The 144,179-nt window shown below is 41.2% G+C and overlaps 6 protein-coding genes and 1 long non-coding RNA gene across 11 annotated transcripts in view; 6 read left to right on the top strand and 1 right to left on the bottom strand.

Annotated features, from left to right (window-relative positions):
* cttnbp2 (cortactin binding protein 2) overlaps positions 1-18,001 on the bottom strand; it is a 111,458-nt gene extending 93,457 nt beyond the window's left edge. Inside the window, exons 1-2 of the mRNA XM_022743592.1 lie at positions 17,918-18,001; positions 9,919-10,026 (exon numbers count right to left, since the gene is read on the bottom strand). Of these exons, the coding sequence (XP_022599313.1) occupies positions 9,919-10,026; positions 17,918-18,001 (192 nt within the window). The remainder of the gene's footprint in view (positions 1-9,918; positions 10,027-17,917) is intronic.
* A 43,697-nt stretch (positions 18,002-61,698) lies between these two features.
* chmp4b (charged multivesicular body protein 4B) lies at positions 61,699-66,724 on the top strand. The gene is made up of 5 exons (XM_022743597.1): positions 61,699-62,028; positions 64,044-64,221; positions 64,705-64,819; positions 65,484-65,610; positions 65,905-66,724. Exons 1-5 carry the CDS (start codon positions 61,845-61,847, stop codon positions 65,967-65,969), a joined length of 669 nt encoding a protein of 222 aa, XP_022599318.1. The 5' UTR covers positions 61,699-61,844; the 3' UTR covers positions 65,970-66,724.
* A 1,507-nt stretch (positions 66,725-68,231) lies between these two features.
* On the top strand, positions 68,232-73,999 carry eif2s2 (eukaryotic translation initiation factor 2 subunit beta). Its single transcript, XM_022743608.1, has 9 exons — positions 68,232-68,348; positions 70,164-70,347; positions 70,490-70,590; positions 70,779-70,908; positions 70,991-71,091; positions 71,396-71,544; positions 72,770-72,826; positions 72,936-73,021; positions 73,482-73,999. The coding sequence occupies exons 1-9, from the start codon at positions 68,334-68,336 to the stop codon at positions 73,655-73,657; spliced, it is 999 nt and encodes a 332-aa protein (XP_022599329.1). The 5' UTR covers positions 68,232-68,333; the 3' UTR covers positions 73,658-73,999.
* Positions 74,000-75,289: 1,290 nt separating this feature from the next.
* LOC111220522 (serine/arginine-rich splicing factor 6-like) lies at positions 75,290-80,106 on the top strand. Of its 2 annotated transcripts, none has more exons than XM_022743601.1 (6): positions 75,290-75,498; positions 75,884-76,017; positions 77,752-77,870; positions 77,994-78,196; positions 78,320-78,406; positions 78,559-80,106. In XM_022743601.1, the coding sequence occupies exons 1-6, from the start codon at positions 75,392-75,394 to the stop codon at positions 79,010-79,012; spliced, it is 1,104 nt and encodes a 367-aa protein (XP_022599322.1). In that variant the 5' UTR covers positions 75,290-75,391; the 3' UTR covers positions 79,013-80,106. The 2 variants fall into 2 exon arrangements, with proteins under 2 accessions (XP_022599322.1, XP_022599321.1); XM_022743600.1 differs by having other exon boundaries at positions 75,884-76,044.
* Positions 80,107-80,892: 786 nt separating this feature from the next.
* LOC111220530 (lethal(3)malignant brain tumor-like protein 1) lies at positions 80,893-98,207 on the top strand. The gene is made up of 22 exons (XM_022743614.1): positions 80,893-80,896; positions 81,776-81,949; positions 83,287-83,474; positions 84,834-84,963; positions 85,597-85,759; positions 86,051-86,189; positions 86,408-86,456; positions 87,053-87,141; positions 87,495-87,599; positions 87,753-87,888; positions 88,229-88,320; positions 88,749-88,900; positions 90,339-90,415; positions 90,747-90,832; positions 91,816-91,926; positions 92,196-92,337; positions 93,253-93,355; positions 93,547-93,735; positions 93,861-93,910; positions 94,171-94,328; positions 94,427-94,489; positions 97,973-98,207. The coding sequence occupies exons 1-22, from the start codon at positions 80,893-80,895 to the stop codon at positions 98,105-98,107; spliced, it is 2,535 nt and encodes an 844-aa protein (XP_022599335.1). The 3' UTR covers positions 98,108-98,207.
* A 2,685-nt stretch (positions 98,208-100,892) lies between these two features.
* Positions 100,893-117,448, top strand: sgk2 (SGK2, serine/threonine kinase 2). Of its 4 annotated transcripts, XM_022743602.1 has the most exons (14): positions 100,893-101,000; positions 102,357-102,418; positions 102,622-102,659; positions 103,230-103,291; positions 103,673-103,730; positions 104,423-104,506; positions 108,850-108,981; positions 110,254-110,366; positions 110,487-110,523; positions 110,628-110,714; positions 112,063-112,158; positions 112,951-113,106; positions 114,732-114,821; positions 115,953-117,448. In XM_022743602.1, the coding sequence occupies exons 3-14, from the start codon at positions 102,645-102,647 to the stop codon at positions 116,118-116,120; spliced, it is 1,098 nt and encodes a 365-aa protein (XP_022599323.1). In that variant the 5' UTR covers positions 100,893-101,000; positions 102,357-102,418; positions 102,622-102,644; the 3' UTR covers positions 116,121-117,448. The 4 variants fall into 4 exon arrangements, with proteins under 4 accessions (XP_022599323.1, XP_022599324.1, XP_022599327.1 ...); XM_022743603.1 differs by lacking the exon at positions 102,357-102,418; XM_022743606.1 differs by lacking the exon at positions 108,850-108,981.
* A 7,278-nt stretch (positions 117,449-124,726) lies between these two features.
* LOC111220511 lies at positions 124,727-125,022 on the top strand. Its single transcript, XR_002665061.1, has 3 exons — positions 124,727-124,752; positions 124,833-124,897; positions 124,996-125,022. It is a non-coding gene; the product is annotated as an uncharacterized LOC111220511 (long non-coding RNA).
* Positions 125,023-144,179: the final 19,157 nt, after the last annotated feature.

The following is a 144,179-nucleotide window of genomic DNA, read 5'->3' as shown; positions in this document are numbered from 1 at the left end:
TTCTTTGACATTTAGATTAGAGCGTCTCTCTTCCACTCGCAGCCTCTCGCACGCCTCCTCCCTCCGTTTTCACACGTGTTGAAACTCGGCCGCCGTCTCTCTCCTGTCGCCATCTCACGCAGCAGCTCGGCCCGAGGAATCTATCTGCCGCTCCGTGACACACGTTCGGGTACATTCACCTCAGGTGTTAGACGGCGCCGGCAGCAGCCAGGAGGTGGACTCTGCTCTGCAGCGGGTGGGTGGGCGGTTTGGTTTTGTGGCGGTGTTGTGCTCGAAGGCACCTGAGCAGCGACTAGGCCAGAACGCTTCAGCTGCAGACTGAACGACCCCGAGAACATTTCACAGAACTCTCTCTTCCTTTTCACTGTCTATTTTTAAGACTCCACCAACAGCACTTTAAAATGACTAAATCATTGAAAGATGAAAACTTTGAGCACAGAGACGTGAAGTTTAAGGACCAGGCCTTCAAGCTGAAAAACTGAAAGAGCCGAGACATGAAAGCAGCTTTAGCTAAAATGGATAATACAGAAGCAACTGAGGACCAGTGAAGTAAATCTAACCGTAGGCATCCAACAGAGTAAATACATAAATAACACATGAAATACAAAACGGAGAAACCAAGAACTAAACCCAAAAAGATCAAAATCCCTTTCTTAAATGAGATTATAGAAAAAGCTTGAGTATAGTTAAGATTCACTCTTCACACTCATCTATGTAAGTTGCTTATTACTACATTTATTTTGAAAAATAAATGTGATGTTGAGCTACAGAAAAGTGGAATAAAATCAATCAATAAGTCAATCACACTGTAGCTTCATATGTGCTAATATACACAGTTCAGAGTTATACTAATGCATTGTGTCATAATGGGTGTTATTTTGTGATTACGTATTAATTGGATCTTTTCTCGTTTCCACCGTAGCTAATGGCAATAAAGTTTTATCCGCTGTGTTCCTGTGAAGCTGCAGCTGGAAAACTCCCACGCTCCTCTCTGCTGCCTCCAGCTACATCAGCATCAGCATCAGCATCAGCATCAGCATCAGCATCAGGAGGAGAGGAGAGGAGCAGGTTAACAGGCCGAACAGAAAACCACAGGTATTATTTCATGTAGAGAAATGATGATGATGATGATGGAGAAGAAGAAGAAGAAAAAAGAGAGAATAGCACTGAAAAGATGAAGAAATGAAACGGGTGATCTCATATTGTTCCTCTCTGTTAATAGTAACATCAGAGAGACTCGGGTTTGTTGTGACTAGCAGATGTGTACAACCACAGCTGGCGTGGTTAGCATCTTTTATTTGTTTACGTTGTTTGTTAGTTCGTAACCGCAGCAGCTGACACAGCGTTCAGCGGTTGTGCTAATGCTAACTCTCGCTCGCTGTACCGACATGGTTTCAGGTGTATTTAGCCCCGGCACACAGGTACCGCCTCTCTGTGTGTATGATCCAATCACCAGCCGCCTTCCCTGCACTCCGCCACAGCTGCTGACAGACCGACCAACCGGCCGACAGACTCTTGACAAACCACGTCAGGTCTTCCCAGTTCAGTTTCACGCCTCTGACAGGTGTGTGAATGCTTCCTACAAAACACAAAGTGATTTGTAGCGAGACACACACACACACACATACACACACACACACACACACAGATGTGTTGTTACAGATACAAACTCTGTTCAGACACGGTCCAGTAAGGCAAGCAGAGTTGACTATTTTTGTGTTTGCATCACCATCTCTCATTTCATTCCCCACCTCATCACGTGGAGCAGCCGTGTGTGTGTGTGTGTGTGTGTGTGTGTGTGTGTGTGTGTGTGTGTGAGAGAGAGAGTTAAAGTGTTCATGACACTCTCAGCCCACATCAAACAGCAGCCATGTCATCAAATCAACCATGAGAGAGACGGAGGGACGAGAGGATCTGCTTCATGAGAGACCTGCACATGTGTAACACACAGGTGGTTTATTAGAAACACCTGGCTAAAACTGATACAGGTACACACTCACCAGTCCCACAATAAATCCTCCTCCTGATGATTTTTTGAAGAGATGATGACTGGACGTTGTGGTCATGTTGGAGGCTTATAGTGACAGGTGTTTTTAATTATTCCATCAATGAGGGCCGACTAAATGAGAGACACACCTCTTTGTGTGATGCAACACAGTTCAACAGCAGCACAAACTGCAGCTTCAAAACTGATCGGACGGTTGAATCAAACATTTTTCATAAGAGTTGAATGTTAGAAAAACATCTGGAAGGAGGATTTCTTTCCAATTGAAATCCACTGAACTATCGCGATCAATCACAACGGCGATAATGTTGTCAGACACTTATAATAACAATCTGAACCTGTCAGTGGCAAAAACAAACACCTGAACATCATCTCTAAACAACAACACAGCCCAATCTGTCAGGTCCCGTCAGGTCCCATCGGGTCCCGTCAGGTCCCGTCAGGTCCCGTCAGGTCCCATCAGGTCCCATCGGGTCCCGTCAGGTCCCATCGGGTCCCATCAGGTCCCATCGGGTCCTGTCGAGTCGGGTCCGGTATCAGACCATCTTTCAAACTTGAGCTGATTCATCAACTAGTTAATCTTCAGGATATTACTATCAATTATCACTCATTTGTTGTTGATAGACAAGAATTTCCTGCTTTTCTCCCTCTTTTCTAAATACTCTGGGACAAAAAAAACAACAAACGATTTAGGGGCGTCCTGGTGGCTCACCTGGCTCCCACAAGGCATGTCATCTCTCTCTCTCTCTCTCTCTCTCTCCCTGACTTTCCTGTCTCTCTTTCACTGTGGCTTTCAAAATAAAGGCTCAAAAAATAACTTTAAAAAGCTTTTTTATTTTCTGGGAAGTTCTGGAAAACCCAAGAAACGTCATTAATAACATTAAAAATCACAACTCTGCTTTCTCTCTGAGCGCACCGTGAAAAATCTGACACTTCATTCCTCCCATGTTTGTTTTTTTGTTTTTATTTATTTTTTTTTTTTTTAAAGTATATTTTTTGGGCTTTTATGCCTTTAATGGACAGCACAGTGGAGAGTGACAGGAAACGGGGAGGCAGAGAGAGGGGGAATGACATGCAGTGAAAGGCCGTCCGATGCGGGATTCGAACCGGGGCCGACTGCAGCGAGGACTGTAGCCTCTACACATGGGGCGCCTGCTTAAACCACTACGCTACACGACGCCCCTTTGTTTTTATTTTTGACCCAGAAAAACACAAACACGACACAAGTCAGGTGTCCCACGCTCCCCAGTGTGGGGCGGCACACAGAGCAGAGCACTGATCACTGCCAGGGTTGGGGTGCGACTCCCACTGGGGCCACCCATGTTCAAGATGTATGCACCCGCAGCACTTTGGTTAAAAGCCTCCACCAAGTGGCATATGTTATATAATTATGTAAAGAATGAAGAGAGAGAGAGAGAGAGAGAGAGAGAGAGAGAGAGAGAGAGAGGGAGGGAGGGAGGAGGCTGAAGAGTGAAATATAGGTCTATATAAAGAGGGAGGGGAGGGGATACAGTGAGGGATAGAGAGAGAGGATTAAGAGGGAGAGAGGGATGGTTGCTATGACCTACTTCCTAAGCACTTCACCAATCGCTTCATTTCACAGTGAAGATTTATAGTGTGCACAGGCCACACACACACACACACACACACACACATTGGACTACACTTTGGACGTGCACAGAGAAAACTACTTAAATACATAGAATTAGTGGTCCACAAAGCAAAGAAGAAGAATCCAAGAAAGGTCGGTTTCACATGCAGCGAGGCTTTAAGGTTCATGAAGGTGCTCTGAAAAAGGACGGCTGAAAGGAAAACGCAGTTGAGGGAACTCTCCCACGGAGCGAGGAGAAAGGGTAAATTATGTAAAAGCCCGTATTCACTCTGACATATTAATGCTTTTAAATGCCGAAGCGGTTTTTCTACCACAGTGAAGTCTTTATGAGGGTGGAGGCTGAAACACCACGGAGACAGAAGGTTGGGTGCGATATCTAAAATGTCAAATCTCAGACTATGAATATGAATATCGTGATATAGGATGTTATCGCGGTGCAACAAGTCTTATTTCTCCAATCAGAAACATGCTAGAGTGATGACACTCACACTGCACATGCTCAGTCAGACCCTCCTCCCACCAGGAAGATATAAGACGTCACTGACCTCTTGTCTGAATGACAGTCTTGTTGACATGGTTAGCATGTGTCGAGGTAACTGTGTTTAGCTAGCACAGGCTGCTCTGTCATGGCCGACAGGAAGAGGACAGGTAACTGTAAGCTGAGCAGCCACACAGCAGTGTCTTTCAACTTTATTAGTTCAAAATATGCAGCTAATTTTGTCCCATTGCAAAACAGATGCAACAGTAAAAGAATAAAAACAAATGGAGAATATTAATAAAGAAGTTACTTTGGGAATTATATAATATAAATATCATGATATTCGCTATTATCGACTGTCTGCCCAAGACTAATTAAAATAAAGCGAAGCGTGAGTTTATTCTTTCTTAATTCTCGCTCTCTCTCTCTCTCCCTCTTCTTGTTCTTCTCAGCTGACTTCAGGTGTTTTCAGTAAACCAATCAGATTTCGCCACGATCTCGACAGCTCCAGTTTAAACCACTTCCTCCAGCAGAAACGCCCAAAAAAAAAAAAAAGGAAGAAAATAAGCCGTTTGAATTTGGGCGTGTGGAGCCTGTGTTTTTCATTTTCATTTTATAGACAAATTGATTAATTAAAAAAAAAAAAAAATATATATATATATATATATATTTATAAAATATAAAAATAACAATCCTTTAAAGTCCCACATCCATTATACATGCATCAAACACACCCACACTCAGACATGCTCTTTCAACTCTGAGACAGCAGCCCCCCCCCCGGGAGGGAACGTGTCTTGACTGACAGCACTTCAAAAACCACCCCACCAAAGAAAACAGAAAAGAAACGGGCCCCCCAGAGACGCCCGGGTGATACCACCTCGCCTGAAATGAGGGGGGGGGGGGGGGGGTTGAAGGTGAAGATGGACTCTTGGAGTCTTTTTAGCCTGATTCCTAAGTGGCATGTCAGTGGGCGGCAGTGAAACACGAGCCTGTGAGCTTGTGAAGGAGGGTCCAGGTTAGGGGGTCTGGTTGCTAGGCAGCCAGCCGATCAGAGCAGGATGCTGATTGGCTTGTGTGTGTGTGTGTGTGTGGAGAGAGAGGGAGGGAGGGAGGGAGAGAGAGAGAGAGAGAGTTTAACCCAAGAAGTGTGGACCTGCTTCTGGACCATGGAAGAGACACAGAGGAAGGAGGACCAGTTGCCTTTTAACCTCTCTCTGAATTTTAAATAATTTGACGATTTGTGTAGCGTTTTTCAAAACCTTTTCGTCATTTCAAAAATGTCTTTAAAAATAAGGATTTATTTGGCAAAATTGCCGCAGCACAAACTCTGCCGACGTACTGACGGGAAATAATTACTTTTCCTGGTTGAAGGGCTTTTTCTCATCTCAACTTCCACTTCCAATATCTAGACAACCTCCCAAAAAGAAAAGATGCATCAGGCGAGGGTGATGATAATATTTCTCAGTATTTTATTAAAATGAAAAAAAACTTCCTTTGATTTGTCACAGATATTTTTTGCACAGCACATAGACGAACTCCTTGGGGGGGGGGGGCTTTCTAGAAAGAAACTGCAGCGTCTTGCAGCTCCGGGAGCACACTGTGATTTTTTTAATATATTTCGGATTAAATGTCGCTTAAGATTTGTGTGGAAGGAGAGAGAGAGAGAGAGAGAGAGAGAGAGAGTAATGATGAGTAATGAGCTGCCACAATGTCTGTCCAGAGAGATAAGAACAGAGATAGAGACAAAGAAGCAGTGAGCGTCAGAGAGAGAGAGAGAGAGAGAGAGAGAGAGAGAGAGAGAGAGAGAGAGAGAGAGAGAAAGAGAGAGCAGACAGCCTGCCCAATATACAGATATAGACANNGAGAGAGAGAGAGAGAGAGAGAGAGAGAGAGAGAGAGAGAGAAAGAGAGAGCAGGCAGGTCGTCCAAAATACAGAGATTTACAGGAACAAAAAAAAGAGATGAACAGAGATATACAAGAAGACGAACACTGCTGAGTGTGTGAGTGTGAGTGTAAGTGTGTGTGTGTGTGTGTGTGTGTGTGTGGTGAGGGAGAGAGAGAGATGGAAAAGCCCAGCAACAGGGCATGCCTTAAATAGCTAGATGCTGGGCGATAACGTGACGCTGGAGAAAGCCTGATGGCTCGGGGCATGTGTTGCATGTACGAGCCCGGACGCTGACAGCGGCTCCGTGGGCTCTCTTAGTCATATGGCAGATCACATGACTTCCCGAGGAGGCCTCCGTCCGCATGAGCTCTGGACGGAGGCCTGGTGGGCAGAAACGCAGACCGCCCATCTGGATCCACAAACGCCCGCCGCTGCCGCCGCCCATGGGGATGTCGCCCCCAATCCACCTCAAGAACAAGGCTCGCTGGTTGTAACACATAAAAGCAATGAGTGAAAGCAGTGAGTGTTTATAAATCCACCCATCTTCAGCTAATTAAACTAGCTTAATGGTTAACAAGGATATCCATCCTTCTCCCATCGGAGTGAACAGACTCAGACCTGCCGCTCGGGAGGTGGAGAGATACATGTGACCGTGGACCTTCATATCGTGGTTTCAGTGTCGTTGCATCCCTGTACTGGAGAGACTTTAAACATAGTGTCTTTGCAAAGCTATTTCTTTTTCTTACAGGGGAAACCAGTCGGCATCAGCCAAAGACTTAATCTTGGTTCTCGCTATCAACCTGATCTGCTCAGGCAGCGACTCAGCCACCGCTCGGCCGAGGTCTTCCACTTGTGAAACAGTGAAAGCAGCTGAATTATTTTAGAAATGGACCTGAGGCCTGTGGCTTCAGTTTGTTTCCTGCTCTGAGAGGCGGGTGAAGATGCGCTCTCCAATCGCCCTCCTGGCGCAGGAGAGCGGCTGACGTGCGCAGCCGTTCGGCCGCAGCAATCATGCGATATCGCTGTCGTTTGGCTAATCTGCTTACGGCCTCCTTTCTCTTTTCTCCAGGATGAAACCTGATACGGCAGCTCAGCCAGCTTTAGCCGCATGCCAATTAATCTGCGGCACCAAAGCCTCTTAATAACACCCGAACGCCACAAACAATCGGTGCGGCCGTGCCAAAGCCTGTGGAAGTTTAGTTCAAGCTTTTGGAGTGGGTAAAGCGGGTGTGACGGTATGAACAGTCTGTGCTGAGCCACTGTAAGGTGCTGCTGACTAATAAGGCTGGTTAGCTTGATTTGTGGTTTGATTTTATATGTATATATATATATATATGTATAAAAAAAAAGGGAGGTCATTGTCTGGCGAAAGTGATAGCCCTGCAGCTGGTGGCCAGATGATGCTTTTCTCCAGGCGATTTGGGGGGAGTTGCAGAGAGAACTGGAAAGCGAGTGGATGAGGGGAGCTGGCTTAATCCTCTCTGTCACACTGTCCCGCTTTGTCAGAGACAATGTCAGGCCTCCATTTTTCACTCTCTCTCTCTCTCTCTGCATCTCATCCTCCCTCAATCGCCTTCGCTTTGGTTTCCAACCAACAATCTGGGCCTCTCCCCTCCAGATCTATCTTCCTTAACTCCGTCTCCTCCTTTTTCTTTTTCTTTTTTCGTTTATCTCCCCCTTCGTCAATCCCTGTTCCACCTCCTGTCTGCCTGTCTCGCTCGCTCTCAGACGGGGCTTATCTGCAGAACAGAACAAACAGGCTCATTGTGTTTTGCGAGAGCCATGAGGGCAGCGGGCAGAGGAGGCTTATTTCATTGAAACCTGGATAGGATATCCATCCACAGGGGGAAATGGAGCCTGCAGGGATTCTTTAATGCCAGTGGAAAACATGGGTGATTTTGGGGCGGTGAGGGTGGAACAGAAAAACAACCATCACCAGAAACACAAAGGCGCAGGGAGGAGGTGACATTGGGGCACAGACAGTCCTTAATTCAATGAAAGGGAGAGAGCAGATATGATAAGAGGAAGCAGGGAAGATGGATCTGAATAGAGTAAAAAAAGAGGAGGATGTAGGCTGCAACAAGTGAGAAGCAGAGTGAGGTAGAAAGTCAATAAGTGCTGTTCGATATCAGCAAGATCAAGGACTGTAAAGCCGCACAACAGGCTCAATACCAGGAAAACAACTAAATATCTGCAGGATTAACAGGAAAAAGCACAACAGCAACGGGGACGACTCCAACAACAAAGACAACATAAGATTTTAGATAAGTAGTCCGGACTCTGTGAATGAGTGAGCCAGAGCCTTAAAGTAGAGCGTGGACAAGCTGAGGCGACCTAAATACAGAACTGCAGAGAGAGAGAGAGAGAGAGAGAGAGAGAGAGAAGGACCTGCAAGGGTTTGTTCGGAAATAACTTGGTATTCCCGCCCCCCGCAGAGAACCTCCAACACGAGGGCGAGAGCCGTTCTCCAGGACGCCAACAGAGAGAGTCATCATCTGCGCGCAGCATCAGTATTCGGTGACCACAGATCGATTCGTCATCCTTTTAAACTCGTCCCAACCTTCATCGTCCTGTCATTACACAGGCCGCTCAATACATACACTCAGTGGTCAGGGACACCTCGGTAAAAGTAACGTCTCATCCGGTCCAATACCACAGTCCTGCAATAAATCCACCTTCAGTGAGGTTATAATGTTCATTCTTTAGCCTCCCTTCATTCGTACAAATGGGGAAGACAAAATAATGTCAACATAACAAAATGCAGTTCAACAGCAGCACAGATTTAATCTTCAGCACCTCATGAAACCTTAGTCTAAAGCTAGATGTCCATGTGTTGTTTGATTATAAAGCAGCGCTCAGTCCACAGAGAAACGCACAAAGCTAGCTGATGCTAACGTCAGTAGAAGAAAAGACGTGATAGAGACGAGAGTTAACATCAGACAGCTCTCGGTGAGGCGAGTAAAGGAATGAAGTTTGAGGCTGAACTCGCCGACGTTTCTTCTAGACTGCTAAGTAAACAACTGCTAATGCTAACACTGGCTATGTAGCATTAGCAAAGCTTAAAAATAGCTGCCTACCGATTAATTTCTTGTTTAACAATCTTGTCTTGTTAAAATTTACCACACCCAAAGGAGACATATTCTTTTTTATTTTGACGAACAACCAAAAACACAAACGTATTCAGTTTCCTGTGATACATTGTGAAAAAGAAAAGCATCAAATCTCTCACGTTTGAGAGGCTGCAAACAGAGAAAGTTTCACATTTTTGCCTCAAAAGTGACAATTAATCAAACAACAACAAATCAAACAACTTTCAAATCAGTTGATGGTTAATTTTCTGATCATTTCCACCAGCAAATCAAAACAATTTCACCTTTTACCCAGGCATCACCTTCCTCATTGGCTGTCCACAGTCACTAAGTAACAACAGGAGACAGAACCAGCTTCAATCATCTCTCTTTATTACCACTAGTTAAGCAGGTGGTGCTGGCTGGACACGAGGATTTTGATCACACTGGCCTTTTCTGGCAGGAAACAGAGCGCTAACCAGTCGCTCAGTCAGCTCCCATCCAACAAAGGCAATTAGAGAGACTGCTTATCAGCGGGTAATTACAAAGGAAAGAAAGAAACAGTGGGACACAGCGTTTCATCGCGGTCACACAAGTGTTCTGCATATTCCTGGGATAAAGCCACCGACTCAGATCTTATGATATCGCGCTCATTTAGCAGCATTCATGACCATTCATCTTTCATTAGAGCAAGCGATACCGACTCAATTCTTGGGCCACAATTACAGTTAATCATCTCATCATGAGCCGTTTCACAAAAGGCAGTCTGCTGCGAGTAGGTTGCGTTCGATTAACCCAGACAGCGGCGGCGATGGCACCGGTTTAGCTAATGAGCTCAGGAGTGTGTAGGTGTCGTCTGGACTCACCCTCAGGGCCTCTATGACCAGGTCTCGGGCCTCCAGCTCTCCCTCCATGATACTCAGCAGGGTGAGCAGCTCTGGCTTGCTCAGATTATCCATGTTGAACTCACATTTCTGCAACACAAGGTAGAAACAGCATGTCAGGATCATACAGACAGTTCATGCCATTAAAACAGCTTTTCCTAATGCGCTTTCTATGCACTAAAACACATTAGTTACACAATCAATGGGGAGAAAAATCTACAGTTCTCAGCTTATACAAAAAATGATGATAATGATGACAAGATTCCCTGTTTGTGTTTCGCCACCAAATTGTTGTTGAAAACCAAGTTGAAACCAAGCACTTCGGATTTGTCTTATTGTTTGACCAGATTCACATCAGAATGTAATCTTAATATTATACTGTAAACACAGAAAACACACAGAAAATTTAGCATGTTGTCAAGCTAACGTTAGCGTGACAACATGCTCACAGTTGCTTGAATTATGCTTTAATCAGATATGCAAGCCCAGAATTTCTGAATTTATAAAAACCAGAGCAGAATGAACAGAAACATGTGCGTCTGATGTACGTCTTGCTTTTCTGGAGTAAATCCAGCCTTTGGAATTAGAAAATGCTAACACTAGCCTGTTAGCTCAAAATAACCTCCAAGGACTTTCTTTTTTTTTTTACTAGTAAGTGAGTATTTCTACACAGTTGTATTGCTACTTTTACTTAAGTAAAGAATCTGGATACTTTTTATACCACTGACGTTGGGCATGTTTACATTTAGCATACCAGCTAACTGTAGAGCTCAACATCACAGTAAACAACCTGCTCCGAAAATGTTTATGTTCTTTTTCTACAAGATTTATTATCTATTTGAGTCATTCTTTTCTGCACCAGTGAATATTTATTACTCATTTGTTTATTATCGGAAAATGTATTTTTCATTTATGCTGAAGTGCGTGTTCGTTTGTAGACACATATCACAATTAGCTCATTAGCTAGTTAGCTCACCTGCTGCCCTCTGAATAAAAGTGCTAGCTTAGCTTTTAGAAATAACTGAAGTGTAGCAACTGATCATTCTCTATTTTACCTGGAATTAGCACCAAATTATTTCCAGGAAACTTCTTAGGAGAATACTTGGAAAGAAAGTGGAATTTACTAAACAGTCAAATAAAGAGTTAGCCATTAGCATATTGGTAATCGTATCCTCTCTCTCTGATCATAGCTCAGACTGAGGAATGGAGATATGTTGTCAACTAGCAAATAAATAAATAAATAAATAAATAAATGTTGACAAGAAAAATTCATGATAATCCATTTAATAGTTTCAAAGATATTTTACATAAGACCAAAACATAAAACCGTCAAAGCAACTATGTACCAGTCAATAAGAGCCCTGCAGCCATGACACTAGCTAGTGTGGCTAAAAAATGACTCACCTACTTAGAAATTGCTTTACAAAATGTCTGATTTCAGAGCTTAGACCACAAATCATTAAATTCTTATACACTATAGTTGATGATGAAAATAAATAGCTATGCAACTACAACCAAAAAAAGTCATGTTGTAAGATGAAAAACAGATAAATCATCCCTCATTGTGTAGACTCGATCAGCAGGGGAAAAAGTTATTTATATGACAAATGCACTACTTCCTCCCAATCTCCAACTGGCCTCATTAGGTGTCGCCCTAAAATTAGGCTAGATGCCTGGTCCTACTTCGAAGCTATTAAGGTCTAATTACATTTAGCTATAGGTCATTAAGCACCTATTTGGTCAGTGGCAACTGCAGGGCTAACGAGTGGAGATGACTGTAATTGGGAATGACCAGACCACTTCATGTGGCCCTTCGTGTCAATTAAAAGCTTTTTCCAGTCTGTTCGTGGTCTGGAGAAAAGAGGATCCATCCAGCACACTGCTCTTGCTCAGTATCACAATATTTATTATCACATTATAAATTGTGATGCCGCGTGAGTCTACTTATAAAAAGTAAAAACAACTGTGGTCTAGTCTTTTCATGGTGAAATATAACTGTAAAAACACAGTAATGTTGTTTATAGAACTAGAGATGACAGTGTATTTTGGGGGAGTTGCTACAATGCTAAAAAAGGTTTGAAGTTAACTCATGGGGGAAAATATGACTGTTTCCTTTAATTATTTTTCCCATTTTAATTGTAATTTCTGAAACATACATTTAATTCTGTGTGAACGTATTACATCAAAAATTATTTGCTTCATTTTAACACTATAAAAAGATTTGTTTTACTGCCAGACGAAAATCATCCCATGAGTACTGGTGTGTATCTATCTAAGTTAGCAGTCTTACATAATTTGAATAATAATTTTACATTTAAAACAAAAAAAAAGTCAGCTTGTAAAAATTATGCATTTTAACCACCTAAAAAATACCAAGTAGACCAGTTTCTGTCATAAAATGCTGCTGGTCAATTAATTCAGTAATAATATTAAAACTGAAATATTATAATGGACTGTATAAACAGTAGATATGTAACAATTGGTCGATTAATGACAGTTAATTAATCACTTGAGGCATTTTTCAAGCAAAAACACCAACAATCTTTGGTTCCAGTGTCTCAGGTGTCAAGATTTGCTTTTTTTCACACTGTTTTCTAACTTTATTGATTTAAGAGTTTCACGGTTTTGAACAGGTGGTCGGATGACACGAGCAATTTGAAGAAGTCGCCTTGAACTTCTGAATATTTCTAAGGGGATTTCTGGCAGTTTATAGGCCAAATGATTAACTGAGAAAATGGCCGGTAGATTACCCAAATTTTTTTTTTTTTTTTAAATCATTAGTTGCAGCCCTAATATAATATAATAATATGACACTCTGGAAGGGGCCATTCTGCCTAGTGCTTACTTTTATTTTAAGCTGATAATACTGACTTTTACTCAATAAGATCCATTTTGTAATGGACTATTTTTATTGCTACATTTACTTAAGCATCTAAATTGTGTCCCAACATTGGATTATTGTATTTGTGAGTCTCTGTTATCAATATTATAAAGAGTATTGTCTAGAGCTGCTCTATTATCTATCTAAAGTTAAATAAGTCACACTGACGGTTCAAGTCTTCAACTCTGAAAACGCCAGGTATGTGACAGAAGTTTTGACTTTCTATTGTTAAGATGTAAAATTCAACAATAAACCGAGAGGGATTTTTGTCAAGACTTCATGATTTTGGGATAGACAGCGAGTCCTATTCAGAGTGCGGAGCGCTTTCCCGGTCACATCTCTAAACATCACGACGGCATCTGGTTCGTCCACATTCCAAAGCTAAGCGTCAAATTGTTTGTGTCCAGGAACCTTGAGAGGCTTTGAGCTCATCCAAAGCAAAACCTAAGTGGGGAAAATGAGTGAAATTCTTGGCTGGACAGCTAAAAAAAAAAATAAAATAAAAATGAGGTAAAGTCATAAAGAGAAGCCAAGAGATAACACCGGAGCTCGGTTACAGAAGAATTTCCAATCACTATGTTGGCAACTACAGCAGCCATCTGCTGAAAAGTCACATCCAGCTGCATTCGCAATATCTGGAAGCTTCTCACCCAAACCTTCAAACCTCAATAAACCAAAGAGCAAAACAGGAGGAAGTGGGGAGGGAAGCTGTGGCGCACATCAGGCGGACTGCTACCTGCTCATTCTGGTGAGGTCCAGCTGTCAGCCGGCCATTCAGGCCTGATTTACAAGCCTCCATCCGAACCCCAGCCAAGATTATTCCATTTCATCAACGAGTCGCACACACACACACACACACACACACACACACACACACACACACACACACACACACACACACACACACACACACACACACACACACACACGTCTCCCTCGCAACGAGTCTGACTTTGAACAGGCCGGTCTGAGTTTTCAACAAGCTGCTGCCTCGTCTGCGTCCTTTACACGCTCCTGTGACATTGTTTATTTCTCTGCAAAAAAGGGGGGAAAAGTTCACGCTCAAACAACTGGAACAGTGGTAATAAATCCATAGGAATAAACAGGCCAACGGTTTCTCCTTAAAAAGCTTTTTTTTTGTTTGTTTTTTAAAAGTGATGTTTTAGCCAGAAAAGCCTCCTCAAGGCAGGTGCTGAAACATCCCACGGTTTTAATCAAGAAATCAGCTTTTAAAACACAAGGACGGATTTGTGCCTCCGATTTTTTTTTTTTTTTTTCATTTTCAGAACAAGGAGCTGGAAAGTGTTGCGTCAATCACATGTTTCAGTTTAGTCAAACCACGTTTTTTTTATTCTGATGCGATCACGGCGAAAGCCTGGAAATAAAAAGCAGGAGAGATTCCAAGGGATTGATTCACTCGCGTCGAGGCTTCCAATCGATCCCCAGGCTCCCGTTTTTCCCGGCAGCGTTTTTTTTTCTTCTTTCTTTTCACCACTCAGAGAATTGGAGGGCTCTTGATGGACGGCAACCCTGGGCCACGCTGGCCTGTCATGGGGCCTTTGGGTGGTGGGTGAGGTGAGGTAACAGTGGGGGTTGAACGCTCTCTCTCTCTCTCTCTCAGCACAGTGAGCAGGTGAGGGAAGCGAACACTAATTTGTTCCATGAGCCGTGAGCCGTGAGCCAAGGGCACGAGCAGCCTGGCCGGCATTCAGGGGCTCGCTGTTAGCCCCGGTCCACTTAATAAGAGGGCCTGTGTCATTTCACTCCGAGCCACGGGGGGAAAAGGAACCGTTCGCTAACTTCGCTGCCTTCTCCTGGAGGAAGAAAAAAAAAAAAAAAAAAAGCCCTGCTGAGGTCTGTAAGTTTCTCACGGACTCGTGTCCTGCTACAGCGAGCTGCAAGAACTGTGCGATACAACAGCCTGTAAATCAAAGCCTGTCACTGGGGGGGGGGGGGGGGGGGGGGTTACCACTGGTTACAAGGAAAATGGCACCAAATCGATGAATTTTAAAAGGGTTGGTTCAACTGAATTGCCACAAAATATATTTTCTCATTTACCTCTCGTGGTAAAAAAACGCATAGTTTTGGAATTCATGTCCATGTTTTGAGATCAGCCTCAAATTAAACTTTACTTGTTTACACCGAACCAAACGGAGCCGACATATTGCCGCCCAAGTGTGTGAGCTCAAGATAGCCCGTCGGCGGGACGAGCGACACAACAGCTCTGTTGCTACGTCCGCTACCGGCTTACAGTCGGCCGACACCGACCCCCGATTCATGTTTGTACCTTTTTATACAGAACGGCTGGGCTGGAATAAAGGCACAAGATTCCCGCTTTGAACGGGGCTAATACCTGGAGGGTTAAAGTACTTCCTCTCAGGGAACATGTGGATAGTTTTCTCTTCTTCCCATATTTAAGATCTGTTCACCTGTCTCGGGGCCAGGGATGGTTCCTCCTGGTATTTGAGGTGGATCGGTCAAATCATGGGCAATATACTATTAGCAGTGATTGATCCAATGTATCAGATCAGATCATTCACCATGGTTTAAATCCCATTTCCCTCCGTTGTCTTGGGCTGGAGGCAGAAATCTGACGGGTGAATATCCCCAAACCTGGACAAATAAGACCAAAGCTGTTCCATCTGCATAACAAGATAAAAACCAGTGGCAAGTAACACATTTTGTTTTTGTACTTTGGGTGAAGCAACCCTTTAATAGATTGTAAAATTATAACGCTTAACCCCTCCGGTGACCGCTCCAGCTTGTTTACAGGGTAATCTGAACCCTGAAATCTGGTTGTCAGGAAGAAGAAGAAGAAGAAGCAGCAGCAGCAGCGATGACATAAGAGCTACTCATGTTAAAGGCCACTCCTCCACGATGGCAGCACACCCAACACATTCAGGAGTCCATCACACAATAGTCCCATCCAGGCATTAACACGGGGTTCAAAGGCGGGGGGGGGTTGAACAGGGGAAAATATACAACCAGGGTCTATTATTTTTGTAATTCTGGCCACGATTCCAGTCAGTTATGGGAACATTTTACATGAACCTCATTTCTTTACTTCATTCGGGGTCTAACGGTCAGAAGATCAGTTTGACAGAGAACCCTCAGTTATACCAAACTTATTTGGAAGTGAAAAAAAAGGGGGGAAAACACCCACTTTCACTTCCCGAACTCAACCATCTACTGCATTTCTGTGCAATGAGAGATTAAAACTAACGAACACTAAGTGAGTGGAGGTTGTCTGATCGTCGAAACGGCTCGTGTTGGGACTCCTCCTCCTCCTCCTCGGAGCTCATCAGTTTCACGTGGTAAAAAAGCAAAACATGAACGGAAACTACAAAAAATAAAGAGCCTGGTTGTTTTCCTTTAACTTCAGCGGAGCAGGTCGCAGACAGGCCGTCTGCCACACTGGCATGCATTATGGTAAATGAGTGGGAGGTGACCAGCGGAATGCCTTTCATTGACCTCTGACCCCTCTCTCTGGCCACACGAGGGCCGGCCCTCCAGAGTCCTCGCAAACGAGTAACTTCCCCCACCTACGGCCAACAACAGAGAGTCTGACAGGGTTGAGGCAAAGAGCAAAGTGCTTTATTTAACTACAGCAGGCATGATGGTGGTGGGGAGGAGGGGGCGGGCGGTGGGAGGGCACGGAGGAGGCGGAAGCCCCCTTTTCGTTGGCTGGAGCCTGGGAGAAGGAAGAGCGCGCTGGCAGAGCGGCGGCGGGTGAGCCGAGGAGGCTGCCTGGCTCCCATGTCTCCGCAGCACCTGTTCGCCCTCGACGCTAAATGTAAAGTAGCCTCCGGGCAGTTCTGACACGGTACTCCCAGCTATGCCAGCTGAGTCACTGAAATTAAGACCAATTTAGAAAGGTGTCTGGTAAACAGGGTCTCCAAAAGACCTCTCCCCCTCCCCCTCCAACTCCACCAAACTGCCTCTGCCCTCCATCCACCCCCGCAGCTCTCCACCATCTCCTCAGCTCACCGCTCAAGCCCACCCCCACCGCTACACCCACTCTACCACCCACCCTCCTCAGGGACCGTGGCTGCTTTCTATTCCGGCAACTCCACACACATTTCGACCGGCCTATCTCTCCGGCCTCAGCGGCGGCTTCACGAAGCTTTACAACAACAGAAAAGGTGAAGCTCAGTACAACAGTAGCCTAGAAGGGCAAAAGCACCACTGTCCATTTTGGCATTAGCTGTCAGGTCAATCACAGCGGACTGACAGGTTGCATCATGAGGCCAGCTGAGACAAGGGAAGGGGAAGGTTTCTCTCGGCCTCCCGCTGGCCCCCGGGAGGGGGGGGGGCAACAGATTGATCTGAGCCACGCAGAGTGAGCTGCTGCAACCTGTGAAAGGGCATGCGTGAGAAATCACAGCTAGGTGTGTGTAAACATGCGAAGCTCAACAAAGAGACTGCTTTAACAGAAACACTTTGTCTTGTCTTGCTTCTGACGATCAGTGCAAAAACCTTGTGGAAGGGGCGACAGCTTTGTAATGATCTCTTCCAATGTGTGGAGGCCTGGAAGAATCCATGTAGAGAGGATAGAAAAACATTTTCATGCAACTTGTAAAAAAAAAAAAAAAAAAAGAAAAAAGAAAAAGGTGAAATTAAAGCAAATCAACAACCAGCTTTCATAAAGCCTCTGTTTTCAGATTGGGCTCTTAAGTGCAGCCAAACAATCAGCTCCCATTCACTGTAACGTATATGAGCTACAACCTGTGTAGCCAGCGACCATTCCTCCTCGGATCAGGCGCAGGATAACGACACAACTGCGGGGATGAATGTTCAAAGCAGCCGGTGGAGGCGAACAAAAGAACTGTGCTGTGTTGTCCACACAGAAAAACACACACACACACACGCACACATACTATTCTGCCTGTGCCGCTGAGGGTAATTCAGGGTTATTTATCACCTGAAACCGAGAAGAAACCCCTTGTTTTCCTCCAGACATTGTCGCTGGACACCGCTGTTGCTTCACGAAATAGATGCGCACCGCATTTCTCCCTCGTTTCTCCGTCACCGCCTCAAAGTCACGCCAGGTGAAAAACACCGTTGCACATGTAGTGTGTTCTCGAAACCCCGGTGTCTTACCGTGTCCACACTTCCCAGCACGGCGGTTGCCAGTGTTTGTACCGGAGGAGGAGGCTGCTCTCCGCTGGCTCCCTCCGACGCCATCTTCGTACTGTAGCGGTCTGCTGGAGTGAGGGCGCATCCGGCACTCATTAACTATTGCGCTGCTGAATGCGAACCGCGCCACGGACGGCCATCGAAAAGGAGAAAACGAGACGAGGTGTGATGAACTGAAAGGAAGCTGTAAGTCGAGGACAGGAGGGGAGGGAGGGGGGTAGAAAGAAAGAGAGAGAGAGAGAGAGAGATAGAGAGGAGGACAGGTCACTGCCGTGAAAAGCCCACAGCCGAGTGCGCGGGCTGCTGCTGCTGCTGCTGCTGTGGGAGGGAGGGAGGGAGGGAGGGGGGCGTGCAGTCCAGTAGGCGTGGACCGACCGACGCGTAAAATCCAGATGCAGCCGCGGTGCGCTCCCAACAGGAGAGGAGGCGCGTCCCGACGGACTGATTGACAACAGCATTTGTTGTCGGCCGCTGTAGCTGTAAAATAAGACGAGCGAGCGGTTCCCAAACGGCGGTTCAGGGACCTCCAGGGGCCCCGTGCACCAGGTGAATAAAGATACTCCAACATAGGTGGGAAAAGAAAAACTTGTTAGAATTTAATAACAAACAGTGTCACAGTCAATGGAGGTTTTAAAAAGCTATTTTTTTAAAATGTCTTGGACTCTGGGGACCCCCCCCCCCCCCCCCCCCCAGTCCCATACACAAATAAATTGAATTTCTATATATAAATATATGACATATGTGTACATATAAAATAAAAGCACATGTGGAAAAATTGTATATGGGAGAAATTGGAATAATGTCTTTTATTGACATTAATGTCTAGCTCATACAAATATGTATGTTTATGTATATATGTTTATATTGTAGACATATGTCACATAATATATATCCATCCCAAAGCCTGTCAGTATATGTTAGCATTATATACAGTTTTCTAGAATGGGAAGAGACATGTTTAAAATGAATGAGAAATTAATAAGAAAAAAATATAAAAGTATATAGATTTTTTTATATGTACATCTATGTTGTTTTAATAAACGTGTTTATTTATAACATATATATATATATTAACATATATGATTGCAACATATCAACCTGTCATATAACAATTCATAATATAGATGTTTTTAATATAATGATATAATAGTATTGTTATGTCATCTGCAGGTTGGAGTTAATTCTAACTCATTTATAAACTGTTTCTTTTCTTTTCAAAGTAAAACACACAGCTGTACTTGTACTGTGACAGTAGTGGAGTAAAAAGTCCACAACATCCACCTGAAATGTAGAGAAGAAGAAGAAGAAGAAGAAGAAGAAGAAGAAGAAGAAGAAGAAGAAGAAGGAGGAGGAGGAGAAGCATGAAGCAGCATAAAATGAAAATAAGTTGTACTTTAATTTCTCTGTTTCAGTAGAAGCCTGTCAGTCGTCTCACAGCTTTTCATCTCCTGCACTTCCACAAACAAAATATGTCGCACAGTCTCACACGGTTCCTGGGGACAAACTCTGTTTTTTTTTGGTTTTTTTTTACATATTTACGTCTCATTTCTTTGTAATTCACTTTTAATTTCCTCTTCAAACAAAGGAACATCAGAACAGATTAATAACACTACACAGACTAAGAACATCAAAGACAAAGAAAGACAGAAAAAAAAACACTTTACACAATTTTCCAAAACACTTTCTGCCTGTTGTTCATTTTAAAAATTAATTGTTCATAGTTATTGGAAATTTCTCCCAAACACGCGTTTGAAAGGGATGATGTTTTTATTTTCCAGTGCATGAGCACAATCCTACAACCTGTGGTCAGAGCCGGTCGGCACCACAGAGTAGAAAAAGAACAACAAAGAAAAAGAAAAATCTATATATTCGTAAACAGGCTTTTAGCTGTGTGTTTACAGTTGCACTTCTGATGGCATCCTGTTCCTCCTGTGTGGGGTTTGAACGCTTTTAGTCAGTAAGTTGATGTCAAATGAATGTAATGTGATGAGAGTGATGCATCTGAGGTCTGAGGATAAAATGAACATATACAGACCGACTATATAGGTTTAAACGGCTCTCTCAGAAAACGCAACCATCAACAACATGTCTCTTTGTAATACACGCTCACATCGCACGGCCGTCTTATTTAACTGCCTGTGAACTGAAACCAAAAAAAAAAAAAAGCAGAGCAGAAGCCCCAACGTTAATCTCACACGAGTCGATGCTCAAGAGTTCAAATCTCTCGGCTCCGAGTCTGTTTATCCCAGAAAAGCAGGGAGAGGATAGGGGCCCTCTCCGCTCCCAGATGTGGCATTTAGGATTAACGGACGCTGATCCAGCCTGGTCGTCCAGAATGAGGTTATTAAGTCTCTATTTGGGTCAAATGTTGCACGATGGATGTTGGCCGGTCGCATCCAGAGCTTGTTGACTTGTGATTTTTCCCTCACGTGAGAGGAAACAGATGTTTAACCTGGGTATGTTTATTTTTGGATTAAATTGATTATATGCTGCTATGGAGGATTATTAAAAAAAACAACTTTCCTGACCTTTACGCTCAGGAAAATGTGGGACAGACTTGGAAATCCACGAGAACAAAAGCTGTTTCTCTTTTTTGGAAGACCAGTTGACGAGGATTTCACCCAACAACATCTGTATTGTAAGCAGAGAGCGAAACAGATGTGTTGAAATCTATGGCTTTTGAGTGCAAACACTCACTAATGACTTGAAATCTTGAGAGCGACCGGCCTCAAAACATTAAAAATGATATTATTTTTCACCCTGTAATGCTTTCAAATGGTGTTATATGTTCCCTAAATCCTACACACACACACACACACACACACACACACACACACTTCAGATTGTGTGTGCAGAAGGCTGTCACTCAGTTCCTCAGTGATCCACAGGGGAATTTCAGATGTGAATTCCCGTCTTTCCCACAGGGATCTTTGTTTTTTTTTCTTACTGTCTTGTCATGTGTCAAATCCCAAACTCGTGTCTAAATCTGAGGCAGATCAGTGGAGACAGAGTTGTCATGTGGAGATAATTCCTCCTTCCACGCCCCCCCACCCCCCAAAACCTTCTGAAAGGAAGCTCGTCATTAGCCGCTGATTATGGGGGGCGGGGGGGGGGTAGCACTGGCTTGGAAACAGCGATGTCGATGAAGTTGCCTGTGGGCTTGACAGAGAAAGAAGTTGTGTGATTATCTGCTGTAATTTACTGTTTTGATGAACGTGCTTTTCCTGTTTTCTGCACAACAGTGAAGACGATGTAGAGAGTCAGGCCCCTTCACTGACTACAGTACATTTTCATCTCAGACCGTGACTTCTCTCTCTGTGACTGCAGGGCCTGGTAATAAAAAAAAATAATGTCCTCTATCGAACTGCGTGGTAGCTATACTGCAAATATCTCATTATACACCAGACCAGAGGGTTCCCAACCTGTGGGCCACGACCCACTGCTGGGGCACAAAAGGTGTTGAAAATGGGCCGTCAGCTGGATCTTACCAGACCTCTGCAGCCCCCTCCTCATCTCTGCATTAGCCGCTACTAGCATAACACATGTGAACCTTCAACTGAACTGCTGGAAGCTGAGTGGCTTTGTGGGTAATGTAGGCGCTACGATTTGACAGTGAAGAAGGCAAAGAACTTGCTGTATTGATTTTGACGTGTGCGGTCTGAGTCTGCGGGTTTGGTCAAAGCGTCAGGGTGAGCGAGGTCAGACAACATCGTGCTGCGTATGTTTTTTGCTTCTGAGAGCGGAAAGTCAGTATCACCACCACCACAAGAGGCTGGAAACATAAACATACTTTGCTTTAAGCATTTAAACAAACCATTTTTTTTTGTAAGGAGGATCATCCCTATAAAACAGAACATTTCCAGGCCTGTGCCCACGTGTGATTTGTGATTGGGAGAAATGGGAAACACGCCACATCAGGAGAGACTGAAGAGGTGTGTTTGATGAGATCACTGAAAATGAAGGCGCTGTGAACTATTTTTTATACTTTGTTTATATTGTTTTATTATTTTTAAAGAAACACTGCTTGGTACTTAACCTAATTATGACTGTGGCTGTTGTTATTATGTGGGTTGTTTGTGTTTTTTTTCCCCTCTCTTCTTCTGTTGTTTATTTGCATTTGTCTGTGCTGCTTAAATAACATCAGGAGTGAACTCCTCCACTGGGTTTTCATATGTTCTAACTTACTTTATGTTGTTGCTGGATACTTTCTGAACCGTCATGACTTCTCTAGGTGAATTTCCAACCTTCTATACCTCCTGTGCACGACGGGGAAATTCAACATGCACAGACTTGACAGCTACCGTAGCCTGAGATACAGGAGATAATGCATCACAGCCATTCATCGCATTCTGTCTGTCGTGTGTGCATTTGATGCTTGTGCAACATCGCAGGTTTTCTCGGTCTGCAGTTCTTTGGCATCCGGTGAAGTCGATCCTACACAGAGCATGAAACATAAATGAGCAGCTGGGCCAGAAAAACAAGAAGGCCTGCCAGCTGTCTATTGTTTGATGTCACGCTAAACTCCGCAGACATAAACTGTAAGGGGAAAGCAAAGGTCTTATCCACGTTAATTCCCTGTATTGTGCTCATTAGCTAAAAAAGCCTCCTGGGCGTTTTTTCTTTAGTTGTATTCACTGTTGAAGCGGAGACAGACGTGTTTGTGTTTTTGAAAAGAAGTCAGCAAATACTTGGGATGTTGTCAAGTTGTCTGTAGGGTACGTTGAGCCGGGCTGAGTTAATCCTGACCCGAGCACGGCCTGAGATGACACCTGACTGACGCTCCACCTGCCTGATCCTGCTCGCAGAGCCGGTGGGGCCGGAGACGACTGTGGCCATCGTGACAACTTGTTCATAAACACAGGTAGAGAGAAAACTATCAATCATAGCGATGGGGGAAATTTATGCTTTTGAAGTCCACAAGTGCATCATCTGCCAACAAAGTGGGAACCACCGCACCAGACAACAAGTTCACATATCTAGACGACAGTGTGGGTCGCTTCACGGACTTCAGACATAAATGTTTCTAAATTGATTTATATGAAAGTGTGGGATAAATAATAAACTGAAAAAATGGCCTGAGGTAAAGGACGTGTAGAATATGTGACTGATTCATTCTTCAAGGTGGAGATTGTTATTAAAGCTCCCATCCAGTGTAAAGGTCTCTGTCCATGTGTAGTGTGATTATAGATCAGGTCTAGGTTCTATATTAATACTGTGAAAGTATCAAAGCCTCAGTCCACAGAGAAATGCACACAGCCTGTATTCAGAAACTGAGCCTTAAAACCAGCCGTCAGGACTTCTGGAACTTTGTGATGTCACAACAAAGCAGTCACCAAGCCCCGCCCACCTGGACCCACCAATCCAAACCTTGCAGGATTTAGTGTCTGTGAGTGTTTTTACCTGATATCTGCTCTATTTTTATTGGATCACTCAGAAAACAGTCAGCCGATCAGAAGAGGCGATCTGTTAATAAATCCCATGAGATTTACCAAAACGACCAGCTAGCAACTTTTGTCTGTTTGCCATAGAGCCCGGCCCATATACTTCCACATCTGGGCCAATTGCAGCTGTTATCCTCTGATGTTGTCTGACAGCTGCAAGTCTTTCTGTGGAATTGGTCCAGATGTGGAAGTAGCACCTGACAATCATGCTGTATATGGGGCAAATTCGGGCCGTGGAATTGCCACAGGAGAACAAGTATGTGGCCCCATAAACTTTCTATCACACTCACATATTTTTCATCATTAGCTCAACTGCTCAAAGTGTCAGTGACCTTTTGATCTCGGTTTTATCCACTCCGTGAACCCAGCACCTCGTCGATGCAACAAGCAGCTTGAAGGGAGTCACTGTTTGCTCACTTAGATCTAACTGGCTCCTGACTCAGCGCCAAATGCGGCTAATCATGTTGTTGCTGTAATTGGCCTGACTGGTCTTTAAAGGGGAAGCCTGCGCCGGCACAGGGGAGAAGGCAGAGGGTTTGTGGTTCACCCTGCCTCCAGATCAGTCTCTGTAATGATGTTAGGACCAGAGGAACATCTGAGACATGCAGTATGAAAGCATGTGAATGCTAATATGAGTAGGTCTCATGCGCACGACGAACATACGATTCAGCGAAGAACAAATTATCAAGGAGATGGGACATTTACCTGGAGGGGTTTCACATTTAGTCTTATTTTTAAGCACATGGGCAGAATTTTTTTGTTAGATTTTTTCTAGGCACAAAACATGACGACTGCAAACCATTTTATACTTCCCTATTCTAACATTTCTCAAATGTACTGACATGAAGTATTCAGATCTTTTACATAAGTATAAAATAACAATATTACAGTGCAAAAATTCAAAGTATTACTCAAGTTTTAACAACACAATGTGCTTGAAGTATCAAAAGTAAAAGTAAAATATGTAATTGCTGGTGGAGGTGAAGCTGATATTAACCACCTCGTATTGTGTTGTGCACTCTACTGAAAACAGTCAGGCTTTGTTAAGTCTGAGATAACAAGGCAAATTTATTTGCAAAGCACATTATCACACACAGAGGTCATTCAGTAACAGAAAAAACAGAAGTAAAACACATAATAAAAAAACATTATAAAAACAGTATATAAAAGAGATCATATCTAATTAAAGTGCAGCATTTAAAAGATTAAACAACTGATCATGTTTTGTATGTAACATATGTAGACTAGTAACTACAACTGTCAAATATATGTAGTGGAGTGAAAAGGTCAATATCTCCCTCTGAAATGTGATGTAGAAGGATAAAGCAATAAATTAAAAATACTCAGGTCCTCTTATAATTCTACTGAAGCACCCCATACAGAAATGTAATATATGCACATATATTGAATTGTCATATAGCCTATGAAATATATGTATATATATAAAATAAAATATATATGTAAAACTTGTATAAAGAACCTATTAGAAATTTGAATGATTTCATATATTGACATATATATCTACCCAATACAGATATATGTTATATCTGTTACATATGTTACATGTCAATCTCAAAACCTGTCAATGTGTTGATATTATATACATACATGTTTATATGTATATATATATATATACTGTATATATATATATATATAGAGACCACTTCCCCAGAATGTGAAGATAGACAGAAATTAATTAGAGATTTATAATAAAAACATATAAGGACAGAATTTGTGTATGTATGTTGTTTTAATAAACCTGCAGATATAAATTAAAAAATACATTGTTAACGAATACAGTTGCAACATGTAATATATGATAAATATGACACATATATATGTATATATTAATGTATGTACATGTACAAATTTTACTGTGGGTATTTCATATTTGTGATAAACTTCTATCTTAATATATCCAGAGGCAACATGACTCTTGATGTAGAGACATATATGACATATATTACATTTCAGTATGGGACCGTTCCTGAGTAAATACACTTAGTTACAGTCCATCACTGGGAACAGATGACTGTAGCTGTGGTTAGCTGTACAGTATTTTCTGCATGTGTTGGACGTGCAAACAGCCTCATGGTTTATGGGTCTGTGGATGACCCATAAACCATGTCCACAGGGCCCATCGCAGGAAGCGTGAGCAGGGATGTGAGGACAGGACAGAGGCCCCCGGGCTGGAATAATGACCATCAGAGGAGGAACAGGGGAAAGCGGTGCAACTGGAGGCGACGGGACAGACACTGATGGATGGGGCCGGAGTCGGGAAGCGGCAGTGGGGACCCCTCGGCCAGACACCCCCCCTCCCCCCGCCTCAATCCTTGGCTCATATTAACTCACTCATTGTTGGGACACACAGCAGGCACAATGACCCCCTTTTTGTGGACAAGGGCATGGTGGACCGAGAGGGCGGCCGGGTGGTCGGTCGGCCATCACTGGGTCCTGTGTGCCGGGGTTGTGAAGCTGGGACGGCCAGCAGGCAGTCAGGAAAGAAAACAAAAAGAGTGAGACAGAGAGCCCCGGATCCCATATCTTGGCTGTAGCTTCAAATGCGAGGACATGGAAGGTCTAGATAGTGACTCCACTGACAGAGAGAGAGGAAATGGAGGGAAGGAGGAGGAGGAGGAGGAGGAGGAGAGCCGGGATCTGGGCCACATCTCCGTCTGAGTGTCCCTGAGTGGCTGCCAGTAGCTGAACCAGACCTCTATTCAGTCGCCGTCCCTGCTGATCTGAAGTCAGCGCTGCTCCGTCTCTTTCCCCTCATGACGTCCTGCCTCACACTGTCGCTCTCTGTCTCACCACCGTCCCATGACTGTGGACTGGAGGGAGCAGGTGCTTCTGCTAAATAGTCAAAGGTTGCAGTCACTGTTCCTCTCAGAAATGTTTTGATATCTCAGTAACAGCTTGAGGGAACTTTAAAATCGGCACAAACATTCACTTGGATTCAAGGATGAACTGATTCGATTTTGGGGATCGAAGGTCAAAGGTCAAAGGTCAAGGTAAGTGCGACCTCCCAAAACACTTTTTTGCCATTACTCAAATCTTCACACAGCAATTATGACAAAAATTTCACACAAGTAGTCAATGTTTTATGTGACTCTGGCGGAGGGATACGACCGCGAGGCGGTAACTCTAGGTTTTTAAAAAATAAAATGTGGTTCCTCGTTATATTAATATTTACATTACATGTTACATTAAACTGCAAAACAGTATATAAAATATTTAACACTAGCTTCACTCGCAGCTGCAGCATTTAAGAGCTGCTTAATGCGTCGGTGATAATCCAATAACATAACAGCGTTTCTAGGCTGCTATAACTTTGAGTACATTTGCTGCTAGTGTACTTTCACTCTTTACTTTTATTGTCACACTATACTTCTTCTACATCACCACTGGTAAAAATTTGCACCTTTACTTACACTTTGCACCACCTGCAGTGACTGAAAACGCCACAGTGCTCTAAACTTTCCTCACCTGATGTCTTCATCTTTCATTCTTCACCAAACCTCCTTGTTCTGAGCGATTTCAAGAATTAGTAGCACATACCCTCGACAATGCACGGCGCACTGAGGAATCTGTGCCTCGGTGTCCTTCTCTCAGATTGTGCACACATTGTAGAAGAATGGTCAGAATGCACATTGATGCAACCAGTTCTTCACACACTCACCTTGACATTTTATCTCTCTGAAAAAAAAAGGAAGGTAAACATTTAAGGAATGTAAATGGGAATGAGAAGGGAAGATCCTTCAGCCTGGTGCAGAAAATCAAGCGGTCCGACCAGCATGCGCTCGGGGTCACAACCCTGATACTTGGCACCCGACGTCATGGGGGGAGAATGACACTCTTGTTCAGAACCTGCTCCGACTTCAGATGCCAAGATGAGTCATCCAGAAACTCGGCGACTTCAGTGTTTTGCAGGGAGGGAGTCGTCATCCCCTCCAGCACATCCTCCCTCCTGAACGCTGCAGTCTGTGTGTTCTGCCAAAGTGCCGCCTTGAATAAACATCAATGACGTTTCACACGAGGTGCCAAAAAAACTCCTCATCTTCTATCTCTTTAAAAAAGAAAAGCTCATAGAGATTCTGTTTGGTCCCCACCCTGTAAGACTGAAGAGTAAAAAGGTCAGTGTATGAATATTACAAAAACACTGTCAAACCACTGCTGCTGCTACAACTAAGTGCTTCTATTACCATTATTACTACTACAGCTTTTACTACTGTAACTGCTGGTACGGCTGTCAGTACTACTATTACTACAACAGCTGCTATTATTGTTCCTAATTACGCTTCTTTTTGCAATTTGCCTCTGGAATTAACCTATATTTATACTTAACTTATATATTTATACTTATAAATTCTACTGCATGTTGTACTGAAGCTACTACTGCGATCACTGTTATTTTAAAAATACTGCTACTATTTCTATAAGTGACACTATTATAACTATTATGACCCACTCAGTGTCATTTTCCTCTGGACTATACACACTCTGATCTTTTACGAGTGTCAGTTTTTCATTAAATAGCTCAACGAAACCTTGAGGTTTTCTAGTGTACAGACGTTATATAAAGAGGCAATACATATCAAGGTTAGTCAAAGAGCACTACTCAACCTGTGAAAAAAAACTATATATATTTCTTTTAAAGGTTTAAGTAATGAAACAGTGACAGAAATTCTGTTATAAACTGGAGTTTGGAAAAGATGGCAGTACTAGGAAGAGAGAGGGGAGAGCTGTCAAGTATTAATGGAGGTATTCAGTCAAGTGCAATATTAAGTCACTGTAAACTCTTTAAGTTAGCCAGCAGTGGACTATTTATTTCACTGCATTTATTTCACACAAATCAGACCAAAACAGAAGTAATTTAACGTCCCAATAAGCTGCAGAAGCTTGTGTTTTATAAGCTCATGGTGACTGGAAACTGTAGTTGTAGGTATAACAATAACACAAAAATAAGATTTATTTATTATGATTATTGTTAATGATGATAAATAACTGCCTGCTAGCCCTTCTACCATCAGTAATGCTATATCTACGACTCTTAGGACTATTCCTACAACTCATTTCTCTTCATTACTACATAATGTAACATAAAGACAGATGCACATGTACAAATTGTCACTGAAATGTGTGATAAACTACATTCACAACACAGAATTATCTGACCTGTAATACAATAACCAACAATTCTGACATGTTTAGATTGTTCTTTCTGAGAATTATCTGCACTTCCTCTCTCAGTGAAACTCCTGACGTGACACTTCCCGCCTCAGGACTGCCACTGATTTCAGGCGCCTGTCAGTCACAGCTCCTACCAGCGAGGAATGTTGGGGATCCAGTTCAGGATGGCTTTCGCTGATCCGCAGGAGACCCAGTCGTTTCTTAGCATTATACGACCTTTTCGATGATTAAACAAGCCAGTGGAGTGATCATCTCACATGTTTTCATTAGTTTTGAGATTTGTCTTGACAATATTTTGAACAAAATTATAATCAATGGTGGCTGATTACAAAAAAACATATATAAAAACCAGTGCAGTTGCAAGATTGTTTTATTGAATCTTTCAGTAAATGATACTCAATTTTTTTCTCCAATCCAACAGATAAAACCAAGTTCTCATTATCCTGGATGTGTGCTCAGTCTGAGCAGCTAAGATCTTCTAAAAGCTTGATTTAACCAGAGTCATTTTGCTCAGAGGAATGTCCTCACTCCTGGAAGCTGCCAGTGCAATCACTGTCTGATCTAATATACAGTTACTCTGTTTTCCTGATGGGTGGTGACCTTGCAGCTCCTCCCTCGCCACAGCTATACAAACAACCTGTGAAACCTGTAATAAAATAGTTCTTTCTTTGCATACTTTTTATGTATCAGGATTTAAGTGTATATTTGAATTCCCTCATGGCCTAAAATCTGTTGCAAAGAATTTTACAGCGAGTGTTCAGAATGAAAGATACTGAAAGGTGGGCACTGAAACTAGTACTGGATAAGCCATTGGAGCTGAGGGTCTCTGAATGAGTCTGTCAGAACTGTGAGGGTGTGTCGCCTCCTAGTGGATAATAACACAAGTAGCTGGCAGCTCACTAATGCATGCTGATATTTCACACTAAACCCTGAATAGTTACTCATATATCACAGATAGAAGATTATTCTAATGACTGGACTAAAGGGATCATGGCCCTGAACTCTGGAGTGAACTCATACAGAGGTGTTTTTTTCTGTTCTTCCTATTCTGCCAATGTTGCGTGAATGCAGCATAAATGTGACAACAAATACAGAGATTAGAGAGACAGCTCGCAGTAACTCCAGCTCAAGCAGCAAAACAAATCCAGACCAAACCATAGCACACTTTTGCTTGTTTCTAATTAAGTCATATTAAATTGGCTAAATTAAAAGTTTAGAAACTCCAAAAACTGTGTTGTGGTTGAAAAGACCATTTACACTGTTCAGCAGTTGCACAGCCTGCTGAGCCTGATGATGTCCTTCTGACCATAGACTGTATATAAAAATGGATGTTTTTTTTTTTTGTTTTTTTTTTTGAACATTTCAATTTTACAGTTTAACATAGGAATCTTCGTTTTTCATTTTGCATTCTTATGAATTATATAAAACATGTTCAAACTCTGTTCAAAAAGCAAGGCCATACCGACATAAAATAAAATGTATATATTTAAAAATAAATATCAGAAAAATAAAAATAAACTATGACATGTTATAAGAAAATAAACAAATTAATAATACAGGCTAATTTTCCTCACCTCCCAGCAGTCAGGATTAAAAAAAAGCAGATCTCTATTAACAAATCAATCAAAGCACCAGGTACCTTGACATATTCTGACACAGGTCTTGTACTGGTTTGTATGTGTCCGCCAAAAACAACAAAGAGGAAAAAAAAAATCTTAATTTCACTTTTAAAACATGTCAGTGAGGGTTTCTGATTCCTCCATTTACATGTATGGATATGATATTTTCCCATATTTATGATTATATTAACCATATCAGAGATTTCTTTAGTGAGATTATTTTTGTAAATTAAAATTTGTTGTATATCAAATGGTGTGATATTCTCTATTTTAATGCTTAACCAATTATGAAAGTTCTGCCAAAATTGTTCGGTAACTTTGCAAGAGTAAAAGAGATGTTCAATGGTTTCCGGTTCTTCGAGACAGAAACTGCAAGGGTCAACCTCAAAACCAAATCTTTTTTTAAGCATTTCTGCTACAGGATAATAATTGTTTATGATTTTGTATTGTAGTTCCTTTGCCTTTGGGGGAATTGGCCATTTTAAATATTTACAATATTTATCTATGATGGATGGATTATCGCTTATTCTGAGTTTTGCATTTCTTGTATAATCATGAAAAATTTTACACTTAAAAGCATTTCTGATGAATTGGTTGTTGCATTTTTTGTCTCTAATTGTGTCTCTAGCATTTGGTTAATTTTTAAGTCTGGCATGACCGTTTGTAATCTTGATTGAGAGAGTGTGTTTTGTATTAAGTGTGTCAGAGCAAGAGGTATTGCTTTGCATATTCTGCTGAATTCCCTGTAAGAACATTGAACATCAAATTTCTCCCTGAAGGCATTTAGTTGTAAAAATTTACCATGATCATCCATAAGGTCTATAACAAAAGTTATCTTTTTATCAAGCCAATTTTGATTGAATAGGCTTTTCCTATTTATCGTGATTGTTCTGTTGTTCCACAATGTGGAGCCATGTGGAGTAAAATTATGGGAAAATATCATCTTCCAGTAGTACAGTACCTGTTTATGAAATTCAGATAGTTTCACAGGCAATTTTGTAGTCTCAAAATCACATTTTAAAACAAAATCCAACCCTCCAATTTTTTTAAAAATGCTTCTGGGGATGTGAAACCAAATTGATTCAGTCTGTGACATAAAGGCTTTTATCCAATTTATTTTGAAAACTCCTACCATTGATTCAAAGTCAAGTGTTTTCAAACCTCCTTTTTTATAATCTTTGACCAATTGTGATTTTTTAATATAATGTGTTTTGTTTCTCCATATAAAGTTATATATTATAGAGTTTGCTTTTTTAATGTTTTTAGGAGCCACATACATAGAGTAACATGGATAAATCAGTTTTGATATTCCCTCTGATTTGGATAATAAATTTCGACCAAGAATGGACAAGTCTCTCATTAACCAATGATTTAGAGTTTTTTTCATGTTTTCGATTTTTTCATTCATATTTTTTTCTTCTCTTTTTTAGCCTCTTTTATCAATTTTATGCCTAAATACTTTACTTCTGTCTTGACAGGAATGGACATTATTTGTGTATCTGCACAAGAGTATAATGGTAGAATTTCACATTTATTCAGATTTATATTTAGACCAGATGCTTTTGAAAAAAAGGAGATTAAGTTCAAAGCTTTACTGACTATTGATTTGTCTTTTAAGAAGAAAACCGTATCATCCGCAAATTGACTTATACGAAATTCATAATCAAAGATATCAATTCCTTTACATTCCTGGTTATTGACAATCAGATATGCTAATATCTGTGTGCATAAAATGAATAGTTTTGGAGATATGGGACAGCCTTGTCTTATCCCACGAGAAACATTAATTCTAGGAGTCATTCCTGGGTTTAAAGAAACATAGCTGATTATGTCTTTATAAAACATTTTGATAACTTTACAAAATTTAATACCAAATCCAAAGTTTTGAAGTGTCTGAATCAGAAATGGATGTTCTATAGAATCAAAGGCTTTGAAGAAGTCTATAAAAAGAATGAGGCTTTCTGATTCTATAAATGATTGGTAGTCTAGCATATCTAGTACTAATCTCACATTATTATGTATATGTCTACCTTTAATGAAGGCTGACTGAAATTCATCAACCAGTTTGACCATAACATCTTTAAGTCGATTTGTGTACACCAGGGCTACTAATTTATAATCATTACAAAGAAGAGTAATTGGTCTCCAGTTATCAAGTTTCAGTAGATCCTTACTAGGTTTAGGTAGTAGTGTTATCAACCCAGTTTTCATTGTAGGGGATAAGCATCCTTTTTCTATACATTCCAAGAAGGTTTTATGTATTAAATCTTTAATGTCTTTCCAAAAGTGTTTATAAAATTCTGTCGTTATGCCATCTATTCCTGGTGACTTTCCATTCTTCATCTGTTTTAGTGCGCTTTCTAGTTCTGATATAGTTAAATCCTCCTCTAATATTTTCACATCTTCTTCATTTAATGTTTTTATGTTATTTTTGACTGTTTCAAATAGGAAGTCACACTCATCTATTTGGAAATTGGATTTGTATAAATTGTTATAAAAAAGCCATATTTCATCCTTGACCTGTTTTTGGTCATCAATAATATCTTCATTCTTCTTCAGTCTATTTATTCTTTTTTTACTTTGTCTTTGTTTTTCCAATCCATGAAAGTACGATGTATTCTTTTCTCCTTGTTCAAGCCATCTGGCTCTTGATCTTATAAACGCTCCATTAGCTTTTTCTCTGTACATGTCATCTATCTGAACTTGTAGGATACGTAATTCAGCCTTTTCTTCAATTGATAATACCGTTTTTTCACATAATGTATTTATTTTCTTAGTTAATTCATTTTGTTTGTGTTTTCTTGTTTGTGCTATTCTTTTTCCGGTTTCAATTGCTAGATGTTTAAGTTTAAATTTGAACCATTCCCATTTGCTCATATGTGACATGTCTAGTTTATCCACACTTTGAAAAAGAATTTTAACTTGTTTACAGAATCCATCATTAAGTAGTAGACTGTTATTAAATTTCCAAATAGTTTCTGATGACTGTGGCTGCTGAATTATTTTTAATGCTAGTTTAATCATACAATGGTCTGTTAGGGGTGATATTGAGATTTCACACTTTAGAACATCTTTACTTATTGTCTGAGATATGAGCCAGTAATCTAGTCTTGAACACTGATTATTATCTGCAGAATTAGTCCAAGTGTATTTTAAGGACATGGGGTTAGTTATTCTCCAGTAACCAACGGTATGTGCTGAAATACATAGGTTAGTTAATATATCATCATATTCCGGTTGTTGTCCTCTATGAGGAATACGATCAAGCCATGAATGTGGAGCTATATTAAAGTCACCTCCCAATACCACTTTATCTGTCATATATTTAATTTCCCAGTTTTTTATGAATGAACCTAGACTCTCCATCATTACCCTATTTTTTGGTCTGTTATTATAACCGTATACACAAACACAAATATATCTTTGATCATGTATCTCTACTACCAATATAAGCCAGTGTCCGTCTGTATCACTTTTGTGTTCAATTACCTTCCCTGGAAATTTACTAAAAAGTACCATTACTCCGGCAGAGTGAGAAGTTCCATGTGAGAAAAAAGTTTCATCTCCCCATTGCTGTTTCCAAAAATTTTCATCTGCTAACCCTGAGTGTGTTTCTTGTAGAAAAAAACAGTTAGCCTGCTGCTCCTTACAAAACAAAAAAATAGCCTTGCGTTTAACAATATTTTTTAAACCTCTAACATTTATAGATACAAAAGAAACAGACATATATTTCACCAAAAACTCTTATTAGAATGCGCCTTCTAACTTTACTTTGCGCAGGAATGATTATTTGAAATGTCTGTTGTACTAACCCAAAATATTTAACATTTAACTTATCTTCTTTTTTATATCAAATATGATTAAAATAAAAATTAAAACATTTTGTGTCTTTAACTTTTTGATTTAGTCTAACTTAGGTACATTATATACTTTGTGCCTTTCCATTTTGCTGCTTAAATTAATTATACTTCAAACCAATATTGTCTCTTTTTGAAAGAGGTAAAGAAAATGACAATGAATAATCAAAAAGGCATTAAGTTATCTTATCTCCTTCCTTTTTCCAAAAATATTTTTCAGTTTAAAAGTAAACTATCTCCTTTGAAGAAATAAAAAACAAAAGTAGCATCAAGCTGCTCCGCCCCCCATCTCTCCCTTTTTGTTCAAACTTAAATTTTACTATTGAAAGTGTTATATATTTCTTTTTAACTTTTTTCTCCAGTGAAAGCAGAATTTTTACAAAAACATAAACAAAAACAGCATAATACATCGTTTCTTTAACTTAACTCAAATGTATATCATGCTGTAAAACCTCAGTTCTGCTATTATTAGCAATTCGGGTTACCTGAGACTAACAGACATCTTGCCTTGTTTTGTCCATCTATCAGGGATCAATTCGTATCCCGTCAATGATAGCATATCCCTCCTTCAAAAGAGCCTTTCTGCCATTGCGTCTGGCTTCTTCCACTCTCGGCCACAGCTTCGTTCGGGCCTCTCGATCCTCTTTGGAAAAGTCCTCCCTGAAGTGGATATTCAGTTCTTTGCAGACCCTCGCATCTTTGGATTTCTTCCAGACTTCGTTCCTGACAGTTCGCGTTGCAAACTGAATGATGATGGGCCTTGGCATTTTGTTGTGTGCTGCATCATTTTTTCTGCCCAAGCGATGAACTGTGTCGACCATCCCTCGAAGTTTGTCCACTGCCACTGGAATCACCCTGGTCAGGATCCCTATTACAGCCTCTCTTGTCTCCTCATTTTCTTTCTCCGGCAAGCCCAGGAGTCTCAAATCCCATCTCCTCTTATACCTGGCATTTTCTTTGCAGATTTCTGTCAGAGTGATGTTCTCTTTCTTCATCAAAGCTATTTGTTTTTGCATTTTTTCAATTTCCTCTTTATTTTCTTTTACAGCTTGTGTATTGGCCTCTATACGGAGTTCAAAACTCTTGAGACGCTTGTCTTGTTTGTCGAATCTCTGGAGTACTGTTTGAATAGCTTCATAGATGCTATCGTTGCTAACGCTAGTTTCTCCGGTTTCTATCCTTGAGTTTCTTTTCTTCAGTCTCTTGGGGTTGGGACTGGGGAGCGGTGTATGTTCGTTCAGTTGAGTTTCTCCGCTCTCTTCCATCTCCTCAATGTCTTCTTCATCACACGCTTCTTTGAGAGCTGCCAAGTTGTAGTCATGGTCTAGCATATTAGCTTTTATTTTAGCCGTATCCATGCCGTCAGTCGGATTAAATATCTTTTTTTCTTGCGACTAATGTCTTAAACACTTACTTGGCACTATTTTCTTCTTGGCAGCCGCTTATTCCGCCATCTTGATTCCCCCCTCTCTTGTGTCACCTGATGAAGTGAGACACAGGAAACAGAAATACTGCAAAATAATAATAACTCGACTAAACGAGTCGAAATGACGTTATAACATTAAGTCTCGTTTTGTTTTAGTCAACGAAAATGAAGAGACATTTTAGCAGAGTTTTTATTTTGTAAACCACATTTAGTCTCGTTTTTATTCGTCAACAATATTGCATTATATATTTAATTATAGTTATCGTCACTTGACCAGCATTTACGTTGCGTCTCGTCTCGTTTTCGTCACGTGATAAAGGTTCGTTGACGAAGATATTTAGTCATAAATTTCGTTGACGAAAGCAACACTACACAGAACACTTGAGGATAAGTTTTCCTGTCTATTTGAGTACCATTCATGAAGAATATGATGGATTTCATGCTTACATGTCAAAGTTATCAATTACACCTGAGCATGCAATACTGTTCATTAGCGCTCTTAAAGTGCTCTCAGCGCTTAAATCTGCTGCTTTTCTCGCCAGAAGCTGTCTCTGTGTCTGCAAACTGTCAGCGTTCACATTAAGTGTGATTTCTACACAGAGCACTTCAGTATACGTTTTACTGTCTATTTGAGTAGCATTCATGAAGAATATGATGGATTTCATGCTTACATGTCAAAGTTATCAATTACACCTGAGCATGCAATACTGTTCATTAGCGCTCTTAAAGTGCTCTCAGCGCTTAAATCTGCTGCTTTTCTCGCCAGAAGCTGTCTCTGTGTCTGCAAACTGTCAGCGTTCACATTAAGTGTGATTTCTACACAGAGCACTTCAGTATACGTTTTACTGTCTATTTGAGTAGCATTCATGAAGAATATGATGGATTTCATGCTTACATGTCCTAAAGTTATCAGTTACACCTGAGAATGCAATACTGTTCAATAGCGCTGTTTAACTGCTCCCAGCACTTGATTGTGCTCCTTTCCTCGTTAGAAGCTGTCTCTGTGTCTGCAAACTGTCTGCTCTCACATTAAGTGTGATTTCTACACAGAACACTTCAGGATAAGTTTTTCTGTCTATTTGAGTAGCATTCGTGAAGAATATGATGGATTTCATGCTTACATGTCATAAAGTTATCAGTTACACCTGAGAATGCAATACTGTTCAATAAGTGCTCTTTAATCACTCTCAGCACTTGATTCTGCTTCATTCCTCGCCAGAAGCTGTCTCTGTGTCATTCACCCTCAGCTTTCACATTAAGTATGATTTCTACACAGAACCACACAGGATAAGTTTTCCTGTCCATTTGAGTAGCATTCATGAAGAATATGATGGATTTCATGTTTATATTTCATAAAGTTATCAGTTACAACTAAGAGTGCAATACTGTTCAATAGCGCTGTTTAATCGCTCTCAGCACTTGATTCTGCTTCATTCCTCACCAGAAGCTGTCTCTGTGTCTGCAAACTCAGCTTTTACATTAAGTGTGATTTCTATACAGAAAACTTCAGGATAAGTCTTCCTTTCTATTTGAGTAGAATTTCTAACGAATATGATGGATTTCATGCTAACATGTCATAAAGTTATCAGTTCCTCCTGAGAATGCAATATTGTTCAATAGCGTTGTCTAATCGCTCTGAGCGCTTGATTCTGCTTTAATTATCGTCAGAAGCTGTCTCTGTGTCTTTCAGTCTCAGCTTTCACATTAAGTATGATTTATATACAGAACACTTCAGAATAAGTTTTTCTGTCTATGTAAGTAGCATTCATGACGAAAATGATGGATTTCATGCTTACATGTCATAAAGTTATCAGTTACACTTGAGAATGCAATACATTTCAATATCGCTGTCTAATCGCTCTGAACGGTCGATTTTGCTTTTATTATTGTCAGAACCATTCTCTGTGTTTGCACTCTGTTTTTTCCACTCGATCTTCTTTCTGTACAGAACTCCATAGGATAAGTTTTCTTGTCTAATTGAGTAGCGCTCATGACGAATATGATGGATTTCATGCTTACATGTCATAAAGTTATCAGTTACATCTGAGAATGCACAATTGTTCAGTAGTACTCATCTATCGCTCTGTGCAGTTGATTCTGCTTTAATTATCATCAGAAACTAACTCAGTTTTCACATCAAGTGTGATTTCTCTACAAGAAGACCTCAGGATGAGACGAATATGAAGTTAAAGTAGCCCCTTCTGATATATTATGTCAGGATCAACATTTAAGGTCAAAGTTGATCAGAGCGTCTTGAGTGTGACCAGCAGTCTATTATTTGTAATACAGTGTTTACAATCCATTCAGAGCAATACAATGGCCAGAGTCCAGTCGGCCTCACACACACTGTTAACATCATTACATAGCACTCTGTGCCTTTTTTCACTTCACCTGTCTATTTTGACAGGAAAGCACACTTTTTAGTTCTATAGTTATGAAATAGTTACAGTTACAGGTAGTTATTTAATTACTTATTCCATTAAAACATGACAATACTAGATCAATCTATACACGTGAAACTCAGGGTTTGGTTACAGGTCTGGCTACTGCCACTTGAGTATTCATTTGCAGACTGGTAATTAGAAGATGGGTTTACTGATTATTTATTAATGATTGGGTGTTTTCAAGCACTTTCAAATATTGCCAGCCCATCTGTGAATGTATCATACCTAAGTGCAATTTGTATTCATATATGATATCACAATAGCATGAGAAAAATCAGCAGTCAATGGCTGTGACTTACCACCTTTATATTGCTGTGAACAAATGACATGTCTCTACATTCAGCAATATATACACAAAATTTATGCTCTGATATGCTTGAGGGACTGTATTAATGTATTTTATCACAAAATTTGGTTCATAACATACACATACACAGTTAAAAGGTCACCCAGCTCTGAGCCAATCGGCAGACCTCTGTCAGGGCAGCCAGAGTACCGCCGCTCACTCACTCTCGCTCACCCACTCGTTCACTCCCTTGTTTAAAATTAGTCATTAGCCAGCCGTTAGCCTGCACACTGCTGCTAAAACACCAGTGGTGCCAACATTATGAAGGGTCTGTATTATGTATTTCATCACAAACTTTGGTTCAAAACATACAGCTTCACTTACAATTAAATGATCACCCAGCTCTGAGCCGATCGGCATACCTTTGTCAGGGCAGCCAAAGCACCGCTGCTCCCTCACTCTCGCTCGCGAAACATGTGGTGCCAAACATTATGAAGACAAGTGTATTATGTCTGTCTTACACACCACAGACAGCTCTCACCTCTGCCAATGGCAGTCAATATCCCGACAAGTTCCCTGTGTCCACTTAAGCGTGCCCCCCTTAATGACAGATGGATGGACTTATAAGACTAACATGCCAAAAAACTCTGAACTGTAGCCACTACAGTAAAATAATGGTGCTTATCAGTTAGGCCGCAAAACTGTAATCCAACAGTTCAGTAGCAACTCTTCTGTATTCCCACTAATTAGGTATTGTACTGCCGCCGTGTCTTCATCGTTGAGCTTACGGTCCCATGGGAAGAAGCCATCGATGAGGCTTTCGAACGGAAGATGTATGCCAACCTAGCAGCTGAAGCAGAGGAGCGGGGCTGGAATGTGAAGGTGTGGCCAGTGGAGGTGGGCTGCAGAGGCTTTGTAGCCAGTTCCACCACAAGGCTCCTGAAGGAAGTAGGGATCAGAGGACAGGCCCAACGGAAGGCAATCAAAGAACTTGCCACTGCAGCAGAACGGAGCAGTCACTGGCTGTGGCTGAAACGTAGGGACGCAACATGGGCTGCAAAATGACCACAGGGTGCCAACATGCGATACACACCCAGGTCCGATCAGCCTGGGTGGGCCATCCTCGACAGAGGATGTTTTGTGATAAGTGGCCGAAACACCTAATGATGTTGGGGCACACAACTGACGATGTGTCGTACTGGTGGCACCCCGCGATCTTGGCCAAATTCCACCCCATCCAAGAGTACTCCAACCCATTCAGTTGTTGTGCTGATATTTAGGGATATTTAACAACTAGTCCTATTAAGAATCCTATAATGAAAGCCACTTGCTCTCAGCCCATATTGAAAAGTAATCACAAACACTTGCATTGCATAAAGGCACCCCCCAACACACACACACACACATACACACATACACACACATACACACACACACAGTGTGAGAAGAGACAGAAGTCTAAGTAAATGAGAAGTTGACCTTTGACCCTTTAGCTAGATAGACATCTCAGTGTTGAGTGAATGGGGCACCGATCTACCTCCTTGATGCGGTCTTTATCCAGTTCTTCAAATATCTTCCTGAACTGCCCTCAATCAATGAAGCTGAGGTCTGCAAACCTCTGAGCCTCCTGACAGGATGGAGAACAGAAGAGACGAGTCAAGAGGAATGCTTAAGAACCAGAGGATGTGTTGTTCCTGGCGTCATGTATTTCAGTATGAAACACATCATATTGAAATTCAAAGTTCACAAATTTTAAAGGAGTATATGGAGGAATAACATGTTACTAATAACATTAAGATCTGCTCCATTAAAGTGTCCCAGTAGAACTAACATCCACTGTTGCAGCCGCAACTGTATTATTTATACCTGTATGTGTGCAGGTCTCTGGTGTGAGTTTGTGTGAAAGTATGTGTGTGAAGGTGTGAGTGTGCCTGAGTTTTGGTTCCGACTGTAGTGACGGCTGCTCTGTAGTAGCTCTTCATCTGGACTCTGGACATCACCTCCAGCACGGAATCAACACGCGCATGCTCCCTGACAAAGAGAACAAGAGAGAACAAGACCACTATAAATTCTACTTTGTCAACTATGTAAAGTAATGTTAAAAACCTGTAGAAGCACAATCTAAAGACAATATTTAATGATTCAGATTCAGATCAATTTTCTTACATTTCTCATGAAATATAATATACTGAAGAAATGCAAATTAAATTGTTATGTCTCTGTATGTAGTCTTTCAACTAAAGTGGGGTTGGAAACTTAATGATAAATAACATACACACCACTTTTGACTAAATAACACTTTTATTTAATATATTCAGATGTAAATTTACAATATCAACAAATTATTCACAAATAGTTCTTCAGAGCCCCCAGGATGATTTGAAAAACTAAAACTGGCATTTCTCCATAGGTCTATCTTGCCTGTTAAGGTTACTATAATGAGGAGTTCATGATGTCAGTGTATTAATAAGTATGATGAACTGTATATATAATATGTACTGTATAGAACCAAGTAGAACTTAACATAAACTAAAATAATTCATTCATGGTCTATTGCTTGTATTAACTGGACAGAATTTGCCTAAATTGACTAACAGCAATAGGGATCAACTGATATGTTTTTTTCAGGACTGATTCCAATTATTAGCAATCAAAGAGACAGAAATATTCGGAACCAATGCCAACACAAAACTACTGCTACATAAAGACACTTGCCGTGGCTTTCAAGTTTCTGTTATTTTCTATTATTTTGTCCAACCCATTTATATCAAAGAAAATAGGCTAAATAACAGAAACACCTCTGTATAAACAGTATAATCTTCATAAAGGACAATTTATTGCAGGACTGTTGTATTAGACTACATGTTAGTTGTATTTAGCTAGATGTTCCTGATAAATGAGTGTACATTAATAATTATCATGTAGTGTATTATCCACTTCATTTCCTTATGTTATAACATTCTAAATTGTTGCATGCTTTTCTTCTTTGTGTGTGAGAGAAAATACCTACTGAGTTAGAGGAAAAGGCGGGCTAAGGAAAAAGTCTGCTGAAAAAGGAAAAATGAAAATACCTACTGAGTTAGAGGAAAAGGCAGGCTAAGGAAAAGTCTGCTAAAAGGAAAAGAATATACCTACTGAGTTAGAGGAAAAGGCAGGCTATAAGGAATAAGTCTGCTAAAAGGAAAAGAAAATACCTACTGAGTTAGAGGAAATGGCAGGCTATAAGGAATAAGTCTGTCGAAAAATAAAGGAATAAGGAAAAGAATAAGGGTTAACGAAGCCGCTAATTAGGAGAAAAGCCCTCAGGGAGGCGGTTTTAGACCGGCCAAAAAACCTGTTGTTTTCTAGGTAGAATTTCAGGTCAGTCCTCAAAAAGGGGGGCTGGAGAGACAGATTACTTCAGTTAGAAAGTGCCCACTCTTACGATGACCGACGGGTCAGCTATGATGCTACTTTTTAGTACAGTACAGTATGAATGAGTCGACTTTAAGAATAGATTGTTGTTTGTGTTCTTTGTGACTTTAAGAATAGATTTTTGTTTGTGTTCTATTCTTTGTTTGTTAGTTCATATCGGCCGAAAAATAAAAGGAAAAGGAAAAAGAGTTAAGGAAGCCGCTAATTTGATAAAGCCCTCAGGGAGGTGGTTTAGACCGGCCAAAAACCTGTTATTTTCTAGGCAGAATTTCAGGTCAGTCCTCAAAAAGGGGGGCTGGAGAAGCAGATTACTTCAGTTAGAAAGTGCCCACTCTTACGATGACCGACGGGTCAGCTATGATGCTGCTTGTATTGAAAGTGCTGTCTTTCTCAGGTAGCAGAAATTTAGATTAAAAGAGATAAGGGAGCGGCAAAGCATGCTTATTTAGGACAGTATGAATGGGTCGACTTTAAAAAAAAGATTGTTGTTTGTGTTTTATTCCTTGTTTTATTGTGTGTTACTAGTTAATGTCAGTGTATTGATAAGTTGGAGAGGGATTCTCCCCCTCCCTTTTTCTTTCTGCTTTCTGCCTTTCTGTAAGGAGAGACTTTAAGCACTATATGTTGGTTGTTTCTTTGTATGTGATAGATATTATGTCGACTAAAGTATAAGAGATAATAGAATATGTTTAAAAGGGGATTAAGTATGTGATAATGATAAATACTAGTTTGTGAACGTTAGTGTATTAAGTATATAAGAAAGTGTAAAATACCCTTTCTCTAAATTCATGAGCCTGTTTAAGGACGTTTTACAACTTCATGAGCCTGTATAAGGACGTTTTATAATTCCATGAGCCTTAAAGAACAGGACTTGTTGATAAATATGTGAGCTTTCTGGGGACTTTTTGGAAAAATTCTATGAGCTCCTGTTTGAGAGACTTTGAGAAATAAAATTGTTAATAGAATGAGCCCCAGAAAGACTAGAGATACAAGAGAGATTCTTTGATAAAATCTGAGAAAGTGCTCATTAAATGATAAAGTTATATAATAATGATTCTCTAAGATAGAGGAAGGGAGATTTAGGGTTTATTAGATTGAAATTATAGAATATTAGACCAGGGTCTATAAAATACATTGGTCAAATACTATTGACTAATAGTATTCACTAGCCCTCTGGGAATAAAACCAGTAAAATATTTGCTCTCTTCCGAGTGTGCGCTGTGGGGAAGAACCAAAAGTTCAAGGGGTGAAGTCTGGAGTCAAGAGGACATCTGGTCTGCATCACATGGATTGAGGCTGCAACGTTTGCATCTGAATCCAGTGGAAATAAGGCCAGTACGATTTTATCCACAAACTCTTGCCGACAAATGTATTTGTACCTTTGTGCATACATTTATACTTGATAGTACATTTGTCTACCATATCTATATATGTGTTGTAGTTGGAGAGAGCTTGGCAGTCGACTGATCATCTGATTAAACAAAGAATTTGCACTTGGATTATATGTAAATCTTGTTGTTGGTGAATCTTGCGTGAGAACTTGGCGTTGTAGATATTACCTATAGAACTGTCCTTGGCTCTTTTGAGGTTGGCAATTTTATTCATCTGTTTTTGTTGGCTGTGGTTTGGGAAAAAATGAATAAATTACAGAAAATACATAAAATCACAATGTTAAAAACGGTTATTGCAAAAGTCATTACTCCCGTTGAGGTTGTTCAGAAGAACAATCCTCTAATTAAAGGTGTAGCAGAAGTGTCTAAAAAATGGTCTAAGCGCTGGACAATTGATCAACCATGGCCAGCGGTAGGGACCTTTAATCCAGACATGATTAAAACAATGCAGGTGCTTGTGTCTACATATCATGTAACAGGGCAGAAAGGAAAAAAGGGGGAGAAATCTAAACAAAAGAAAGAGATGGAACTTGCCATGCTCCAGTTGTTTGAACAAGAGGGACAGAAATGGCGGGAGGCTAAGAAGGTACAGAGAGAAAAAGTTGAAGAGAAAACGCAAAAGTTGTGGGCAGAAATTGATCAGCCCTTTTCACATATGGCTCCAATACAAAAGCCCCCACCTTATGAGAAGGAGGTGGAGCTTAAGGAGCTCTATCCTCAGCTTCCACTGATAAGTCAGGAAGGAAAGTATAGTCTTAGAGATGATGACGATCAATTAATAGAAACAGGACAGGCAGAGACAACGATTAAGATGTACCCAACAACTAAGAGTAAAAAGAAAACATTACATGTTGGCTCTAAGGGAAAGTCAAGATCTAAGGAAAAGGATTCAGATGAAGATCTGAGTGACTTTGAAAAAGCTATGGGAGGATATGGCCCAACAGTCAGGCGACTCCTGGCTAAAGCAGGTTAGAGAAGGAAAGAAGAAGCAGGTTAGAGAAGGAAAGAAGAAGCAGGTAAAGATGATAGTTCCACCGAAAGTGAAGATGAGATTAGGGACAAAGGCTTAGATATTGATAGTTCTTCAGAGGAGTCTGATAGGACAATACTTAGTTTTAGAAGAAGGAGGAATAAAGGACAGATTGAGGATGAGATTGATCTAGACATTCAACAATGTCTTACAGAACTGGATGCATGCCCTTTACCATATAGTAGACAAAAATTAGAAGAGCAACTACAGGAGCTGGAAATAAAAAAGAAAGAGCTGAAGAGAAAAAGATTCAAAGAAATCAGAAAAGGAAGTAGAGGGATACTCATTGCGTTCAAAAACAAAACATAAATCTGATAAGATGCTCCCAGTGATAATTCGTGGCCAGAATTTTGAATATAAACCTTGGCAGAACACATATATGACGGACATCTTGGAGAAATTACCTATTCTCCAAAACGGAGCACATCCGTGGATCTCAAAGTTAGAAGAACTTATGGTGGGGACCCAACTTGCCATGGGAGACATTAAGAAACTCCTAGCAAACATCTTAGGGGTTCCAGCTATGGAGGAAATCCTCCAGAGAGCAGGACTTAATAGATTTGTGGCGACCTCTGTAAATGACTCTGAGCTGTTTGCAGCAAATAGAGGTCAAATGTGGAGGTCTTTAAGAGACACTTTTCACACAAATGTGCACCCTGACAATGTCCTCATTGAACCACTGGGACAAGATGAGAATCCAAGAGCTTATGTTTCAAGGGCTCTTCAAACATGGAGAAATATTACAGGTAATGATCCAGATGAACGTCAAATGGAACAATCAATTCTGTGAGGAAAAATACAGAAGGGGTTACCCCTCCCAGTGAGGAGCAAGCTGGTAGAAGTAGTTGGTCTTGGGAGTATGACAAAGGGGGTTTACACTGACCATATAGCTCATCAAGTTGAGCTATATAGAAAAAAGGAACATGACCAGAGGGAACAAGATCAGGAGACCCTCAGAAAACTTAATCAAATTCAACTCATAGATAACAAAAAGAAAGAGAAGAAACAAGCTCTGCTCATACAGAGCCAGATTGAACCAAATCAAGTTGCACCACAACTACAGCCACAGATACAGCCAAATCAATTTCAAGTACAGAAGCCTGGTTTAGTAGTTCCTGTGACATTCAACCCACAGCCAGTTTATGGACAACAACAAGCACGGAGAGGAAGGGGAAGAGGAAATTTTGGAAGGACTAGAGGAAATTTTAATTCAAACTTTCAACAGAATTTAGAAGTGTGTTATAATTGTGGGCAGCCTGGCCATTTTGCTCGGGAATGTAATAGGGAGGAAACTTCAGAGGGAACCCGAGAGGAGGATTTAGAGGTCAGCCAATGATGGCTCGGGGACCAGCGAACCCTTTTAGGGGTCCGGAGCCGGGATTCTAGGGATGCCCAGAAAACCTGAAAGGGGGGTGTCAGCTGGTAGTATCAGGGCTGGAGTTAGATCCGACAATAGTAGTGAAAGTGAATGATAGACCATTGGAAGTGATGGTAGATAGTGGAGCAGCTTTCACTTGTACTCGGCCTGAAGATGCTATGCACCTCCCCATGTCTGGTCAATTAATACGGACAATCGGGTTTGAGGGAAAAAAACAGCTGGTATATGCAAAACCCGTCCGGCACCGGCTGGCCCTGAAGAGCATCCTGCACTTCCTGTTCGACCCGCCACCGGACCGCCCCCACCACACAGGAAGGGGCGAGGATGGTCTCGTTGGAGGGACCCCCCTCCTCAACGATGAACTGCCGGGAGAGCGCATCGGGCTTAACGTTCCTGGAGCCAGGATGATAGGTGAGTGTGAAGCGGAACCGGCCCAGGAATAGAGCCCAGCGAGCCAGGCGTGAGTTGAGGCGGCGAGCCATCCGCAAGTATGACAAGTTCTTATGATCTGTCCACACGATGAAAGGCTGATCTGCTCCCTCTAACCAGTGCCGCCACTCCTGTAATGCCAGCACCACAGCCAATAACTCTCGGTTACCCACATCATAGTTTCTCTCGGGAGGAGAGAGGCGACGGGAGAAGAACAAGGATGGAGTTTATTGTCCGCAGGCTGGCGCTGGGAGCGAACGGCCCCGACCCCGGAGTCCGAGGCATCAACCTTGACCATGAACTGCCGCGTAGGATCTGGATGGGTAAGAACAGGTGCATTAGTAAACAATGTTTTCAATGTTTCGAAAACAGAATTAGCTTCCGGGGACCAGGTGAAGTTTACTCTACATGATGTTAATCTAGAGAGGGAGGCGGCTATTTGGCTGTAATTGCGAATGAATCGCCTGTAGAAATTGGCAAACCCCAGAAAGCGCTGTAGCTGTTTGCGAGTGGTGGGAACCGGCCACCCCTTCACTGCCTCCACCTTGGAGGAATCGGCCCGGAGCTGTCCCTTTTCCACCACATAACCTAAAAAACTGACAGAAGTGGCATGAAATTCACATTACTCAGCCTTTACAAACAATTGGTTTTCTAGTAGCCGCTGCAAGACATCTCTGACATGTGTGACATGCTCCTCCAAAGAGCGTGAGAAATGTCATCTAAATACACAGACACTGTTCGGTTTAGTAGATCACGTAACACATTATTTACTAGACACTGAAACACAGCAGGAGCGTTTGTTAGGCCAAAAGGCATAACCAAATATTCATAATGTCCCAAATGTGTGTTAAACACCGTTTTCCACTCGTCCCCCTCCCTGATTCTTACCAGGTGATAGGCGTTCCTGAGATCTAAGTCTAAGTCTAGGAGTGGGAGGGGGTACTTGTTTTTGACGGTGATGTCATTTAGGCCAGTGTAGTCAATGCAGGGGCGGAGGCTCTTGTCCTTCTTCTCAACAAAGAAAAATCCCGCCCCTACAGGTGAAGTGGAGGGGCGAATCAGACCCGCCGCGACCGCGTCGGTTATATACCTCTCCATAGCCTCCCTTTCAGGCTTGGAGAGGTTGTACAACCGCTTGATTGGGAGGGCTGACCCAGGGTATAAGTCGATGGCGCAGTCGTATGGTCTGTGAGGGGGTAAAGTGCAGGCAGAGGACTTACTGAAAACGTCTTTCAGGTCATGATACTCTTGTGGTATATTCGTTACATATATGTCCTCTGCTGACTGGCTGGAGCTGGTGTCTCTGAGGGGTTCTGCTGAACGAAGGCAGTGGGCGTGGCAATGCAGACTCCATTTTCGAATCGTGCCTGTTGTCCAGTCGATGTGAGGGTTGTGGCGTTTTAGCCATGGGATGCCCAAAATTACTGAGTTCAAAGGAGAGGTTATCACAAATAATTCCACAAACTCATGGTGATTACTCGAGAGAGTCAGTTTCAAAGGCTCAGTTTTGTGTGTGACCAGTTCTAATAAACTGTCGTCTATGGCTTGAACCTCCTGAGGAGATGACAGTTTACACACAGGTATCTCGTGAGTTTTAACATAGTCAATATCAATGAAATTGTCGTCTGCCCCTTAGTCAACCAAAACTTTGACTGGGAGTGTGTGCTGGGAGGTATGAATCGTACCTGGGACTTGTACTCGTGATGCTGAGGAAGTGGAGATTCGGCTCACCAGGGACCTCCTGTTCCCTAGTGAGCCTGACCTTTTGGCAGCACTGGGCAACAGCTGATGAAGTGTCCCCCGTGGCCACAATACAGAGAGAGTTTCGCCTCCATCCGCCGCTGGCGTTCTGCTGGTGACAAGCGTGCTCTGCCCAGTTGCATCGGTTCTTCGGCTGGTGATCGGTGAGGCTCGGGGTTGTGGTGGGTGGTAGTGGACTCAACCGCAGGAGGCAGGAAAGAGGTTGACTGTGGTCTTCTTCGTGTCTCCTGTCTTTCCCTCTTCCTCTCTCTCAACCCATTGTCTAGTCTAATGGCTAATTCTATTAACTCATTTAGTGATGAACTCTCATCTCGAATTGCCAATTCGTCTTTTATCTCTTCATTTAACCCCTTGGAGAAAACTGCTTGAAGAGCTGCGTCCTCCCACCCACTCTCTGCCGCTAAAATGCGGAAGTTAATTGCGTACTGAGACACTGAGAGATCACCCTGTCTGAGATCTAGCAATTGACCCTCTGCCTGTCTGCCTTTAACCGGGTGATCAAAAACTCGTTTCATCTTGTCAGAGAAAGCTTGATAATTAGTTAGTATGCCAGATTGCTGTCCAGAAATCCCCAGGCTGCCGCTTGTCCCGTAAGTAAACTCATAACAAATGAGATTTTAGCTTGGTGACTATTATAAGTACTGGGCTGCTGGCTAAAAACTAAATTGCACTGATATAGGAACTGAGCACATGTCCCTAAATCTCCAGAATAACTGGCAGGAATGGGAATGTAGGGCTCTCTGGGCTGCGGAACGGGACTGGTTAGCTGGTCAGTGGCTGGTGGTTGAGAAGGACCGGCAGGTGGAGTCAGCCGATCAGTCACCGCCGTTAGTTGAGTTCCCAGTTGCGTCACGCTGGAAGTCAGTTGATGCAAGTGCTCCATAACTTGGAGTAAAGCGGTCTCGTGTTTGTTCACCAGGGACGCCTGGCTGGAAAGTGCCCGCTTAAATTTCTCTGTCTCTGCTGGGTCCATTGTTGGCGGAACTATTCTGTTACGGAGGTAACTCGGAACCAGGACCCAGATGCAGAGACGTTCCAAAAAGAAGAATTTATTTAACAAAAGCACACAACAAAAAACACCCTTGCGGGGAACAAATAGGGAAAACCAAATAAACTACAAAAACACAAAAAACCACGACGGCAAAAGTACCAACAGAAAATCACCCAAAAAGGGGGGAGAAAACTAGACTTACAATATTGCTAGAAAATAAAGAGCCAGGACTGCAAAAACTCACTGGAAGATCTGTTAGCAAAATGCTGCGATAGAAAAACACTAAGAGACACACGAGAGTGGGGAAGATCTACTCGGAAGCGATTTCGCGAGGAGTTTGGTCAGGAATGCAATAGTTCCACACAGGAGCCAGAGAGTGAGTGGTTTAAATAGGGACTTAATTGCCGATGGAAGGCAGGTGTGCCTCATGAGCCTCGCTCCCGAGTCGATCGGCCCCGCCTCTCTGTATCGACCTGCTGAGAGGGAGAGGGATTACACCAAAATCAAAATCACAAAATCGGAACCATAACAAGTAAACAGTTTTCATTAGCATCAGGTCTGAAACTCAATGTATCTAAATGTGAATTATTGCCCATACACAATTGTGACGATACTTTAATAGATAATATCCCAGTAAAAACCACGATCAAGTATTTGGGCATTTATATAACAAAAAATTTAATAGCAAGGCAACAACTGAACTTTTCTGGAAGAATTAAAAAAACTAGAGATATCTTTAACCTTTGGCTTCAAAGAGACTTAACATTATATGGTAGGGTCCTTTTGTCGAAAGCTGAAGGCATCTCTCATTTTGTTTATCCATCTCTTTCTCTCTTTGTGAATGATGCCACTGCTAAAGTAATTAACAAGCTATTTCTGGACTTCATCTGGAGAAATAAACCACACAAACTTAAAAATGCAGTTCTATCTAACAGCAGAGCGGAAGGTGGTCTTGAAGTGCTTAATTTCATTGATATTATAAATACTTTTAAAATCAATTGGTTAAAAAGATGTTTGACACATCAAAATGCATTGTGGTTCTTCATCCCCAATCCTATTTTTGAAAAAAATGGTGGGCTTGCTTTTGTTTTAACTTGCAACTACTCACCTGACAAGCTTCCGGTCATGCTGTCTAAATTTCATCAGCAATCACTTCTTTCCTGGAAATTGTGCTTCACTCACAATTTTTCTCCTCACAAAACTTTGTTATGGAATAATGAGGGTATAACTATTAGGAATAAGTCTCTTTTTTATTCCAAATGGTTTGAGAGAAGTATAAATAATATCTTGTCTGTTTTGGATGAACATGGTCTTGTCCTCTCCCATGAGAGTTTTATATCTCGTCATAATTTTCCTATACCTTTCAAAGAATACAACTCAATGATAAAAGCAATCCCCTCTGGCTTACTTAATTTAATGAAAAGTCACTTATCCTTCTGTGAAGGAATTAGACCAGAGGGCACATCTGCTTTGCTTTTGAATGGTATCAACATACAAGACAAGAAATGTAACAATAAACATATAAGAAAAATTTTTCAAGATAAAAAGACGTTTTCTCCACAAGGAAAATTTTATTGGTGCTCTCATTTAGAGGACATAGACTGGGAAAAAGCATGGCTTTTACCTCACAAATACTGTATTCATAACAAAGTAAAAGAAACTCATTTCAAAATTCTTCACAAAATATATCCTGTTAACTCTTTCATTTCAAAGTTCATGGATGTGGACAGCTCTTGTGTTTTTTGTGGGCATGCTGATGAAACTTTAAACCATCTGTTTTTTGAATGTAATGTCACGATGCAATTTTGGTCAGACTTGTGTTCTCATATCTTCACCCATGTTAACATGTCATACTGTTTTTCCCTGAAAGAGGTTATATGTTATTATGAAAATAAGAAGAACACATGTCTTCAGTATTTAGTTAATTTCTTTATTTTATTGGGAAAATATTTTATTCATAAGCAAAAATTTTCAGCCTCCAAGCCAACCTTTCCTCATTTTTTGGCTGAATTTAATTCACTTTATAAATCCTTAGCCCTGGTTAAAAATAAAAAGAATACACAATTTTTAGATAACTATGAAAAGGTATTTGATGTACTCCCTGGCATTTAATGAAATTTATAATTACAGAGATTGTTAAATACATTTATGAGTTGACATAACGATATTGTATTATCATGTTATTATTATTTATTTGATTTTTTTTATTATATAATTTTTATTGAATGCAAAGGTTTATCTAAGATTTTGTAAATTTATTTATTCTATGACTTTGTGTTTTTGTATGTGTGAAACAGCTCTCAAGTTGTGTTATGTGTTAGTGTTTGACAAAATTTGTAAATTGTGAATAATTAAATAAAGTTTAAAAAATAAAATAAAAAAAATGTTGGTCCACCTTGGAATCATCATACTGGCGTATATTGTCAGTCTTTACTTCATTGAGCTTCCCAGAATCCTCCCCTTCTGCACCACTGCAAATTTCCTGTCCTTGTATTCTGATGTGAAAAATAAAAAAAATCTATTATTTCTTAGCCGAACAATATGACCAATAGACATACATTTAAAAAAAAAACAGTTTTACAGGCTATCTGTTAAAAAAAAAAACTGAGAACAACCACATTTCTCACTTTTTTAAATGTGTGTTACCCTTTAGCATCAAGCTAACTACCACTTTTAGCAATGCTACATAAACCGAAAATCCGATGTAAGCGAACTCCTTCAAATACGTTATTTTACTTACCAGTAACGGGAGGTTCATTTGTCTCCATTGTATCCGAATGGGCTCTGATATGCAGAGAGAGAGAACATCAACCGTCAACCGAACCGTCAGACCTGCCGCCGCCTTGTGTTCAAAATGAACCACCCTCGCGTGACCGTGTTGCAAAGGTCTCGCGATCGCTGCCAGGCATGATGGGCATGATGGGCATGATCACCCGCCCTACGCTGCCTTTGATTGGCGTATCCTGATATTTTACCTACTCAAATCAACGCTCTCAAGACTAAAAACAAACTTTTAACTTCCTGGGTAAAATGGTTTGGAGCGGGCTTTGCCTTTCGGTTTTTTTGCGGGCATTGCCTTGGCTTTCCACAGTCAAACCGGCTCCTGTAAAGTTACAAACATGCCGAAAAGAAAAGTGGTGACACCTGACACAACAGAGAGAGACTGGCTGCGGAGAAACGTTCCTACACGGACTTTGACGAGATGGAAAAAAAGGTATGCGCGCTCCCTGCAGCTCAAGTGATGTTAACGTTACAGTTATCGTTACTAGTTACTGTCCGTTGTTTCATTAGGACAATCAACAGAGCTTTGAGTGACAGCGGGAAGCACACAACGCAACAACATGTTAAGTGCAATTTATTTCTTGTCCTCTCTGTTTTAACAGCTAATGTAAAGTGAGCTGCCCACCGCACTATAATAATTGAATCTCGAGTCCAGGTTATGTGTACCAAATGTGAGCTTAAGTGTTAATTTGATTACAAAACCATGAAAAGTATGACACTTTGTACACACCCGTCGCTATGGGCGGGCCATAGGGGGCCTGGCCCGCCCCCAAAAATCCTTGTGCCCTCCCACTTGAGGCACAGATCTCTTAAAAAAATTACTTTAATTCTTATTTTATATTATCATAGTAGCTAATTTTGTGTTGAGAAATACTAATGTTGTATTCTTTATCATTAAAACATTAAAAATATAAAGAAACAATGGTGTGATTTTGTTTGATTGATGGGAATGTACACTGCAACAGCCTATCACGGCCTTACTGAAAAGAAAGTTACGCTATGTACGTGACGTAGCCTACGTCAATGTAACCGCTCAACAGTAACCGCGCATTTTTGAAAGTGAAGCTGGATGAGTTTTCACCGGCTTACTATTACATTTCTAGTTCATCATGGATATTTGTAAGTGGTTGAAAAGCCCACCAACAGTCTCCTCTGCCAAATCGGATACGACACCGACGCCTCCTGATGTCGTTGGAGAAGGAGACCCTGGACGACAGTCTGAGCCCGTTGCTAGTAGCTCCGTGGAGCCCCACCCTGGGCCTGGCAGGACCTGCAGCGGCCACGGAGCGGAGGCTATCAGCAGGTCAAGTGCAACCGCGACTGGGGCAGTATTTGGGCCACGACTGCCTGTTGGATCAGTGGGTGTCTTTGTACACTTATGGATAATCAATTATGTTTTGATGGGCACAAATTACAGTGGTAGGAAATGTAACATAATTATTGTGAATGACAGCGGGTTGGTTCATACTGCTGCCTGGGGACCGGTCATTGTTGTGTAGCGTCAGAGGAAATGCGGCGGCAGGAAGGGGAGGAAGTGATTAATTAGATGACATGATCCACCCGTGCTTTCCTGTCACTGCTGGTACTGCTCACCTGTTGTCCGCTGCGGTGTGGCGTGCTGCTCACCTTCTCTTTGTTTGACGATGTCCATGATGTACTCGGAGTAAGTTTTGTTGTTTGATGACGCACTGGTTCCATCATAATTATCCTGTCCCTGCTGTTAATGTCAAGTTCTTACTGACGGGTTGTTAGGAAACAGACGGTCCTTTAGAAGACTCGTACCTTGATGTTCCCCTAATATTTTAGCCCCCTTGGTTGTGGAACGAGGTATGTAAGTTTGAATTGATATGATTATTAATCCTGTGGTTGTTTAATTTTGAGTGATGTTTCTGAGCGATGGTGCTGCGTTAATTATTTGTGCGAATTTTTAATTATCACCTTTTGTCTAATGAATGTATTTTTCTTTTCTTATTAATTTTAGTTAATTGCACTTTTTATAGTATTTGGTAATTTGTGCTATGAAGTTTTCTTTTGATTGCGATCAACATTGTAAATGTATTAATGAAATTTCTGCTTGTGTATTTTGACTAATGTTCCTTATTTTTCTTTTGTATTTCTTATCTGTAGTTTTCACGGTGCTCGACGTAAATAAAATATACGCACCAGTATGAAACTCTCCGCCTCAGTTACTGGTACCAAGGGCCAGCTACAATTATGTTTGCCACATAAATGTTGAATACTGTGCATTTGTTGTTAGAAATCGCTTGATAATATTAACTGCAGCACAAATTATCCAAAATTTTACTTGATTAAATGTAAAATGTTTACTAGAAGAAGAAAATGAACTGTTTTTAACTTATAAACAAAACACTATGTTACTGTGAAGTTCAAAAACAACGAGTCAACAATATGGAAAGGGAGAAAAACTGTATTGGGAGCTGTGTGAAAATCTGTCTCACACAAGTTCTTGATACCATTTTAAGGAAGGTGATGAAGATAATACCCAGAGAGAAGAGCAGAGACTAGGACCTCTCACAGTACCACAACAGGTGAGAAAAAAAACACAGAATTATTATACAACCTCCCATCTCTCACACAGTCAAACTACTGCCATTCTCTATGTCCCTCCATCATTTTAGAGATGCACCAATCCACGTGTTTCGGTTCAGATCTGATTCTGACATTAGCACTCTTTTTTATCTTGAATAATATTGTTATTAACATCAATTTTACTGTTGTTGTTGGTGTTATGTGTATGATATTAATTTATGTAACCTTTTTCTCCTGGCTTTTAAAATCTGCATATAGGCGATCAGACTATAAGTTACAGTCGTTGCTTCATTCTTATGTTGTTCTGTACGCACCAAGTCTCCTCTACACTGCTACATCACAGACAGTGTAGTAAACAGAGATGTACAATTCACAGATGTCTTCACATGAGCTTGGCTTCTCTTCAGCCGCCCATAGTGGCTCGGTGCCATCAGTCCAATATCCATTCCATGAATTAGGTCACTGTTAAATCGGTTCAGTCCCATCTCTAATTCTTTTATTTATACAATAAATTATGGACTTGTGTTCCTCTCAGGAAAGTGAAGATGCCACCCAAAGAGATGAGCTTGGAGCAGAACCTCTCACAGTGCCACAGGTGAGACAAAACTACAGTATTAGACCACTCTACCTCTGTTGCTTACTCTGACAGTCAAATTACAATTATTATCTCTGTTGTTTCTTTGTGTCATTCTTAGGAAAGTGATGAAGATGATGGGCAGAGAGAAGAGGAGAGAGCAGAACCTCTCACTGTGCCACAGGTGACAAAACTACAGTGTCATATAATATGCTCCACCGCTATCCCTCTCTTTCACTTTAATGAGTTGTTCATTACTGTCTTTTTCAGGAAAACAACGAAGATGGAAGCCAAAGACAAGAACAGAGAGCAGAATCTTTCACAATGGTGCAGGTGAGACAAAACTTAAGCATTAACATGTGAGGTTGATTACATTTTTTTAACATTAGATTCATTTGCCATTGGACTAACTGTAACATATTCTGCAGTTCATTGACATGTACACTTTCCATCCATCAGCTTCTTTTTTCTTTCTCATGTGTTGTAGCTTCTGTCTATTTTCCATGCTAAGTGCAGTCTGCCGAAACAAGGCTATGAGTAAAACAAATGAAACCTGATCAGTTTCATTGCAGTGCTTCTTTTTCTATCACTTAGGACAATGTCCCTCAAGAGGTAGATGATGTCCACTCCTCCCATGGACTAACGGAAGGGCAAAGCATCATCTCGATTCTCTCCTTTGCATTGAGACACAACACAACAGGTGTATTAATGGAAGATCTGCTGAAACTGCTCAAATTGCATTCTGCCCGGACTAGTGCAGTTCCAACAAGCAAGTATTTTCTGGAGAAACCATCAGCTGATATGTCTGTGAATGTTCTCATTCGTCCAGGTCATAGTTATCTCTCTCTCAAATTGAATCGAAGGCAACTGGACTTGTATCAGAAAAGCAACCTGATATATGCGGTCAAATGCAGTGAGGATTGCAATGACCTATATATTGGGGAAACTAAACAACCTTTAAACAAACGTATGGCCCAACACAGGAGGGCAAACTCTTCAGGCCCTGTCTCAGCTGTCTACTCCCACCTAAAGGAAAAGGCACACTCCTTTGAAGACAGCAATGTCAAAATCTTGGACAGGGAGGACAGATGGTTTGAAAGGGGAGTCAAGGAAGCCATCTATGTAAAAGTGGAGAGGCCATCGCTAAACAGGGGAGGTGGTCTGTGACACCATCTATCCCCCATCTACAATGTCGCCCTTTCATCGGTACCCAGGAGGGTCAACAACATAACCTCAGACGACTCTCAGCGATCGTCATCCACCAGGGGCTCACCTGACCCTAACGACTGTCGTTCACAGGGGACAACAACAGGGTCACCTGACCCCTAACGACGGTCGTCCACTTGAGACCATAACAATGGTCAGGTGAAACCAGTACTTTCACAGGTACTTTGGTGGACCCACCCACAAGAGGTTAAATACCTGGGTCCTACTCCATTTTCTTGGTCAGACTAGTGCGGACTAGAGAGACCAATACATGATGAACTGATGAAGCCGCTTGGATAAGAGGCGAAACGTCTTCCACAGACAAATACAAGTCCAGTTGCCTTCGATTCAATTTGAGAGAGACATCAGCTGATATTACACATCAGTTCAAACGACACCATTACTGTGGAGTTTGTACTAAGTACATTGGTTCTTCACAATCTCTGGAAGAAACACTCAAATGTGTGTCATGTTCCTCATTCACAACAGTGAAAGCCAGTTTACAGGAAGGACATTTCTTTATTAGCATACTATTAAAGGATCAGCTGAAAGATATTCTTGAGCACCAGGATATGCAGGATCTATGTTTTTGTGCTGATGCCCATACAAAGCATGTAATAAAGGACATATGTGATGGCACCTTATATCAGACCTTGAAAAATAACAGTAAAGAGGATTTTCTGTCCCTCACATTCAATTGTGATGGTGTACCAGTTTTTCAGTCCTCCAAATTTAGTATTTGGCCAATATTATGTTGTGTTAATGAGATACCACCTGAGAGTAGAGATAAACATGCTTTTATGTGCTTTGTGGTTTGGAGCCAAGAAGCCAGATATGTCTTGCTTCTTTAAACCATTTGTTGAGGAGTGTGCCAGTCTTTCTCAAGCTGGTTTTGAGTGGCAGCATCCTAGTGATCAGTCATTCAGACACATAAAAGTGCACACGTTGTGCTGTGTATGTGATGCAGTAGCAAGGCCATTACTACAGAATTTTAAGCAGTTTAATGGTGAGTATGGCTGTGGAGTCTGCCTTCACCCTGGGATGCAAACAAGGAAAGGAAAAGGAAACAAGGGTTTACACATGTCCAGATGAAAAGCCAAGTGACAGAAATCATAAAACCACAGTAGAAATAGGACAAATAGCTGAAAGAGAAGGGAAGACCATATTGGGCATAAAGGGCTCATCTGCTCTTGCAGATTTACCATTGTTTGATCTAATCAATGGGATGGTCCCTGACTACATGCACTGTGTGCTGCTTGGTGTGTGCAGATACATGGCGAATTTATGGATGGATTCTAAAAGCAGTTCTGAGCCATGGTATATTGGTACACAAACAGCCATCATGGACAGATACCTCTTGTCTATTAAGCCTCCAAGTATTGTTGCTCGTGTTCCAAGATCTCTAACAGAGCGCAAATTCTGGAAAGCCCATGAGAGGCAGCACTGGCTTTTGTATTACAGCTTGCCAGTTCTGAAAGGCATACTTCCACAGAGGTATCACTCTCATTGGGCGTTACTGATAGAGGGCATAAGCATTCTGTTGGGGTCTGAATTAAATGCTGATCTGATAAATCACGCACATGACGCATTAGTGTACGTTGTTGGAGGTGTGCAGTCACTGTATGGGAAAGAGCACATGACATTTAATGTACATTGAGTCCGAATGGGACTTGTTCCGCTCTGCTATTGTTGAGGCGGCTGTTGCAAGCTGCGGCCGCAAGGTAGCTGGGGCCAGTCGTGGCGGTAACCCCCGTACCCGCTGGTGGACACCGGCGGTGGGGGAAGCCGTCAGGCTGAAGAAGGAGGCCTACAGGGCGTGGTTGGCCTGTGGGTCTCAGGAATCAGCTGACTGGTACGGGCGGGCCAAGCGGAGTGCAGCTGCGGCAGTTGCTGAGGCAAAAACTCGGACGTGGGAGGAGTTCGGTGAGACAATGGAGGAAGACTATCGATCGGCTCCAAAAAGGTTCTGGCAAACCGTCCGGCGCCTCGGGGGGAAGGCGGCAACTCGCTCACACTGTTTACAGTGGGGGCGGGGAGCTGCTGACGTCAACTGAGGATATAGTGGGACGGTGGAAGGAATACTTTGAGGAGCTCCTCAATCCTACCAACACGTATTCCGTAGAGGAAACAGAGCCAAGAGACCTGGGGATGGATGATCTAATCTCCGGGGCAGAAGTCGCCGACGTAGTGAAACAACTGCGCGGTGGCAGAGCCCCGCGGATTGATGAGATCCGCCCTGGGTATCTCAAGGCTCTGGATGTTGTAGGGCTGTCTTGGTTGACACGCCTCTGCAACATTGCGTGGACATCGGGGGCAGTGCCTTTGGAGTGGCAAACCGGGGTGGTGGTCCCCATCTTTAAGAAGGGAGACCAGAGGGTGTGTTCCAACTACCGTGGAATTACACTCCTCAGCCTCCCTGGAAAGGTCTATGCCAGGGTACTGGAAAAGAGGGTCCGATCGATAGTTGAACCTCAGATCGAGGAGGAGCAATGTGGTTTTCGTCCTGGGCGTGGAACTGTGGACCAGCTCTTTACCCTCGCTAGGGTGCTGGAGGGAGCATGGGAGTTTGCCAATCCAGTCCACATGTGTTTTGTGGATTTGGAGAAGGCTTACGACCGTGTTCCCAGGGGCTCCCTGTGGGGGGCACTCCGGGAGTATGGGGTGGATGGCCCCTTGTTAGTGGCCATTAAATCCCTGTACCAAAGGAGTGTGAGTCTGGTTCGCGTAGCCGGCAGTAAGTCGGACCTGTTCCCGGTGAGGGTTGGACTCCGCCAGGGCTGCCCTTTGTCACCGGTTCTGTTCATAACTTTTATGGACAGAATTTCTAGGCGCAGCCGGGTGGTGGACGGGTTTGGTTTCGGTGGCGGGAGGATCTCGTCTCTGCTTTTTGCGGATGATGTGGTCCTCCTAGCTTCATCGAACGCCGACCTTCAGCTCTCGCTTGGGCGGTTCGCGGCCGAGTGTGAAACGGCTGGGATGAAAATCAGCACCTCCAAGTCTGAGGCCATGGTTCTCAGCCGGAAACGGGTGGATTGCCCGCTTCAGGTCGGGGGGGAGGCTTTGCCTCAGGTGGAGGAGTTTAAGTATCTCGGGATCTTGTTCACGAGTGGGGGTAGGATGGAGCGGGAGATCAACAGGCGGATTGGGGCGGCGTCAGCAGTGATGTGGACACTGAATCGGTCCATTGTGGGGAAGAGGGAACTAAGCCGGAAGGCGAAGCTCTCAATTTTCCGGTCGATCTACTTTCCGATCCTCACCTATCGTCATGAGCTTTGGGTAATGACCGAAAGAACGAGATCGCGAGTACAAGCGGCCGAAATGAGTTTCCTCCGCAGGGTGGCCGGGCTCAGCCTTAGAGATAGGGTGAGGAGCTCGGTCATCCGGGAGGGACTCGGAGTAGAGCCGCTGCTCCTCCATGTCGAGAGGAGCCAGTTGAGGTGGTTCGGGCATCTAGTGAGGATGCCTCCTGGAAGCCTCCCTGGGGAGGTGTTTCTGGCATGTCCCACCGGGAGGAGACCTCGAGGTCGACCAAGGACACGCTGGAGGGATTATATCTCTCGGCTGGCCTTGGAACGCCTCGGGATTCTCCTGGAGGAACTGGGGGAAGCGGCTGGGGAGAGGGCTGTCTGGACCTCTCTGCTGAGGCTGCTGCCCCCGCGACCCGGATAAGCGGGAGACGACGAGACGAGACGAGAATGGAATGAATATTATTGGATATAATTGCTCGTAAAATGTTACACAATGTTAGCAAAAAAAACAAACAAAAAAACAGTCCATTGTCATTATGAGTTGAAAACCTGCTTTAGTCAATCTTGCGTTTCTGTGTAATTTCATTGTCAAATCATGTTGTTTATGTAAACGTCTCCCATTTGTGACAACACAAGTAAAATTTGTAAGTATTTTCTATAATATTTGCAACAGTTTAGTTTCATTGATGATTGCCCAACTTATATAGGTCTGATATTACATTTTCCTACTAAGGATATTGTATACAACATCACTGTCATATATTGTTCTGATAAATACCCAAATCATACAAGTTTCATTTTGTTCAAATTTACTAAGGATCTTATATCTGGTTTCACTGTTGTATGCTTTACTTACAAGTTTCAGACAAAGGAGATACAAATTTTTATAAGATTTATCTATATCTTTTCCATATGGGTTGGCACTCCGCACTGCTACTTGGTTGTCTGTTACCTGGATTATTTTATATCTACCAAATTCTTATTTGAATACTAGGAAAGGTCAGACGGAATCTGTTTGGTCACCTGAGAGAAGTTAAGCAGATTTATATCCTACAAAAATATCAAGTTTATGTTTAGTTCTATGTGCTTCTATACAGTACATAATATATACAGTTCATCATACTATTTGCCTTTCTTTTTTTTATCCTAATAAGTTGCTGTAAGGTTTGGATGGTGGTGAACCCTTACAACCAGGATGAAGGCCAGCAGGATTGAGGTGCAGGCGTGATGGAGAAATAAACAGCATCAGTCACATAAGGATTGGTTTCAGAGCTCTGATTTTTGTTTACTGGTGACCATAGGCAAGTTACAAAAGAAGTCCAACAGCTCTTACATATATGTAGCAGAATGGCCTGACAACAAAAGCAGTCTGGCTGGTGTAGCAGGTCACAATGGATGGCAGCAGCAAAGGTGACATTACACCTGACCCCCCCCCCCCCCCCCCCCCCCCCCCCCCCAAATACCCACAGTCTCTACCAAAATATTACATTGTGAAGGACCCCTGAACACTACCACCATAAATTTAGAATACATATTTACAATTTAACCTTACTCATATTTACATACACAAGATACACCTGACTTTTGGCCTAACCCAGATTAAATAAAATGCATAATAAACTAAAGAAATACCAAACAAAAGCCAAACTTAACAAAAACCCCTCTACCCACTCCCTCTCTCTTTCCTGCCCAATTGGTACAGCCTAACAAGGTAATTTACACCTGCTGAGTCCGGTGGCTGCATTTCCATGTGTGCACTCCATGAAAACACGCCCCCTGGAAGTAGACCTCAAAGAGAGAGTGATTAGTAGAGGTTCCCAAAATAAAAGCACAACTTAACAAAAATGAACTTCCTGTATTAGTCAATGTGTGTTGTTTTTCACCTTAGTGAGGGGGATGCTTGCCAGCTCCCCCACAGTAACATTACTGCTCTGATCATGGGTACTATCTTCATCTCTAATGTGGTGTTCCTTAACTAGTTATGAAATAAGTACAATAAAGTGATTTGATAAACAGCTGAGAACCCAACCCCCCCCAAGTTGTCTTGTTAAGTTATGTTATCAGTGACATTGTGTTAAATGAAATTTCCAAAAATGGTTACAAAAAAGTTTAAAAAAATTAATTCACATGAATTAAAATCATTAAAAGCAGCACATCCTTACATTTTGAGAAGTGGGAACAATGAAACCTTTTTCATGTTGTCATGAAAAATGACTTAAAAGATAAGGCTGTTGAATCAACAAACAGGCTACCATTAAAAGACCAAAACCATCAATGTTTTCCAAAGTTCTCAACATTTTCTTATTCATATTAATTTATATTAATTTTCTGTCAATCAGTTAATCGATCATTCAGTACATACTGTTGAGTAGTTTAATGTATAACAAAGCATCATCTTTTATAAGCTTCTAAGCTTCTAACATGTTTTGTATATAAAAATCTGAATTTGTAGAATAACTAAGGCTGTCAAATATATGCGCTATATATATATATGTATTCAATTAAGTAATCCACTGCCATGTTCACCATACAGAGAAAACAGAGAGAATATTAAATAAGAAGGAAAAACAAATAGACCATAGAATAGAACAATAATAAAAGATCAAAGTAAAGATGATTAAAAAACAGATTTAAAGCACTGCAGTGATTTTCGGTGCTGCAGTTGCCCAGCAGGTGGCGACAGAGAGGCAACAAGCGACGCAAAAATGACGTCATCGGGCCTCCAGGAAGTAGAGAAACATCAACAATCCTTCCAGGTTCAGGCTGGAGCGAAGTGTCAGTGTAGTCCAACAGCGAGGTAGCCGAGCCTCATTTACTCTGGTATTACGGGGATTTGTTTATTTTTTGATAAATAGTGTGTTGTAGTTTTCCAAATATGTCGCTGTTTGGTAAGATATTTGGAGGAGGAGGAAAAGGAGGTAAGGGACCGAGCCCACAGGAGGCGATCCAGAAACTCCGAGAGACGGAGGAGATGCTAACGAAGAAACAGGAATTTCTGGAGAAAAAGATCGAACAGGAGCTGCAGATCGCCAAGAAAAATGGCACAAAAAACAAACGAGGTGAGATTTTAGGGTGCGATTTCCTTATAGTTTCTTTTGTTTACCCCCAAACTGCCTGGTCAACAACACGAAGCTAAGTATTAGCCCGTTAGCTAAGTTGGCTAAGTTTGCCGAGCTGTCGTAACTGTTGGCAGCCCCGCCGAGCCTCGTTATCACGGCTGTGGTAAACAGTATAGGTAAAGAGGAGTTTCACTGACTGCAGGACGGATTTGGTTATCTTAATGTTGATTATCGGGAACTTCTTTTCACTCAGCGAGCATTGTCTTCTTCTAACATGTCTCTGGTGGTCCTCTTTTCGTGTGATTGACCAAGGCCATTAAACATAATCGAAAGACTCAGTTGAAGGTGTGGCACTACAGTTTTAGTCAAGTCTCCTACCGCACACGGACTGGCCATAAATATAGTGGCTCAGTGTGTCAGGACAAGGGTTGAGTACTGGAATCTTAAAAGGACGTGGTATCACTGAGAGGGGCACGTGTTTGCACCTTGGTCATAGGTCTGTACTGAAACCTATAGACTTCCAGCAGGTTGCACAGATGCCTGCAGTATTATGATGGGTAATATGGAAACAAGTTATTACAATGACCATCAGACCATAATCTCGTACAACATAATGCAAACTTTATTTATGTTTATACATATATACAGTAGAATGAAAAAAAGCAGGTGAAAACATAATGCAGCTGAACAGGTGAAAAAGCTGCAATGCTGGCAATTGATACAAAACCATCTTAAGCAGTCGATCAGATTACGACAACATGAAATCACATTGCATTACAGATTGCATACTAAAGCCAGAAGTGACACGATCACTGGCCATGATGTTTTCTTCCTTTCAACAACAATGTCCCTGCTTATTCTTTATGTAAAGATTTTAGTAGGTGTGTTACATGTTACATGCTCTAGTTGATGTCAAGCTCATTTGAGATCGAACTGGAATGTTGTTGACAACGTTTGATAATTTGTTGTAAGGGTGGTGTGAGAGAAACACTCACGGAGAGTCTGAAATGAATGATTAATAGTAGAAGGTTGGCTGTTAAAATATATGACCATTATTATGCCTGTGCACAGGGTCACCAGAAGGATCAGTCCTCTGGGATCATGAACATATATAGTCTATAATGTGGAAGTCTGTAGTTCTGAAGACATCTTGTCATACATGAAAGTATTGATTAAGTGTTAAATTTTGACCTGATGATGGTGCAGAACAATAGGTCAAGGGGTCATCAAAATCAGTGGTGATAATCCTCTGAGGAGCAAAAATACCCAAACTAAATTTCATGCCAACCTGGTCACTGGTTGTTGAAATATGTTGCTCTCCACCAAAGTGTTGGACAAAGTGAAAAGTGATGGACAGGCTGACCAGTGGATTGATAAATGTCATCACAAGTGCAACACAAAATCTTGTTGTTATTACAATGAAAGAAAATAATTAAATTTTTTTTTTAAAGTTTTCCATTCAGTGAACAATCAGTGGAGGTTGGCAGGAGTTATATTTCATTAAATGTGAAAGGATTGTCCCTCTGTACTTGGCTAGAATACTACATTGCCTTTACTCTAATCATTTCCTCCTCCAGCTCCACAAAGGGTGACAGAATGAGTCAGCTCAGCATGGTGCTTTCTGCTAGTGTCTTCAGCCTATCAGGTGTTTGAGTTAGTGGTTGTGGTCATGTGACGACTTCAGCTGAGTAATTTCTACTTTCCCATCTTTCCATTGTATCTGCCAACAGGCTTTATCTAATTCTCCTCCTTGTTGTTTGAATTGTCACTAACATTTTTGATAAACATGTATGTCACTGGTGGATCACTCGATTTCACAGAGCATAAGATATGGTGCTAACTAACACTGCAGATTCAAGCTCCAGTGACATTACTGTTCAATCAATCCCTGTGATACACTGCTTTACTTCACTCACTCATTGAATTACATCTGTACACTGTCAATCTGTTTTTGTGACAATCCGATCATCCTGACTTGTTCTCAGCTCATCTTCTCTCTGCCTTTCTCTCCTCAGCGGCTCTGCAAGCTTTGAAAAGAAAGAAGCGGTACGAGAAGCAGCTCGCTCAGATTGATGGCACGCTGTCGACCATCGAGTTCCAGAGGGAGGCTCTGGAGAATGCCAACACCAACACTGAAGTGCTCAAGAACATGGGCTTTGCTGCCAAAGCCATGAAATCTGCCCATGAAAACATGTGAGAGCGGGCATCTACTCACTGATTACGTTCCTCAGAATTTGACTGATCGATCAATTGGACTGAAGTGAAGCCTGTTTATAAAAACCTCATCGCTTCTTAATTGCCTTCATGGGACCACAGGGACAGTAAAAAATATTCAGTCTGTTTTAAATCAATAGAAAGATTATGGTGAATATACACAGTAATACCTCCCTAATCCAAACCCATCAGCATTGGATGTCATTTGAATCTGTAATAGGGCTTGAATGACAAAAAGAAACCTAAGTTATAAACAGTCCCCTGCTAAAGTGCTAACATGTAATTTATAGATTGAATGGATAACATCAGTAGTTGCACATTCTGGCTACTTGTGCATTGCTGCATGCCTTATACATCACTCTGTGAATTTACCATCATGTAGGTCAATGAGGCTTGGTTAAAGGATGCTGTAGTGCACACTGTTTTACTCAGAGTTGGTTCCTCTCCTTGCTGTCATTTCAGGGACATTGACAAAGTGGATGACTTGATGCAGGACATTACAGAGCAGCAGGAGCTGGCCCAGGAAATCTCAGACGCCATCTCTAAACCTGTTGGTTTTGGAGAAGAGTTTGATGAGGTTCGTGAGATCTGATTTCACAGCTGTGAGATTTCTATTTTCTAAATGCACTGTGTGATTCTGAACTGGTTCTTGCTGATTTATTTTGAGATGGACTCTAACTGTTAATTCAGGTTAATCTGACATTAAAGACCTTTCACACACCTGACCCACAAATATTATTGGTCAGCAGCCGAGCACATGATTTTTCTTGTATCCTGTTCAACATAGTGAATAATGGATCTGTTAGGCCTCACCCTTCATGCTGCCCTACCAGGCTAAACATTGCTTATTGACCTCTGTGTTTCTTGAGTTTTTTCTCAAGTGACATTAAGGCTATTGAATCAACCTTAATTTTGAATGGTCTTACTCATAGATCGACATCCATGCAGTTGATTGTATCCTGGGATGATATGGCAGAAAGAATAAATAAGTTCTTTCTCAATGTCTGGGTCAACTGACTTGGAAGTATTTAAATTTAACTGTAAGTGAGATGTTTTACTCACCAAGTGCACAGACATACAAGGTTACACAGCCTGAAACCAATTTTGAAAATGAAAATTACATTTCATATTTTATCTGTGTTTTTGTTAGGAACAACAACTTTATGTTTTTGGTGTTGCGTGAATTAGTTTGTGTTTATGCTCATCTACAATGCTGATTGCTGTGTTTGTGTCTTTCTCAGGATGAGCTGCTGGCGGAGCTGGATGAGCTGGAACAGGAAGAGCTGGACAAAAACCTGCTGGAGATTGGGGGACCAGAGAATGTCCCCCTGCCCAATGTGCCTTCTTCTTCATTACCTTCCAGACCTGGTAAGAAATTTTTGACAAGCCTATACTATAACTATGAGCTGACTACAGCACCGGTTTCTATTAGTGAAAAGAATAGTTTTACATTTTGGGAAATATCCTGTTTAGATTTGTTGAGAAGCTAGAGACCATTAAATACTAGGATTTAAACTCAACTGGAAAAATAAAGGGTTTGTCACTATGGAGATCCCTGGGTCAGGATGAGGTCTGGAAGCCAGTGGATATCAGCAAAACATAACATGACCAATTTGTTTAATTTGTCTCACATCTTTTATTTCTGTCTTTTCACTCTTAAAGCCAAGAAAGAGGAGGATGAGGACGACATGGAGGACCTGCAGCGCTGGGCGATGGAAGCCATGTAAATGCAGCAACTGCCACATCATACCTGCTTCAGAGAGGGAAGAGGAAGGAGCGAGGAGGGAATGAATGGACTGATATTATGTTGTGTGTGAGTGTTTCTGTGTGTCTGAGGAGAGCTGACTGTCTACTTTATGTAACACTACAAAAAAGCAAAAATGCTGTAGTCTCTCTTTTTCCGTCCCCTTCACCACCTAAACCCAGAAACCCCCCGTCGCTCAATGAAAATGAGCGAGTCGGGGGCTTTTATATTGAAGCTCTATCACTGTACCTTGGCAAAGTTACCTAATATTTTTACCCTCGATTTTAATACAATACTAGCACTTCATGGTCCTTGTACTGGTCAGGGCTATTTCAGTGCCCACTGAGCTTATATTGAGTGCAATATTATGAGCTCTGTGGTGCGATAAAGGAGTTGTTTTCAGATTAGTGTTATGGGCTGTGTGGCATGGTTAATGTCACTGGATGACAGGGGAATTTTCATGGGAGCTTAATCCTCAAATATCTGTTTCTGACTCATATTTACCTGTATTTGTGGCGTTAAACTCGCTGGATTTTTTTTTCTTTTTCATTTTTGAGAAAAGTAATAATCAATTGCTCCCTGTTTTTTTCTTTAGTTAATGCTCTTGAAAATAGGAGAGTAGCTGAGCATGTGCTGGATGAAGAGGCTATGAACTGTGTGTTTGCCAGAATCGGAACCTCATCTTTTGTTTCAGGCTGTGTGCTTTGTCCCCCCCCCCCCACTCTTGTCGCTATTGTGCGGCGACCCCCCCACCACACACACACACACACACACACACACCCCACACACACACACACACACACAAAAAAACAAAAAAAAACAACAACAAAAAAACAAAACAAAAAACAAAAACAAAAACTCCCGCAGATGCATTATCCCCAGTGGTACTTGTTATTTGGTGTAAATATCCCAAATATGTCTCTTTTTTATAAAATACTGTATCTCTGCTGTCACAGAGAGGTTCTGTTGAGGTTGTGTGAAGCATGCAACAATGGGAAATCACTAAAACAAATAATGCACAGCTAGAAAGAGAGATGTTTAGCCTAATACTTTCATCCTGCTCTGTCTGTCTAAGTCCTCATGAGGGTTTTCGTTTTAAATTGTATAATGTTTAAAAAAATATATAATAATAAACTATTGTCACACCTTATTAACTGCATCCAGAAGGAGATGGTGGTTTAAAAAAGATTATAGTCAATCTACAACATCAGCGATTTGGAGTTTAAAGAGTTAATTCCTTTAGTTTTTCAAAGTCATGATGTACATTTTTTTACATTAAAAAAATAGAAAAACATAACACAAGGACGAATGGAGAAACATGTTTGCATTTCTATGTTTTATTTATCCAGATGAGAATATTATTTGCAAAATCATTAAAGGTTTTCAATTCTTTTATTGTAGTGGAAGCTTTATCTTTTCACTTTGTCATTGTGTGATAGCAGTGTATTCAGTGTGTCAGTTTTTCACCTGTAGGTGTAGTTTTATAGGCTCACACAATCCATTTCATTATTGATTTATGGCAATTATTTTCTCGATTATATTCAGTTAAACCTTTTGTCATTTATAAAGTGTCAGAATATAGTATAAAAATCTCATCATAGTTTTCCATAGCCCTAGGAAAAGTCAAAGTCAAAATTCAAAACTCAAATATTTTAGACCCAAAAATTTTTTAGAGGTCTCACGCAACATGAGTAAATAACCTGTAAATACACTACAATTAAAACGTAAGTAAGGAGACCATAATCACTCATATTAAGGCCCTGTATCAAACTTACTATATTTGTCCTGCTTTTTTAGGTTTTTCGTGTTGCCTTTTGATACTCATAGTGTTTGACATTTACTAATCTTCATATTTCAGGACAATGTTATCTGGTAAACTCTCAAACCGCAATGAGACTTTTAAGTGATGATTTAACTCTAACCAGTTGTGTAAATACTGTACATGCTAACAGGTGACCCTGTTCAGGCTTGCTCTGAAGGGTTTGAATTGGGCTTTAAATTTTGCTTTTTGGAGGGACATACTTTAAGATCACGAGAAAGAAGCAGCATAACTGTGATTATCCAGAATAAACATATAACACGTACACATTACTGCTGGAACAGTTCTATTACACATCTACAGACTCTCAATGGACAGTAATTAGTAACGGTTTTGGTTCTGCGACGTTGCTCTTGAATAGTGCTCGACTGGAGCAATCCGTCGCGGAATTTTTACGTCTGGATTCGTCGACTTCACGCATGCGTACTGCGGCTCTACCGCTGATGCAAGAAATTTTCGGCGCAGCGGTGTGGGACTGATCGGGAGACAAAAAGTAGCCAGATTTCAGACACTTTTCAACCTGCAAATATGTCAGGAGACGAGGTGAGTCGCTGTGATTTGTCTGACGGGTAGTCCGTGTCGGTGTCTAGAGTTCTTGGGTGAATTTAGGTAAATTATTGGATCAGATGGATGTTGAAGATGACTTTGGGCCTGGGCGCTGCTTCTCCCCTCCCTGTCCGCAGCACCTCTCACATGGCTACAGGCGAGCTAACAACGGCCCGACCGAGCAAAAATAACAAGAAAATTCCCAATACACCACTGTATCACGATCTATCGCGTCGTGTAGATCATTAATATTTGTAGTGGCTCGCCAATCCGCTCTATCACAGTCGCTGGGTAGCTGAAATTGAAGAACCGAAGTTAGCGAGCTAGCGTTAGCTGGCCGTTAAATAAGCTGCTGCGCTTATGGTTGATTTTTCTCAACCAGAAACCGAAAAGACAAAGGTTTAATTTAGCTTTTTCATTCTATATTACTGGCATTACTCTGAAACAGAGTGTTGACAGAAACAATTAACTGCTGTTTGTCGTTGTTATAAGTAAATGTGGCGATTTTTAGTTTTCTTTCAGTTGCATACGAGTTTTAAATCAGTTCAACGTTGTATTTGCAATGTAGCGATATGTGCAACTAATTTTCTTAACTAACTAATATTGGTTCATATGGATACGACGACAAACGAGGAAAGGGATGTACATGTCATTCAGTTGCACACCAGCTCCTCCGGGATTCTCCCGGTGGAGCTGGTGGAAGTGGCTGGGGAGAGGGCTGTCTGGACCTCTTTGCTGAGGCTGCTGCCCCCGCGACCCGGATCCGGATAAGCGGGAGACGACGAACGAACGAACGAACGAACTTTATTTCCGAAAATTGCATCAGGTACCTGACATATCAGCAGTCGGTAAGCCCGGGAAGAGAATCACAATATTGTAATATTACTCATATCACCTCTTCTGCATTATCTATTCATACCGTTAAAACTTTCGTTTCTGATTGTTTGGCTGGTGTCTGTGTGATCACATTCATTATCGATTAATTTAGTGTTCATGGTTCCAGGTAGACATGTTCAGATTACCATCCTTGTCTGATAAGCAGTCCAAAACAATTAGATATTCAATTAATGATCACACAATACTAAAAAATTTTTTTTGGCATTTGTGGTCAACATGACATAATCTGATCTGCAAAATCTTTTTGCAGATACCTTTTCTGCAGATTGACAACTCAGTAAGTAAAGTGGTTGCTGCAGGTTTAGATACTTGCTTGGTTGGGCATAAAATATATTAAACTACAAGGTATAGTGACAGTACTCCAGTTTCATTTAATGTTACAAGTTGACTTTATTTGGTGAAAGTAACCATGAGCTAAACTTATAATAATGTCACTGGCAGATGACCATGGTGTAAGACTGATAATAGACTCTGAGGTGACCTGATGTGTGAAAATAACAGAATCAGATGTCCTTCTCCCTGTGCCTCATCTGGTGTTGTCGTATGTCAGATCTTATGTCCTGTGACTCATAATGACCACAGTGAAACACACTGAAAATGACCTGCAGTGACACAGGCGAAGCTTAAAAATTATACCACTATTTAAACAAGTGATAAAAATTTCAGCCAATGATTGACACTGAGACCGTGTTTCTACAGTAGCCAGAGATATCAGTTTTAAGTTAACACTGGTAACTTAGAAGAAAAGTGGACAGCCATCTGGAACTGTAAAGAGTTATCAGATTGTCTGCAAGGTTATTGAATCATAAAGTATTTCTCACGTGGGAAAAACGAACACGTCACAGCTGAACCACCATTTGTAATCTTGTCAACAATCATAAAATTTAATTTCTTTAGTGTTTTTTCCTCCCGCAGATGATTTTTGATCCCAACATGACCAAGAAGAAGAAGAAGAAGAAGAAGCCCTTCATGCTGGATGAGGACGGAGGAGAGGGGGTGGGAGGAGAAGAGGCTAAAGAGGTGGAGGCAAAGGAGGCAGAACCAGAGGCTGGAGATGACAAAGAGATAGATCTGGATGACGATGAAGGCAGGAAGAAAGGTTTGAGTGAAAATAAAGATGGTTCTCACTGAAAGCGCACATTTAAGCCTCAATATCGGGGCATATTCTCCTTGAGGGATGTTACTCTTCTGCCAATATGCATTAAGGTAGAGCTAATCTGGGTTTGTTTAATCTTCTCTAGAGCCGTCTGATGACTTGAACGATCTGAACTTCTTCAACCAGAAGAAAAAGAAGAAGAAACCCAAGAAAGTATTTGATAATGATATCGAGGAGGGATTAAAGGTCAGTGACTGCTAAATGACTACCATTTTTCGATCTTTTTTCTTCTAGTCTCGTCACTTGTAGTCTGCGTATTTCTGTCCTTCTAATCATCTTACATCAGCTTTTTCCACTTTTACTGTTGCTTTCCCATCACTCTCCTTTCTTGTCTTAACCTCCTTGCTGAATTTCTTTTAATTGGTCCAAACCAGGAACTAAAAATTGAAGGCGAACAGACAGAGGCACTGGAGGAGGACAACCTGGACTTGATGCTTCCTACCAAAAAGAAAAAATCAAAGAAAGTAGATTTTGATGAGGGAGAACTATTGGAGAAGGACGACGGTGAGAACAAGTCACCTCCTCTTTAATGTAGCAAACTAAACAAAGATGTACGTGTGATAATGTTTGTGTGATGTGTTTCCAGCTCTGGAGGACGATGAGGGGAAGAACAATGATGGAATCTCATTCAGCTCCTCGACAGGACCAGCCTGGGCTGGCTCAGAAAGAGACTACACTTATGACGAGGTAGGCAACTTGTTAACACACACACAGTTTTCACATTACATGATTTTAAGACTGACTGTGACATACACTTTTCATCATGAATAGATTAGCTTAGAAATCATCAGCTCATCAGCATGGTTCTTATATTCCTGGAATCCTGATGTTTTCCTCTACCCTTCCAATGCAGATATCTGCCATGTTTTGAAAACCTGTGGTCATACGGACAGAAAAGTCAAGAATTAAAGCATCTTTAAGATCTTATCTTGATTTAAACGCTGCTGGTATCAGCTTCAGTTGGCATAACTCTCTGGCATCTCTTTGTCAGCTCCTGAACCGAGTCTTCAACATCATGAGGGAGAAGAACCCAGACATGGTGGCTGGAGAGAAGAGGAAGTTTGTGATGAAGCCTCCTCAGGTGGTCCGAGTGGGAACCAAGAAAACCTCTTTTGTCAACTTCACAGACATCTGCAAACTGTGAGCCTCCCAACTTCCACACTGACCTCCTAAACGGTTCCTGTCAATCTCAGTTAGGGTTGGTCGATCTGGCCAAAAGATTATGTCACAATCTTTTTAGGTGGAAACACAATCCACAATCTGAATTGGGAGTCTGGCCACAGATTTAGTTGAACTTGCGATCATACGACTAGTTGTGCGTATGGTAGCCTGAACTCAAAGCCTGTCACTTCAACTCAAAGGCACAACTCACAAATCCTGTTTCTGTTCTGATTTTATTCTGATAGTCCGGATTGGAAGTTGTGATTCATATCTTTGATGCACGCTTATTCTTTCGAATGTCTGTCTGCTCGCCACTATTCTTTGGCCTGCCTGTCTCTTGTCCCGCAGACAGACTGTAACTCCACCGTCTTCGACTGCAACTGGTGGTATGGTTCTTGTTCTGCTCAGGTGTAGTACTGATATAGGTGGCACTATGCCAAGATCATAGAGGCTGCAGAGCAGAACAAAGACTGCTGTCTCCAGCTGCACTTAGCAAGCTAGCTGTTTAACTGCTAACAATAAGCTGGTAATAAGTGTCTGAGCTTTTAAATTTTAATATCATGTTTCTCTTCTGCTAGACGAAAGCCCATTTTACAATCTTCAATTTCATCTGCTCTTGATTATGGTGATACTGTATATATGCATGCTTTTCCAACCACCCCAAATCCTCTTGACTCAATATTTTATATGAAAAGGTGGGATGGTCCTCCTTCACAAATGGAATGGACCAGCATTGTATGTTGTTTATTCATTAGGCTCTACTGCATAACTGCCTTGTTACCTCTGCTGTCTGCTAGATTAAAGTACAGCACATGCAATGTCAGGTCACAGGACATTTTAACTGAAGCTGTATCTCTTGTTCACACTGAACTTGGAAAAACTGGTTTCAAATACTATGCTGCATACAACTGGTTATATTTGTACACAGGCCTCTCTTGGAAAAGATTCAGATCTTAGTGAGACTACCTGTTTTAAGTAAAGCATTTAATAATACAAAAATATGATCACATGCCAAAGTAAGATCGTCCAGGATATAAGACTGTCAGATCACTCACCCCTAATCTCACTTCACTTTGATACTTAGAACGTTTGACTAAAACCAATTCAGCTGATTCAAGCCAAACTCCCAGTTCTCTTTTTGTAATATATGATGATGAATGGTCTTGTGTTATCTACGAACTGACTTCTCATACTTCCATCACAGGTTGCATCGTCAACCTAAACATCTCCTTGCTTTCCTGTTGGCTGAGCTGGGAACAAGGTATGTCCTTTTATTTACAGTGTACGGCTCTTATAGTTCACCACTGAAAGGAAACATCTCTGTGTACACTCTAATGAAAGTTTGATTTGTGCCTTTTTTCTGTTAACAGTGGTTCCATAGATGGAAACAACCAGCTTGTGATCAAAGGCAGATTTCAACAGAAACAGATAGAAAATGTGTTGAGAAGATATATCAGTAAGTGGGAATTAAACCTATTATTTGTATTTTTTTTTTTTAATTAATGCTTTAATTTTGTGCATGATCAATCTGTTTTCCACCATACACACAGGGTCTGATTTCAGTTTTGGTCCGAGAATGATTTATTACCTTTTATAGACACTTCAATGCAACTGGGGCAGAGATGGCTATCAGATATTATGAAATCATTTTTAGTTGGTGGAATTCATCTTGTCATCTTAATCAGTCTACAATTACAACATAAGTAACAGCTCCCACAAAGTTTTCACTTCAAATTTCACATTAAAATGTATTTAAATGTCACCAGTCTCCTCTGGAAGAAGCAGAAGTCATAAAGTTGTACAAAGCCTTTTGTGTCACCTTGTACTTCTCTACTGAGAACAAAATAACATCTAAAGGAATATACAGTGAGCACCTCTGTACACTGCACTGCTAATAATTGTCTTCTCCCCTGCAGAGGAATATGTGACATGTCACACCTGCCGTTCCCCAGAGACCATCCTGCAGAAAGACACTCGCCTCTATTTCCTGCAGTGTGAGACGTGTCACTCCCGCTGCTCTGTTGCTAGCATCAAGACTGGCTTCCAGGCTGTGACGGGCAAGAGGGCGCAGCTCCGCGCCAAAGCCAACTAAAGGCCACCGAAACTGGGCTCCTCCTCCTCTCTCGGCCTCCCCTTTCCCCTAGGGAGGGCTGAAGCTGGGGTCGGACGCCACCTTGATTTGTTAAAAGGACTCTCTGAATCGAACTGCGGGAGGGTTTGGCAGTTTAGTTGTGTCATGGCCTGACCAGGCAGGGAGTGAGAGAGTATCTAAAGCTGACAGATGGGGTTGAGGCACTGTAAGCAGATGATGTGTACCACATACACTGTAGGATGCATTTGTTGTCTCGCTGATGAACCCTCTGTCTCCAAGGTTGTTTTTTTTCCCCATTTGCTGTAATTCTTGGTTCCTGCAAGAAAATTCTGATTTAACATGGCTTGAATCCTTTCTCATTCATTCTTCTCCCATTAACCATACACCAGACATGAATATTTCTTTGAATAAGGAATCCATTTCTCCATGCAACCAGCCAAATTGTAGTTAAGCTAAATTGATCTGCAGTAACAGAGCATAGTTGCTCTGTTAATTGTAACTGTGTGGCTCATGGTCGCTTCTTTATTCTTGAGCTCAACCTTGCTTAAACTGAAGGTTGTGTTTCTGTTTCTGGTCTGGCTCCAAATAACAGAACTGCCAGTCCCGAATTTTTAGCCCTAGCTTATCAAGAATGAAAATCAAAGTCATCAGGCTGGAATACATACAGAAAGATGCGTCACTGTTAACAAGTCTGTGACAGGCACCTAACACAGATCTCCTTTGATTGTTTTATAGCAGATGACCACAAAGTCAAATTAATAGGGGGAAACCACCTTCTCACTGGCAAATTTAATAGTGAGGTTGTGTGTGAGACAAACTGAAATTGTAAAGTGTGAGTGCTATTGAGGCATTTATGAGCAGTTGTGTACTTAATTATTTCTTCTATTTCAAAAGTTCAGATCAGTACAAAAATGACCTCTAAGCTGGTGCGTTGGTCTCCTCTTACAGGTCATTATTTTCAAATGTGAATCAAGAACTTCGCAACACAAGCCAGGATATGAAGAGTTTCAGTCCAGTGATACTGGATACATGATATTGGTTCTGTTCTGGTTTGAAAAGAAAGTGAATAACAAAGTCTGACTGGAATCATTTTAAAACCTGGTTTTTACAAAAATAAAATATTCTCTCTCTCTCCATTACTGCTTTCTCTGTACTTATATTGTCACAGTTTCTTTTGTACAGAAAACAACTGGTATGTGTACCTCATGACTTGCTGAATATTTAGTTTCAAAAATGTATGTGAAAACATAGCTAAAACGACTTGAGACAGTTTGCTCTTGAGTTCTGTGACTGATTACCATTATTGATTAGTCACAAATTTGTTAGCACCACAGAAATAGAACCGGCAAAGATGGGCGCTCCATTCTCCACCTTATGGTTCTGTTCTTGGAGCGGTAGTCTGGTTGTAACACCTCATTTGTTTTAGTTTATATTGGTCGGTCAAATTCATAGTAGATTGATCGTTCAGTTTATAAAAATGTCGGAAAATAATTAAAACAACACGATCGCAGAAAAATTGCTTGTTAAAACGGGTAGAACTGACAGCAGCTTTTAAATTGAAGTTCCGTAGCGGAAATCTCCCACCGTTAACTTCACAGTGATTGGCTGGTTTTGGCGCAGTCGCTGTCAGTATCTCAGTAGTAGGGTCATTTCCTACCGCAGAAGCGTCCTACTCCATAGCCGTTTTTGTCGAAGAACAGTCCTTAACGTTAACAACATTGATTGGTGAAAAACATGCCTCGGGTTTATATTGGACGACTGAGCTACCATGTCCGCGAAAAAGACATTCAGAGATTTTTCAGCGGATACGGGAAACTCATGGAAATCGATTTAAAAAACGGGTGAGTTTTCGGTGGATTGCTAACGTGTCTTAGCTGGTGTTAACCTCTCGTGTTAACGACGTCAGTGCCGATATATGAACATTTCACGTTTTAAAGCAAATGTATTTTTATATCCACCGTCGCGTCAGCTTGCAAAGTTTTCGCTGTTTTGCTGGAAGGTTACCATTACAGATAAATTTTTTATTTGTTTGTTGAACTTTGGTCTTGCCCGTGTGGCCAATGTCGCGTGGCCAACATGGCGTCTTTGTGTTTGTTATAGCGCGGAGCTAGCGGGCCCTGCTAACCCTACAGCTAGCTCAGAGTGAATGAACAGTATGTTGACTGAATATGACTGAAACTCTTTTGTTGTTATTGATTTATATCTAAACTTTGTTTTCCCCTTTAGTTATGGGTTCGTGGAGTTCGAGGATAACCGGGATGCCGATGATGCCGTATATGAGCTGAACGGGAAAGAGCTGTGCGGGGAGCGTGTGATCGTCGAACATGCCCGGGGTCCGCGGCGAGACCGAGATGGCTACGGTGGGGGTTACTGGGGTGGTGGGCGCAGTAAGTGCAGTCTATTACAAGATACCCTCTCTTCCCCATCCCCTTGGGGTGAGGTGTCGATGTGGACTGCACAGAGAACTGTTTTGTTGATTCATACGGCCGCTGTTGATAGGCTTACAGCTTTAGTTTACACATATTTGACTTTTTACATTGACTTGTTTGTCAGGTACACTGTCACGATCCATAGCCAACCAAGCCTTGAATGCCATGTTAATACGTTATGTTACTGCACTTTTATGTCTCAGATTGCATGCAGACATGTACAGTTAGAATAATATAAGTAGTGATACTGTACTCATAGTATATTTATAGTTGTTACTGTATGTATTAGCACAACCAAATGGAGAAGTTCCTATGTAACCAGGACTTATCTACCTTCTTCTTGTTCAGGGAATCCAGTTTAACTTTTTTCCCCTCAGTCTCATCCTGCTGAACAGTTCTGAGTTTCAACCATCAAGGGTTGGTGACCTGCAGGTTTTTGCTCCTCCCCTGTGAGCCGCACTTGACTGGTCTGTGGTTCATTAATGGGAATGAACAAAAAAATGCAAGTCAGAGCCCTCAAACAGCAGAACTCTGTCTAGGCTATAGAGTTGGCATTAGCTAAGGTAACTTGAAAGCAGGGATTTCTTATCACGGTTTGCAAAGTGCTCTTGGATGATAATTATGTTATTTGGTGAGTGATGTTTTTGAAGGTGTGAATTTCCAAATTTGATGTTTGCACCACAGAAGAAAGCTAATCACCACAAACCTAGCTAGTGTAGTTTTAGCTTAATCATTAAGACTAGCCTAACATTTTCTTGTGAAATGTGTATTTTTAACTTTGGTATATATATTTTTATATTCAACATTAACAAAAGTCCTTGATGTTTCAATTTGAAAGAGTCCAGTTGCGGGCTGAGGCTGAGAGTCCATTGAGGCTAAAGATGACTGGCTAAGATGACTGCCTGTTCCGTTTGGCCTTGGCTTTCACCTTACAATGTGTGTGTGACCTTTGCCCCCCCCTTGATCCTTGGCTGACCTAACCGGAAGCCATGATGACAGCAGCCTTTTGCCAATAGACCAGGGGCGATGGTGAGGATTGCCATTGGTTTTTATGTTGACAGCAAACATAAGTGGATCGGCTCTAGTAAAGAACTTACAATCAAAAGAAATGTTGTAAGTGGAAAAACTGGTAAACAACAAAATTTCAGACTGACATCTGGTCAAATAAAAAATATCAAAAGACTGGTGTATGTGTTTCTCTACACCGTTCTTTCTCAATTTGATTGAACAGTGTCCTTGACCGCAACCTTTGTGGATGCTTCCTTTCTGTTTGTGTTACAGGGTTCAGAGGTCTTGAAAGAACATCACTGTCCATTTGTTTATGCAGCCAAAGCATCACAGTGTGATGTACAAAAGTAAGATAGGCTTTGTATTGCCGGAAACAGATGCAGTGGTGTTCTTTGCAGCAGAGAACAACTTCGAAATACAGAACAATACAAACTTTAAAGAGCCCATGCAGTGGCTTATAGATCACTTATCTGAAGCTTTGTTTGAAAATGGGATCAGAGGGACTCCTTACATTGTTAAGTTCAAATTTTTACCCCCTTGGACTTTTATCTGGCAAGTCACTGCCTTGTGTTCATTTCATAAGCCAGGCCAGTAGTTCTTTGTGTCTTGGCCATTTTAGTTGTTTCTAACTTTTTTCATGTGCTGTTGTTTTTAAAGGTAGTGGTTACAGCAGCCGAAGTCGCTCTGGCAGGGATAAGTATGGACCTCCAGTCCGTACTGAGTACCGTCTCATAGTGGAGAACTTGTCCAGCCGCTGCAGTTGGCAGGACCTCAAGGTACATGTTTGAACACGAGCAGTTTCCTCAGCTTGGTTAACTGTGGTCATCACAATGATAAACACCACCTAGACTGTCAGGTTAGTTTATTATATTTCCCTCTGCATTTTCTGCATCCACCAGGACTTCATGCGTCAGGCAGGGGAGGTGACCTACGCAGACGCCCACAAGGAACGCACCAACGAGGGAGTGATCGAGTTCCGTACTCACTCGGATATGAAGAGGGCTCTGGACAAGCTGGACGGTACAGACATCAATGGGCGGAAGATTCGTCTGGTGGAGGATCGACCTCGCAGACGAAGATCCTACTCTGGCAGCCGCTCCAGGTAAGAACACTACAGCACTAAAGAAATTCTTTAAGTGTCAGATTTGCTGCTGTTGCTGGCAAAATCACAACACAGAAGAATTAGCTATAGGTTTGTTTTTAAGCTTTGTCCTGTCATCCTCAGGTCTCGTAGTCGCCACCGCTCCCGCAGCAGAAGCCGCAGAAGCCACAGGAGCAGGAGCTCCCGTAGTCGCTCCAGATCCCACTCCAGGTGAGGATGTGCATGATCTATAGAAATTAAGAATAAGATGATTTTAAAATACTGACATAGATAATAAAATACTGGCATAGATAATAAATGTTTCAAGCTGTGTATTGGATCCTGTGAGGAGCGTTGAGTTGATAAGCATTTTTTCCTTACAGGTCTCGTTCCCGCAGCAACAAGAGACATCATCATTCCCGCTCCAGATCTGAAAGGAAGTCTCGCTCCAAGTCAGGAGAAAGCAAATCACGGTCTCGCAATCGCAAATCACGTTCTCGATCCCGCAAATCCAAATCTCATTCGCGCTCCCACAAGTCCCGATCACGTTCGGCCGACCGAAAATCCAAGTCCCGTTCAGAGAGCTGCTCTAAGGTAAAGTCAGAACGGGATTCTCGCAGTCGGTCCAAGGAGATGTCTGGCGATAAGAAGTCCCACAGTCGTTCAGCTTCCCCAGTAGAGAACGGGAAGGAGGAGCGTGCTGCCAAATCTGCCTCCCGCTCCCCTTCCCCACAGGAGGATGACCGCCGGTCCAAGTCAAGGGAGAAACGTTCAGCCTCCTGCTCAAAGTCCCGCTCAAGATCTGGCTCACGGTCTAGATCAGCTTCTCGGGATTAGTGGAATTAGAGAAAGGCGTTCTCTTTGTTGAGCTTGAGCCCTGTGCTGTACATAATGAGCAGTGTTGTCATACTGACTTACGCTTCCTGATTTGTCTACTTTTCTCCTTCAAGAGTGCACTTGTCTTAAACATTTTAGATGCAGTTTTATTAGAGGATGCACCACAGTGGCAGGGCTATTTTTTGGAATCACTTCGGCCCCTGAATCTGCCTCCCAAAAATTCAACTTGTTATACCAGTCTGTTAAAATGAAATGCTGTTAGTAGCTGCAATGAAGTGCAAATGAAGTCAATTATTTTAATTTAATTATCCCAGTTTGCCACAGATCTTGTTGGTTTGATTCAGTTCACTACCACTAATGTCTGTATCATCCATTAGCATTGTTTGATACAACTGTTATGATTTGTAACTGCATGGTTGTGGGAGAAAAGTAGCATATGGATGCAGAATTGGAGTCGTTTCTTTTTGTGATCTGCGGTATCAATACTTGCTTTTCAAGGAATCGGCTGTCTTGGTTTTGCCTTGCGAACCTCTGAAATGCACAACAGGATGAAAGACCTTGCACTGCAGAACTGCATATTTACAAGAAAATAAGGGTTTGTATTTCATGTTTGAACAACTTGTATTGTAGGCAGACTACTATGATCCCTTTTTGACCTCTTGTACATAGAACCAGTGATCAGCATCTAAAACTGATTTATTGCTTTTTTTTCTGTAACTTTGAGCAGGTTGTCTGTGTAAGACCCCCTTTTTTTATATTTGGTTATTTTTAGTTAGGCTAAACCTTCAAGGCCTCAAATGCAGTGTCCTGTTTTCCTTGAATTTCCTGCTTTGTTCTGATTGCAGCCTTGAGTCCTTTTTTCGATTTGTTAAATCTTAAGGGTTAAGGATTTTGTCAAGCCTTTGCTTGTTTAAAGTGTGCGGTTGTACTGGAGTTATTTTGTACGCGAAAGGTACATTCATTCAAATCTCTGGAGGGTCTGCTTCTGGGTTTATAACAAGAACATCATCAGACTTTACTGAATGCAGCCCCTCTCTCCATCTTGTGGAACAGATTAGTATTTTTTTCTCCATGCAATGAGATCTAAAAGAAAATGTCCTTTTTTTATTGTATGTTCAATTAAAGATCTTAATGAAAAATATTGGCGTGTTATGTTTTGTGTCAGGATTGTAAAAGCCTTGACTGCAGTATCGACATGACCTATATCCTGCTAATTATATAATAAATGCTCTTTCATTAAGGGATGGTACTCTGGGGAAAAACGAGCGTGCTCTGTGGTTGGCAGATTTACGCAGAAGCCGATTGTTAATATTTGAAGTGAAAAGTGATGGAGCAGCTGTTTCTGAGCGGTCGTCAGTGTAATCGATAGTGCACTAGATTTATTTTTCACATATCGACCATTACAGAAAGTGGAGCGTTTGCACTGAAGTCCTCAGCGTTAGATTGTAGTCAGCGAGCGGTGACTGTACTGTGGGCCTGCGCATGCGCATTTGGAGCTCCGGAGCCGCAGGAGATCAGAGCTGGTAAGCCAAAATTCAGTTCCGAATTGATCTGCAACCACGAATTTATTTCACATTTCTCATTTTCTTCCAGTTATAGCAGACACGTTGCATACATTAAACACATACGGTCTAAAGGGACAAGTGTCAGTATGTGTTGTTTTTTTCTTGAGGTAAAGCGTTTTGGCGTTATGGATAAAATCAACCACAAAGCTTTTCATCTTAAAAATATATGTCATAATGGCACGCGTTCAATCAACCTAATCGAGTTTAATAGTTTTAAATAATAGGGGAAACTGCGCCGAGGTTACTGAAATATGTGACATGCCTAATGTTGTTTTGAGGTGGAGATGTTTCTGTTTCATTTGAGATGTTGGCGGAATGGGTGACAGGGTTCATTTTTCACTAAATGGGTTTTTCACTGGATTTGAGACACTGCTTTTACACATTTTTGTTATTGGCTCAAGGATTTCAGATCCTCCGCCATTTTAACTGAAATGCTGTATTTTAATGTGTGTGCGTGGACTTGTGCGTAAATATTGGTGTGTCATTATTGCCCCTTTTAATTCCAGGTAATGGATGTCTGTTAAAAAGTCACACGGGGTCATGACTGTTGATGGAGGAAGGAAATTTAGTTTAAAATGCCACAAATTACTTATTTTATTTTCTTCAAGTCGGGAGAAATCTCAAGGATAAATGTATCATTTTAGTCTTTTTTTTATTTTATCATAATCCCTGTGTCTAGGAGCCATTTGAGTAAAAATGGGAGGAAGTAAACATAAATGGAAAAAAAAGTGTATCAACAGAGGCTCTATGCTTATAAGATATTTAATAAATGTATTTGTTCAGAAACATATAGCACCACAGTGGGCTTACAGTAGATCTCATAATATCTGTTATGCTCACTTTCTTATGGATGTCCCCTGTGCATTGTATTAATACCACAGTAATACCCTTATAATGATATAATTATATATGATGAAAATAAAAAAACATTGAGATAAATCTACCCAATAACCCAAAATCACAATCAAATTGCCTGCTTACTCTTGATCTAGACATAAAAACATGCCAAAAAAACTTTCATGGAAAAAAATTAAACCTTAGGAACAGCGAGCACAGTTTTAGAGAGTACCTGCACCCCAACACACAAAAACACATCTTATTAAAGCTGTAAATCTTTTACCTTGTTCCTCTTTTGCCCCAGAGAGCATTTCTTTATATTCTTCCTCACACACTTCACTTTCCAGCACTCCGGAGTAAGGGACAGGGACGCAGAGTGCCAAAGTGAACATGGAGGCTCCACCCAAAGAAGATCGCAGATCTATGGACCCATCCACCTCATCCCCCAGCGAGGCCGTCCTCATCTGTGGGAGTGATGGTGTGGCTAAGAAAGTCCGGCCCCAGCCCCACACCACCACAGCGCTTCTTCTACCAGGTGAGCACAGGTCTGAGTGCGGCAGTGTGGCCACTTGGGTTTAACAGACCATTCTATATCAATCTGCTGTCTATGTATGTATACACCCTGCAAAAGTGCTGTTGATCAACACACTGACCCTGATCTCCTTTCAGGGAGAAAACACAGAAGCTGTTGTGTCACATTCACAAAGCCTTTAACACTATTTAGATACACAAACAATTAAGTGGGTGGAAATGTAAATTCGTAGCCAAACTTTTTTCCTTCTTACGTTCCTTTTCAAAAATCACAACCACAGTGTTTCATCTCATTTACTGGGATTATTTCCTAAACCAAGAATCCTTATAATGACTCATTTAATGCAATCACATGACGTAACTCATAGAAACCCAGATGTGGGTTAATGAGAGGCCAATGGATAAACAAAGTAAAGATATTTTTGCACATGTGGCAGTAAAATTCTTAGTCATTTCAGCTGAAGTGATTATTTGATTAATCGATTAGTCAAGAGACAGAAAAATAACCAGCAAATATTTTGTTAATCAATCGTTTCAGTCATTTCTCATGCAAAAATGCTTCATCTTCTCAGTTTCAAGCTTTAGGAACAGCTGCTTCTCTCTGCCTCGTAGGGGAGTATTAAACTGAATATCTTTGGGTTTGGGACTTTTGGTCAGACAAATCAAGACGTCATTTTGTTTTGACATTTCATAGACTAAATGATTTATTGATTGATTGAAAAAATAATTGTCATATTAATCAAAAATAAAAATGATTTTATATAAGACCACAGAGACCATGGTTAGAGCAGTCAGTTCTTTCATGTTGCATAACGCAGTGTACTTTAGTACTGAATACAGGATTTCCAATACACCTCATCCCGCCTGCATGGCACACAATGTAAAATTCAGTGTAGAGGGTGTTTCCTATCACCTGCCTGTCAGCTTGATGATTGTTGAATTAGTTTATAACTACCACGTGTCTCAGAATGCCTCCATTTACTAATGTGAAAGTGCAACATGAATGTATCACTTTTTTTCAAATGTGATGCTTGCACGAGATTATTGTCTTGGGCAAACATGTCAACATGGTACAGCAAGGCCCGAGTTCATAAAAATGTAGATAGAGTTAATGAATCTAAAAGATACTAGAAGTAAACACTAGTTACTCATAATGAAAAATGAGGTATGTGCAATGGAAACTAAAATGATTAAATTGAAATTTTTGCATTGATACAGGTTATTATATTATTATAAGATTTATTGATGCTTCTCTTTTTTCTTTTTCTTTTTTTCATGAATTGTGCTCTTTCAGTGGGGCTCAGGGAAAAAGTTAATAAATCTGAATGCATTTCTCCTCAGCTCCTGCTCCCAGCCATCAGAAGGTGGATGTGACTCCAGCTGTTGCCGTTGGAGACCCAGGGAAAGGAGGCAGAGCAAATCAGACGGCCACACCCACCCTGACAGCACAGGTGGGTGGGGCTTGTAGCATTGTCCATGTCCTGGAGTGGAAGGAAGGGATGGCCATACTACCCAGCAGCAACCTCAAGGTAAATAATCTTTCTGGTGTTGTGAATATTATCCAGTGTTTTATTCTGCTACATCAGCTGTAGGTGTATCAGCCTACATCTCCTCACAGCATCTAGTGTAGTGAAGTTTTTAAAGCTATTTTTCACTTGCTTAAAGAGCTTTATAGATCGTGGCTCTCTTGGTAAAGTTTCATTAATCTTATTCACAGAGAAAGTAGATGAGCTCAAGTCACACTCAGGTTGGAAAGCTCAACACTGTGTCCATGGTGCGCATCAATAAAATGTAAGGAGACAGACAAATATTTATAATTTCAAAAATTCCCCAATCACAAAATTTACTGAAATGAGTTGAGCAATTTCTTAGTGCATTAACAGGAAACTAATTTATGATAATTGATTAATACATAAAGTCATTTATTATGTAAAATTGCCAAATATGAAACTCAAATGAGTTAAGAGATAACTTTCGTAGTTTTGATTTTTAGACTGTTGGTCAGAGAAATTCAACATCACTCACTCAAAAAATAAAAAATAAATTAAAGAATATCTATACATTTAAATAAAATCACAAAATTTATAATGCATTACAACCATTAAATTGAGATCAAGACTCTGTATATATGTGTATGTACATTATATTTTGGGGTCATTAATGTCTTTGGTTCACTACAAGAATTTAGCCTTGGAGTTAAAACCATGCATTAAATACTAAGTGTCAATGTTGATTTGATAGGAATTTGAACTGGACACTGTGAAATTATTGTGTACCAGGTCCCATGTGCCCATAATTTAATGTTTGTTTTTGTCACCGATACCCAAGCTGATATATTGTTGTGCTCACACAGAACCTAACTGGTCATCACTTTACCCTTAATAAGAGACTAATGTTGCACATAATGATGTACCGACCAGGACAAGGGAAAAGGCCTGTTTTATGTCTTGGCTTTGAATGTAGGCAAGGACAATATTTTTCTTGTTTATCTCAACTGGCAACTGTGATGTATAGGCAAAAATAGCAACAGCAACGTAAACAACTAGAGCTTTATTGCTGATTACACCATGCATTTAATACAGGCATGGCGGGTGATTGGATTCTAATCAGACAGCTTTTAACTTATAAAAAACACACCCAAGATTCTCTAAAGACAGGTTATAACCTCATCACCCACTCATTCCCATTTTTAGTAGTTGGATAAAAGGGCTTGAATAGACTTGTTAAAAGATCAGGATGCATTTTGACAGATGGATCCATTGATGTGTGTGTGTGTGTGTGTGTGTGTGTGTGTGTGTGTGTGTGTGTGTGTGTGGGTGGGTGTGGGTGTGTGTGTGTGTGGCTGTGTGGCTGTGTGGGTTTGTGTGGGTGTGTGGTGTGTGTTGTAGTTCTGTGTGAGTGACGTGGGAACGCTGAGCACACTGATCACCCCAGGGACCACCAGCAGCACCACTGAACCAGCAGCAGGGACTTCTGGGAGATCCGCTGACGTAGAAGGTGCTCCAGCAGACAAGCCAGGTAGACTCATGGTTACATAAGGTTGCGTAGCGTCAGTGACCAAACACAAAATACTACAGTTTAGTGAAACATTTTCTTCTTTTTGCACACAGCACTGAAAACATTTCAGAAGCAGTAGTTGGTGATTTCAATGCCTGACACAAAAATAAAGATCTGGAAATAGTACTTTTTTGTTTTTAGATGATCCATATCTCCCATATCACAGCACACATTTGATCATTAAAGCTTTTGTATTATTATTACATATAAACATATACATTACATATATTACAGCAATAAAAATCGAGTATGTCTGCTCATGTTGCAGATGTCATGCTAGTTAGTGACTGTTACTAAACATAGGAGCACTGTTATTGGAAGTATGCTCTTCAATGATCATTTGTGTTTGTGTCAAGTAGAAATGAGTAATAATTACATCAGCTACAGCAGAGCTTCTCTTTATGAAGCAAAAGCTGTAGGTTCATGTCATCAATAAGTTTTGGAAATAGTCAAAAAATAATAATAGACCAGAAGTACAATCACAGTGCAGAAGACCAACAGCAGGATTTTTAATTTAGATTTAAACTTTAAATGTTTATCATCAGTTTTTCACCTGGAGCCTTTTACCTGACCTACCTGGTCCTTGTGTGTCAGACGTGTCGGTTCCTGTCAGCTCTGTGAGAGGTGCCACTGTGGAGCCAGGCAGGCTGGTGACAGTCAAACCTGAAGTCCAGGTCGGACCAGGACAACATAACCATGATCCCAGAGCCCAGAGGCCCTACACAGAGGACCTACGCAGAGAGCACATCACTGACAGGTGTATTCACAAAAGCTGCTTGTCATTTATGCTCATTCATGCATCTCTACATACACGTGTGCACAAGCACAAGCATTCATTTTAAAGTCTCAGTATATCAGTCACCTGTGTGTCTATCTATCTATCTATCTATCTATCTATCTATCTATCTATCTATCTATCTATCTATCTATCTATGATTGAGTGTTGAAGGTGGAATTAAACACAATCATGATAGAAGATGAGGAAACAGACAGAGTGCAGTGATGCGTCTGCACCTGAGGAACACCGTTTGTCCTCTCTGCACCTCAGGAGGAGTGTCGGGGTGGAGAAGGTGCCAGCAGGTGGGAGGGTCTCTTCCCTCAACCCTGATCACCTGAAACCCATGAGGAAGAGGAAGAGGAAGGAGTACCTGAGTCCCTCTGAGGAAGACTCTGACATCGAGGGCACGGTGAGACAGCATTGTTGTTTCCACTTAACATCTGGAGATAACAAAGAGATAAGCAGATGTTTTCATATCTTATCAGTTCAGTCAGATGAGCATGATTATGGCATTTCCATGTAAGTGACATGGTAGAAAAAGCAGACTGAGGTCAAAAATCAAAAATCTGCTCTGACTCAGTGACTGTATTGCCTTTTTGTTCTCTACGCTCATGTATATTTTTTTAGGATGAAAAAATGGATGACTCTAAAGCAGACAGCAGACACATCAGAGGAGGTTGGACTAATCATTTATTATATGTGTCGTTTTGTTGGCCTCATTTCATCTTTCATTTTTTGTGTTGCTTCTTTGCTCATTTGTTTGCTGTGCCTATTTTTCCTCTTTTTTCCTTTCCTTTACGTATAGAGGGGGACACTTTAACAATATCAAGTGAAGTCATAACAATATATCCCTGATATATCATGACTTTAGAATTACCTCGAAGTTCAATCACTGTCTCTCTGACACTATTAAAAACTGTGGGTCTGCTGCATTGAATTTTGTTGTGAGCCAGTTACCTATACATCCATAGTAACTTTTACCTCGTCCTTTCCTGACCTTTAATTACTTTTCTACCCATTTTTCTGTATCTTTCCCACAGACTGAACCTTATTTTACTTGATGAACATATGTATTTATTTATATATAATATTACAGGAGCAGCAATCTCTCAACACATGCTGCTCAGGGAATCTGTTTCACTCTCTTCCTAATATCTTTTCTCTCATCTGCTCCTCCATTAAGTTTCCTTTAGTTCAAGTTTGTCTTCCATTAATATCTTGCTGTAATACACATTGTATAAATGATTCAAGTAACTGGATTTTTTGCTGAAGCTGGAGACAGTAAGACAGAGCAGTGGACATGGGCTCAATATCTGGAGGAAACAAAAGCCGTTGCTGCTTCCAACAAGCTTTTCCAAGAGGTATGTTATAGAATTTAATATCCAGACTGTTGTGTCAGCCTGAGTGAGTGCTACATACACTAGCACTCTCCTTATACACGCTTTACTCTCCTTGTAGGACAGGAAGGGTTCTGTTGGCCTCAGTTTTAAAGAATAGTACAACATTGACAAGTGAGGAAATGAGAAATGTATATTAACCCTTGAGAAAATGCTGCATGCAGCCCTAGTAATTCTCTAATAATCTTAATCTTATTTTTCAAACCCAGCCCGACCCTGAACCAATTTCCCCACAAGGATGAATTCTTTTCAGTTCATTTTATTTTAACGTCTGTGTCCTGTACTGAAACATTTGCTCTTTCATGCTGTGTGTCCAGTCTCAGAGGGTGCCAACAGTGAAGAACGGCTTTAAACAGGGGATGAAGTTGGAAGGCATCGACCCGCAGCATCCATCCATGTACTTCGTCCTCACAGTGGCTGAGGTGAGCCAGGCATACATTAACATGGTCGATGGATCTTAATGGCCAGGAGGATTTTTTAGGATTAAAAATCACCCTTTCCTCACAGGAGTCCAGCCCAGTGTGTTCCTCTCCAACCTGCTTTTTTTCTCTCTAATGTATCATGTGATCGTCCAGGTCTGTGGTTACCGGCTGCGGCTCCATTTTGACGGCTACTCTGACTGCCATGACTTCTGGGTGAATGCCAACTCCCCTGACATCCACCCTGCAGGCTGGTGTGAAAGCACAGGACACAAACTGCACACTCCCAAAGGTCAGAGACAACACTGTGCACCACGAAAAACCAAAGAAAAGACAAAATTTAAATTGTGAAATAAGTTCTGCTGAAGACTACTTTTTTATTTCTTAGCTGGGAAATAGTCAATTTAAAAGGCAGTCTGCTCAGTTGTTGTATATATTAAAGGAACAAGATATTCTGTGTTAATTAATGCCTAGTAGGTGGGGTTTGTTACCTTAGGACAGAATCAGGCTAGCAGTTTCGCCCTGTTTTCAGTCTTTATGCCAAGATAAGCCTGGTATATTCAGCATACAGTGAGAGTGGCATCCCAAAATATGCATCTTGTTAATCATCTCTATCTGTGTCTGTCCTGTAGGCTGCAAAGAGGAGGAGTTTACCTGGACCAACTACCTGAGAATGACTAAAGCACAAGTGGCTCCCAAAGAACTGTTTGCCAGTCCTGGGAGGGTAACTGCCGCTATACAGTATAATATACGGTAGTTGTATTATCTACAAGCATGAATGGATGAGGTGAAAGATTTAAGGTTGGAAAAACTCAAATCCCATGATAAAAAAAGTTGATTTTAAACCATTTTATCTTCTATCTGTCTCAGAAAGTATGTTTTACCTTAAGTAGATGCTAATACAACCTTAAAGACCTGACTGATATTTGTTTTAATAATAATGTTTAATAGGAAAACATCATAAAGCTATATGCTGGTGAAATCATAAACAAAAATTTTGAACCAGTCAAACCACAAAATTGATATTTGAGCAGTGCTCAGTTTGTAAATATTTTTTATAGACTTTATCAGCTGTAGTCCACTAGTCTCTCTGTCTCTGTTTGCTTATGTGCTCCTGTCATGTCATTTCTAATATTTTCACCTTCTTTTTAGATTGATGTGAAGTGCGGTTTCGAGATAGGAATGAAGCTGGAGGCTGTTGACCGTATGAACCCCTCCCTCATCTGTGTAGCAACTGTCACTGACATGGTGGACGACCGCTTCCTGGTTCATTTTGACAACTGGGATGACACATATGACTACTGGTGAGCCTCAAAGAAGTTCTGGATGCGTGGGCTTTTGGAAATGATTGAATGAATATGATACACAGCAATGATACAGAAACTGAGGCTTGTGATATTCTGAGAAGTTGCTAAATGTAGAGGGAGAATACTGAGAACAGAGTCATGGATCTCTTCTAATATTTCCTGCCATCAAGAGAAAAGTCACAAGCATTAAAACAAAGAAAGTGACTGACACCCCTGACACATTATCACTATATAAAGTTGCTATAGCTAAAGCAGAAAATAGCCTACTTACACATCCAACAGACACAGAGAAACATTGACATTCATTTTGCCACCGGCAACAGTCAGAGCTGGAGCCATATTGTTTTTGGGTTGTCCGTCTGTATGTCCGTCCTATTCTCATGGACACAATATCGCAGTAATGCCTTGACAGAACCTTCAAATTTGGCACAAACATTCACTTGTACTCAAGGATGGTGGTCAAAGATCAAAGGTAAAGGTCAGTGTGCCCTCACAAAACACTTTTTAGCAATTACTCAAGACTTCCCAGCAATTATGACAAAATTTCACACAAATGGTTCATATTTTATATGACTCTGGATAAACAACCTGAAATCTAAGTAACCTGAAACTAGTCTGAGTGGTGGAGGCAGACAACCACGAGGAGGTAATTCTAGTTTTGAAGATGTGTTTCTGTTCACCTGATGAAACAATGGCCAACATTTAATCCCCTTTTAGCTCCGATATGGTCTCAACTAACTCCTTATAAAAATATCTAGCTCCTTCACTGTTAAATGCTCCCCCGTCTTCACTAATTGCTAACTTTGTCTTACACAGTTCCTTTGATTATATATGGAGCACACTGGGGTGGATAAACCCGACATTTAAAGTGCATAATCTCTATGTTTATTTTCACCCAGTTCTGTAAAGCATAAACATACACCAGGATAATCACATCTACTCATTAGCAGCTCTCAGTCAACCACATCAAGACCTCTGATGTCTTTAGGTTGCTCTTACCTGTCAGCATGTGGCATCCATGTAACTCCTTTTTAACAATTCTTATGTCTATAACAATATAACATTAGTTTCTGCCTAAATTCTTATCCCTTTAAAATAAATGGTGCAACAATGAAATAAAAATTAGTTATGAATAAATAGATACATAAATAAACACATGAGGAGCTTGTGTTATGCAGCACTGTATTTTACCATATTGTCAAACAAATGACTGAATCCCACATATTACATACAGGTGGCTTATTTTATCTGTGTTCAGCTCTCTGTGGCAGGATGCAGGGGGAGTGAGAGTGCTGAGACTGGGTTTGTAAGGTCTTTCACATCACATGTAGGCATTTGACTATTGATTTACTATCTGTCATGTAATTTATGCCAATACCAACATTGCTGTAAACTCACCCTGGCTGTTGTTGTTGTTATATGTCAAAATTTGCAGGTGTGATGCCAGCAGTCCATACATTCATCCTATTGGTTGGTGCCAGGAGAGGAACCTGCCCCTAACACCACCCCAAGGTGACCAGTGTGTCCCCTGTTGATCATTAATTTAATCACATTCATAGTCATACCAGGGGTGATCCAGTTATCCTTCGTGTCATTTTGTTCCTTTCATGTCTATAAAGAGTACACACAAAGTGTAGAGATGTGATTGTGGCAAGTAAATGCCTGAAATACACTGTACATGTAAAGGAAATTTTTCTGAATGGGTTTTATAGCAGATACTATAAATTGCAAACATTTGCACAAATTACAGATAAGGAGCATACTGCGCAACCTGTGAAGGACAATGTGGAGGAATATTTATGTTTGTATTCTCTGTGTGATGTGAATTTGTTTGCTTCACCAGATTACCCAGACCAGGGCCGGTTCTCCTGGTCTCACTACCTAGAAGAGACTGGTTCTAAGGCGGTGGCTGCAGATGCCTTTAAAGTGGTGAGAACAAAGAAAAAATGTGTTTAATTCACAGCATGAATCCAGTTGAACTGCAGTATGGTTCTGTGGTATGAGCTGACAGCAACAGTGTGGGAGTCTGAGTAATTTGAAATAATGAGATACATGGTTTGTCACAACATATAAGTTACTTACACAATATCATGAATGTCATCACAACTGTAGCCGAAGGTACTGTACATTAGACACAGTTTAGGTGTGACTTTTTCATAGCAGATGCTAATGCACGTGAATTGATTACAAAACAACTTTGAAGTGGTATTAAAACACCTTAAGATTCTGACCATGAATAGCAACATCCCTGGTTTGAGTGTTGCAGCCCTCTCCCCATTTCCTGTCATCTCTCCACTTTAACAAGGAAGAGCTGGAGCTGAGATTGATGTTAACCTTTCTTTTGCTTGTTTCTCTGATAACTTATGAACCAGACGTTCAGCAGGCTTTTTTCCATCAGCTGAATTATCAACAGAAGTGTCCTCCTTCCATAACAAACAGACCAGGGGATTAAAACCAGTAGAAATACCAAGAAAACAGTTTCACTCAAAATCAGAGATTCACTGACGCTCTTCAGTGAAGACAGGACAGACATCTCCAGCGGCTGGGAGCTGAGCTGAGCTTACTCAGCTTGTTTCTCTGATAACTTCAGATCCAGTCGTCTGATGACTAAAATCATCTGGTTCAAATATAGAGTTGAAAACCACCAAGGTATAAAAAAGTGGATGTAAGTCAATGTTGAGCTTCTGGCGGGAAACCACTACACTGACACATGATCATAGAGGATATGATGTCATTGACAGGAGACCACATGACACAGTGCATTACCATATGCTCATACTCATTATTAGACTTTAGATTAGATTTTAATGTGGAAAAGTTACAGATTATAACTTTAAATATTATCAATTTAGAATGCTTTATTGAAAGAATGATTGAAGGTGTTTTCCCCTCATTCTCTGCTCTGTCTGCAGCGTGTGGCCCACAGCTTCCAAACTCAGATGAAACTGGAGGCTGTGGACAAGAGAAGTCCCGGCCTGATCAGGGTGGCCACAGTGGAGGAGGTCGAGACTCACCGCATTAAGGTAATACTAAGTGATAGTGTGTGTGTGTGTGTGTGTGTGTGTCCTGGACATTTAAGTACTAATGTCTGACGTTTTGAATTGTATTATCTTGTATGTGTGTGATAGTGTGTACAATGTTTTTACAGCTCCTCGAGTGTGCTTAAATGTGCTGATATTATAATCTACATCTTTGCAAACCAACCATGTAACTATTCTACAGATGGGCTGTGTAGGTGCATGTGCAGTATTTCTATGTGTTACAGCTCTGTCCATCTCTGTTGCTCCTTCAGGTTCATTATGATGGCTGGAGTCATGTCTATGATGAATGGATGGACTCAGATCACCCAGACATACATCCAGCAGGCTGGTGTGAAGCGACCAGTCACCCACTGAAAGTTCCCCCACGGGACCCCAAAACACAACAGCCACACGGTAGCAACTACAAAACTGCACTCTGTTTGTACTTCATTGAAAGCTGGAAGTCACTTTTCTGCAAAACACAAATCAAAATTATTCTTGATAGCATGAAAAATTGTAACAAAAATATTTTGTGCTCTATTGATTAAAATGCTAAATGAAATGACTTTTGTAAATCCTATTTTATATACTTTTCTGTATTTATGCAACTGTCATTGTTTGCAGTTGAATTCTGTTAATACACCAATATATTTCTCACTATCCTGCCATAAATTATAAATTCCACCATTTACTCTATTGCTATTGACTTTTTTTATTGTTACACCCATGTTGTTATTTGTAATCCTTCCTGATCTATCCTTTGATCGATGTACCGATGGATTAATTTATTAATTTTATTACAATGATTATTCATTCCTATTTTTATTCCTCTGTGTCGGCAACAGTCAGAGCTGGAGCCATATTGTTCTCAGGTTGTCCGTCCATATGTCCCATTCTCGTGGACACGATATCTCAGTAACGCCGTGATGGAATTTCTTCAAATTTGGCACAAACATTCACTTGGACTCAAGGACGAACTGATTAGACTTTAGATTTAGAGAAAGCACAGATGTAAATAATAAAAATGGCTGAATTCCATGTAGCACAATCCACATATTGTGTCATGGCTGGATGTAACACTTGAACTGAACAGCCATCATTGAAGTTATTATAAACAACTGTTCTGTTCCTCAAGTCAAAATATCTGCTGTGAAAAAGATCTGCATAACTTCTTACAGGCATTATCTGATACAGTACAGTGCTTGAGGAGGGTTTGTGACCATGTTGCTGTGTGTGTGTGTGTGTGTGTGTGTGTGTGTGTGTGTGTGTGTGTGTGTGTGTGTGTGTGTGTGTGTGTGTATTCATCTGTCTGTATTTGTATGTACATAGGAGTGAGGGAGCCTCCTGCTATGGGCCAGTCCACCTACCCCTCCTCTGTTCCTTGCAAACCCATCAGCCACCCCAGAACCAACAAGTACAGCTTCCACAACAGGTCAGCACTCAACTCAGTTCTATTATCAGGTCATTTGATTGATCATTGATTTAAATGATACCATTGAAAATACACATCATACCAATTTTAGGCCATAAAAAACCTGAAAAACATTTCTGAAATTATATGTGATTGTAGATCTTAAAATGCACTAAGGCCAATTAGACTGTGGGCATCTGTCTTTGAAACAGGAAGTGTCCAACTCCTGGTTGTGATGGTTCAGGCCACGTGACCGGTCGTTTCACTGCCCATCACTGCATATCCGGCTGCCCACTGGCTGAGCGTAACCAGGGCAGGCTGAAGGCTGACCTGTCAGACTCAGAGTGTAAGAGGAACCTCTTTTTTGGCCAGAGGACCAAGAAGAACCATTACCGTGGCAGGTAAGGGTGGGTGTGTGTGTGTGTGTGTGTGTGTGTGTGTGTTTGTGTGTGTGTGTGTGTGTGTGTGTGTGTGTGTGTGTCCAGGTTTGAATTTGTTTCACACTAATCTTTTCCTCTGGTTTCAGGATTGGTCGTCCTCCCAAATACAGGAAGAACCAGCAGAGAGACTACCAGAGTAAGTTTTCTAAATGCACTGTGCATATCCTACAGTTGTAAATTTTTTTGGTACATAATAGTCAAATTGGAAAATTCTGCAGATATTTTGACTTGTCATAGTAGGAAAAGCAGAGGTGGAACTAATACTGATCTGTTTCATTTAAGCCAGGCTGTTTTACACCTGTGCTTTTCTTGCTATGATGTATCAAAATGTCTGTTGTGAAGAAAACATGTTTTTGTGTGTCAACCAATCATATTTTTGTGTGTGTTTGCCCTGAGACATGTCCTCAGAGGGCGTGTATCCGTCACTGTTCATGTCGGCTCTGAGCAGTCAGGCGGACAGGACTCTGTCTCTGTGCTGGGAGCAGCACTGTAAGCTGCTGCCCGGCGTTCAAGGCATACACGCCAGCCAGGTGGCAGCATGGAGTGTTGAAGAGGTCAGCAAATATTATCCCTTACCTTCATATTTATTTATTTTCTTTCTATAATGTTTGTGGTTGTTTTGATAGTTCAACTTCTGAATTCTGCACTGCAGGTCTTCAGGTTTGTCCAGAATCTAATTGGTTGTGAAGAACAGGCTCGTCTCTTCAAAGAAGAGGTGAGATCACTAAATGTTTCCCAATTAATTTTAGGTTTATTCACACAAAGTTCACATGACATGTTGCACTGTAGCAAAGAGTGTAGTGAAAACATTTTATAGTTCTAAACAACAGTCAGTTAGTGTGTTTTCACACCTAAAGTTTGTTTTCTCTTTGTTTGCTCTTTTTTTCTTTTTTTTATGATTGAACCTCTTTATTGCTTTTTTCAGTTTACAGACATACATTAAAGACAAAAAGAAATTCACGCATATAGAATATAAGGTAACAAAAAAGGAAATAAAAAAAAAATTATATATATATATATATATATATATAAACAAAATGAAATAAGAACACAACATGCACATATTTCAGCGTGTGATGCAGGCTATTAGACCTCCATATTGCACTTCATTTCAGTCCATTGAGCATAGATACTTATATGATTCAAAAAGAGTAGAGATGGGATACCTGAACATACTGGCAATTACCTCTACTTATTGCACTCAAAGACGGGCCCAATAGCTTCCTAAATACATCAAGACTGTTATTAGCCCTGTGGATAAGCTGCTCATAGGAAGCCATATTAGCCAATTTGTCCCTCCATTCATTAAAACTGATATGCTCTTTTGATTTTCAATGCCTTAAATCTCTCTAAATTCTGCTCCCTGTTATCAAGGCCAGTTTCACCCAGCAACACAACTTTGATGACAAATTAACTTCCACAGGCAAAATACCCAATATGCATAATGCTGGATTACCTCTAATATGTTATTAATGCAGTTGACTATTTCTGACCATTATTATGTTTATTATGTTATGCACCATTTCACATTCATATAGCATATGAAACAGTGTGCCCCTGCCTTTGTTGTATCTCCAACATGTATCATCATTCCTAAGCCCCAACCTTGACATTTTTGATGGGGTCCAATAATTCCTATTCAATATTCTAAAAAAGATAAGGCGTGTCTGCATGTCCTGGGCTATGGAAAACCAAGATTTTACCACCTTGCTCTAAGCCTCACTGTGAATGGATATTCCAAGATCTTTTTCCCAAGTGTTCTTGACACCATTGTTGTTTGGGAATTGGTGTTTTCTAAGCAGACTATAAAACCTAGATGTCCCCCTCAAAGTTTCCAATTTAAACGTCAAAACACCTGGATACAAAGAACAGGGGTAAGCTTTTTCTTTCTATCTACAGTCATAATACAACTACTCAATTAAATAAACTTCCAAAAATCTTTCCTGGGTATATTATATTTGGCAAATGATTCTCGTCAAACAGATCAGCATTATTCCCGCTCTTACCCAAATTTCCCAGAAAATAGATTTTTATCAATTTTCAATGACTTATCGTACCATATTAATGATCCTTTAGTATCATAGGGATTGATGTTACATACCAGACTGGCCTTTCTCCAGCTATCTCTAGCAAATGCCAGAACAGGGTTCCTATATGGTATATCCCCTCCTGTCTGAGTAAGAAAAGCCTGTATTGAGAAGGGTTCCAACAGTCTTTTCTCTTTAGAGTAAACATCAGCGGAGAGAGGGGGCAATCCTTTCTGGCCCTGTGTAAAAGGGGGCAGAAATATTCCCGTTCATGATGACAGATGCCCTGGGGCATTCATAAAGCAGCTTTACCCATTTAATATATGACCAATCCAGCCCAAGCTGTTCAAGTATTGCAAACAATACTCCCACTCAACTCTGTCGAATGCCTTTTCTACATCCTGAGAGAAAGCCACCACGATTCAGCACTGTTCCTCGCTTGCCATGCAAGATGCAAGAGCCTACGTAAATTATCTGCTAATGTTCAGCCCTTAATGAAGCCTACCTGATCTGGATGAATCAGTGTGGGCAGGTACCCCTCTAATCTTGTTGCTAAAATCTTAGCTAAAATTTTTGCATCCACATTAACTGGACACTGGTCTGTAACTGTCACACAGCAGCGGGTCTTTACCTTTGTTATGAATTAATGTTATTATTGCATCCTGCATACTCTCTGGTAAGCTTCCCCTGTAGAACGCATCCTGAAAAACAGTGAGAAGCTTCAGGGCCAACAAATCTGAAAACACCTCATAGAAATTTTTCAGAAATCCACCCCCTCACCCCCCCAGTTTGGGCGTGTCATTGTTTCACCCTCTAAGCCATAGCCTTCCTGCCCCTTCTCCTTGCTCATAATATTTTTGCCTGCATCTGAACAATGAAAACTCTGCTCTTTTCTGATGGTATTTAACTCAACCTTTGCCCTGCTTAATCTGGCGAATACAGTCAGATCCTCACTATCTGCAAATTTATTCTCACGGTCCTTTATTTTAATTTCCAATTTAGAAAGTCGCTGAGATGCCTGCTTTTTTAAGTAAGAGGAATGCTGTATTAATCTATCCCTCAGATATGCCTTAAATGCTTCCCAGGCCACTTCTGGATTATTTACTGTTCATTAATTTCATAGTATTCTAATATTTGTTGTCTAATGAAATGACGGTTTATTTTGTAGCTGTGATATATTAAATGACCAGCAAGTATCACATCTTCTCCCCATTATGTCTATGTCCAGAGCTACACATCGTCCCTCTGAGTCTGTTTTCAGCTCATAAACCTTGGTGACTACATTTTTGCATATCAAAATGATAACCCCACGTTTGCTGGAGGAGAATGTACTGTAAAAAAAAATCTGTCCCATCTGTCAACCCAATCCCTTTTTCATATGCTCAATTTTCAAAAATGAGGTATCATTGGATTCCCAGGATCAAGCCTAGTTAAACGCTGCTTCCCAGACAAACTTTGTCCATTCTCCACTAATGATCTTCAAGACAAGTTTCACAAAAGTTATCACAAGGATTTTTGATTTTCAAAAGCGTTCATCCGTCACAAAAACTTCAGCAAAGCCACCAAATAGGAAGTGAGGTCATATGTCAGCAACAGCTTCTATGTATGTAGACCAAACTTGGTACATGGTTTCGGAAGCCCACTTTGGGAAAGGCCAAAATCACTGGCATCAAAGTCTCCTCCAAAGTCTTTACCAAAGAACTTTAAGACTCACAAAAATGATGACAGGGATTTTTAATTTTTGAAAGAATTCAAACATTATTATTTCAGTTGAAGTAACAAGAAATGAAGTCATATCTCAGCCAATCTTTAATCAACCATGTTGCTATGACAACTCTGGCTTGCGGGACTCCCTGGCCACCACATTGCTACTTGCAGCTACATTTCTCTCAGGATTTGTCACTACGAGGGACGCCTTTTCAATACAAATAGTCATGTGATCCATTAATATAATAACATTGATTTAACACTAGAAGCTATGGTGTCAGATACACCTGTTATCTCAAAGACAACGGACCATGATCATCTTCACCAGACTGACTCAGGACTCTTTCAATTCTACTTTGTTGTATAAATATAATAATAATAATAATAAATACATTTCTGTTATTTTGTCCACCCCTTCATGAGGATGACCAGTCACATCACCACTGTTGTCTATGTCCCCTCAGATGATTGATGGGGAGGCCTTCCTGCTGCTCACTCAGACCGACATTGTGAAGATCATGAGCATCAAACTTGGCCCCGCCCTCAAAATCTCCAACGCCATTCTCATGTTCAAGAGCACAGATGAGGGACTCAAGTGATCTTGCCCTCTTTCACAGGGGTCGTTAAGCCGCCAATCATCATGTGCCAAATTCATTCTCTTGCAGGGAAAAGGCCCTGACCCCCTTTTCATGTGTTTGGTGTCCTGTACCCATCAGAGAGAGGGAGGGGTGGGGGGTGGGTTGGGGGTAATGTCCAGTCAGGGTAAAGGAGGAAAAAAGGAGAGGTTAGAAGAAGGGAAATTAGGAAATACAGATATTTGTAGGGAGTAATGGAGGAATGTCATGAAGATAATGGACAAACTGGAAGGTGGATATATGCAGCCTGAAGCACGTGAGGAGGAACATCAGGAGTTTTCCGGCTGATGCATTTGGTTCAGTATTGGGATTTGATTATTACCAAACCACTGAACATCGTCATTGTTTTGACTACACAACTGTTGTGTTACCGGCTTCTGTAGCCACTCACACCCGCACTGGAGATACTCGGAAATCAATACAATTAGTACATTTACTTCCTGAATAAGTTTCATTCCTGTTAATGTAAGCTGTTTACACAGTCAGCTGGAACTGTAATCACCTTTCACAGGTGGACCCATTTTACATATGACCAAATTTTCACAAGTACTCTACAAAGATTTGGACAAAACCATCAGTTAAAAATACTAAAACAGATTTACTAATAGGAACTGAGGAAAATATAAATGTTGACTAAAGAAACGGGAGGACTGTGGGCAGATGGCCATGTGACCGAAAACTAAGAAGAGTGAAATACAGTGGCTGAGGCTGGTCAGTGAGGCTCCTACAAGCTTCAAATTTTGTGCAATAAAAAAAGTTAAGACAGAAGTACTGTATTCAGTAACACTTAATATTACAGCTCCTTTATTTATCAGACTAATTCTATTACTATAACACAATACAGTGGAAAAAAATAAATACACTTGCTTTGTTCAGACTGTTGGAAAAAGGTTGAGGGTTTTGACAGATGAGAGAAAACATTGACCCCAGCCTGGGTTGTCTGATTGTTCTTAAGTATTACTCACTTGTGTTCACTGCCTTGAAATTCTCCACATTGTTCTTTCTCAATGCACCATTATTGTAAAAACACGGGAGCTGTAATTTAAAATGTTACCCTCTGATAAATAATCAGAGAATCAAGAAACAGAAGTAACACAGTGTTTTAGTTTTTATCTCTATATGCAAAAGATTATAAATTATTTTTTAGCAATTCTTAATATATGAAAAGTACATTTTGCATTGGCATTTTAGCACAACTATGAAACCCAAATGGATTTCATACTATGATATTCCCACACTTGGTCACTAGAGAGTGCAAAAAAACACATTTTAGCACTATAAACATGGACTTGATATCTAGTCAATGGAGTTCTCTACAGTTTACATATGATGGAAACTCCATTTACAGTGTGTTCTTTGAAATGTTTACATTTTATGTCAGAATAGCTTAAAAAATAATGTTTAGATTTGGTATTGTGAGATGAAAGCAATTTTACTGGAAAGTTTTAAGGGCTCCTGGAATCTCGAATTTGACTTCTCTGTGTGTCTCTCTGGTGGGATTTGTGTATGCGCGTGTGTGTGCGTGTCAAGATAATTTTCGGTCACAAATGTCATTCAATCCACATGAATTAATAAACGTCCAAAGCTGTCTTGTCTGATTCATGTCTCTGATTCTTGTCTGATTTGAGGGATCACACACTGCATTTCCTGTGCTTGCACAGGTGTCTTCTGTGCGCTGTGCTATTGACTATAAACTAACTTTGCTTGTATCACATCCCCTATCAACCATATTGTTGTCAACAGTTGGCTGTGGTGGTGGTGGCAACTCCTTTCACGCCCTTTTTACTCTCACTGCTTATCTTCATGTTCCACTGCAGAGGCCAGAAAAACAAGTGTGGCTGATAACCTGCTGCTGCAGCCTGATGCAGCAAAATGAAAGTACTCAATTGACTGTTGGGTGGTAAATGTTTCATACAAGAAGGTACAACAGTTGTGCATGACTTGTTTCTTATTCTTTGGAAGGAGGATGCTAAGAAGACTGGCTTTCAAAATAAAAGTATGCTTATTTGCAGAAGTGGAAAAGTTCCAAGTCAGCCTCTGTTAATAGTGTGTTCTGCTTATTGTTACTTCACTTGGATTTTTGAGCTTAACTGTGCAGAATCATGTATGTGCAGAGTTTGACACTAAGGCTTTTCTCCATTCACTTGCTGACAGAGGAAAGTTTCTCTGTGCTCAACACAAAGCAAGTTTAAGAGGAGTAATTACAGGAGTGTTTTGTGACATGACAACTACTTTAAAAGCCAGTGAATACAGTGAACCTTAAGTGCACCTCATAGAGACATCTTGTTTTTAGCAGTTAAACCTTTGATATACATGTATACATACGCATACACACACACACACACACACACACACATATTTATATATATATATATATATATAAATATACTTAAAAAAGTACTTAAAATTACTTTAGTACAATTAAAGAGTAAATTACTAATTACTAAAGTACACCTGTGAAGTTGCTCATTTGAAATAAGTGTGAGAGCAGAGTCCGTTGTTGTGTGTATTGTATTTGTATTTATATATTTTAGAAAGCTCTCTGTGTTTGTGCAACAGAAATATACAGTACATAGATAAACAAAGACAAAATAATTACTTGCTACTTGCCTTATTTTGAAAGAGCCGAGTGGAGTAGTTTAGGCACACATACACCGCCCCTCACTGACACCCTGAAGCCTTGCTTGCTCCACCTCACTTTTAAACTCTGGAACTCTTCATCAATGATTCACTCTCAGGAAGTTGACCTTCCTGAACTGACCTCAGCCTCCTGCACTCTCAGTCTGTTTTGAATCCCTTCAGGTTCCTGAACTGAACACACTGCCTGCACACTGACCTCCTCATTCTCTGCACACAGGTGAGCAAAGTGGTCACCTGGATTATCTATGTGGTGCTTGTTTATTCCTAAATTACAGAGATTGTTTTCTGCATGTTCTGCTTGTGTTGGTAAGGTCTTTTTGAAAGGGTTCTGTTAAAGCAGCATGCTAAGAGCCTTATTGTGCTGCTGCATTACAGCGCAATCCAGGACAGACATCTGAGATACTTATAGTGTTTATAATGACCTCAGGATATTGAGCTCCCTGTGATATCACTTTTAGGCTGATATAGGTTTATATTGGATTCATAGTCATATTTTTGTAGGTTATCCAATCTGTACTGAGAAACCACTTGAATTATTTTTTGATGAAAATACTTAATATTATTAAAAAGGTGCTGTAGTAAATAAATATTTAAATTTGACTTGTGGCACTGATACTTTTATACAGATTATTCCTGAAAAAAATGTGCAGATTATGGATCTTTTCTGTTTGGGGTTCAAGGCTGTGAAAGAAAGCTTTTCTTGTCTGATTGCACTGCAGCCGGTTTTTGGAGTTTGGTGTGATTTTGTGATTCAGAGTCTCGTGCTCACTCTGAGGAATAAACCTTTGGACAGAGAACAGCTGTTTGCCTCAGGAGGTTTTCCCTTAATGTTACTGGCAAATAATAAGCAGCTTTACTTGCCTGTGGAAGATCATTGTTATGTTATCATAATTTATAACTTTGGAGTGGGTGATGGTTTTAACTTGCTGACATTTCCCCTTATTTATTAAGAAACCTTTGCTTTGAGGTCTCAGATTAATTCACTATGACTTGAAAGCCTATTCAGGAGTTGCATTTTATTTTTGACTTGCAGTGTCTTTATCAAAACTCCAAAGTCAACAATGAACATGCTTTTACTTTATAGTATATCTTATGTATTCACCTTTTTGAATTACATGTCAGTAAGGTGTTTTCTTTAGGTAGATGTATAAAGGTAAATGTGGACAGACTGCCATAAACATGAGAACAATTTGGACCATTTCAAATGATTTAAACAGCACTGTAATTCAAAAAGTCTTAGTGAAAGGAACATATACCAAATAGATTTAGATAATGCCCAGATGTTGCACAGACATTAAAACATGTTGCACAGACATTAAAACTAATGATCTCCATGAGTGTCAGGGTTTTTGAATATTCAGGATAAAATCTTATTTTCATCATATTTTTGTGGCTGCCAGGATTGATTAATATACTGTAGATCCAAAGTATAGAGCTTCAGCTCAAGTAATCAGGACCTTTATTTCATTTTTACACACACACACACACACACACACACACACGCACACACACATACACACACACACACACACACACACACACAATATCCTTCTTTGTGTTTCTGTTGTTCCAGCATCTTGTTCTCTACAAACCAGAACTACCAGCTCCTCTAGATCCTCAGGTTGTCACACTGAGGTCAGCAGCTGATGACTCGGAAACACACACACACACACACACACACACACACACACACACACACACACACCCCAAGCTTTTTATGACTCTCTTGAGAAGAGAGTTGTAGGTTAGAATCAGAAACTTCAACAGTTTCTGACCTCCTCTCCTCTCCTCTCCTCTTCTCCTCTCTCTTCATCTCCTCTCCTCTCCTATTCTCTCAGTGGCAGTGGAATGGATAATAGCTATGGCACACAGTAATGTGAGTATATTTGAGCTGAGTTTTGACACTGTCTCTTTTATGTTACTTGTTCCTAGATTTGAATTTGTTTGACTCTGGGCGGTTTAACCATGTGACAGAGGAAACATCTGATGCCTAACTCCAGATTTAAAAGAGGTTGTTTGTTTAACAAATGTCCGAATGTGAACAAACTACATCCCAGTGATCCGGTTTTGGGTTATTCTCTAAACATGATTCTATGTCATGTCATCTTATTTCTCCACCACTGTTATAATTGAATTGGGTGACAACTGTGTGGAATGCATGAAATATATCAAATAGATGATCTCCAGCAGTGAGAGGTTTTCATCAGGGGGTCTGTAGCTGCACAGTCATATGCTGCGATGTGACTCAGATTTTCATGTTTTATCTTTAGGCTCAATATTTATATCAACATTGTCACTGTCACTGCTGCTGCTCAATGGTGCATGTGAATGAAAGTGATTGTCTTTAAATACCACTTATTTATTGGTTATGTATCTTTAATTAGACAAATCAATGCAAAGTGCAGATTTCTTTAATTTTGTTGACTTGTGTTTTATCTTCTTCCAGTTGCGCTCACCGTCCTCCTCTCCTCATGATGACATCAATCTGGGACCTTCAGCAAACCCACAGTCAGTAGCTCTGCTCTCATGGCACCAGCATGTAACTGTTTTTATTGTAACACACAACTATACAGATACCAGTCCAGCAAAAACAGAATGTTACTGTCTTTGCTGGTGGCGTTTCTTTGCTATTGATCCTTCTGAGAAAATCCTGTGACTCAATTTAGTAAAACTCCAACAAACACCATCATTAATGACTGTTTATATTCTGTGTTTATATTCTGTGTTTTATGCATCAGAACATTCTTGAAGAAAACACCACTTTTGTGAGAAGGGCCAGTTTAACAAATGACTTGCTGGTGACTTTTCCAGCATTTGTAAGTTATTGCAAATACAGTGCTAATATTGTAAATGCATTTCATAGATTACTCTCTCTCTCTCTTGTGTCAGTGCCAGGCCCACTGACTTTGACTTCTTGGCTGTCATTGGCAAAGGGACCTTTGGAAAGGTAACACTGAAACAATTACTTATTCATCTGTCTCTCCATTGAAAACATTTTTCTCTCAGAGGCTTCCTTATTGTAACTGATTCACTTCACATATGCGTCAGGAGAAACTTCTCAATCTGGCATGGGGTTACGTTACATCAAATGATAAATTCTTTAGCAGGTATTAATGGTGGGTCATATAGATTAAGAGTTCCTCTCTGTGGATCCAGTTTGCAGCAGCGATTTTATTGTAGTAGAAAGAGGGAGAGAGATTGGTGACAGGGTCAAAGAGAGTCTACGTGCTGACTTCTGTCTGATCAAAATGTACTGTCTGCTTCATGAATTATTAACTTTACAATCCATTTAGGCCTTTTAAGGTTACCTGAACATCACCCAGTCAATGGAACAACAAATTACTAATACAATGCCAGTAAAATGGCACCAAAGGAGTGTTTCACATAAAGAATACAATAAACTCTTAATATGAATTCTTTGCTTTGTTGACAGGTTTATATTTAAACATGAAAATTATGTTAATCCTGTTTAAGGTGAAGTCTTTGTATCAAACACTTCTCAGATTTCTCAGTATCATCTGTTTGCACAGATCACATATCTGTGTTGTATGTGCTGTTCTCAGAGGTTTGATGCGTGTGTGGAGATGGTGGCAGAGACTGTTTACCAAACAAATCACTCACAAACAAACCTTTATGCAGGTCCTGCTCGCCAAGCTCAAAGCCGACAACAAATTCTACGCTATCAAAGTGCTGCAGAAGAAAGTCATCCTGAAGAAGAAAGAGGTGGGCTTTTGGACATTTCCAATCTCAGCTCAGCTGTTCCTTTCTGAATTTATTATTTCTTCATGAACCGCAACCAAACAACACTAATGCTCAGGGCCCATATTCACAAAGCATTAGTCATGCTAAAAGTTTTTACCTAAAACTTTTCTCTAAATCCTATTCACAAAGCTGCTGAGACCAACTTTTACTAAGAAAAAGCGAAAACTCCCAAGCTAAGAGTGCAACTCCATTGCTATGGTGCTTGCAGGAACCACAGCGCTTGGTTGATGAAAGACCGCCTGTACCAGTGAAAACGAATGCGCAACATCCTGCAGAGATAATAAAAAGACCACTGAGAAATAAACAAATACAAATTAAATAATGACGGATTAGGTGCTATTTAGTAGTGCGTTGTCCAAAATGCATCCGTATGATGAGGTTTGTGTCAACCCAGGAGAATTTAATTTTACTATATATTCACTGTAATGTAGCTGTAGTCCCGGCTGTGGGTTGAGGTGTCTGAAGATTTCCCTTGTCCCCCACCAGGTGACATCCAGCTGGAATATAATCCTTTCAAACAGCTGCCTCAGGTCACTCTCCATTAAGATCCATGACTTGTGTGTAGATCCTGGACACTGTACAACAATGTTGCTGTACAGGCAGCATCCACTACAACCTGTGTGTTGATGGTGTGATTTTGTTTTCTTGTTTACAAATCCCTCCTTGTCTTGCGATGGTGCAATAATTTTTATATGCGTTCTATCTCTGGCACCGATCACAGCGGGTAGACTGACCATGAAGCTGCTTTATTTCTCTGTAGTTGTTGAACATCTAAAAGAAATTGTCCTATGATGTCAGGTCAGAGCGCATTTATTATTAGGTGAATAGATTGGCTTTTTTCTGTTGCCAACATAGACTGTAAATAAAGATGGATGTAGTCTCCATGATGTCACCCATAGGTTGCTGAAGAGTGGTTTTGAAGCTCAGAGGGGCCGTACCGCCGTCGCCATCTTGCCATTACCTGACTCCGCCGAACTCCTGGCTAATCCAAAAATAGGAAAGGAAGAGGACGCGTGTCAAACTGAGACTTCGGGTTCATGTTGGCTTGTGGCAGGCATACACTCACCCGCCTATCACTCAAAGCGGCATGCCCTTAATTGTGCAGAACTTTAAGCCTTAATAAAATTAAAATGAATGAGTTATATAAAAATTCACCCTGTGTACAGTTGTCATGAAGGAGGAAATTAGCTATGGAGACCAAAACTGATTTTTGTACCAGACTGTAAACATGTTTATTTCTGCAGTAAAGTTGGGGGGATTGACTTGCTTTTGGAGCTTTCAAGCAGCCATTCAGAGAAATGCAGTTTTTGGTTCTTCCATGTTGGCTTCATTTTTCAACCTCAGAGGTTGCAGCTTGGTTGCCAACTAGCACAACATTGCCAAATACTTAATTTCTGCACTTATCGGGTTGTTTCAGTTGGTTGGAGATGTTACTTAATCCTTCACAAACTCCACAATGATAATTTTTCCCTTGTGATTGAGTTTGTATCTTTTAAGTAATTCAACATCGTTTAAGGTTTCCAAAACACTGCAACGTGGAATGACAGCAGCCCTTTATGATTCTTTGTGATTTGGTCTCAGTGGGTTAGGAGTTCTTTCCACTATTTCTAACTTCTCCCAGGCTTAGGTGCTACTTTTAGCGCTAAGTGGCTTACTAGGACTTCTAGGAGTCCTAAAGTTAGGGCAGACACAGTTTCTCAAAGTTTTTCCTAAATTGGCAAGTTAGGAGCTACTTTTAGCCTTAAGATGCTTCATGAATATGATTTTCAGAAACGCACTGTTGTGGCTTAAAAAATTAACTTTTCATTTGAATCCCATCAGATCAAAATAATTTGAAAATTATAAATATACTGCTGCCTCTAAACATATGAACTAAACCGTCAAGTGATTAAGACATGATTTTTTATCGGGTTTATAACCAGGAAATCCTTCAGAATAAATGAATTTATTTTGAACTACACAGTGCTCTGATGTGCCAGGGTAAAGTAGACGACGGTGGAAAATTTCCCAACTTGAACCAAAAGAAAATGTGTGTAGTATGTGTAGTGTGTGTAAGTATCTTTGAGTGTTATTAGTAAACAGTGTTTTGACCCAGCAACATGATCTGAATCTTATCTTATCTACAGCTTGTTCTGTACAAAGGACATATTTTACGACTCCAGGAAAACAAACTGAGCCACTTGTGTGTTCATCCAACAACTGAAAGAGATTCTGTCCAGACGGTTGTTGTCCTTTCATTTGGAGCATTTGCTTCTTGCTCAAGTTGAAGCGTTATGTGGCTTTATGAACAGAGATGGTTAATCCATTTCATTCCTCCTGTAATTTTCTGAAACTTAAATTACAACGTCAGTCCTCTAAATCTAAATGACATTTCCCTCATTAATGTGTCCTGACTTCTAACTGAGCTGCATGGCGCATTTGTTTGCCACTCACAGGCTGATTAACTGTCATTTACTTCATTTTAATTCCAGTTTTTATCCAAATAATTACATAGATTCAGCATTTCTTTGAAACGCCAATTAGACTATTATTACACAGTAAAGATCTCCTGTAAAACCCAGACATTTCTCCTCAGTGGTTAGAAAGCTTTTGTGATTCATTTTGCCTTTAAATGAAGAATTATTAAAAAAAAAAAAAAAAAAAAAAAAAAAGAACATTAGTAATCTCAAGGCACTTTTCAAATAGAGCAGGTCTAGACTGTACAGACTCGACTTGACAAATCCAGTTTATTTTTAGGACAGTGTTAAAATAGTGTGGAACCTTTTTTTGTTGTGTGTAAATGTAATTATATATATCTATCTATATATATATATATATATATATATCTATATATATATAGATAGATATATTAAGATATTGAAATAGAAAATGTGACTTTTTTAAAAGAAACTCAAAATGTCCTTGCTTGTACTGAAAATGATAAAAACAATTCAAATCAAAATGTATATTTCAAACATAATAAATCATAATAATAATTTTTAAAAATAGAAAAAACAAATCCAAACTACAGACATTAGAACGCAGAGTATGCAAAGATTTAACAAATGAGGGTATCTATTGCATTTTGTCAGCTAAAACACTGTGTTTTAGTGCTTAATGGGGCTATGTTTTGCTATTGCTACATAGCCAACATTAGCCTTAGCAGCTGTTTACTTATCAGTCTAGAGAAAAGATTGCGAGTTCAGCATCAAACTTCATTTCTTTACTCTCCAACAGCTGTCTCCAGCAGTGGAAAGGTACTCCAATGTTAACTCATGTTTCTTCTTGTTTCTTCAACTTCTTTTCTTCTACTGAAGTTAGCATGCTAATTAGCTAGCCCTGGCCCACTCCAGCCTGTCTCACCCTCTCCAATAGTGACTCACTAGCCTCCAATCTGTCCTGAAGACATAACACTGCTCACAGGATGTATTATAACCTCTTGTATTATACAGACAAAGAGGGCTGAAGCTCTTGTCAAGTGACAGTAGCCTCCACCTGCTGCTGACAAGAAACCAATACATGTTGCTCTCAAATTGAACTATGTCCCACAAACCACCACAGCAAATACACTTCAATTTGTTTGGAAATATGTATTTTCTCTATGACTGGGATATTTGTGGCATATACTCATCTCCATCTCACTGGCACATCAGAGTTTTGTAGTTTCTCTCACACAGCCTGGAGGTGATGCCAACATGAAGAGATAGTTTGCTCTTGGTTCGTCTGGTTAAATATTGCTTTGTCTCCTCCTCATCTCTTCATGCTTGTGATCCTACTCTTCTCCTCACATTTCCCTTGTAATTCCTCTCTTTGATGCCTCCACTCTATCCTCTCACACATCTTCACACCTCCTCCTCACTACCTTCTCTCCTGCTCATCCTCTTCCTCAGCCTCTTTGCTTCTCCACATTCAGTTTTTTCTCTCTGCACACACAAATACTGTAATCTTGTAGTTAGCAGCTTCATCTTGTTAGCTTTCTCTTGGGTACACTGTTGATATTTCTGATTGTGCATTCATCTTATTTCATAAATAGACTTGGAATTTTTAATCTATAATGTTGTGTGCTATCCCAGACACTAAGCTGGTGATGTTGTGAAACCATTGACTGAAAAAGGCATTACAGCAACCGTGGTATATAACTCCAGTGATTTCACACAGATAAGGAAGAAATCATTCAATCACTATTAGCGCTCCTCTCATGGTCCCTGATTTATATGTATTAACAACACTTACACATAACACAAAAAAATGCAAGCTAGCAAAGGTGTGTTTGTTCCCTTCTCTACCTTTATTCTGTTTCTCCTTTTTCTCTTGTCTCTCTTTAGCAAAAAAACATTATGGCTGAGAGAAATGTGCTGCTCAAGAGTTTGAAACACCCGTTTTTGGTTCGGCTCCACTACTCCTTCCAAACCCCAGAGAAACTCTACTTTGTCCTCGATTATGTGAATGGGGGAGAGGTACATGTCTTAAACTAAAAAAGTATATACATGAACATGAATAAATGAATAACATCAATAGACTTTGTTTTTACATCACATGTATTTTGTGAATATAAAGCACTTACATTATGTACATTATCAATAAATCACTATCATGCTCACTTTCAGACATTAAATGTTTCCTATAATAAACAAGGCAATTATCAATAAGATTAGCACTTTGTAGACTTAATAGTGTGTTAGTCAGATTACCTGTGACATCTAGTAACATCAGATTACCATGTCACAGTAACAACAAGTTGGACGGGAAGCAACAGGATTGATTTCTTTATTGTGAGATATACGTATATGATTTTCTCAGTCTGTACAATTGTACCAAACTACCAAACTGTCACTAATTATTTGACAATATAGTCCGAAAAGTTCAACACTTACGAAATACGCCTATTTGATTTGTTGTAGAAAATTAATACAACTCTCACATCAAACAGCTACCTGCATCTGTCCATATATCCACTGACGAATGATCCACCTCTATTTTGTTTGTTAAATTGTACAAAAACCAAAAAATACCTTTGATCAGAGGCAGGCTAGTTGTTTCCCCCTTCTTTCAGTCTTTCTGCTAAGCTAGGCTAAACAGCTGCTACCAGCAGCAGATGGTATCATTACCTTATGGAATTCTCCATAAGAAAGAAACAACAAAACAAATGAGGCTATCATCTTAAACTAGCCTCTAAAATAAATTCCTGGGCCAACAGTATTAAAACTATAACATTATTCATTGCTGTGTAGGTTTATAAAGCTGTTGATGTCCAAACCTAGAATGAACTGGAGGTGGAACTGGTTTAACATCATATCATGTTATTGCTTTGTTCAGCTAGGACACAGCAGACTGCACCATGACAGTGTCTTAATAAGTAATCCTTTATTCACTAATAACAAATAAAAACAGACACAATTCAATGGTATGCAGCCATCAGAACTGTTATCAAACACTCAAACTTTTCTTTGTGGTGCTATGCTGTTGGTCAGGTGTTTTGGCCCAGACAATGGTTGAAAGTATTTATTATTTGTTTATATTAATATTTAGTTTTGCATGATGTGTGTAATCATTGCTCTCCCTTCCCCTGTCATTTTGGCTGTCTCCTTATCTGTAATTTCTCTGTCCTCTTCTATCAACTCTTTTTAAATGTCTTTTTTATCCGTCCATCCATCCATCCATCCATCCATCCATCCATCCATCCATCCATCCATCCATCCATCCATCCATCTCTTTCTGTCTCTCTGCAGTTGTTCTTCCACCTGCAGAGAGAGAGATGTTTCTCTGAGCCCAGAGCGAGGTTCTACACCGCTGAGGTAGCGAGTGCTATAGGCTACCTTCACTCTCTCAACATCGTTTACAGGTCTCAGACTGACAGACTCACACATACAGGCTCAAATATTTCTTAAAATATGAGATAAATTCACAAGTGATTCATTTTTGCTATCTACACTGATAATATGCTCATTTGTGTTCACTGTAGAGATCTGAAACCAGAGAATATTCTTTTAGACTCTCAGGTGAGTCAGATTTGTCAAGTGTTTTGAAATTGTAAATTTTAACTCCTTCATTTGTATTTGTCACTATTGTGTGAAGAATGGCTGCTTGTGTTCTCTGTGTACAGGGCCATGTGGTGCTAACAGATTTTGGGCTGTGCAAAGAGGGTGTAGAGCCAGAGGGAACCACTTCCACTTTCTGTGGGACTCCAGAAGTTAGTAAAAAGTACACATATAATTAGGAAAAGGACATCAGAAAGACATACTAAAAATCAAGTCATATAAGATACATAACTCATGTTTAAACTTCACTGACACCTACAAGTGTCAGAATATTTTAAATATAATAATAATAAATAATAATAGTATATTTAATTTATATAGCCCTTTTCATAGTACACAAAGATGCTTTACATTAGTTAAAATGAACACAGAAACATACTAAAAATATACAGCATACAACCTTATTACATATTAAAAGCAGTTCTGAAGAAGTGAGTTTTGATTAGGGATTTGAACATGGACAGATCGGTGCAGTCTCTGATGTGTTTGGGGAGAGAGTTCCAGAGGGAGGGGGCAGCTATGGAAAAGGCTCTCTTGCCCCAGGGTTAGGGTTAGGGAGTGTGGTGGAGGAGAAGGTCAGTGAGGTTGGAGGGGACCTGGTAATGGAGGGCTTTGTAAATGGGAAGAAGGTATCATAGGAGTGAGAGTGGGTGAGCAGGCGAGCAGCAGAGTTCTGGATATACTGGAGTTTGTTCAGGACTTTGGATGATGAGCCATAGAGAATGCTGTTGCAGTAGTCCATTCTGGATGGATATTCTGACTTCGAGGTGTGTGGGGAGGAAGACGGGGGGAGTTGTCTGTAGGAAGGCAGAAATTGTGAGTGGTTTTGGTGACCGATTTGGGACCAGTGATGACCATGTCTGATTTATCACAGTTTAGTTTGAGGAAGTCTGCTTGCATCCATGTTTATTTTCAGTTTTTTTCAGTGAGGCAGTTGGTCAGAGTGGGATGAGTTGCAGTTGTGATGGATTTTGTGGAGATGTAGAGTTGGACGTCATCAGCTTACCAAGGGGGAGCATGTAGAGAATGAACAGGAGAGGACCAAGCACCGAACCCTGGGGGATGCCTTGGGACAGAGGAGCGGTGGAGGAGGTGCAGTTATTATATTGATGAACTGTTTGTGAGATATGACATTAGCTAGGAGAGGGCTGTACCAGTGATGTTGAGAGAGGATTCAAGGAAGGAGAGGAGAATGGTGCGGTTGATGATGTCAAAAGCTGCAGTGAGGTCAAGGAGGATGAGGATGTTGAGGTGGCCAAAATCTGAGGAGAGGAGGTTTCTGTGCTGTGTTGTGAGTGAAAACCAGATTGAAATGGGTTGAACAGATCATTGGAGGTGAGGTGAGCTTACTCTAATTGATGAGTAGAATCTAAATCTTTTATCGACTCAAACATACTAATTTGCAGTCAAATTATAAAGGTCAGGTTTAGTAAGTCTTGTCTATCTCCTCCTAAATCATTAACTCTTTTTCCTCTTTTCTGTCCATCTCTCTGTCGGCAGTACTTGGCTCCAGAGGTTCTTCGTAAAGAACCATATGACAGGACAGTGGACTGGTGGTGTCTGGGAGCAGTGCTCTATGAGATGATCTACAGCCTGGTACGTGTTTGTGTGTGTGTGGTGTGTGTGTGTGCGTGCGTGCATGGTTGATTTATGGGTTATGCCTTTTGGAAATATATAGGTACAGTTTATCTTTGGTTGGCATTTAAAATGTAATGGTATTTTGGGAAATGTGCTAATTCACTTTTTTGTCTAGAGTTGAGGAGAAGTCGATGAGAAAATCGATACCTTTCTTGTGTCTATACACTAAATATGAAGCTACCAGAATCTCTGAACCTCACAAATTTAATTCAATCAATACAAAAACTGAAGTGTAATCACAACTATCCTGTTTCCAGTCTTTATGCTAAGCTAAGTTAGCTAGCTGCTGTCAGTAACTTAATAATTCCCAGACATGAGAGTGATATCGATCTTCTCATCAAACTCTGAACAAGAAAGCAAATAAATGTATACAGTATGCCTGTGCCACCACCATATGCAGGTCAAGTAAATTTTAAGTTATATATCGCCAAATCACAACATAAGTTAGCTCAACAAGAGATGCACAAGATAAAGTTCTGAAAAATGTCTCTCTATTGCATTTATGTGAACATGAAATCTTTATCTCCCTTTCAGTCATGTGATTAAGACATAGGCTAAAACCTGTATATCCCTATAAGTAACCGCGAGTAATGACGTGAAGCATGACACAGGGAAACTGTGGTACTAAGAAAAGTTTACATGAATTTTCTGTTTCCTTACAAGTCTACATATCTATGGAAACTTTCTATGGAAAGGTGTGTTAAATTGCATTTCATACAAATGACATCTGTACTCGTCCCTTTGCTTCAGCCTCCTTTCTACAGTCGTGATGTCGGTGAAATGTATGATGGGATCCTCCACATGCCACTACCACTGCCTCCAGGGAAGTCTGAGGCCATCTGCTCCCTGCTACTGGGTCTCCTGCAGAAGGACCAGCACAGGCGCATCGGGGCCATTGCCGACTTTGTGAGTGTGTTATGTCTTTCAACTTTAGCTGCAGATTGAAACAAATGGTTTCCCAGATAAGACATAAGCCTAGTCTTAGACAGAGAATATTTTCAAAGGAAATGCATTACATTTTGCTTTAAAGACTGCCTGTTAGTCTCCCACTCCATCCTACCCTCACTGTGAACAAGGCTTAGTTCTTTCAAAAATATAAAACATTATTTAAGGGGTTTGGACTTTTTCTAAAGGACAGACCCTCCGACAAAAATTTGAAAGATAATCAGACACCCAAAATGACCTCACAATTTCTTCCATCCATGCATCCATTTTCTGCCTCTTATCTGGGGTCAGGTCGTGGTGGCAGCAGGTCAAGCAAAGTAGTCCAGATGTCCCTCTCCCTGCGAACGTTTTCCAACCCTTCCCGGGGATCCCAAAGCGTTCCCAGTTTTACAATCTCTCCAGCATATTCTGGGTTGGACATGCCTTCCAGGCAGAACCCAGCTTCCAATGGAAAGCACCCAGCATCCTAACCAAATGCTCAGACCAACTCAACCGAGCTCCCTCCAGATGTCAGAACTCTTCACCCTGTCTCTAAGGCTGAGCCCAGCCATCCTGCGAAGGAAACTCATTTTAGCCTCTTGTATCTGAAATGTTATTCTTTCAGTCTCTACCAGAGCTTATGACCACAGGTGAAGGTCAGACTGAAGATCCACTGGTAAATCGAGGACATTGCCTGCTGGCTGAGCTCCCTCTTTACCTCAACACTTTGGTACAACACCTGCTTCACTGCTGACGCTGCACTGAAATGCCAGTCAGTCTCCCACTCCATCCTACCCTCACTGTGAACAAGACCCCAAGATGCTTAAACTCCTTCACTTGGGGCAGAAACTCCATTCCAACCTGAAGACACTACCATTTCCTGGCAGAGAACATGACTTCAGACTTTTAGATGCTAACCCACATCCCACCCTCTTCATACTTTTCTGCAAACTTGCCCCAGTGCTTGCTGAAGGTCCTGGTCCAACAAGGCCAGAGCCACATCATCTGCAAATAAAATTTGCAGATTTAGAATTCTGAGGCCCCCAAGCCGGAAACACTAGTCCCCCCAGCTGCACCTTGAAATCCTGTCCATGAAAATCACAAAGAGGATTAGTGATAAGGGACAACTTTGGCTGAGGCTAACACCAGGAACGTGTTTGACTTTCACGGAGACCCCTCTCACTTTAGTTATACAGGGACCCAATAGCCCCGCAATGTATTTTCTGTTGTTTTGAATTTTAAAACTGGGGGTGCACTGCTTGTGCAACTGGGTTGCGGGTTGCGATCAAAATGATAGCGAAGTAACTGCGCAACCTGCTATATCCAGTTTTTTTTATGGCCAGACCAACTAATCAGATATAACAAGAACAACATAAAATACTTTTCAGTTATTTTGGGATTTTTGGGATGAGCTGGGATGATTTGGTGGGGCAGTGCAGGCCAGGCCAGAGGCCTGGACATGCTGATCCCAGACTTTGAAGACTTGTTCATTATTTATTTCTCATACTTATTCTGTGGGAGTGTGGGAATGAGTCTGAATTCCTAATGGGAAGAATGCAAGTATATTTACACAGTACACATGTAACTTTTCTTTCTTTTACTTACAGTTAGAAATAAAGAACCACACATTCTTCTCTCCAATCAACTGGGATGACCTTTACCACAAGAGAATCACTCCTCCTTACAACCCTAATGTGGTGAGTTATGTGTGGCTTCTTCTTTCTGAACTTTAACTGTCACAGATGGGCTCAGGGAATGTGACAAGAAGGGAGTCCACATTAAAAAAAAGTTATACAAAAAATGATTACACGTAAAGGTTACACAAATAAACAATGGGGTGTGGAGACCAGCAAGTTTAGCCATGAAAGCAGCACATGACAGAACAAGTGAGCAAATAGGCCAGCTTTTATAGTCTGGAAGGCCCAGGTTAACTGCATCAGTTGAAGACCGTCCCATGTCAAACACGTTGCCTGCTGAGGTTGGCCAGGACAACCTCCGAGACAGTGGGAGGGCTGTCACACTGCACTCTGCCCTCTGTCAGCTGTGTGTGTCTGTCTAGACATTCTGGTGCCTTCTCAAATATCACAATCATTTACCCTACCTCAAGGGTTTTTCTCACCCACAACACATTTTCCAGTAGGATCAGCCAACATAACCCGCCCTTGTATTCTTCTCTAAATCTAAGTTATTTTCCATATTTTCTTAAATCCATTATCCTCTCTGTCATTCCTCTTTATGAGGCTTCATATTCTTTACTTGGATTGCAATCCAAGCTAATTTCTTTGATTAATGTAATTTTTTATTATATTATTTTTAACTCAACTCATCCTTCACATTTGTCTAATAGGCCCAATAGAGGCACATTTACAGTTTGATGTTTTAAGTTTTATAGCTAAAAATCTATTTTTGTCAGTTCAGTCATAGTGGCTTCAAATCGTCATTGAATGTACAAACTGTATGTATGTAGCCTATGTCTTCTTCTTTAAATGTTAGAAACATCATTTATTGTGCATCCAGAGGGTTTTTCTTGAGGGTAACCTTCACCAATGCCTTCTTTGGAAGCAACTGGTTATAGGCTCAGTAACTTTTATTTGTTTGAAATGTATTGTTATGACTGCCTGACAGGTACAAATGAACACTTGAAACGTTGTGCAGGTTACAGTTTAACCACTGTCCTAAATGAGTGTACACAGTATGTGTACCTCCAAGAAACCACAGCAACATTAATAATGATTTAAACATTTAACAGCAGCCTACTTTTTTCTTCATAGAGTAAGTGACCTGCCAGAAGAAACTTCACCTCATTACCTAAATTTTTCCTCTTTCAGAGAGGCCCATCTGACACTCAGCATATCGATCCAGAGTTCACCAGAGAAATGGTTCCTAACTCTGTGAGTCGGACCCCGGAGCTCAACGCCAGCACCAGCTCCAGCTCCAGCTCCAACAACGCCTTCAATGGGTTTTCCTTTGTTGCCAGCGAGGACAGTTTTCTGTGAGATCCTGACAAACAGATCAAATAGAGTGATCACACCTCTTTTGAGTTTAGATCTCATGAGAATAAAAGCTCCTCATGTACTATGGTAACCATTGCAGAAGTCCCACAGTGCATCTATCATGTTTGACTACAGGGATTTCCAAATTTTTCCTCGAGGTCATAGCAAAGAAAGGGGCTTGTATAAAACAAACAGCATGCAGCATGCAATGAAAACATTTAAGGTTCAAATACAGTATATAAAACTTTTTGCCTGGATATTTTCCTAGGTCTGCTCTTAGAGATGCTGCAGGAAATCTTACCAAATATACAGGGCTCATAAGAAGTGGGAGCATCTTTAGGGATGCAGTGCAAATTATTTTTATTCCATTCATTTGCAAATGGAGGAAGAGCAAGTGAAGCTGGATTTACACAAAAGATGTTTTATAATTCTTTTATACTCTTTAAAAAGAGAGAAAAAAACCACAACATCCTCTTCCTGTGTACATCCAGACTCTATGTGAACACTAATTCTAATCTGTGAGTTCTCCAACACTTTCACCAATTCCAGTATGGTTTTCTAACCCTAACCCTTCCTTAAAGTATCTTTGACCAAAGACCAATGGAGGTGAAAAAAACAGCAAAAAATATTCTTACTAACAGATATATAACACTGTGAGTCATGCAGAAGGTGTGAAACAGTGGCTACTAGTCCTCACAACAATGAACCTATTTGTTAATATACCATGATGATGCACTGCTGTTAAAAAAACACTCCATGTTGCAGACCTTTATGCCTAAACGTCAGCTAACTGCACCTCAGTGTGCACATGATGTGGATTGCATGGTTTATTATGTGGATCATTGTTTTGTTGTCTGTATTGTAATTGAAGAAAGGATAGATTATTTCAGTTTATAGATAGCAGCCATTAATTTGTCATTAATTAGTTTTATTTCATGATATGTAACAGGCTAAAACAGTTCATATTATCATGAAAATACTGTGTCTTACATCTGTAAATATACAGTAGCAGCTTTGCAATTAATTATGTAATGTAGTAATGTGATTTTATCAGTGTAAATCATGAAGTGCCTCTCTGCGCTAAAACTGTAATCCTGCATGCAAAGCTATTATTCCCTGACTGATCATGTAAACAGAGAGACTGACGTTACACACTGTCGGGTCACGCTGCCAGCAGCAGCATCATTGTGGGTTGATGATAGCGATGCAAAAATCCATATGTGTGTGTGTGTGTGTGTGTGTGTGTGTGTATGTACATAGAAAACTTGTTAATAAATCTAACAGCTGTCAAAACATTTTCATGTTCTTTTGAATGAACCATTAAACATGATGTGTACATAACAGAAACAATGTTTTTGATAATTAAGTAGTGTGAGGCTTGTAAGTACAGTTGTGAGGTACTTTGACTTTACTTGAGTATTTCCATTTTCTTCTGTTTTACCTCCTTCTTCCAGCTATAAGCACAGTGTTTTAATGGATTATTTTTTATATAAAAGACAATCAGCTTTCAAACAGGATGCATATAAATGTGTATATATACACACACAGGCACACGCACACACACACACACACACGAACATTTGTCAAAATTTGAATTAAAACAGGTTTGAATATTCTTATTACATTACAAAATAAGGATTTTTAGGTTTCAGTTATAACCAGAAATGTCTTTTGCCGAGTCAGTTCCACCTCCACCAAGTCCAACAAAAATGCTGCTCACACATTATAGCATTAGTGATAATGATCATGTAAAGTTACTTTGCTTTTATTCTGGTGATAATAGGCTTCTTTTGTACTTTGCCTATGATTCTGAATGCAGGACTTTTACTTATAACGGAGTATCTTTACATTGTTGTAGATCTGAATACTTCCTCCATTGTTTTATTAAAACGACTTCCTCCTTTTTCACTTCCAAGTAAGTGTTCAAAGACTGATTATTCTGGACTTGACTAAAACCTGATCACTTGAGTCTATGATGACATTATTGCAACTCTGTTGGCGGCAATCATGGCCAATCCCATTGGCGCTCAGCAGTTTCACAGCCATGACATACTGATGGTTTGATATACAGTGTGTTTGCATGCTTGGATGAGTGTGTTACCAAGGGTGTCAACAAACTGCATTCATTCATGAATGGTGCCAACAGAACCTGAGGCCTGTACTATGAGGCAAGTTCAACATACTCAGGATAACTTTTAGTTATCTGGCTTGACTGAACCTGATATTGACTGTCCTGATAACCTGTACTATGAAGCAGGTTATCAACTGGCTCAGTTAACCCTGGGTTTACCTATCCAGTAATGAGTTGTTAATTATAAGCAACATCGTCAGAACCATGAATGAAGTACTTTATACGACAGGAGTACAAATGTTGATACTTGCTGGTAAATTCGGTTATAGCAATGTCCAAAAGTGATATTCAACAAGGTGAAATGTAAACAATATAATCACATGACTGGAATAGACAATATTATTTCCATGTCTAAATATAATTTCTATTAAAGTCAGACTAAAGATATATTGTAAATAAGTGCATGAATTATCATTATGTTTGAGTATTTTTGCTCCTAATTCTGATGATAAACAAACTGTTATGAACATGTGATGCAGATAAAACACTAATCAATGACATCAGAGGTTTAGTTTTTATTTCCAGTTGTGGTCACAGAGTGTTATTCTGAGCTGCAGGGATGAAGAAGAGAGTTAAAACTGCATCACTGTCAGGAATTCTGACAGATTAAAGAATATTTGTTCAATTAAAATGAAGCTATAATAGTTATTATATAGGCTATTTAGCATGATAAACTCTCTATGCATTTTTTAGAAGCCTTGTTTTAAAACCGGAGTGGACAAATGGAAAGACTGAAACAGGAAAACTATTCCAGTGATTTTTTCTATTTTATATCTGCTGCTCTTTATTATCGATCACTTTATTGTAAACTCTTTTGTCCCTGTCAGGATCCTGTAGGAATGATGACTCTGTTTTTCCAGTGATTTGATTGGTTAGTAGTTTGGCTGTTGACAAGTTTTGATCTGATCCTCTAAGTTAACCTGTGAAAGAGCAGCTTAGGAGTTCAGTGTAAGTTACCACGGTGATTTACCTTGTTAACAAGTGAACCACTGTCATAGGACTGAAAAACCAGAGTTAAACCTGAAGTTACCTCGATAATGTCTAATCCTGCTTCGTAGTACAGGCCTCAGGTGGGATAATTGAACCCATATAAAACAATTGAAACACTCAGCAGGTAACAGTGTTGTTTATTTCATGTAGAAAACACCAACAGTTTAACATGTTGCACATCATTTGTATGTTTTTTTGGTCTTTGTGAAATCAGTACTGCATCATTTCAGATATATTTTCCCCACACCTTAATTTAAAAGTACACACACCTCTCATTTCTAGTAAACAATGTCTGAGCACTACTCAATGCAACATTAACTCTAGAGAGATTTGAATAATGCAACTGAACAGGCAACTTGTGGGAGGCAACATGCAGACAAGAGGGTGAACACAAAATCGCTCCTTTTGGCAACAAACTTGTTTCATTACACAAACACACTGACATTTCATTGTTCTGCTCTGTACATATGTTATTAATGCCTGATATCACTGAGTAATGCAAGCATGTACTGGTTCATCACCAAAAATACCCATTTTAACATCTAAACACTAATAAAATTCAGTCGACTTCATTACACGTGTGTTTCAGTGAAAAGGCTAATGGAACAGAAAGTGAAAAGTATAAGAAAGTGCAGGAGGAAAAGGGAGCCAGGTGGAGACTATTGGCATCTGGGCGTGGAAAGCATGCAGGTGGGTAATTGGTGTGGAGATGGCAGGTGAGTATAGTGGCAGGTAATGGCGGTGAATCTTCAGCAGGAGCAGGCACAGCACTGGTTCTGGCAGTAACTGAAGTGAGGAGAGACACTGGTGTGTATTTTCCCAAAAAAACATAATGACAAGCAATCAAATGAGATTTCTTTCACTGGAGAAAAAGGCAGCCTGAAGAGTTACCACATTGAGAGCGGAACAATCTGGCAATGAGTGAGTGAAGAGCTGGGCTTCTAACACAGAGCTTGATGAGTAACAGGTGTGTCAGGTAGTCAGTGCTGTGCCACTACCGTGCTGTGAAGCACACGCATACACTCACACAAAGAGGAGGAGGAGACAAAGGGAAAGAGACAGGGAAAATAAACACTGGAAACACTAGGGGTCACAGAGGGGCTGTGACAATAAAGCAATAAAAGCTCGGGTAAAACAGAGATAACAGTGAATAGGTAGAAGAGCAAAAGGCATAATTCCTGGAAAAGATTTCATGTAAAACAGATTTTCGAGAAATGCATAAAAGATGATATTGTTGGTTTGTCACCATCTTTTTGTTATAGCTGTTTTTTCTCGCTTCAGTTATTATCACTGTTTTTCCACAGCAAAACAAAACAGCCAAAATTATCTACAACTTGCAAAAAGTTGCCTGTCTGGTTCACAGCCCCCCTCAGAGTTTTGCACTACTACTACTGGAGAGCTGTTGGCCAGAGGCTTGTAACTGCTAAGAGAAGAGCATCTGATTATGGTGACACTGGTTGAATGAGATGAGTATAAATAAACTGACCTGAAATGACTAAACTGTTATGTAGTGTGTTTCTTGGGTCATATACTGTATGGGGATGTGTGTAAAGTTTTGATTGTGGTTTTAATGTGGCACTAACCACAAAGACAGAGGGGAATTATGTGTCTGGATTACTATTTGAGTGTACTAAGGGTCCTCTTTACCATGTGCCATCCATAATCAGTGACGAGGTCTTCGTTACACTATGCATGAAAAGTTATTACAGAAAAAAAGGTCACAAGAGGATTATAGAATAAAACAAAATTTACAAAATTAACAGTCAATGTAAAATAAGTCAAACCTGATACAAAACCAAAAGAGATGGAAATTAGATTTTCACATTACACCATATATTTGAGATGCAGTTTCAAACCGTGGTCACCTTAACAAGCAGACTCATTATTTTTATTATCCAGGTATTTTATATGTTCCAGGTGTGATGAACAGGTCAATTGTCTCTTTTGTTCCCCTGTATGAAAAAAAACACCTCACCATCTTCTCACCATCTGCATTGCTGTAGAACTGCCCCACTTTGTGGTTAAAAAATGAAATGCAACATATGATTGGACAGAAGTCAAGGCTGTGTGACACATGCAGAACTGTGTGTAACATAATTTCTCACATTTTCAGTTACACCACTACCATCTGGGTAACATCATTATACTATAGTACAGTATTCAGTAATTCAAATGATGCGCTGGCAACAAGTGGCAGCAAGTCCGCATAGCTCGTATTTTTTTGCAATATATATTTGTATATATTTCGTCATTTCATCTGATGGAGAAATTAATGTACACAAAGGAAGAACTCCTGGCTTTAAAGTTTACCAGATATGGATTTAAACATCCCAAATCAGCTGAGCTGAAGAAGCTGTTCTGTGGATGCAGAGCCAGGGCTAAGCTAAAGGCTAGGAAATGGAGATATATGCCTTTTCTACCATCGATCCTCATGGGAAATGTCAACTCCCTGGCTAACAAGTGTGATGAACTGGAGGCACTTGTGAAGAACCAGCGAGCATATTGTGAATGTAGTATCATGTGTTTCACAGAGACCTGGTTAAATGACAACACTCCCGACAGTTGTGTGGAATTACCCAGCTTCACTGCAGTACGAGCGGACAGAGACACTAGAGCAAGTGGAAAGAATAAAGGTATAGGACTGGTTCTGCTTGTGAATAGATGGTTCAACCCTGGTCACATCACAGTTAAGAATATCTGCTGTCAGGATATTGAACTATTGGCAGTTGGTCTTAGACCGTACTAAGTACCGAGGGACTTCTCACACATCGTCGTCATTGTTGTTTACATTCAACCACGAGCAGAGACTGTTGCGTGTGACATCATTCACGAGACTGTTGAGAGAGTACAGACCCAGCACCCTGATGCATTCATTGCAATATCGAGAGATTTTAACCATGTCACTCTCACCTCTCAGCTGACTGGCTTGACTCAGTATGTTGGCTGTCCCACAAGGGAAAATAAGACACTGGATCTGTTGTATGCAAATGTCAAGGAGGCCTACACTGCTTCAGCTCTACCACCACTTGGCAGATCTGTAACAGGTGTTAGTAGGACCCAATTGCAGCACAACACAGGTAAGATTGGTAATGACTTATTTGCTGCAATGAGGGGAAGCAGGTAAGCAGCACTAGGGTTCAGGTTACTACACAGGACAATAGTCTCTTGGGGTTTGGGGTGGACCCGGGGGCCAGGGCTGGAGAGTCATGAGTCAGGTGCATGGAGCAAGGTGGCTGAACTCGCACACACTGGGGAAAGCTCACCGGGAAGCAACGGTACCATTAGGGAGCAGGCTGGATACATAGTCGAGGGTGCAGGAGGATTGGAACCAGGTGAGCAATCAGCAGGGCAGACGAACCAGGAAGGAGCAGGTAGGCGGGTAATCAAAATAAGATGAAGGATCAGGAAACCAGCAGGGAAGGACTCACAAGACAACTGCTGCGATGTTGGAGCTGGCGAACGCCAAACAGCCACAGGGACAGTCAGGTGGGAACCATGAAGAGCACAGGCAGAACTCATGGTTGGGGACAGAAGGCTGAGGCGTTTACTGGGGCAGAGATGAGGCAGGATGGTCAGGGACAAGCAGAGTCAATACCAGGAAGTCAGTCCGGAGAAGAACGCTGGAAAGTCTCACATGGGTACAAAGAACAATCTCGCAATTAGTGAATGAACCAGGGATGCATAAATATTTGTTAATATGTGATGAGATGCAGCTCGGAGCCCAAGGTGGAGCTGATGAGGTAGGTGTGGCCAGCTGGTGGGAGTGAGACGGAGGCAGGGTAGGTGGAAAATTATTGAAGCCGCAGGTGAAGGCAGAGCAGGCGGTGACAAGATCAGATCATAATCTGGTTTTTCTTCAGCCTTCCTACAGATCCTGTCTACTGAGGCAGGCTGCAACCACCCGCTCATTCAGGAACTGGACCCCAGAGGCCAGTGAGTCTCTAAAAGACTGTTTTGAGTGCACAGATTGGAATGTCCTGTTGGAGTCACAGGAAAATGATAAAAGCAAGGACCCTGATCTTAATAGAATGGTTGAATGTACCATGGACTACGTTAACTTCTGTATGGACACTGTAATACCAGCAGGAACTGTAACTGCTTTCCATACAACAAACCCTGGATCACCAGTAACATCAAGACCCTTCTCAACCAGAAAAAGGAGGCCTCCAGGGATATCAGACAGGGAGAAGCTCAGGTGTGTGCAACATGAGCTGAAGAGAAGATTAAAGCAGGCGAAGGAGGACTACAAAAAGAAAGTAGAGAGGAAGCTGCAGCACAACAACACCAAAGAGGTGTGGAAGGGGATGAGGACCATCACTGGCTATAAGGACAAGACCAGCCAGGCAACATCAGGTGATGTGGACAAGGCCAATGTGTTCAACCTGTTCTACAAGAGGTTTGACACATCCTCACTGTTCTCTCTCCCACTGCTTCAGCTGCAGCTTCTCCAATGGCATTTCCTCCACAACCTCCACACTGGGGTCAAGTCTCCTGTCCTATACAGCAGAGGTGAGGGCGGAGCTCAAGAGGCTACATTCTGGGAACGACTATACAGCCCAGCTGGCTGAGCCTCTCCAGAGGATCTTTAATTTAAGCTTTCAAACAAAGAGGGTCCTGGTTCTGTGGAAAACATCATGTCTTGTTCCAGTACCTAAAGCAGGACGACTGGCTGAGATAAATGACTACAGACCGGTGGCCCTCACATCACACATCATGAAGACCCTGGAGCAGCTGCTTCTCCACCTTCTGAGGTCACAGGTTGAACATGCACTAGACCCCCTACAGTTCACCTACAAAGAACATATTGGAGTGGATGATGCCGTCCTTTACATGCTCCACCGGGCCCATTCTTACTTGGATGAGCCAGGTAGTTACATGAGGATAATGTTCTTTGATTTTTTCAAGTGCATTTAACGCCATCCAACCCCCCATTCTTAAAGGCAAGCTAGAAGGGATGGGCCACAAGTAACGTGCACTATGTTAACGGTTGTAAGATAAGTGACAGGTCCTGGTTAAGGCCTTTTATAGGATGGTTGTTGGTGTTTATATTTGTTTTAAGATTATGTATTTGTGGGAAAATGTGACACTTGTCATTGACACTTGGTCACATGACTGGTCATCTGCGGTCATGTGACTGGGTGTCAATCAGGAAGTGATAAAACGCCGGTTGCCTCAGTGGAAAGCCCCTTTCCTCCTGACTTGGCTCTCCCTCTCATACGGGGTGACAGGCAGACACGAGGGTCCTGTCCGTCAGGGTGAGGCAGCGAAGCTGACGATAATGCTCAGTAGTTTTAACATTTTTGATAATGAGTGGCTTGGGCTTGTGCTGGCCTTTTGTCTGTCTCACCTGTGTGGCCACATGCCCGTGTGCTCCAGCTCTCTTTGTGTTATATTTTAACCTGTGTGGACATGGTAACGTCACCTGAGAGTTATGTTAAATATATTTTATTTATGTTTCAGTTCAGGATTGACGTGGTCATTGACGCCCACTGTGGCAGAGGTGCACAGAGACTGGTAAACAAATATACATGTGTTTATTGTAATGCATTTTTTAGATTGTAGTATTTATAACTGTGTTTTCCTTTTTTTAATAGTGATGCACTGGATTTCTCCTCACTCCTGCATTATTTAATTATGGGAGTTTGTGTACCTTTGCAAAGTAGGCTTATAATTTTATTACTTTTTTAGTGTTTTACTTATGTGCAATATATTGAACCTTGGCCTGGCAACTAATGCATTTCTGTGTTTTCTTTAAAGGACCAGGCCAGCCACTGTTTTCTACTGTTAATTTGCTTTTTTTTGTTGTTTATTTTGATTTGTAGGCTTGAGGCATTTAGTATTTTCTAGCATGATGGTATGGTAGTCATTTTGGATGGTGATGAAAGCTAATGTTTGTTCTCTTCGTATCTACAGTTTGACTTTGTTGTCTTTGCGTTTTACAGGGACCCCTTCAAGTTTGTTAAAGGATTGTTTAACCAGGAAAAGGGAGGGCAGCTTAAAGCAACAAAGTTAGAAGTGCAAAAGTATTTAAGAAACACGTATTCAGACTTGGAGCAGAATAAAGTAGTAGGCCTCCCACCTGACATGCCACCATTAGGACAGATAGTTCATGAGATGGAAGGAGGTTGAGGAGGTAGTCAGGCGTGCAAAGGCTTCTTCGCCCCCAGGGCCAAATGGAGTCCCCTACCGGGTTTATAAAAGCGCACCTGATATCCTAAAGTTTTTGTGGAGGCAATTAAGAATAGTTTGGGAGAAACAGGTTATTCCTAGAGCATGGCGTAGGGCAGGAGGTGTTTTTATTCCTAAGGAGAAGGAATCCTCAGACCTGAGTCAGTTTCGCATGATCTCGCTACTTAATGTGGAGGGGAAGATCTTCTTTAGCATAGTCGCACGGAGATTAGCTAGTTATTTAGAAAGGAATAGCCTAATAGATACTGCAGTACAGAAGGCAGGAATACCAGGTTTCGCAGGGTGTATAGAGCACACTAGCATGATTTGGCATCAGATTCAGGCAGCCAAGACAGAGAAAAGAGACTTGCATGTCATATTTTTGGATCTAGCAAATGCGTTTGGTTCAGTGCCACATAGCCTTATTTGGGAGGCGTTTGATTATTTTAGAGTGCCTGGAGTAGTGGTTAATTTAGTAAGGTCGTATTTCCAAGACATTAAACTATGCGTAAGTACAGCAGGCTTTACGACAGGGTGGCAGAGGCTAGAAATAGGCATTATGGCAGGGTGCACGATTTCTCCATTGGCATTCACAATGGCGATGGAGGTAATCATTAGGGCTTCTAAGTGGGTTGTAGGTGGAGAGAGGCGGCAGGATGGGATGCGCCTTACACCAATTAGGGCCTACATGGATGACATGACGTTGATAACTACAACGGTGCCATGTATGAAAAGAGTACTTGAGAGACTTAATAAAAACTTAAAGTGGGCTAGTATGAAAATTAAGCCTAGTAAGTCTAGAAGTATCTCATTAAGTAGAGGGAAGCTAAGTGATAGGAAGTTTGTAATAGACGAAGAGGAAATTCCAATAATTAGGGAAAAATCAGTAAAGAGTCTAGGTAGGTGGTACAAGGCAGACTTGAAGGACGGAGAACAGGTAGTGCAGTTTCGGAAAGATGTTGCCGAGGGACTGGATAGAATAGATAAATCAGGGCTTCCAGGAAAATTGAAGTTGTGGTGTTTGCAGTTCGGATTATTTCCCAGACTGATGTGGCCAATGTCTGTTTATGAGATTCCATTATCTGCTGCAGAAAAAATGGAAAGATTAGTTAGCTTTTACATTAGGAAGTGGCTAGGTGTTCCTAGATGCTTAAGTACGGTGGCACTGTATGGGAAAGGCATACTTCAGCTCCCAGTCACTAGTCTGGTGGAGGAGTTTAAATGTACTAAGGTTAGGACAGAGCTCCTGTTATCTGGGAGTAAAGATGTGGTAGTCAGTAAGGTGGTTCCAAACCCAATCAAGGGGAGAAAGTGGAATCCAAGAATGGCAGTGCAGGAGGCAGAAGCAACGCTCAGGCATACAGAGATTGTGGGTAATGTCCAAATAGGCCGGGGAGGCTTGGGGCTTGGCCCAGGCAAACCGGTGTGGAGTAGAGCAGGTCCCAAGGAAAAGAGAAAGCTAGTGGTGGAACAGGTTCGTAGACAGGAGGAGATATTAAGGGGTGCAAAGGCAGTGGCTCAGGCTAAGCAGGGACAGTGGTTAAATTGGGAAGGTGTAGATAAGAAAAAGCTTAGCTGGAAAGAGCTGTGGAGTATGGAGGAAAGTAGCATTAGATTCTTGATAGGGGCAACATATGATGTATTGCCAACTCCCCAGAACCTAAAACTCTGGGTAAATGGAGACCCGCTATGTGCATTGTGTTCAGGTACGGCAACTCTAAAGCACATTTTGTCAGGCTGTAAGGTTAGTCTGTCGCAAGGCCGGTACACGTGGCGACATAACCAGGTTTTAAAAAGCTTAGCTGCAGGAATAGAAGACCTACGGAGGCAGGCAAATTTAGGAGGGTCTAAAACAAAGAGAGTTGCAATAAAGTTTGTTCAAGAGGGAGAGAAAGTTGGTAAGACAGCAAGGAGGCAAGGCAGCTTAGAGGATGCTTGTGATTGGGAAATGCAGGTAGATTTAGGAGGAAAGCTTGTTGTTCCCCAGGAAATAGCCAGTACAAAGTTAAGGCCTGACATAGTCTTGTGGTCTAGGAGTAGAATGAAAGTATATTTCATAGAGTTGACTGTTCCATGGGAGGCTTCAGTTGAAGAAGCATATGAAAGGAAAAAGCTCAGGTATGCAGAGTTAGGGGCAGAAGCAGAGCAGCGAGGATGGAAAGTTAGGATTTGTCCAGTAGAAGTAGGATGTAGAGGATTTGTAGCAAGGTCTGTTGTCTCTTTGGTAAGGGAGCTAGGAGCAAGTGGACAGAGTGTGAGGAAAATAGTAAAAGACATGTCAGATGAGGCAGCAAGATCCAGTCAGTGGATTTGGATTAGAAGAAGTAATGGTAGCTGGGGGCCCAGCAGGGGGAGCACTTAGGATAGACAGACTCTTAGGAGAAGCAAGGAAGAAAATCCAGGAAGAGGAAGTGTTTTTAAGTGGAGGGTGTGGCCTGTGTGAGCCTCTTTGAGACCATGCGGTTAGTTCAGGTGAGTTGGTTTGTTTGTATTGCTCTGAATTGGTCTGTAGTGTGTCTCTGACTGTCTAGGCGAGTTTGTTTGTTTTAGGTGAGTTGTTGGAGAGTGGGGGAGTAGGGGGAGGTAGAGCACAGCCTAACCCGGCGGGGGAGAGCTAGCCCAAACAGGCACCTCTCCCTGACTCTACCTCCCTCATTCAAAATGGCCGCCATTTTCTCCAACTGGTTAGGGGAGTTTGTTTGCTGAATCTGCTGGTGTGTTTTGTCCTAGTTGATAATGTTGTGTGTGGTAGCATAGGCAAGGTAAAGGAGAAAATAGTTGTGGTGTGAGGAGCAGTGATGGCTGGCATTAGGGGAGTGACTCTGGGACGCCAGTGATCACTGTCTAGCCTCCTGGAGGTGTCGTGGGACCAACTAGACGAAACACTGGTGAAAGGAGGTTCCCACCTGATGACCCCAACGACATGTTAGTTATCACTGCTCATTAGTCTGTGTAGCTGAATTAATAGTTATCATAGGGCTTAGGGAGTTATTCACTGAGTCTGGTCCAGTTTTTACAGCACAGGTTTCTTGTGTTTATCCTAAATTGTGAAAGGCCGGGTCCGCATCAACACACAGCCCCCATCCTGTGGTGGGACCGCACGGGTGACACTCTGTAGTGGTGTGTATAGTTGTCGTGACACTGCATATATTCCATTGCAATAAATCTATAAAGTTTAAGTGTGTAATGCTATTTAATGTGTAGTGCATGTGTGTGGTGGTAGCTCTGTTGTCTCCCTCTTCTGTCTCCCACAGTCATTTTTATTGTTGCTGTGTAGAGCCGACCGACCCTTATTGTGAAGAGAACTGATTGATTGAACCATCAGCGGAATTGTTCGTTTCTTATTGCCTCATCCCTATATTTTATGGAAATTTTATTTATCTATTGTAATAAAACCAACTTAACTTTTACACAAGATACGCCTCTGGTAAATTGTTCCTGTTCGGGGAAGTCAGAGTGGGTCACAACTTGTACGGGAGATGTTAAAGGTTTAAAGGTTCCTCCTGCCCCTTAGCGGGAGGTGGCGTTGTCAGATATTGTTAAAGGTAAATCTTAGTACCAGGTACTACATATTGCAATTCATTAACTACTAAACCAGCACCTGTTGCCATGGCAACAGTAAACATTCATGTTGCAGACTGAAGAAATGAAAGCAGGGTGCTGGATTTTATACACTGTGATGATGATGAAGATATATTGTAAATAGACCGCCTTTCATACCCCTCCAACCTGTAAAGAGATAACTGGTGTTATTTCTTTACCAATGAGTATACTGTAATCATTCTGTCCATTTGCTGTTGACAGAATAATTGGTATTTTCTACATGTAGGCTATAATTAATTGGCAGTTATGTTCATGTACAGTCACTGGAACAGCCAACTCATTTCTTACAGGTGGTAATAGTGTAATAGGTTACAAGGTTGATTTATTTATCATTTGATGCAGGGTTGTATAACAAGATGAGACTCCACCATGAAAAATCGTTTTATTTTTATGACATCTTATTTATTGACTCATTTACTGTATTGTTGTAAATATCCACTCAAAGATGACATGAATAAATAAAGATAAATATTAACATAGATAATAACATTCTTAACTTTGAAACATTAGACTCAGTGTCATATTTTAGAAGAAAATGTTTATTCAGAAAGAGTAAATGAAAAATCATCATAAAACCATACACTATACAAAAAGAGGTCACTTTAAAGGTGTATTTCCATTTGCATTAAGAATAATGCAGACAGAACAGACATCTCTTAGAATTCTACGAAAGAATTCTAAGAGCTGTCTGCCCGGTGCTTCCCACTGGGGAGTTTCTCTAGGATGATGTACAGTATCATGCAACTATGTACATGCATGATAACTCATTCTGGCTTCTGCCGGGCAGACAGCTCTTAGAATTCTTTCTTAGAATTCTTTCTTAGAATTCTAAAAGATGTCTGTTTGACAGATCAATGTGCATTTAGAAAGTATTCAGTCACTTTTCTTTTAGATTTTGTTATTTTGCAGTCTTATGTTCAAATAGTTTAATAGTTTAGCCAGCGAACGCCAGCTGCCTCCCCCGGCAACTAGCATGCATGGGCCATGCGCCACAATACAAAACAACCGCAACATGCTGATGGATTTCAGTCAGTTATGTGCCTGCAATGCAATAGCATTGAAGGCATATATTATTATTCTGCATACTTATTAGTGTGAATGCGGAGGCACATTATTATTCAAATCTTTAATATGTGCCTGTAATGCACATTGAAGGCATATATTATTATTCTGCATACTTATTCATATTATTCATCTTCCGTATTGAAATATCGGCGCGCAACTAGTCCCACAACTTCGAGACGACCCAGACAATTAGTCTCTATGACATGAATGTTACTGAAAGTAACGTCCTTTGTACAGATTGAAACGTGAGGAGTGAGTACACGCACCGAGCACATTCAAAATTTCTCCAGGAATTTTCGAGTTATGTGCCTGCAATGCAATAGCATTGTTCTTCAAATCTTTATATTTTATTATTCTTACTTCTTCCGCCTTTCCAAGCTCTCTAACTACTCCTTCAAACTTTTTCGTACAGAAACCAATCAACTTTCAAAACGTTCGGCTTGTTCTGTAGATTATTGGATGTACACAACTTTTTTCTACTATTTATAATTTTCAAAATATTAAGCTTTTTCTGAAATTTTTTGCCATTCAAATGAATGGAGAGACTGTTCAAATCCTTGAAAGCTTCAGCCTTATTGAGCTTCAATTACTTCAGCATACTTTCAGACTTCATTCAACCTTTAAACTGTAGACAAGCCTTTCAGAATAAAGCTTGTATTCAATTTTTTGTTGTTCAGGACTAGAGTGGATGACATCATTGCTAGAGGGAGAAGCTCTAAAATTTGTCTGAAAAAATCTGTGTAACTTGTCCATATGGCCACATATTTCAATCTTGACACATAATTTCTTCCTCATTAATAGACAAATTTTTCCTGTTTCATATGAAGTGGCTACCAAAGCACAGAGACAGAAGACATAACAGAATTTATCCTAAAGGAGTTTAAATCGAAAAAACAACTGGACTTGATTATTTGTCTGGGGAGACGTTTCACCTCTCATCCAAGAGGCTTCATCAGTTCATGTACGCATCTGACCAGGCTGGGACTGAACCAGTCCCAGCCTGGTCAGATGCCTGGTCACTGCAATACAAATTTAGGAGTGGATTTCAGGAGAAAACCAGAACCGACCCTTTTTTGTAACTCGCTCCTATTTCTACATTTTTGGTTCCAGAAACACCAAAACCACATGGAGGTGTTCAGGAGAGTCTTGTGGCACTGACCATGTGATGATTTTGCTGATATTATGTACCATTTTATATTCAAAGGTAGGAGTTTGAGAGGCTCACTGACCCCTTCCTTCCATAGATTTGTTTGAGCTCTGTGTCTTCAACATCCAGACTCTCTATCTTACACACACACACATGCGCACACACAAATGGACACATAGAAAGGTAGAAGGTAGACAGACAGACAGGCAGATAGACAGGCGGATAGACACAGTTTCATTCAGGAAACATTTTACTATTAATTTCAGCTTGAAATATAAGTGACTCCACATTACATATATTATAATTGGTGGATAACTTTTGGAGCTCATTGTGATATGGGTGATACCTTTGGAGCTCATTCTAATTGGTGGATTACCTTTAACCAGTGTTTTCCAGGTGCTACTTTTTTAAAAGAAAAAGACAGGTGGGCACCCAGTGAGACAGACAGCATTGTCACCATGGAAACCACTTAGTAAAGTGGTTGATAAACACCACAGATATCAGAGGAGTCTTTAATCAGGTAATTTGACCCTCCCTGCACTGACATTTCTATGAAAATCCTGCTACAGACTGCTCCAACACTAAATACAGAAAATGATTTACACACCTCTAAACTGTTTTCACTGGAAATATGTTTCAGTTCAGTTGTAATCAGGAAGCATTCGGCAGTTCATTTCAGTTTGTCATTGTAACTGACACAGAAACACACGTAAATACAGAGAGCAGAGAGACACACAGACAGATAGACAGACACTCAAACAGACACACACACAGAAACAGATACACACACACACACACACACACACACACACACACAGACAGAAACAGAACAGGCAGAAAGCTGTTTACAAGTTAGTACTCATAGAGGGAGACAATATGACAACATTCTAAGCTTTTGCATCTAATGGCATCTACTTTTTCGCAATTTTTAGCATTGTGTCAGTAATCTCCTTCAGGTTTGAAATTACAAGTTTTGATTGTACATTTCTTCTTTCTTGCATTTTTTTTCAACCAATTCAGGCCATTTAGCTTTCAACTAACCTGTTTTTTACATTTTGCATATTTTGTACAGTTTTGTGCTGTTTGTTACACCTAACATTAACTATTCAGGCCTTTTTAAATCATTTCAGGACATTCAACCTCCAGTTTTCAAGTTCTGCTTTTAATCTTCAGCTATTGCTTCAGCTACTTCAGCATTGCTTCAGTAGTTGCTTCAACTTCTTCAGCATTGATTCAGCAATCTCATTCAGCTCTCAGTCCAAAGCTCCCATAGATGTCCATGTTAAACTGGGCTCTGAAGCTCTACCCCTTAACAGAGTTGAGGGGAGTTTCAGGTACACATATAAATATCAGTGTCTTTCATGAAGCCTTTGGAAAGCTGTGGTCTTTTCAATAGGACTTGTAGATTTCCCTGGGTGATCCAATTTTCAAACACAAGTTTCATCTTAAAAGCTGTTGTCTGCCTAGGGCAGGGGTCTGCAACCTTTAATATAAAAAGAGCCATTTTTGTCCACTCTCCCACAAATAAAAATTATCTGAAGCCGAAAAAATCTATTCGACCCTTAAAATGAAGATAACACAGCTTTTAAGTTTTTATATATAATTATACTATATATAAAAGAACTATAGTTTATTGCATTTATGAAATTATAGAACTACAAAAAACTGTGACATTTTATTGCTGTTTTTATCTGTTTTAACAAAGGAAAACACCAAACTCTTATGAATAGGATAAAAAAAACACTGGCATGTGTATACTTACTTTTAAATAAAACACAGAACCAACGCCATGAGCGAGTATTGTGTATTCCGTTAGCTTGGATTTGGTCAGAACTTTAAAGGGGACGTATTATGCAAAATGCACTTTACCATGGTTTTCTAACAGTAATATGTGTGCCCGGCCTGTCTACAAACCCCCCAAACATGAGAAAAGTCCATCCTCTCCATCTTTTGCTTGCTTCACCTTTCAGAAAATGTGTGCTCACACAGGCCAATTGGAGATTTTCCCTTGATGTCGTCATGAAGAGAAATAACACCTCCCCCAGGTGGGTGACACTCCCCGAGCTTGGTGTGTGTTCTGCCCTCTGAGTCCACCTTGCAGTCGCTATCGTTTATTCCCTTGCATCACAGCTCCAGAAAACTATGTCGAAGGTATGAGCGATGCACGCTAGTTGCTCTGTTGTTGACTGTACAAACCAACACAGAAGTCTTTTTACCCCCTACGTCTGAGGATCTGAAGACCCAGTGGATTTGTTTTATTTTATTTTTGATGGAAATGTACAACACTTTAGGAATTGTAGCAGGCTAACCATTTCACTTCGGACTGCTTTCTCAACGTGGGCCAGTACAATGCGGGATTCGCTACATTCTGAAGATAAAGCATGGATCAACACCAACTTCAAACTTGGGAGCTGTAAGTTTCACCATTTTATGTTGCTTTACTGTATGCACATGAGAGCCTGTTGCGTGTGTTGTTAGCATAGCAGCTAATGTGGCTAACATTTTGCCTCGTCCGCACAGCCGGGTATAGCCGGATAGCCAGATTGTATGCAATTCTTCTGCTTGGTATCACTGTGTGGCGCTGATTAGAGCCACCCTGCTAACTTTATCACAGTTGAAAGGCGTTTTAGCTGTCTGTAAAGGCCGGTAAAATTCAGACTAAACAAGCTTTGCAGTGATTAGCATATGTGTCTGGGCTTGTTAGTTAGTGCTGTGAAAGTTATTGAGAGTCATGCCTTATGATGTCCGTTTTAACGTTTATATCATGTTTACAGATACAGTGCCTGTACATAATATCCAGATAAGCGCAGAATTACAGGGAATATGTGAAAGGGGATAGTCTATAATACACATTTTTTGCATTTTGCACAGAAAGTGAGCTATTTGCAGCATTTACAAGCTTTTGACAACCCAATTTACACATAATTGAGTGCATTTGTTATCATTTTTGCACTGCTTGCAGCTGTTGCCATAACTACACATTTGAGGAGATGTTGGTGTAACCTCTGTTTCCTCTGTTCAGGCCAGCACATCAAGTGCATCTATACAGCTTCCTGCAACAAGGGATGTTGCATGCTGGACTGACCCACTGGAGACGCGTACTGTAGGCACACAGTTATCCTTGAGGACTCCTCAGCCTCACATCAGAAGTACAGGTCTGTAGCCATCTGAAGAGCCTCTACTTTTGATAAACCTAACAGTCATTTATCAGTCTTGGAATGCTGTGCAGGGTAATGAAGCTGTGGTTACTTAGAAATTGTGAGTGTGTGTAGGCTAAGGTTTCTGTCAATATACTTTTTTGATTTTCTCTTTACTGTACCTCCAGACTCTACCTGGCTGCCATGTACTACAATCAAAATTCTGACCGACCACAAGTGTCACGGCTTTGACGGGTAAGTAGGACCCAAATGCAGCCAACTCTTGGGAGAAAGGTTCAGACAGGTTTATTTTGAAAATGTGAACATGACATGAACAAACCCAGAACAAAACTGACGAACCAACACAGACAAAGGGGAGCACAAAGACTATATAGACAAGGGAGGCAAGGGTGATTGAACACAGGTGAAACACATTAGGGCGGGGCAGACAATCACTACACAGAAACAAGACCAAGTCAAGAAGCAAAAAAAAACAGAGACACACAAGGAACCAAATTACAAAATAAAACAGGAAGTGCGAGAAGTCCAAAACAAAACTAACAAAAAGTGTCTGCCATCGCACAACATGACAGAACCCCCCCCTTAAGGGTCAAATTCCAGACGACCCTCAACCAACCACTCGGGCAGGAGGAGGGATCCAGGGGCCAGTGGACAGCATCATCTGATGCTCAGTGGCAAAACAGGGCAACTCAGGGGGTCGAGGCGGAGGCCTTACGGACAGGCTTGGCAGTTCAGTGGGATGACCCGGAGGTCGGGCAAACAGACGGAGCTGTTCTGGAGACCGGCAGCGAAGACGGGGTCTCTCCGGAGGTCGAGCCGGAGGATGGCGTCGCCCCTCTGGAGGGCGAGCAGGAGGACGATGACGAAGACGAGGTCTTTCTGGAGGTCGAGCCAGAGGATGGCGTTGTACCTCTGGAGGGCGAGCAAGAGCCGACTTGGTACCAGGGGCAGGAGTCAGCTGGACCGCCGTCAGGACACGAGGAACAGGGATCGGCCGGACCACTGGAGGCGGCTCAGAGTCAGGGACCACCGGAAGCGGCACAAAGTCATGGGCCACCGGAGGCGGCACAAAGTCAGGGACCACTGGAGTCGGCGCCCCGGCAGGAGTCAATGACACCAAGAGCCACGTGGGCTGAGTCAGGGCAAGAATCAATGGGGGTGGCGCCCTGGCAGGAACCACGAGCGGAGGTGACGTCACGGCTGGAGCCAGGAGAGGTGGTGACGCCACATCAGGAACCAGGAGAAGCGGTGACGTCACATCAGGAACTAGAACAGGTGGTGACGTCACACCAGTAGCCGTCGTCGACGCCGCTGGAGAACACGGAGCAGCAGCCGCCGACACCACAGGAGGGACAGGAATCGGCCGGACCGCCGACAAGAAACGAAGAGCAGGGATCGGCCGGACCACTGACCAGGAACCAGAGTCAGGAGTCAGCTGGACCGCCGACAGGACAGGAGGGCCAGGACTGGCCGGACCGCCGGCAGGGAACGAGGAGCAGGGATCGGCCGGACCACTGACTTAGAACTAGAGTCAGGAGTCAGCTGGACCGCTGACAGGACAGGAGGGGCAGAGTTCGGCCGGACCGCCGGCAGGAAACGAGGAGCAGGGATCAGCCGGACCACTGACCGGGAACCAGAGTCAGGAGACAGCTGAACCGCCGACAGGACAGGAGAGACAGGATTCGGCCGGACCACCAACAGGAAACGAGGAGCTAGAGACTGGGGTAGCTGGGGCTTGGGCTGGAAGCTGGGGACCCTGGACCTTGGCTTGGGCTGGAAGCTGGGGACCTTGGACCTTGGCCTGGGCCGGAAACGAGGAACCTGGGGCTGGGGCCGAGGCCGAGCCTCCCCACGGCGACAGGAGCCATGATTTCCTCGCCTACTTTGGCCTCCACGAAAACCCCTGAAGGTAGCCAGACGAGTTCCCCAGAAAGGGGACTCGTCAGGGTACTCCAGGTCAGAGTCCTCCAGGTCAGAATCAGAAAAAGGATCAGCCAGCATACAAAGAGGCCTGAAGACTGATGAAGGTAACTGCTGACAGGATGGATGCACTCTCAAAAAAGCCATGAGGCTGGCGTAGGCCGCTGGGTCTATTTCTTCGGTTGGTTCGTTCTGTCATGGGTTTGAGGGGTAAGTAGGACCCAAATGCAGCCAACTCTTGGGAGAACGGTTCAGACAGGTTTATTTTGAAAACGTGAACGTGACATGAACAAACCCAGAACAAAACTGACGAACCAACACAGACAAAGGGGAACACAAAGACTATATAGACAAGGGAGGCAAGGGTGATTGAACACAGGTGAAACACATTAGGGCGGGGCAGACAATCACTACACAGAAACAAAACCAAGACAAGAAGCAAAAACACTGAGACACACAAGGAACCAAATTACAAAATAAAACAGGAAGTGCGAGAAGTCCAAAACAAAACTAACAAAAAGTGTCTGCCATCGCACAACATGACAACAAGCCCAAACAAAAGAAGGTGAACCACTCTTCAAGGTCCACTTTCCAAAGGCCAAAAAAAACTAGTTAAGACTGAGCTGACATTCTATGTGTTATATTATTTTATTTTTCAACCAAAAAATGTTTTGTACACATTGTATTAAGTATTGCACGTATAATGTTATGACAGTTCCACCAACAACAAAATACAGTAAAGAAAATGTCAGGAGGTAGTTAGAAACAGACTTTCAGTCATTGTTTTGTAAAAAAAAAACAAAAAAGTGAAAAATGTAAACAAAATCTTTTGTGTTTTATCAAACAGGGAATGTGGTGGACCTCATATTCTCTTTGTTGATCCCAGAGGACCTCACTGCACAGTTCGAGCGGCCTGAGAAGGAGGAGGTCATAACGAGCTATGTGTCCCGGTTCTATCATGGGCCAGTCTAAAACCCACGTACTGGCCTGTGGCGTCAGGAAACTCGACACTGATGCGTAGGACCAGGCAGGCTGGAATGACGACCCAGAGGAAGCCCCAGCACCAGTTCACAAAGCTGCTATAGGCTAGATACCTGTACCGACTAAAACAACTGGACAGGGCATTTAGTCTTGCAAACATATATCTATGTTGTGTCTCACAATTTTTCATATGGATCCAGTGAATCCTACAGCTTTTTTATCACTGATTATAAGTGCCTCATTTGATGTAAATAAATGCTTGATCGTTTCTAAAGAAATGACTCCTCTGAATTCATATTGTAGCGTAGAAGCTGCCTCTCATAAAAAGAATAAGGTTGGGCGCCAGACAGGCAAGAGTTAATCGATCTTAAACCTATCAAATATTTAAATTATTTATATTAATTCCCTTTAGAGAGAGCACAAAACCCCAGCTGCTCGCTTACTTCAGGGCTACAAAAAATCACATAACCCAGGTGTCTCAATATTCATATATTAAATAAATCAGCAACCACAAACAAATATCATCATCCTCATTTGAAATTAATCATTAATACTGGTCTTTAGTAATCAGTCATCAACAAAAACAAATATCATCATCATCTTAATTAAATCATTAATACTGGTCTTTAGAAATCAATTTACAGAAATTAAATAATCAAATCACAGAAATTAAATTCACTCCGTAATCGGGCTCATAATAACTATAATCACAGTCTAGCAGTTTAGCTCAGTTTAGGTGGAAGGAGTTCAATTCAGTGCAGTTCATTTCAGTTCATTTCAGTTCAGTTCAGTTCAGTTCATTTCAGTTCAGTTCAGTTCAGTTCATTTCAGTTCAGTTCAGTTCAGTTCATAGGAGGCCTGTGGGGTGTGGGTATATGAGGATGGGGTGAGAGGGTGTATGAAAGAATGAATGCAATTGAATGAATGAATGCAATGGAAGTCAGTGGGGGTTTTGAGGATGAGTATAAGTGTGTGTGGGCATGTGAGGGGCAGGTGAGTTGAGCAGTCAGCTGGAGAAGCCTGGAGAATGAGGGGTGAAGGGACTTATCTGAAAGGAGTGCGGCCTTTGACCTGGACAGAGAGAGGTGTTTTGCTGAGATCCAAACCGGCCTGAGACTGTCGCCTGTTCCCCGGAGCTCAATCCTCTTCTCCTTAAACCGATCCTTTGTTCCTTTCTTTTGTGTTTCTTTTTCCACCTCCAGTTTACTCAGAGTTTTCAGTTCCAGATCCCAGTACTGGTTTCTTTTCCTTCATTTCCTTTTCTCACTTCTCACTGAGTCTCTCACTGTTTCTGCTTCAGCCTCCTTTGTTCTCCTTTGTTTGAGCTTTTTTTTTCTCCCAGTTCAGGTGTCTCTCATTTGTAACCTCTCCTCCCTCCTCTTGTGTGTGATGTCACTTCCTACTCACAATCCTGCCCTGCTACACTCCTTCCCCCTTCGCCAAAGACCACTAATGGTGGTCGTTCAGATTTCCTCCTTCACCTTAGTCCAAGAACCCACTGAAATCCTCGTCCTCAGAACTTTCCTGGAAGATCTCTTGCATCTTTTTCCTTTCTATGTGCTCCAAATCCTCTGCAGTGGGGTAGAAAGGCCGCAGATTTGAGACATGTACAGTCCGTACATCCTCACCAGTATCCTCCAAAACCACACGGTAGTTCAAGGGTCCTAGTTGTTGCACAACTCTGTAAGGTCCTTTCCATTTCCGTGCCAGCTTAGCTGTGAACTTTTTCCCAGCATGTGACTGAGGAAAGGTTCTTATCCACACTCTTTGCCTTGGTCTGAAACCCACATCACGGCGTTTTTTGTTGTAGCTCCGCAGCTGCCTTTGTTTTGACTTCCTGATGTTTTCCTCTACATCAGCTTTGAGTTGGGCCAGCTGATGGACAACATCATAGGCAGGGGCATTAGGGGGCCAAACTTTAGCTTTCAGGACCTTATCCAGGGGACTATTAAGTTTTCGGCCAATTTGCAGTTCAGCAGGAGTAACTCCTGTAGTCTCTTGAACCGCAGAGTTAATAGCAAACCTGAACTCTGACAGATACTGATCCCATTTAGCATGATTATTGTCCACATAAGAGGCGATCATACTTTTCAAAGTACGATTCACTCTTTCCGTCATGTTAGTTTGTGGGTGATAGGCGGTGGTGAGTTTGGGCGTTACAGTCCATTGGGCGCAGAGTTCCCGGAACACCTCAGACACAAACTGACGTCCTCGATCAGACAAAATGTAATCAGGAACGCCCCATCTGGTGAAGATCTCATTTTTCAGAAATCGGGCCACAGTTTGGGCGGTAGCAGTTCTTAGGGGAGTCAGCTCAACCCAGCGAGTAAAATAATCCACCACAACCAAAAGGTACTCATGCCTCTGTGGACTTCTGGGCAGAGGGCCCATCAGGTCTATGCCGAGCATTTCATTCGGAAAGGTGACTTTGGTCTGCTGAATTTTCCCAGCCGGTTTCTGGTTGTCAGCTTTGAGACTCTGACAAACCATACACCGTTTGATGAAAGTTTTCACCTCTGTCCACATACCAGGCCAATATGCTACCTCATAAAGACGTTTATAAGTTTTGAAGATGCCGGCATGACCACTGAGAGGGCTTTCATGATAATCTCTGAGTAACTCCTGGACCAGACTATGGGGAATGTAGAGTCTGTAGTGGTGTTGATTTTCTGATAGTTGTTTTTTGTGATATAGTTTATCCTCCAGCACAACAAACTCCTGTTCCAACCTTTTGTTCCCTTCAGCTAGCTGTTTAAGGATTTCCTCCACTTTCAAGTCTTTCTGTTGTTCTTCCATTACCTTCTCGAGAGATATTGATATGTTTCCATCTAGTTTCTTTGTGTACAGAGTGCATTGGAAATCAGGATTGATCCTGGAAAGAGCATCGGGAGCACTGTTCAATTTTCCCTTCCTGTATTCCACAATGAAATCAAACTTTTGCAACCTTAGGGCCCATCTGATTAATCGACTGGTGGTTTTGGTTGAGGAGAGAACCCACTTTAAGGCAGAGTGATCCGTGATGACAGTGAAGAGTCGTGGTTCAAGATAGTGTTGCCATCTCTCTAGAGCCCAAATGATGGCTAGACATTCCTTTTCAGTGGCAGTGTAATTCTTTTCAGCTCGGTTTAACGTGCGACTAGCATAAGCAAGCACCACTTCCCTTTCATTGTTTTGTTTCTGGGTCAACACTGCTCCTAGGCCTGTATTGCTGGCGTCAGTATACACACAAAATGGCAAGTCTGGGTTGGGATGACCTAAGATAGGGGGAGAGATCAGACAAAACTTCAGCTGATCAAAAGCATGTTGACATGTTTTACTCCACACGAAAGGGGCTCCTCTTTTCTTTAGGTCATTCAAAGGACAGGCTATTTTTGAGAAGTTGGGCACAAATTTGTGATACCACCCAGCAAGTCCTAGGAATCTCTGGACTTCCTTAAGGTTTTTAGGAGCTGGGTAGGCTCTGATGGCCTCCACTTTATCAGGATCAGCACTTACTCCTTTTCCAGAGACAATGTGACCCAGAAATCGGATTTCTGTTAGACAAAATTTTGATTTCTTCAGATTGATGGTTAAGTGGGCTTTATGTAGTCGATCCAGCACAGCTTGCAACCGTTCGAAATGTTGAGCTACAGAGGATGAATACACAATGATGTCATCTAGATAGACTAGACATATGTCACCCTTCAGGCCGTCCAGAATGATCTCCATCAGCCTTTGAAAAGTGGCTGGTGCATTTTTGAGACCAAAAGGCATGACATTGAAATGGTACAGTCCAGCATGAGTGACAAAGGCAGTTTTTGCTTTGCTGTCAGGGTCCATTGGTACCTGCCAGTACCCACTGTTTAAATCAATTGTGGAGAAAAGAGAGGACCCAGAAAGTGACTCAAGGATCTCATTGATGTTAGGGAGCGGATAGGCATCAGTGTCAGTGACAGAATTGACCTTCCGGAAGTCCACACAAAATCTGTGACCGCCATCTTTCTTCGGAGGCAGAACTACTGGAGAGGCCCACCCAGAATGGGAAGGTTCAATAACTCCAGAGGCGACCATATCCCTTAACTGTTCCTCTACAATTGCTTGTTTGGCAGCAGACATCCGGTAAGGTCTCTGTTTGATTGGTACACAGCTAGTGGAGTAGATAGTGTGTTGCACAACATCAGTTCTTCCAGGCTGATTTGTACAGACCTGTGGGTTAGCCTGCAGGAGCTGCCATAGCTGTTTCTTTTCTTCCTCTCGTAAATGAGCATCAGACACAGCCTTATTAATGTAATCTTTTGCTTCCAGTCGCACAGGTTCCAATATGAGAATGGGAGGTGGAATGGAGCTTATCAGAGAAAGAGTTTGACCTGGACGGGATTTTGTCACCTGAGGATTTGGATTTGATTCCAGGGGGGTTTTCTGAGGGAATGAAGCACTGCCGGGCTGGAATGGATAAGTCACAGATGGAGTGGACAGAAAACTGTAAACTTTATCAGCGACATTGATTATCATTTTCACATTAGAGATGAAATCAAGGCCAAGAACCATACCATAAGCTAGAGCTTCTCGTCCAAGTACAGCAACAGGCAGAGTGGATACTCTACCCTGAAGGTCAACACAAATGTCTCCCCACCCAAGTGGGATGGCAGCTTCACCATTAGCAAGATACAAGGGACTCCCTGTCCATGGTTGGAGGTCATTTTTTGACCCCTTTAACTCCACCCACAGATACTCATGCATTAGAGTATAGCTGGCCCCTGTATCGACTATGGCCTTCCCACGCCATGTACCAATGAAAACGGGAACAACCAGTTGTTGAGGACTTGAGGTGGACTCCAGAGTATCCAGAGGATTAGAAGTCTCTGATATAGATGCTTTGTAACATGGTTGGGCTTTTGGCTTGAACTGTTTTCTTGATTTCATAATGTTCATGGAACCATTACCAGATTGACCCTTTTGCTTCGGATCCCGTGGGAGGTGTTTTGGCGGCCCCTGCTGCCGAAAAGGAGTAGGTGAGTTGGCACTAGGGGAACTGTAATGGGGGCAAGAGCCAGGAGCGTGGTCTCCCTTACATCTCCAACACAAGACAGAGGATTTGGGTTTGTCATTAGGATGAGAAAAGGCAAGGTTTTTGTGATGATGGGGCTGGACATTTCGAGTTCTCATTTGCTGATTGTATTCAAGTTGCTGGATTTGGTCTCTTTCAAACTGATGACCAAGCCGCACCAACTCTTCAACAGTGTGAACCCGTCCCCTGAGCTGACTAGCAAGAAGAGGTTTGATGTTTTTCAAGATCATCTTGACGATGTTAGCCTCTGTGAGAGACGGGTTCCACCTTTTACAAAGGGCTCTATAGGAGAAAGCAAAGTCTCTTATGGATTCATTCTCTTTCTGTCTACAGGTTCTGACACGTTCAGCAAGTTCATCCTCGTAGTCTTCTGAAAGGAAAGCAGACAGGAAGACAGTTTCAAACTGACTCCAGGTAGTGACCTCTGATCTAGCGATCTCCCACCAATCCCGAGCAGTACCATAGAGAACAGTCCTGAAAGTTGCCAGAATATCAGCATCAGCTAAAGGATGTAGAGCAAGAAAATCATGGCACTTGGACAGATACTTAAGGGGGTCTGGATCGTCAGTGGGTCCACCATAGGTAGGGAAAGTCAACCTAATATGATCACTTTTTATCATGTTGGGGTTTATAGCCACGGCTGATGATGATTTACTTGGACCCTCACTCGGACCAGAAGACCCAGGGGAGGATAAAGCTACTCCCCTGAAAGTTTCCAGCTTACTTTCCAAATCAGAAGTCTTCTTATTGAGAAGTTGTAACTGTTCTTTCTCTTCCCTCTCCACTGTCCTCATGTGTGTGGTCAGCTGCGTTAGTTTGTCACTACTAGCTTCAACTATATTGGATAGCCTGCTAATACTTCCTTGAATAGCAGTGTGATAGCCTTTAAGCTCCTGTTGGATCTCTACTTGTAGCTGTTCCACCATGAATCGAATCTCTGACAGCAGTGAAGTTTCAGAGTGTTTGACCTCCTCTTCCATCATCTGTTTGATTCCCTTTACCAGCTTATCCATTTCAGTTTCTGTACCTTCTTTATGTGTTTTAATCATGGCAAAAAGTTCCCGATGATTTTCACTCATTTTATCCCCAAGATGCTTAAATTGTTCCTTCGAAATATTTTGACTTCCCTCTAGGGATGTTGTTAGCGCTTTAATAGCCACCCTCTGCTCTTTTATCACTGTGTACATCTTTTCCCAACCTTTTTGTGTTTTGTCTACCAGTTGATGCAGATCCCGAGCAGGAGTAGGTATCGCCCGTGGGAGTTCATACTGAACTGGAGATGCAGAGTAAGGAGAAGAAGCTGTGAGGTTTAAAGCTCCACCTCCTGGATCATGTAAAGGAGCCCCATCCTCCGTTTCCCAAGCAAGAGATTGATTAACTGAGGGAAGATTGTCCAAAGGGGGAAAGGATCTATGGGTTTCATGGACCTCAGAGATATGAGCCTGAGGCTGACTAGGAGTGAGGAAATAAGTCTGTAGGTGGGCCCCAAATCCAGAGCGTGAACCATGAGAGATAACAGGAGTTGGAACATCTGGAGCTTCCATTTCCAGAGTAACAGAGGGTGATGTTGGGGAGTGTTGTGTGTGAGCCATAATGTGAGAGTGAGTATCAACGGTCCCACAGAATACAGCACTTAAAGGTCAAAAGTCCCAAACAACACACATTAACAGTTCGAAGCATAAAAACACATAACCATAGTAGATAGCAAAGGCACTTCACTTCAAAATACCCAAACAGATCAAAGGATAGGAGGACAAAAATTAAGCTTAGCGGGTTAAGTTCAGAGTAATTAAAAGCAAAAGCTCAGGGCCCCACGTTGGGCGCCATTTCTGTAGCGTAGAAGCTGCCTCTC

Source organism: Seriola dumerili, unplaced genomic scaffold, assembly GCF_002260705.1.
Source record: "Seriola dumerili isolate Sdu_G_001 unplaced genomic scaffold, Sdu_1.0 BDQW01000070.1, whole genome shotgun sequence".
Lineage (NCBI taxonomy): Eukaryota > Metazoa > Chordata > Actinopteri > Carangiformes > Carangidae > Seriola > Seriola dumerili.
The sequence above is the reverse complement of the archived record's forward strand: the minus strand, read 5'-3'. Positions and strand labels throughout refer to the sequence as shown.

Bases quoted from the DNA above. Each gene is read 5' to 3' on its own strand.
- chmp4b (XM_022743597.1), top strand. From the start codon at position 61,845: ATGTCGCTGTTTGGTAAGATATTTGGAGGAGGAGGAAAAGGAGGTAAG. The intron at 62,029-64,043 runs GTGAGATTTTAG...TTCTCTCCTCAG, and splicing joins TGGCACAAAAAACAAACGAG to CGGCTCTGCAAGCTTTGAAA. The intron at 64,222-64,704 runs GTGAGAGCGGGC...CTGTCATTTCAG, and splicing joins AAATCTGCCCATGAAAACAT to GGACATTGACAAAGTGGATG.
- eif2s2 (XM_022743608.1), top strand. The intron at 72,827-72,935 runs GTATGTCCTTTT...TTCTGTTAACAG, and splicing joins TTGGCTGAGCTGGGAACAAG to TGGTTCCATAGATGGAAACA. The intron at 73,022-73,481 runs GTAAGTGGGAAT...TCTCCCCTGCAG, and splicing joins TGTGTTGAGAAGATATATCA to AGGAATATGTGACATGTCAC.
- LOC111220522 (XM_022743600.1), top strand. From the start codon at position 75,392: ATGCCTCGGGTTTATATTGGACGACTGAGCTACCATGTCCGCGAAAAA. The intron at 78,197-78,319 runs GTAAGAACACTA...TGTCATCCTCAG, and splicing joins TACTCTGGCAGCCGCTCCAG to GTCTCGTAGTCGCCACCGCT. The intron at 78,407-78,558 runs GTGAGGATGTGC...TTTTCCTTACAG, and splicing joins CGCTCCAGATCCCACTCCAG to GTCTCGTTCCCGCAGCAACA.
- LOC111220530 (XM_022743614.1), top strand. The intron at 87,600-87,752 runs GTGAGCCAGGCA...GTGATCGTCCAG, and splicing joins TCGTCCTCACAGTGGCTGAG to GTCTGTGGTTACCGGCTGCG. The intron at 93,356-93,546 runs GTCAGCACTCAA...TCTTTGAAACAG, and splicing joins AAGTACAGCTTCCACAACAG to GAAGTGTCCAACTCCTGGTT.
- sgk2 (XM_022743603.1), top strand. The intron at 103,292-103,672 runs GTCAGTAGCTCT...CTCTTGTGTCAG, and splicing joins GGACCTTCAGCAAACCCACA to TGCCAGGCCCACTGACTTTG. The intron at 114,822-115,952 runs GTGAGTTATGTG...TTCCTCTTTCAG, and splicing joins CTCCTTACAACCCTAATGTG to AGAGGCCCATCTGACACTCA.